Source organism: Sylvia atricapilla, chromosome 29, assembly GCF_009819655.1.
Source record: "Sylvia atricapilla isolate bSylAtr1 chromosome 29, bSylAtr1.pri, whole genome shotgun sequence".
NCBI lineage: Eukaryota > Metazoa > Chordata > Aves > Passeriformes > Sylviidae > Sylvia > Sylvia atricapilla.
Window position 1 is genome coordinate 700,991 of NC_089168.1, and position 104,592 is coordinate 805,582.

At 65.2% G+C, this 104,592-nt stretch overlaps 13 protein-coding genes, 1 long non-coding RNA gene and 1 pseudogene across 21 annotated transcripts; 8 read left to right on the forward strand and 7 right to left on the reverse strand.

Moving 5' to 3' along the window:
• Positions 1–301: 301 nt before the first annotated feature.
• Positions 302–6,741, reverse strand: LETMD1 (LETM1 domain containing 1). 4 transcript variants are annotated; one of them, XM_066337403.1, is made up of 9 exons: positions 6,610–6,741; positions 5,948–6,126; positions 5,516–5,631; positions 4,360–4,442; positions 3,014–3,200; positions 2,831–2,932; positions 2,286–2,438; positions 1,964–2,060; positions 302–1,559 (listed from the first exon to the last, which is right to left on the reverse strand). In XM_066337403.1, exons 1-9 carry the CDS (start codon positions 6,717–6,719, stop codon positions 1,489–1,491), a joined length of 1,098 nt encoding a protein of 365 aa, XP_066193500.1. In that variant the 5' UTR covers positions 6,720–6,741; the 3' UTR covers positions 302–1,488. The 4 variants fall into 4 exon arrangements, 2 of the variants coding, with proteins under 2 accessions (XP_066193500.1, XP_066193501.1); XR_010745526.1 differs by having other exon boundaries at positions 1,517–1,559; positions 4,360–4,434; XR_010745525.1 differs by having other exon boundaries at positions 1,517–1,559; positions 4,360–4,446.
• Positions 6,742–9,785: 3,044 nt separating this feature from the next.
• Positions 9,786–29,875, forward strand: SLC11A2 (solute carrier family 11 member 2). 2 transcript variants are annotated; one of them, XM_066337637.1, is made up of 17 exons: positions 9,786–9,830; positions 13,237–13,323; positions 14,459–14,598; positions 15,283–15,408; positions 16,197–16,316; positions 18,004–18,110; positions 18,928–18,998; positions 19,085–19,152; positions 19,872–20,027; positions 21,009–21,167; positions 21,771–21,857; positions 22,234–22,353; positions 23,103–23,252; positions 23,890–23,963; positions 24,357–24,510; positions 25,656–25,709; positions 29,221–29,875. In XM_066337637.1, the coding sequence occupies exons 2-17, from the start codon at positions 13,287–13,289 to the stop codon at positions 29,296–29,298; spliced, it is 1,701 nt and encodes a 566-aa protein (XP_066193734.1). In that variant the 5' UTR covers positions 9,786–9,830; positions 13,237–13,286; the 3' UTR covers positions 29,299–29,875. The 2 variants fall into 2 exon arrangements, with proteins under 2 accessions (XP_066193734.1, XP_066193735.1); XM_066337638.1 differs by lacking the exon at positions 9,786–9,830 and adding an exon at positions 12,218–12,351.
• A 2,636-nt stretch (positions 29,876–32,511) lies between these two features.
• TSFM (Ts translation elongation factor, mitochondrial) lies at positions 32,512–34,890 on the reverse strand. 2 transcript variants are annotated; one of them, XM_066337472.1, is made up of 6 exons: positions 34,841–34,890; positions 34,454–34,585; positions 33,929–34,057; positions 33,742–33,849; positions 33,511–33,595; positions 32,512–33,083 (listed from the first exon to the last, which is right to left on the reverse strand). In XM_066337472.1, exons 1-6 carry the CDS (start codon positions 34,880–34,882, stop codon positions 32,665–32,667), a joined length of 915 nt encoding a protein of 304 aa, XP_066193569.1. In that variant the 5' UTR covers positions 34,883–34,890; the 3' UTR covers positions 32,512–32,664. The 2 variants fall into 2 exon arrangements, with proteins under 2 accessions (XP_066193569.1, XP_066193570.1); XM_066337473.1 differs by lacking the exon at positions 34,454–34,585.
• A 662-nt stretch (positions 34,891–35,552) lies between these two features.
• EEF1AKMT3 (EEF1A lysine methyltransferase 3) lies at positions 35,553–37,736 on the reverse strand. Its single transcript, XM_066337481.1, has 3 exons — positions 37,279–37,736; positions 36,501–36,612; positions 35,553–36,017 (listed from the first exon to the last, which is right to left on the reverse strand). The coding sequence occupies exons 1-3, from the start codon at positions 37,576–37,578 to the stop codon at positions 35,578–35,580; spliced, it is 852 nt and encodes a 283-aa protein (XP_066193578.1). The 5' UTR covers positions 37,579–37,736; the 3' UTR covers positions 35,553–35,577.
• Positions 37,737–40,495: 2,759 nt separating this feature from the next.
• METTL1 (methyltransferase 1, tRNA methylguanosine) lies at positions 40,496–42,737 on the forward strand. Of its 2 annotated transcripts, XM_066337474.1 has the most exons (6): positions 40,496–40,617; positions 40,886–41,016; positions 41,104–41,288; positions 41,708–41,821; positions 42,154–42,255; positions 42,544–42,737. In XM_066337474.1, exons 1-6 carry the CDS (start codon positions 40,520–40,522, stop codon positions 42,670–42,672), a joined length of 759 nt encoding a protein of 252 aa, XP_066193571.1. In that variant the 5' UTR covers positions 40,496–40,519; the 3' UTR covers positions 42,673–42,737. The 2 variants fall into 2 exon arrangements, with proteins under 2 accessions (XP_066193571.1, XP_066193572.1); XM_066337475.1 differs by lacking the exon at positions 42,154–42,255.
• Positions 42,738–43,302: 565 nt separating this feature from the next.
• Positions 43,303–49,370, forward strand: CYP27B1 (cytochrome P450 family 27 subfamily B member 1). The gene is made up of 9 exons (XM_066337482.1): positions 43,303–43,959; positions 44,736–44,926; positions 46,022–46,218; positions 46,511–46,717; positions 47,151–47,308; positions 47,386–47,594; positions 48,248–48,329; positions 48,419–48,670; positions 48,742–49,370. The coding sequence occupies exons 1-9, from the start codon at positions 43,714–43,716 to the stop codon at positions 48,853–48,855; spliced, it is 1,656 nt and encodes a 551-aa protein (XP_066193579.1). The 5' UTR covers positions 43,303–43,713; the 3' UTR covers positions 48,856–49,370.
• Positions 49,371–50,938: 1,568 nt separating this feature from the next.
• Positions 50,939–53,989, forward strand: CDK4 (cyclin dependent kinase 4). Its single transcript, XM_066337707.1, has 7 exons — positions 50,939–51,153; positions 51,726–51,861; positions 51,937–52,104; positions 52,427–52,536; positions 53,038–53,088; positions 53,298–53,433; positions 53,782–53,989. Exons 1-7 carry the CDS (start codon positions 50,942–50,944, stop codon positions 53,866–53,868), a joined length of 900 nt encoding a protein of 299 aa, XP_066193804.1. The 5' UTR covers positions 50,939–50,941; the 3' UTR covers positions 53,869–53,989.
• A 242-nt stretch (positions 53,990–54,231) lies between these two features.
• TSPAN31 (tetraspanin 31) lies at positions 54,232–58,304 on the reverse strand. The gene is made up of 6 exons (XM_066337659.1): positions 58,064–58,304; positions 57,365–57,532; positions 55,925–56,005; positions 55,393–55,569; positions 55,020–55,142; positions 54,232–54,934 (listed from the first exon to the last, which is right to left on the reverse strand). Exons 1-6 carry the CDS (start codon positions 58,124–58,126, stop codon positions 54,860–54,862), a joined length of 687 nt encoding a protein of 228 aa, XP_066193756.1. The 5' UTR covers positions 58,127–58,304; the 3' UTR covers positions 54,232–54,859.
• A 740-nt stretch (positions 58,305–59,044) lies between these two features.
• Positions 59,045–62,632, forward strand: LOC136372857 (uridylate-specific endoribonuclease C-like). The gene is given in 7 exon segments (XM_066337706.1): positions 59,045–59,698; positions 60,275–60,474; positions 60,996–61,112; positions 61,342–61,448; positions 62,181–62,323; positions 62,452–62,467; positions 62,469–62,632. Coding segments are annotated over 7 exon segments (1,284 nt in total). The 5' UTR covers positions 59,045–59,078; the 3' UTR covers positions 62,550–62,632.
• Positions 59,779–61,406, reverse strand: LOC136372858 (uncharacterized). 2 transcript variants are annotated; one of them, XR_010745533.1, is made up of 3 exons: positions 61,323–61,406; positions 61,004–61,092; positions 59,779–60,446 (listed from the first exon to the last, which is right to left on the reverse strand). It is a non-coding gene; the product is annotated as an uncharacterized lncRNA (long non-coding RNA). The 2 variants fall into 2 exon arrangements; XR_010745534.1 differs by having other exon boundaries at positions 61,004–61,171; positions 61,323–61,404.
• Positions 62,633–63,281: 649 nt separating the features above from the next.
• Positions 63,282–77,958, forward strand: AGAP2 (ArfGAP with GTPase domain, ankyrin repeat and PH domain 2). Its single transcript, XM_066337705.1, is given in 33 exon segments — positions 63,282–63,671; positions 70,126–70,184; positions 70,277–70,364; positions 70,937–71,022; positions 71,097–71,238; positions 71,315–71,338; positions 71,341–71,391; positions 71,394–71,419; positions 71,474–71,475; positions 71,890–72,024; positions 72,026–72,047; positions 72,115–72,162; positions 72,164–72,265; positions 72,838–72,853; positions 72,856–73,102; positions 73,173–73,197; positions 73,200–73,245; positions 73,248–73,322; positions 73,398–73,447; positions 73,449–73,490; positions 73,492–73,510; positions 74,264–74,286; positions 74,288–74,337; positions 74,339–74,394; positions 74,675–74,748; positions 74,973–75,039; positions 75,042–75,100; positions 75,102–75,125; positions 75,199–75,289; positions 75,834–76,056; positions 76,539–76,794; positions 77,562–77,719; positions 77,721–77,958. Coding segments are annotated over 33 exon segments (2,649 nt in total). The 5' UTR covers positions 63,282–63,505; the 3' UTR covers positions 77,818–77,958.
• LOC136372805 (arf-GAP with GTPase, ANK repeat and PH domain-containing protein 2-like) lies at positions 66,873–68,431 on the forward strand. The gene is given in 3 exon segments (XM_066337618.1): positions 66,873–67,312; positions 67,314–67,642; positions 67,887–68,431. Coding segments are annotated over 3 exon segments (975 nt in total). The 5' UTR covers positions 66,873–67,211.
• Positions 77,959–81,105: 3,147 nt separating the features above from the next.
• On the reverse strand, positions 81,106–84,071 carry LOC136372692 (glycoprotein-N-acetylgalactosamine 3-beta-galactosyltransferase 1-like; annotated as a pseudogene).
• Positions 84,072–84,368: 297 nt separating this feature from the next.
• Positions 84,369–90,052, reverse strand: OS9 (OS9 endoplasmic reticulum lectin). The gene is given in 30 exon segments (XM_066337689.1): positions 84,369–84,467; positions 84,469–84,543; positions 84,711–84,736; positions 84,739–84,796; positions 84,798–84,826; positions 84,905–85,013; positions 85,016–85,141; positions 85,143–85,264; positions 85,267–85,327; positions 85,329–85,352; positions 85,849–85,914; positions 85,916–85,955; positions 85,957–86,015; positions 86,017–86,078; positions 86,081–86,126; positions 86,200–86,246; positions 86,249–86,287; positions 86,398–86,434; positions 86,531–86,637; positions 86,758–86,853; positions 86,856–86,873; positions 87,398–87,599; positions 87,686–87,702; positions 87,705–87,783; positions 87,878–87,954; positions 88,043–88,106; positions 88,183–88,259; positions 88,262–88,359; positions 89,585–89,709; positions 89,712–90,052. Coding segments are annotated over 30 exon segments (2,385 nt in total). The 5' UTR covers positions 90,033–90,052; the 3' UTR covers positions 84,369–84,389.
• Positions 90,053–91,279: 1,227 nt separating this feature from the next.
• On the forward strand, positions 91,280–99,397 carry B4GALNT1 (beta-1,4-N-acetyl-galactosaminyltransferase 1). The gene is given in 13 exon segments (XM_066337433.1): positions 91,280–91,346; positions 91,791–92,010; positions 92,518–92,668; positions 92,670–92,701; positions 92,898–92,965; positions 92,968–93,003; positions 93,296–93,333; positions 93,602–93,782; positions 94,214–94,354; positions 95,163–95,350; positions 95,939–96,079; positions 96,770–97,007; positions 98,093–99,397. Coding segments are annotated over 12 exon segments (1,644 nt in total). The 5' UTR covers positions 91,280–91,346; positions 91,791–91,795; the 3' UTR covers positions 98,308–99,397.
• Positions 99,398–104,592: the final 5,195 nt, after the last annotated feature.

Genomic DNA, 104,592 nt, shown 5'->3' on the forward strand with positions numbered 1-104,592 from the left:
CATGGGACTCACAGGTGACACAGGTTCAAAGGTGACAGGGGGCTGAGGGGTGATGTGGGACTCAGAGGTGACACAGGCTGAGAGTCAAAATCTTATTTTCCCGTGTTTTTCACCCTCACGGGTCCCCTGCTCACCCCATCCCAGTGTCCTGGAGAGGGTGACTCCAAATCTGTCCCCAGATGGATCCCCCAGAGTGGGGCCGTGTCCTTTTGGGGACAGTGCTTCCCCAAAAGACAAAACCACCAGAATTTATTCTACTTTTACCCAGATTTGAGTGTTACTGCAGCAACCCAAAGGCATCTTTGCATTTTAGTATCATTTTTATTGGACTTAATCCACACTAACACCAGATCCTGGTTGATCCTGGTGCTCTGAGTCCCCCTGCCCCCCAAAATCCAGACATCCCCTTGAATTCCTCCAAGCTCTCACTGGATTTTTCGTTTTTATTTTCCCAAATTTTATGAAGCCAAAGCTTCGCCTCAAAATTATAATTTTTTCCCCAGCCACGCCCACTCCTTTTCCTGAATAACACTGTATATAAGGGGAATATACAAGTAGAAAAAGAAAACAAATGGCACTTAGATGTGAGTTGTGGCTGAAAAGGGGTTAAATACCCCCCAGCGATGAATTCCTCAAGGGGGGCTCTAAAATCCACAAAACCCAGCAGTGAGTGGTGAGGAAGGGGGCTGGCTCCTGCCCCTCTGTACCCCAAATATCCTTCAAAAGGTGGGGAAACTTCCCAGGTGTCCCCATGTCCCCTCATGGGGGCACACAGAGCCACCAAGGGGAGCCCCCCAAAGACACCAGAGCCACCAATTCCTTTGGGCTTTAATAAACCAACAGCTTTGGGGTAAATCCACTTTGCCAGCAGGAATTCCTCGTGCAGGGTGGGGCAGTTTAACCCCCAAAGTCCTCGGAGTGGGAAATCCAGAGGGGGGAAAGGGGTAAGGGGCTTCAACGAGGCTGAATTTGGGGGGTTCCCCCTTGGAGTGAGCAGTGGCACCCCCAGCCCTGAGCCCCTCCAAAGCCCAGAACCCCACAGGGCTCTCAGGAAGGACCCACAGGATCTGGGGGGAATTCTGAGGGTGCTCCTCAAGCCCTGAGGGCAGGCTGTGACATTTAAGACAGTTCAGCAGAGAGAAGAAACCGAGGAAAACCCTCCAGCAAGGAGTCATGGCCACCAAATCCCACGGGAAGCATCCAGCAGATCCCACAGGAACATCCCCAGGTCAGCCAGCCGCTGCCTCTCTCCCATAATTAACGAGGTGCAGTTAATTACTGGAACAGTGAAGCCACCTCTCCTCACACCAGCCACTCTGAGGGCTCCAAAGGAAGGGAACAGCCAAAGCCAGCTCAGCCAAACGCTGGAATTTTGGCAGCACCAGGCTGGGAATCACCAGGTCAGGGCATAAGGCTGAGGTGAGGGACACGCAGCTGCCACTCCACGATCCATCCGGGCTCCAGGCCGGGCTCAGGGACACGTGGCTGTCACTCTGGGGGCTGGCTGTAGTTGAGGGACAGCAGGACCATGCTGTGGGCCAGCAGAGAGGCTTCAGAAGCTGCAAGAGCACAGGAGCAGGGTGAGAGACTGGCACAGGCACTGGGGTGCACTGGGGAGACTGGAGAGGCACTGGGGGACATTGGGGTGGGCACTTGGGTAGACTGGGAGGCCTGTGGTGGGCACAGGGGGGTTCTGGGCAGCACTGAGACAGGAACTTGGCAAATTTGGAACATTGGGATGGGCACGGGGAGAGCACTGGGCTCCTGGTCCCACATTTCCACCCCACTCCTGTTTTCCTGTCCTCGGGGCTGCAATCTGTCACCAGAGGTCTGCAGGATGGGGACACCTGGGCACAGGTGTGGGGCTGAGCCCAGATGGGGACAAAGTTCCCTCCCATCACCCCAAAATTCCACAGGAGTGCCCAGAGAAGGCTCTGGGGTGTGCTCCCCCACCCAGAGGTACCTTGGAGCTCACAGGAGAGCCGGAGCCACTGCTCCAGCCACGCTCGGCACTCGGCCTGGCCCAGGTGAGTGGAGTTCAGCCCACGCAGGTAACAGGCCTGGGGAGACACAGACACGGTCAGGGAGTGGCACATGGGACACCAGGATCACACCAGGATCCCCCTCCAGGAGGGGAAGAGAACTGTTCCCCAGTTCCTCACACCCCAGCTGTGATCCCAGCACGGAAAAACTTTCCCAGGAGAGAACAACCCTGTGGCCCAAGGCCATGCTGGTGACACCAGAGGTGACACGAGCCTGGGACAGGTGTGCTGAGGTGTCCTCACCGCTCGGAGCTCCTCCTCAGAGAGCTGCCCCGGGCCCAGGTGCAGCAGGGCACGGTCCAGGTGCCGGATCTCCAGGACGTGGCTCCGCAGACGGTGCCGCAGGAAAAAGGCCGGCAGGTGTGGGGTCAGGAACAGCACCTGGCTCAGGGCTCTCTGTGGAGGAGGAGCAGGGCACCTGTGACACATCCAACCCCTCCCAGAACACATCTGGGACACATTCAGGTGCTTCCACCAGCCCACGTGGCTCCAAGCCCCATCCAACCTGGCCTCGAACACTCCCAGGGGTGGGGAGATCCCTCCCAGTGCCTTCCCACCTTCACAGGGAGGAACTCCTCCAAATCCTCCTCTGGATTCATTCCTAGCTCCACATCTTTATAATCTTGGAGGCCCCACAGTTGGAGGCAGCACTACAGGTGGGGTCTAACCTGAGCCCCTTTCACAGCGTGGGGATGAGCCCAGGGCATCTCTGCAGCTTTTCACCTGCACCTGGACTGGTTTGGGGACACTCCTGGGTGGGGGGAACACCTGGACTGAGCCGAACTCACCACATGATCCACCTGGAGCCTGTTGAGCGCCAGCAGAGAGCCAGAGAACAAACCCCTCACAGCCAAGAGCTGGCCCAGGTGGGGCCGGGCACCTCCCTGCACCTGCAAGAGCACCAGGTGACACATGTGACAGGTGACAAACACCTCCCAGAGCCCCGAGGGGGCGGTGCTGGGGGCACAGACCTGGGCACAGAGCTGCTGCAGGAGCTCCCGGGGCTGGGGCTCGGGCAGGGCCCGCGCTGCCAGCGCCAGGCTCCGCAGCACGGCCGGGTACCAGCCCCTGCGGATGCAGTCGTAGGCATCCAGGAACTCCAGCTGCTGCTTGGGAGTCCAGAACTGCCGGATCAGGAGCTGCCGTGGGAAGAAATACCTGGGGAAAGGCAGGAGATGGGGGATTCAGGGAGGGAACAGCAGGACAGGCAGGTTCCAGGCTGGGGGAAAAGGCCAAGGCTGGGGCAGCACAATTTAACCCAGGAGCTGCTGGTGTTTGTTCCCAGAGGGATCAGGGGATCATTGAGGCTGGAAAAGCCTGTTGTCACCAGGTGCCAAGGCCACCACTGACCGTGTCCCCAAGTGTCACATCCACACAGCTGTGAAATCCCCTCAGGGATGGGGAGCCCCCCGTGTCCTGCTCAGCCTGTGCCGAGACAGAACTGCCTTTTCCATGAGGAAGTTTCCCTCAGATCCAACCTAAAGCTCCCCTCAAGGCTGTTTCCTCTGCTCTTGTCACCTGGGAGCAGAGCCTGACCCCATCTGGCTGTCCCTCTTGTTGGGCAGGTGTGGAGACCAAGGAGCCTCCTTTCCTCCAGGCTGAGCCCCCTCAGATCCCTCAGCCTCTCCCAGTGCTCCAGCTCCATTCCCAGCTCCAGCCCCTCTCTGTCCTGCACTGGGGACCCAAAACTGACCCCAGGATTCAGGCTGGGCACTGCCCTGGGCCCAGTGGCCACACTGGGACTGACACAAACCAGGTGTCTGTGGCCTCCTTGCCCACCTGAGCTCACATCCACCCCTCAGGTCCTTTCCTGCTGCTCTGTCCCTGGCCTGGAGCATTCCATGGGGCCACGGTGAGCCAAGGACAGGACCTGGCCTGATCAATCCTCACCCCATCAGCCTCATCCCCTCGATCCCACAGATCCAGCCTGGCCCAGGCCCTCTGTGGGGATCTGCCTTTCCCAGGTCCCCTGTGGGCTGAGGTAACTGAGGGCAGGAGGAGAGGGTGGGATGGACAGCAGAACTGCAAAATCCCAGGAGTTTAAATCTCATTATTACAGTTGCTTATTTTACTATGTTATTATTTTTATTGCTGTGCATTATTATTTTATCAATATCATTACTATATCTTATTGTATTAAATAATAATATTATTATTTAATAGTTCATTTTAACCAATTCCATTATTTCTCTGGGACACTGGTCCCAGGAGCTGGGATTGCTAATGCAGCACTGTTTGTCCTTAGAGATTCCTGCCTCTGACAATCCCAACTGCACAGAACCTGGCACTCAGGGGATCCAAGGCTGGGGGTACTCACATCAGGACAATGACCAGGAAGTTGGCAAAGGGGGGGATGGCGATGATCCCGATGGGAATGGCCTTGAGCACGTCCCTGCGGAACTGCCTCCAGCAGGAGGCACCAGAGTCAGCACCTGACACCAAACTCCCCCAAATTCCCCGCCCCCGAGGTGGCTGCAGCTCCCAGCCCCCGTTCCTAGGCAGGGAATTGAATGGTTCTGGCTCCTTTTTCCCTGCCAGGATCGGGATTAACACACGGGAGCCGCAGCTCGTGTTTGGACTCGGTGTTTATTATCATGGTTTATTATTTCTTATCTATTTACAGACTCACCAGCCCAGCTCTGACTAACAAGTGAGAAAACAGAGGTGAAATGGAGCCCCTCTGACTCTTTCCAAGGTTGTTTAAGTGCCAATTACACAATAACGAGGTGACACCTCTATTATTTATATTTCTAACCCAGTAATGACCACTCAAGGCCTTTCTCACCACTTTCTCACCCAGTTACAGAAAACCACCAGTTGGAATGCCAGAAACTTAGATTTAAGGCTTTGGTATAAAGTAATACATGTGAGTCAAGACAGAGGATTTGGGGTGTTGTCTTTGTCCTTCATCTTCACCTTCTTCTTTCTGCTTCATGGGTTTGGGTGGTCTTCTGTAACTGGGTGAAGAAGGTCCACATTGTGGGCCTTGGGTGGTCATTAGAGGGTCAAAAATGTAAATAATAGAGGTGTCACCTTGGTATTGAGTAATTATCACTTAAAAGAGCTTGGAAAGAAAGACTCCTTTACCTCGTTTCCCTGGCTTGCTAATTGGAGCTCATGGTGCCTGTAAGTACTGTAAATAGAGAAGATATAATAAATATTCCAAGTCTGAACTCGACATCTTTGTCTCCCGTGTTGTTCACCCTGACCTTGGCAAGGCAAAAAAGAAGCCAAAACCACCACAACCACCCAAACCCACGAAGAAGAAGGAAGAAGGTGGTGAAGAAGAAGGACTCAGACAACTCCCCCAAATCCTCCATCTTAACTCTATGCACCAACCCCCCAAATTTCCTCAGTTTCCAGAACTCCAGCAGGGCACAGGAGCTCACAGAGGACTCGCAGCCCTGCTCCAGGGGCAGGGAAGGAGCGTTCCCAGGGCTGTGGGGAGGCAGAGCTGGGAGCCCCTGGCACACCTGGCGCAGCCGCTCCATCTCGCGGTACGGGAGCTGCTGCGTGCTCAGCCTCTGCTGGGACATCTTGGATTTGATCCTCAGGATCTCCTTCACCTCCAGGAAGAGCGCCTGGATTCCTGCAGGGAGGCACAGAGCTCCCTCAGGGACTGATTCCACCCCCCAGGCAGGGCACAGATGCTGCAGCCACTGCCCCCACTCCAAAGCGTGTCCTCATTCCAAGAGCCACCTGCTGGGACCCCCCCATTTAGGAACCCCCCGTTTGGGACCTCTTTTGGGACAAATTTTGGGACCCAGATGTTGCTTGGACTCCCCCCTCTTGGGATACCCCTTTTTGGAACACCCCACCTACTTCCAGACCCACTTTTTTGGCCCCACCTGTTGGGTCCCCTCTTTCAGCACCCACTTTTTAGGACCCTCCCCGTCGGGACTCACCTGTTTTGAAGGTGCTGTGCAGGATATAGAACCTGGGGAAGCTCCTCTCCAGGTACTGCTCGTACCTGGTGTTGACCCACCGGGCTGCAGCGACCACGGCGGCCACGAGGGCGCGGGAGGCGGCGCGGGAGGAGAGGGAACGCACCTGGGACCTGCGGCCCCAACCCCCCGCGTCAGCTCTGGCCACGTTTGAAACTCCCAGAAAGGGGGAATGGAGCAGCTGGGACCCCTCCCGGGCCAGGGCTGGGGCTGGGAATCAGGATCTGAGGGGATTGAGGGGCCCCGGCTGATTCCCGAATTCCCGTGCCGGGCACTGCGGCCCTCGGGCACAGGAGAAACGGTTGGTACCAGGGCAGGGAACAGCTCCGCGGCCATGGAAAAGTTGCGAGATAACGGGGGGATACCGAGGGCTGGGGAACGGGTGGGGGGACACGGCCAGGAGCGGGGGATAGCCGGAGAGGACGAGGAGGGTAAAGCGGAGGGTATTTGGCGAGGGATCACGACTGCAGCCGGTGTTTAGGACGGGGAGTAGTCGGTATTTAGCGGGGGCTGTGGTCAGTGTTTGGGGGTGTCAGGGCTGCGTCGAGAGCGCGTCTGCCTGAGAGGGGCACGTCCCGGCCGGAACCACGCGGCATGGCTGCCCCACGGGAGTCCCCGCTCACCTGGACAAGCCCAGAGCGAGTTGCGGCTGCATCCTCTCCCGCGGGGGGCTCAGCGCGGAGGGGCCGAGGCGCCAGAGCCCCCCACGGGCCGCGGCCCTGGACAGCGCCATCTTGGCGGGTCACAGGGCGGCGATCACGTGGGGCTCTGAGCGCTGATTGGCTGCCGCGCCGGAAGTGCCCTTATTGGGGGGCTCCGGGTCCTGCCCGAGCCTCCTCCTTTCCGTTCCTCCCGGCGGGATCGGGCCCTCCCCAGCCCAACCGGGCCGGCGCCCGCCTTCGGCCCCGCAGGCACGGCTCTGTCCCAGCTATTCAGCCCGGGAGGCACGGCTCTGGCCCTGCTGTCCGGCCCCGCAGGCACGGCTCTGTCCCAGCTATTCAGCCCGGGAGGCACGGCTCTGTTCCAGCTATTCAGCCCGGGAGGCACGGCTCTGGCCCTGCTGTCCGGTCCCGCAGGCACGGCTCTGTCCGTGCTTCCCGTCCCGGTCGCGGCCGTTCTGCGCTGGGCCGGTCGGTGACCGCGGGCGGGTGAGCCTCCGGCCTCACCGCCGTCTCACCGGGGTTTAAAGCCTTTCGCAGCCCTTGCGGGGCCCGCGCAGGAGCTGCCGCTGCCCCCGCGTTATCCCTGGCCATGTGAGAGGCCAAATACCGCGGCGGAGAGCCCGGGACCCTCCAAGCCCCATCCCGGTGCCTCCCACTCCGCCTGCGCCTCCCGGGACAGCGGCACCGGGCAGGGCCCTCGGTCTGTCCCTCGGTCTGTCCCTCCGTCTGTCCCTCCTCCCGCTCCCCGGGCAGCCGAAGCGGTTGTTCCAGCAGCCCCGAAGGCCCTATGTAGGTCATGTTTATTTTCCTCATACCAGGTGCCGGAACAAATATTTTCCAAGGATTTTCGGGAAACACCCACAGGCCTTGCCCTGAGCTTTGCTCAGAAACTCCTCCGGCTCCTCGGGAATTCCCCAATCCAGGCGCCACTTCCCAGATTTCAGCCAGCCCCTCCGTGTGCTGGGGACCCTCGGCGATGCTTTTCCCTGCCCGCGGCCGGACCACGGCTTCTCCCGGGGACGTGGCATCGCTCACGCAGCCCGGTGCCCTCCTCACCCGTGCCCAGGTGTTGCTCACTCAGCTGTTTATTTGTCGGTAGCCCGCCGGACGGGAGGTTATCACCATCCCCGGGATCGCCGATAAGGCGGGGTCGATGTCCCGGGACGATCCCCGCCGCACGTACCGGGGCTCCCCGAGCAGAGTCCGGCCCCGCGGATCAGCGGAGCTTCATCAGCCCCGGCCCGCGGCGCCACATCAAAGCGAGATAATGGCCACTTAATTAACGATCGGGAGATGCCGCAGCCTTTGAGGAGCCCCGGAGGTTCCTCGGGACCTCTGCTCCGGGCGGAGGGCGGGACGGAGGGGACACCCCTTATAAAGGGAGGGGTCAGCCCTCGAGTGGGACGCTGCGCCGGGATCCCCGCAGTTCTGCAGGAGCCATGCCCTCCAAACGCGTCCCTGCCTGTGAGCTGAGTGAGTACCCGACCCCTCAGGGGCTGGTATTGCCCCCAGCCCAAAACACTTGGGATTTGGGGGAATCGGGCAGGTTCCCAGCTCCAGGCTGCCCGTGGGCTCAGTCACACCTGGTTTCAGGTGGGGAGTGAGGCCACCCGTTGGGTTATTCCTGTTTTTGACACCAGCAGGGTTGGGTCAGGGCTGAGGGTGGTGGAGTCTCCCACCTCCTGGATTTCTCCTCATTTTTCCAGGAGTTGGTCATTTAGCAACACCATTAGTAATGCCAGGTTGCTCCTGCCCAATGCTGCATCCCGCTCCCAGTTAAATCCCAGGGTTTGGTTCTCACAAAGGGAGTGGTTGAAAAAGTTATCTCAAGGGAATGCACAGAGAAGGAAGAGGAGGAATGCAGTGAGGGAGCAGCGTTTCTCTCTGGAAAAACCAGTAACAAACCAAACCAGCACGGCATGGCACCTGCAGCCATTGCCTGCAGCAGAAGTCAGGAAAGTCAGGGAGAAACTGGGGGGTTTGGCATGAAAAGCAGTGCCAGGGCAGACAAGATCCCAGCAGAGTTTCCAGAGCTCCCAGTTTTGAGGTGGAATGAGATGCTGCTGGGAAAGGCTTGGAGTGGGTGTAGGGTCGGTGGGATGCAGGCTGAGGGGGGATCTCAGAGTCCTGGAATATCCTGAGCTGGAAGGGACCCACGAGCGTGATCCAGCCCAGCTCCTGGCCCTGCACAGACACCCCAACAACCCCACGCTGTGCTGAGAGCTGTGTCCAAACACCCCTGCAACTCTTGGGGTTGTGCCCATTCCCTGGGGAGCCTGGTCAGTGCCGCATCACCCTCTCTTTTCCTGACATCCAACCCAAACCTCCCTGGCACAGCTCCAGCCCTTCCCTTGGGTGTGCCCCCACCCCTAACGGGGGTCCAGGGACCCTCCTGGGGCCTCACTGGGGCTCAACCCCCCTCTGGGATTAGGGTCTGCCCTGCTGGGCTCTGCACTGGGGGACTGGGACCTCAAACTGGAACCTGGGGCCGCAAACTGGGGACACGAACTGGGACCTGGGGCTGCCAACTGGGAACCAAACTGGAACCTATCTGCCATCCCGGGGCCACGCTGGGGCTCAACCTCCCCCTCAGGGGCTCACGGCCTGCCCTGGGGACCTGGGACCCCAAACTGGGACCTGGAGCCACAAACTGGGACCTGGGACCCCAAACTGGGACCTGGAGCCACAGACTGGGACCTGTGGCCACAAACTGGGATATGGGGCCACAAACTGGGATATGGGGCCACAAACTGGGACCTGGGGCCACAGACTGGGACATGGGGCCACAAACTGGGACCTGGAGCCCTGTCTGCCATCCCAGGGCCACAAACTGGGACCTGGGACCCCAAATTGGGACCTGGGGTCACAAACTGGGACCTGGGGTCACAAACTGGGACATGGAGCCACAAACTGGGTGCCGGGGCCCTGTGTGCCATCCCACGCTGGGGCTCAGCCCCTCCCCACACCCGGACCTGGGGCTCTGTGCCCATCCCCAGGCCCCACATCTGGGCTCGGGCCCCCCATTGAGGCTCGGGCCCCGGCCCCTCCCAGCCGCACACGGCGGTGCCGTTCCCGGCCGGGCTCGGGGCCCTCCCCCGGTGCCGCCCCGGTGCCGCCCCGTGACGCGCGGTGCCGGGCCGGGCATGAGGCGGCGGCGGCGGGGCCGGGGGCGGCCGGGGCCGGTGAGCGATGGCGGGGGACCCTCGGAGAGCGATCCCGGGCTGTTCCCGGCCGTGCCGCGGGGGGATGCGGCTTTGGGGTGCCAGGGTGCTGTGTGGGGGGCTCCGGCCGTGGGGCTGCGCTGGAAGCGCCGCGGGACCCCCGGGGTGGCGGTCAGGAGCGGGCCGTGGGGCCGCCGTCCCGTGGCTGCCCCGGTGTCCCGGGCACTGCCCGCAGCCCCCGCTGGGGCTCGGGGTCCCCGCGGTGACCTTGGCGTGTCCCCAGGGGTGGCATCACCCGGCCTGCCCCTCCGCCTTCCCCCGGGGTTTGGGGGTCCGCAGCCTCGTCCCTGGGGCAGGGGTTTGTGTGGAGCCCCACGGAGCTCGTCCTGCCCCGGGCCGAGCTTCCCGCACGGCCGCCCGTGTCCTTTGTCCGGCTGCCGGCTCCGGTTCCTCCGGTGCGGAGGATGAGGCCCCGGGAGCGCCGCTGTGACCGGGCCGGGCTCCGTGCCCCCGGCTCGCCTCCCGCCGCCCGGGCAGACCCCGGCCCGGGGCCGCGCCTGGCCGCTCGGAGCCGGCTCCGGTCCCTCCCGGTGCCGGGGGCTGGCAGAGGGGCCGGCTTCAGGCAGCCACGAGATAACGGCTCCGTGGTTTTGTGGGTTGGACGCAGTTTGATTCATTGCATACATTCATTGTAATGCTCGGAGTCTCGGGTGTGCATCAGCTGCCCCGTCCCACGCTGGAAACAGTGGGGCTGGCTGGCTCTTAAACTGGGAGCAGGTTGGGAGGAGAGCTGCTCCTCCCTGCCAGGTGTTGGTTGTTTCTGGGTGTGGAAATAATCAGGTCATCTTCCATCCATCTCGCAGAGCACATCTGGGTCAGCAGGGCAGGCTCGGCTCCCCGTGCCCTCCTGAACCCAGGGCATCTCCGAATTCCAGAGCACGGGATGGGATGAGGGATGGGCAGGGACCGAGCTGGCCCAGCCCTCTCAGGGGTGGTTATGTGCCCTGTGCCGGGGGGACAGGAATGGAGCCGAGGTCACCCCTGCCTTTATCCTGCCGTGTGTTGTGGGCAGGAGTGGGGCAGAGCAAGGAGGGAGAGATCCCAGAGGGAGGAACCCACAGGGAGGGATCCCAGAGGGATGGACCCGTCGTGCTGTGCCCCAGTGTGATCCCACCACGTCCATGCAGAGGACAAAGTTCTCCAGGTCCTGGACTTGGTGGTGCCAATGCCAGCAGAGGAGCAGGGTCACATGTGACGTGGTCAGCAGGGTGGAATCAGGGAATGAAGTTGGAAAAGCTCTCTGAGATAATCCAGTCCAACCATTACACCTGTCACCACCCGGTTCACCAGTTGCCTGTGTTGGGGTGGGAAGTGGCCACCTTGGCTGTCTGCACTGGTTTGGGGTGTTGTGCCTGAGGCTCCCAGTGTGACATGACCTGGAAGGGCTCTGAGGGTCGCTGAGCAGGTGAAGGGCTCCCAGTGTCACCATGTGAGGAGCTCACAGTGTCACCAGCCTGCAGAGTGTCTGTGCATGGAGCAAAACTAGATGTCGGCCCCAAAACCACCCCAGAGGAATCCGTCAGGATCCTGTCTGCCCCACAGGAACCAGCCCAGCTCAAAGGCCCACATCAAAGGCACGACCTCAATGGCAGGAACCGCTCCCAGCACGGGGCCGGGCTGCTCCTGTGTCCTTCAGGGAGGAGCAGGAGGAGCCCAGGGCTGTTGGAAGGAGCAGTGGGTTTGGTGGGGGTAGAACAAGAACCCCATTGTTCATTGTTGGCTGCACACGTGGGGAGGGCCCGGACAGCAGCACCCGTGTGGGGCGGGTTTGTGCAGTGACCTCGTGATGTTCTTCTGCTCAGGGCTGGGTGGACTCCAGGGAATATTGCCCTGGGAAGAGACTGCTGTGCCCGCTGTGATGCCAGGCTCAGCCGTGGGGGTTGGAGCCTGCTGAGCCCACAGCTGGTGTCAGGGAAGCTGCTGGGGCTGGATGTGAGCCCAGGTTGGCAAGGTGGCTCCAGGAACTTGGCTTGTGTCAGCCCCAGCCTGAATCCTGGGGTCAGTTTTGGGTCCCCAGTGCAGGACAGGGAAGGGCTGGAGCACTGGGAGAGGCTGGGGGATCTGAGGAAAGGAGGCTCAGGAGGGAGCTCCTTGGTCTCTCCAACTCCCTGACAGGAGGGACAGCCAGGTGGGGGTCAGGCTCTGCTCCCAGGCAACAGGATGAGACAAAAAGACTTCCAGGGGAGGTTTAGGTTGGATACTAGGGAGAATTCCTTCATGGAAAAGGCTGCCCACGTGCTTTATGTGTGCTCACAGAGTCTGCTCTGGGTGAGTGAATTAGAGACACAGTTCCTATGCCGGGTGTGGATCCAGCCCCCAGCCCAGCAGCTGCTGGGGCAGATAAGGGGCCCTGTCCTGCCCCCACCCAGGCTGGGCTGGGGCTGGGGTCAGATATTGAGGTGAATTCACAACGAATATTCCCCCCAAGATAACCCTCCTCACTTCATCCTGCAGTGACGCTCTGGTGGGACTCGCTGCCAGGGTAAGCTCATTCCTCCTGGATCACGTTTTGGAGAAAAGTTGGCTTTCTGCTAAACTTTAGTGTGGTTTTTTTTTTAATGGAAGGTGTGAGGTTTGGTGCTTAGAAAAGAAGGAAAATTATGTGTGAGGGGTCAGAGCTGGAGTTCACTTAAACAATCCCTGCATGATGATTTCCTTTTACATCCTCACTGAACCAATATTCCCTTGTTCTATGGAAATCTCCCCTTCAAATCTGATGGAATTTGACAGAGGATTCGGTGCTTTACAGGCCAGAAGTCATCACTGAGGGACATTGGCTTGTCCTTGGGGGGGTTTAGCTTCTGGAGCTCAGAGGCTGCCTGCTGACCCCAGCCCCGTTCCAGATCCTGGCTCATTCATGTTGAATTAACCATTCCTGGGCTGAATTAAAATCCAGGCTGTGATGGAGTTAAAGCTGCCCTCAACCCACTTCCCACTGCCTGGGGGGCTGGGAGGGGCTTGGGGAGTGCTGGAGGGGTTTGAGGGGCACCGGTGAGGATTTGGGAGTGCTGGAGGTGCTGGGATGTGGGGGATGAGAGATGGTTTCCACATCAAGGAAACAACTCCCGCTTGTTCCCTTGGCCGGAGTTTCACAGTTCAGCTGCCTGTGGACACTCCTGGTGTCCCTGGTGCCCCTCAGGCCTCCCGTGGGCAGAGCAAGGTGACTTTCTTAGCAGGTCCCAGCCTAAATTTCCCTCTTCCATCCCTGCTGAGACCCTCGGAGCTGGAAAAGAGCTCAGGGCGTGAGTCCATCGCTGTGAGGTCTCTTTGAGCTGAAAAAGACTCTGGGAAACAAATCTGTCTCTACCCTCTGCTCTCCTGCCAGCTCTGGTTTTCCATCCTGACAGGATTTTTCCCTTTTCGACAGCCAATGTGTCCAGAGTAAAGCAGTCCCCAGAGCAGGAGAAGGGCTCCACCATGGGGAACTCGGACATGGAGCGGAAAGCGTCCTACGGTGAGACTGGATCAGGAAAGGGGCACGGGGCGGGCTGGCCTCCTCACCCTCCCTCCTTTCATTAATCCCCTGCTCGTTTGGGGTGTCGGGAAAGCGCCCTGGGGTGCCAGGTTGAGCCCTGCAGGTGGTTTGCAGCACCCCGGGGTCACTCAGCCCGGCTGAACCAGCCAAACCAGCCCAGCCTGGGCAGGTATGTCCTGGGAGAAATCTCCTGAGCAGGGATCTCTGCACACCTGGGCAGCTCCAAATCCCTTATGTAAACGAGGCCCTGGCAGGTTTCTGGGAGGCCGGGAAAAGGAGGAGCCCAGTGGTGATGCAATAGGAAAGTTGGGCAAAGAGCTGCCCTGTGTGAGCCCTCTGAGGCCAGAGTGCTCCGGCTGCTCCCGAGGGAAGGGAAATGCCCCGTGGGGAGAATGGGAGTGAGTATGGGATTGTGTGGGATTGGGAGAGAGTGGGGGATAGTGTGGGATTGTATGGCATTGTATAGGATTGGGAGAGAGTGTGGGATCGAGTATGGGATTGTGTGGGATCGTGTAGGATTGGGAGAGAGTATGGGATTGAGATTTTGCTGGAGGTGGTGGCGGAAGAGGGTGGGAGTGTGAGAATGTGCTAGAGTGACCCTGCACGCTTTCCTCACTCCTCACATTTGGGAACTCCTGGAATTCTCTCGGTGCTGGCTCTCCCTGTGGGAGATGGGCAGTTGTGTGCTGTCTCCTGACTGTCCCTTGCTTCCAGATGTTGGATTTCCCTGAGATCCAGCCAGGAGAGTCTGGGATAATGGTGCAGGAGCAGTCCCAGATTTCCCTGGGGTCTGGCTCCTCCAGCCCCAGTTCATCATTTCAGGGACACTGGTCCTGCCAGCACTCCACATCAGCCCCCAGGATGGGCTTTTTTTAATTAATTGGGATAAATAAATCCCTCACTCCAGCCTGGAACTGGGTGAGAGAGAAGATTCTGGGAAGGCAACGGGCTCCATGGGGTGCAGCAGTGTGGGATATTTAATTACCTCTTTATCACCTAATTAGCATCGACTGTGCTGGCTTGTTCTCTTGTGCCTGTGGGGCTCAGCAGCCCCTGTCAGGATTTTTTGCCTTTCCAGGAATGCTCACTCCTCCCTTTCCCTCTCTCCCTGCAGAGGATATCTCTGGGGAGTCTGGGGGGATCGTCAGCACCATCTCCAGCAGCAGGAGCCCCCTGCAGCCCCCCGATGCCGACGATGGGGAGCCATTCACCACCTACTTCGACAGCAAGATCCCAATCCCTGAGGATGAGACGGTGAGTGGGGAAAACCTCGCTGGAAAAATCTGCCTCAGACCCCCCCCCTGAGTCATCCCCACGGGCACCAGTTCCCCTTCCAGGCTGGACTGGAGAGGGATATTTGGGAGAGAAGTGGTGTGGGGGTCTCAGGGGCTGGGAATGGGGACTGGAAGATGGAAGAGGGGGAAGGGTCTTCCGTGGTTTGGGGGATGTGAGGCCTGCGTTAATGATTGATCCCGTGGGATTTGGCTCCTGCTTGGAGCAGTCAAAGAGCAGGGAAAGGCCTTGTCATACCTCAGGGAGGGACCTGGGCTCTTTGTTCCCTTATCAGGGAGCAGCAGCTCTGGCTGGCCTCGTGACACTGTCCCCTGGTCCCTCCCAGGGCCTCTTGGCCTTGGCTGAAGCCCCCAGTCTCAGCTGCCAGCGAGGGAGGGTCCTGCTTCCCCCTGGGCTTCCATGAGCCTGACCTTGGCTGTCCAGAGCCTGGCTTCAGTCTGAGGTTCCCCCAGACTGGGGCCAGAGATGCAGAGTTTGGGGTGGCCTCAAGGAACAGGCAGGATGTTTTTAGGACGAGTTGAGGGAACAATTTGGTTTTACAGCCGTGCACAATTTCTGGTGGGGTTAAGGATCAGGCTGAGCCCCTGCCTGTGGTGTCAGTGAGGGAATGAACCCTGTTCCCTCCATTTCTGTCCTCCCCTGCAGCATTCCTGCTTCAGCTTCCGCAAGCTGTGGGCGTTCACGGGGCCGGGGTTCCTGATGAGCATCGCCTACCTGGACCCCGGGAACATCGAGTCTGACCTGCAATCCGGGGCTGTCGCTGGCTTCAAGGTTGGTGCAGGGACCCATGGCCTTGTCAGCTGGGGGTTTGTCATCTTTTCTTTTGTTAGAGCTGGGATTAATGCTGGGGAGAGGCAGTTTTCGTGTTTGGAGCCAGAGGTTTATTAATTCTTATCTATGGCACAGTCTCAGAAGTTGTGAGCTCTGGCTAGCAAGGTGAAAAATGGGTCTGTCTCTAACTCTTTCCAAGGTGTTTTAAGCATAAATTGTCCAATAATGAGATGACAGCTATATTATTTTTACTTTTAACCCAATAACTAAGTACCCAGGGTCTGCAATGTGACCTTTTTCACCCAAAACCCGTGAAGAAGGTGAAAGAAGAACTTAGCCTACACCCTAAATCCTCCATCTTGCTTTATATAAATTACTATAGTCTAAAGCCTTAACCTTTTCACCGTGTGATATGACACACTTCTATTCTATTCACACACCCAACCCCAGTGCCTGTTCCACGGCCTCAGGTCAGATGTGGTGCTTGCTTGAGGGTCAGTGCCTGTTAGAGCAGAAAGCCCCAAATTCTCAGCTCCCAGGGTTCCAACACTCATCCCATGGTGGGGTGGTGGTGGAATCACCCCAGAGAGGAGGGAGAGCAGGAGGCTCTTGGATCCTGCCTTTGTGTCCCTCTGGATCCACCCCCCACCAGCTCTGGGCACGTGGTTGCCTCAAAAACATCAATAATGCAGGTTTTCAACAGCCTGTGCTGCCCAGAACTGTGGGCTTTGGGGGGCACCCAGAGCTGCCCATGTCCCCCCACCCACTGGTGTCCCTGTGTCCCTCAGCTCCTGTGGGTGCTGATGCTGGCCACCATCATCGGGCTGCTGCTGCAGCGGCTGGCGGCGCGGCTGGGGGTGGTCACAGGGCTGCACCTGGCCGAGGTCTGCAACCGCCAGTACCAGAAGGTGGGTCCTCAGGGGGGCTGGCACGGGTGGGTGACACTCCCATGGGTCCTCAGGGGGGCTGGCACGTGTGGGTGACACTCCCATGGGTCCCCAGCGGGGCTGGCACGGGTGGGTGACACTCCCCTGGGTCCTCAGGGGGGCTGGCACGGGTGGGTGACACTCACTGAGGTCCTCAGGGGGGCTGGCACGGGTGGGTGACACTCCCATGGGTCCTCAGGGGGGCTGGCACGGGTGGGTGACACTCCCCTGGGTCCTCAGGGGGGCTGGCACGGGTGGGTGACACTCCCATGGGTCCTCAGAGGGGCTGGCACGGGTGGGTGACACTCCCCTGGGTCCTCAGGGGGGCTGGCATGGGTGGGTGACACTCCCCTGGGTCCTCAGGGGGGCTGGCACGGGTGGGTGACACTCACTGAGGTCCTCAGGGGGGCTGGCACAGGTGGGTGACACTGCCCTGGGTCCTCAGAGGGGCTGACATGGGTGGGTGACACTCCCATGGGTCCTCAGAGGGGCTGGCACGGGTGGGTGACACTCCCCTGGGTCCTCAGGGGGGCTGGCACGTGTGGGTGACACTCCCATGGGTCCCCAGCGGGGCTGGCACGTGTGAGTGACACTCACTGAGGTCCTCAGAGGGGCTGGCACGGGTGGGTGACACTCCCCTGGGTCCTCAGGGGGGCTGGCACGGGTGGGTGACACTCCCCTGGGTCCTCAGGGGGGCTGGCACGGGTGGGTGACACTCACTGAGGTCCTCAGGGGGGCTGGCACGGGTGGGTGACACTCCCCTGGGTCCTCAGAGGGGCTGGCACGGGTGGGTGACACTCCCCTGGGTCCTCAGGGGGGCTGGCACGGGTGGGTGACACTCCCCTGGGTCCTCAAGGGTGCCAGAGGTGGCTGGGGACAGTCCTGGGGGATGGGGGCAGAAGACAGGTGACCCCCCCAATGTCCTTGGTGTGTTTCACCCCGTGAACTCCTGGTGCTGTCCTGGTTTGGGAAACACAAGGAGGGAACCAGAGGATGTTGCCATTTGCAAGTCAGGAATAAAATCTGGGATTTCAGCTGTCTCCCAGCACAGGAATACTAAAATAATCCCAAGGAATTATGAGGAGAGAAACAGCCCTTTAGGTCAAAACCATTTCCTGAATGTCCCATGCCCTGCTTGGGAATTCCTTGGGTTTGCATAAGGAAGATCTGCTGATGATGAGGCTGGTCTGGACAGGGGCTGTGGGGACATTTTGGGATGTCCCATCCCTGTGCACTGGGAAGGGCTGTGGGGACATTTTGGGGTGTCCCATTCCTGTGCACTGGGAAGGGCTGTGGGGACATTTGGAATGTCCCATCTCTGTGCGCTCCAGCACTTGGGTGTTCCCCATCCAGCCGTGGCACCGTGTCACTGCTCTGACCTGGAACATCTCCCCACGCTCATTCCCAGTTTATCCACACATGGAGATCCCACATTTCTCTCTTGCAACTGGCTGCTGTATCCAGGGCAGGAACTGGGGTGACACAAGTGACCCAGATCCTCCCCAGGATTGCCACAGGAGCTGGGATTTCAGCTCCAGAGCAGCCCTAAGTGCTTCCCACACCGGGGCAGGGTGAGGATCCCATTCCTGCGTGCAGGATCACCACAGCCCCACGGGAGGAGAGATTTTTTCCCTGTTTTTCATGGCACTGGGTGTTTCTTTCCCTGCAGTTCCCTCGGATCATCCTGTGGCTGATGGTGGAGCTCGCCATCATCGGCTCCGACATGCAGGAGGTCATTGGCTCTGCCATCGCCATCAACCTGCTCTCCGTGGGGAAGTGAGCTGGGGTTTGTGTGGGGCGTGAGGGAGGAAGGGAAACCCTGGGCCAAAAACTCCGTTATTTCCTGTTAAATGTCCCTGAATCAGCACCAAGGATGTGACTCACCCTGGCTGGCCGAGCTCTCATCGCCAGCTCAGCCTCAGTGCTGTTTCCACTGTGGGGCAGCCACAGGGGCTGGCGTGGTTTTTACCTCTGACTGTTACAAAATCATAGAATTCACAGAATCACCACGTTGGAAAAGACCTTCAAAATCACTGAGTCCAACCCATGCCCTAACAGCTCAACTAAACCCTGGCACCGAGTGCCACATCCAGTCTTTTCTTAAACACATCCAGGGATGGTGACTCCACCACCTCCCTGGGCAGACCATTCCAGTACCTTATTATTCTTTCTGTAGAAAACTTTTTCCTGTGTTTCCCTTGACACAGCCTGAGACTGTGTCTCCTGGTTCTGTCAGTGCTGCCTGGAGAAAGAGCCCAACCCACCTGACCCCAGCTACCTTTCAGGGAGTTGTAGAGAGTGATAAGGTCACCCCTGAGTCTCCTTTTGTCCAGGTTAAACAATCCCTGTGAATCGGGGTGCAGCTTCCTGCCAAACTCCACATCCCATAGAGGACTGCTGGGAAGGCAGGGGATGGGCTCATGACTGGCAGGCAAAGGGTGTCCCGTGGATTCAGGAGTTCCTGGGGCAGGACACAGCCCTGTGGGCCCTTGTCCTGTGAAGAACCCCCAGACATACAGCTCCACCCCAAAAGAGCCCTAAATAAAAGGGATTTGGAGCTCTGGGTGGGCACTGACCCCACTCTCCCCCACAGGATCCCGCTCTGGGGGGGAGTGCTCATCACCATCGCCGACACCTTCGTGTTCCTCTTCCTTGACAAATACGGTAATTTCTGCTTTGGACTTCTGGGAATTGAGTCTGGCATCCAGCATTTCTCAGCTCGGTGACAAGGGGAGTTTTCCTCCTTGCAGGCCTGCGGAAACTGGAGGCGTTTTTTGGGTTCCTCATCACCATCATGGCCCTGACCTTCGGATATGAGGTACCCCATCCAGGAGACACTGAGGGGCTGGAGTGTGTCCAGAGCAGGGAGTGGAGCTGGGGAAGGGGCTGGAGCCCCAGGAGGGGCTGAGGGAGCTGGGAAAGGGGCTCAGCCTGGAGAGAAGGAGGCTCAGGAGGGACCTTATGGCTCTGCACAACTCCCTGACAGGAGGGGAAGCAGCCAGGTGGGGATTGGGCTCTGCTCCCAGGTGACAGGATGAGAGGAAATGTCCTCCTAGGGGAGGTTTAGGTTGGATACTGGGGAGAATTCCAACCTGGAAAGGGCTGTCACACTGGTATGGGCTGCCCTGGGCAGGGAGGGAGTCCCAGTCTCTGAGGAATTTAAAAGCAGTGTGGGTGTGGCACACGGTCAGTGGCAGCCTCGAGAGTGTTGAACCCAATGATCCCAGAGCCTTTTGCAGTTTTAACAATTCCATTCTTTAATGCTGTGATCCCGCTCTGTGGGAAATGGATTTGTAGAAAATCCAGTCTGTATTGTCTCACCCTTCACATGAGACTGAAAATAGACTAAAAGTTCTTAAAACACCTCTCAGTTGGCCCATCTCTGGGTCAAAAAAAGGGTATAATCCAGCACTACTCCCGTGCCAAAACAGCACCAAGCACAGGAATGGACACTAAAAATTGAGGATATTTGAGTCTGCGTCGTGATTCTGCTCTGGAGCACCCCAAAATTCCCTGTTTCCCTGTCCCTGTGCCCAGTACATCACGGTGAAGCCCAACCAGAAGAAGCTGCTGCAGGGGCTGTTCATCCCCTACTGCAAGGACTGTGGCACACCACAGCTGGAGCAGGCCGTGGGCATCGTGGGCGCTGTCATCATGCCCCACAACATGTACCTGCACTCCGCCCTGGTCAAGGTGAGCACCGTGCCAGGAGGGCACCCTGGGCTGGGAAAACACCCCCAGAGGAGCCTGGGGACATGTCATGTGGCTGCTGTGGGGTGCTGATGCCTGGAGAGACTCCCTGGAACTGAGGCTGAACAGAGTTAAAGGAATAAAGTGGGGGTTTATTAAAAAGGCCTTCAAAGGATGCACCTTGGGCAGTACCAGAGCCCAGCCAAGGCTGCACCAAAGATGGACCCTGAGTCAGGAGTTTTCACACTTTTATAAGGTTTGGTCCTTTTCCATAGTGGTGTCAATTGTCCTATTACAGATTCAGGTTATGAAGTCCATCTTCTCAGTTTGCTCTCCTCAGTTCCCTGTGGTTTACACTCTTTGTTTTTGTGTGACTGAGCTGTGAGGAGCACTGGCTGACGCTTCATCTGAAGTTCAGGGTTATGTACCAATGCAGTGCAGAATCTGGAAAATATGAAAGCTAAAGAGACTGGAGAGAGTTAAAGGAATAAAGGGGGTTTTTATTATAAAGGCCTTCAAAGGATGCACCTTGGGCAGTGCAAGAACCTGGCTGAGGCTGCACCCAAGATGGACCCTGAGTCAGGAGTTTTGACACTTTTATAAGTTTTGGTCTATTTAAATATTAATTGTCCAATTACAGCTTCAGGTCATGAAGTCCCGTCCTCTCAGTTTGCTCCCCTCAGTTCGCTGCTGTTTGCACTTTTTGGGCCTGAAGCTGCAACAGTATCCTTGAGCTGGAAAAGGATTGTTTTGTCTGACTGAACTGTGAAGAGAACTTGCTAACACTCTACATGAAGTTCAGAGTTAATTCAGAGTTACATACCAGTGCAGTGCAGAATCTGGATAATCTGAAAGCTAAAACTGAAGGCGTCAGTGCGGGATCCAACGATCCGTGTCCCCTATCGCTGTCACCGCTGCAGTGGGCTCTGATTCCAGGGGTTAACAGTGAATCCCTGTCCCCCCCTGCTGTCCCTGTGCCCCCAGTCTCGGCAGGTGAACCGTGCAGACAAGCGCGAGGTGCGGGAGGCCAACAAGTATTTCTTCATCGAGTCGTGCATCGCGCTCTTCGTCTCCTTCATCATCAACATCTTCGTGGTGACCGTCTTCGCCGAGGCCTTCTTCAACAAGACCAACGCCGACGTGGTGGGTGGCACTGGGACCAGTGGGATGGACTGGGATGAACTGGGAGCTGCAGCAGGGATGGTGGGATGAGGACAGTGCCCAGCCCCCCTGTGCTGGGCACTGCTGAGGTCAAACCGTGAATGCTGGGGTCAGTTTTGGGCCACCTGTGATAAGTGTGGCCCCTTACGGGGTTGGAGCGTGTGCAGAGCTGGATGTGGAGCTGGAGAAGGGTTTGGAGCATCAGGAGAGGCTGAGGGACCTGAGGGGGCTCAGCCTGGAGAAAAGGAGGCTCAGAGGGGCCTTCTTGCTCCCCATACCTGCCCAAACAGGAGGGGACAGTCAGGTGGGGGTCAGGCTCTGCTCCCAGGTGACAGGATGAAACAAAAAGGCTTCCAGGGGAGGTTTGGGTTGGATTTTAGGGAAAATTCCGTCATGGAAAAGCTGCTCGGGCCAGGGGTGGAGTCCCAATCCCTTGGGGAGATGTAACAACTGTGTGGATGTGGCACTTGCAGACATGGTCAGTGGTGGCCTTGGCAGTGCTGAGATCACTGCTGGACCTAGTGATCCCAGAGGGTTTTCCATCTCAACCCATTCCCTTATTCCCACTCTTCTGTGCCCTTGCAGAACCAGGTCTGTGCCAACTCCAGCAGCCCCCACTCCACGCTCTTCCCCAACAACAACGAGACTCTGGAGGTGGACATCTACAAGGGGGTGAGTGTCCCTGGGGAGGACAGCTTGGGGACAGCTTGGGCTCTGTCTAGTGTCCCCAGGATGGGGGGCAGCCACATCTGGGACAGCCCTGTGACCCTGTCTGGTGTCCCCAGGGTGGGGCAGCCATGTCTAGGGCAGCTGGTGAGCTGTCTAGTGTCCCCCAGGAGACACAGCCCTGTGACCCTGTCTGGTGGCAGCTGCTGCTTCTGGATAAACTGGGACCACAGGGGCTGGGACCAGTAAAGGGATCCCCAAAACCAGAGTGGGAGTGAGGAACCCCCAGGGGATCCTTGAGCCACCTTTTTTTCCTCCTGGGCGTTGCTCCTGCTCCTGAGGGCCGGGCTGACGGAGCTGCTCCCTGTCCCTCCCCTTGCAGGGCGTTGTCCTGGGCTGTTACTTCGGCCCTGCTGCCCTCTACATCTGGGCCATCGGGATCCTGGCGGCCGGGCAGAGCTCCACCATGACGGGCACCTACTCGGGCCAGTTCGTCATGGAGGTAACCCAGCTCCTGCTCCTCACTGCTCACTGCCTCCTCACTCTGTGTTCCCTGCTCCTTACCCCCTCTAGTCCTTACTCCAGGCTTCATACTCCTAATTCCTTACTTCTTGACTCTCTGCTGCTCTCTCCACGCTCCTCACTCAGTACTCCTTGCTCCATATTCCTTACTCATCTACTGCACACTTTGTACTTCACACTCAATGCTCCTCACTCCCCACCGGGTACTTCTCACTCCCTTACTCCTCACTACATTCTCCTTACTCTGTGTTCCCTACTCCTTATTCCCTGTAGTCTTTATTCCTAACTCCATGAATCTTCACAATCTGTTCTCCTTGCTCCATACACCTTACTCCTGACCTACTCCTCACTCCCTACTCCTCACTCTTCATTCCATACTCCTGACTCTCTACTCCTCTCTACGTTCTCCTTGCTCTTTATTCTGTCCTGCTTACTCCTTACTTACTCCTTACTTACTCCTAACTCCCTCCTCACCATCTCAGCCCCATCCCCTCCAGAGGTTCCTGATCCTGTACTCCATATTCCTCACTCCTTACTCTCTCCTCACCCCTGCTGCTCTGTGCCCCCACCCCACTTCCCAAACCCGTGCTGGCCCTGTACTACTCACACCTTACTCAGTCCTTACTCATGGCCTCCCTGTGCCCCCTCAGGGCTTCCTGAACCTGTGCTGGCTCTGTACTACTCACACCTTACTCAGTCCTTACTCATGGCCTCCCTGTGCCCGCTCAGGGCTTCCTGAACCTGCGCTGGTCCCGCTTTGCCCGGGTGCTGCTCACGCGCTCCATCGCTGTCACCCCCACGCTCTTCGTGGCCATCTTCCAGGACGTGGAGCACCTCACGGGCATGAACGACTTCCTCAACGTCCTCATGAGCCTCCAGGTGAGCAGAGGCCTTCATGGCCAGGTGGGATCCAGCCCCTCCCAACCTGCAGGTGTCCAAAGGCAGGGTGGACAGGGCTGGAGCAGCCTGGTCAGTGGAAGGTGCCCGTGCCATGGCGCAGGGATGGGGTGGGATGAACCTTAAGGTCCCTTCCTGTGGGAACTGGAAAAGCAGAGGACTTTCTCAGCGTTGCAATAAGCTTACATACACAGAGGTGTGAAACAGAGTTGAATTTTAGGCCTTGAAATATTCGGAGCGTAGAAGGTTTCTGAGCTGCAATATGTATGGAACAAACAGCTATTGTACGCTGTAAGGTGTACAGGTAGTGTTTAGGAATTGGCTTAAGTAGATGTTTGTAAGCTTTTAGCATTAGGCTAGTGGCTAAAAAACTTTCAAAAGGCTTGTAACAAAGAGAGCTTTGGCTTCTTTTGTTATGGCATGAGTTTTACCTTTTTTTATGTCTCTGCCTTCCCTGAGACTGATAATGAAATTAAAAACATGTGGAACGCCTCTTGGTCCCCCTGTCCCGTTATTGGTGATTAGATCCAGCACCTTCCCACTCAAACCATCCCAGGATTCTGTGACAATCAGAGGAATTCCCACTCTTCATCCCTCTCTGTTTTCCTGCCTGCTGCAGCTCCCATTTGCGCTGATCCCGGTGCTCACCTTCACCAGCCTGCCCAGCGTCATGCACGACTTCGCCAACGGCCTGTGAGTACCAGGGGGTCACCTGGGCACCCGTGCCCTCACTTGGGCACCTCTGCCCTCACCTGGGCACGCCTGCCCCTCACCTGGGCACCTCTGCTCTCACCTGGGCACCTCTGCCCTCACCTGGGCACACCTGCCCTTCACCTGGACACCTCTGCCCCTCACCTGGGCACCTCTGCCCCTCACCTGGGCACCTCTGCCCTTCACCTGGGCACCTCTGCCCTCACCTGGACACCTCTGCCCCTCACCTGGACACCTCTGCTCCTCACCTGGGCACCTCTGCCCTCACCTGGGCACGCCTGCCCCTCACCTGGGCACCTCTGCCCCTCACCTGCAGCATTTCCTCACCTCCAGCATCCCCCCACCTCACCCCGCTGTGTCTCCCTTTGCTCCCAGGTTCTGGAAGGTGGCCGGGGGCCTCCTGATCCTCCTCATCTGTTGCATCAACATGTATTTTGTGGTGGCCTACGTGATGTCCCTCCACAACCTGGGGCTGTACATTGGGGCCGCCGTGCTCAGCGTCATCTACCTGTCCTTCGTGGCGTACCTGGTGAGTCAGGCTCCACCTGGGCTCCCTTGCCAGGTGGGAGAAGACTTCAGGACAGCACGTGCCTCCTCTGTACCTGGCTCTGTGTGTCACAGAGGTGGAAGTCGTGGAATGACCATGGAAGCATGGGATGGTTGGGCTGGGAGAGATTTTTAAGGCAATTTTGTCCAACCCCTCTGCTGTGGGCAGGGGCACCTCCCACCTGGCCAGGTGGCTCCCAGCCCTGTCCAGCCTGGCCCTGAGCACTTCCAGGGATGGGGCATCATCTGGGAAATCCATGCCAGTGCCTCCTCAAAGGGAGGAATTCCTGCCACAAATCCTCCTCTGGACCTGTTCCAGCAGCTTCACCTTGCTTTGGTGCACTGGAGCTGAAGCAGCTCTGCAGGTGGGGTCTCACCTGAGCAGTGCAGAGGGGCAGAGCTCCCCTCACCTGCTGCCCCTGCTGGGGGGTGAGCCCAGGCTGTCCCCCTGGACAGATCCCATCCCTTGGGACTGTCCCCTCCCCACTCAGCTCCGTGTCACCTGTGTGTGACTCCACTGTCCATGTCCCCAGTGAGACTGCTCCCAGTACAGACACCAAGGGACCCCACTCATCACAGAGCCACTGGCCACAACTCCTCGAGTGGCACATTCTGGCTGATTCCTGACCCCACGAGTGATCCCCACTGGATCCCCCTGTGGGGCCATCAGGGGGGTTCACTCCACCCAGCTTTGGGGTCCTGAGTGCAGAACACTGAGGGGCTGGAGCACATCCAGAACTGGGAGAGGATCTGGGGTAGGGTCTGGGGCCCCACAAGTGGCTGAGGGAGTTGGGGAGGCTCAGGAGGAGGGAGCTGAGCCAGGTGGGGGTCAGGCTCTGTTCCCAAGGTGACAGAACCAGAGGAAACAGCCTCCAAGGGAAGTTTAGGTTGGACACTGAGGAGAATTCCTTCCTGGAAAGGATTGTCCAACCCTGACACAACTGCCCAGGGCTGGGGTCCCCTTCCTTGGGGGAAAGCCACGTGGATGTGGCACTTGGGGACATGGTCAGTGGTACCCTTACCCTTGTATCCAGTGACCCCAGAGGTTTTTGTGCCCCAACCCATCCTGTGCTTCCATGACCCTGTGCCACCCTGACCGTCCCCTCCTGTCCCCTCCTGTCCCCGCAGACGTGGCTGTGCCTCATTGCCCTGGGTGCCTCCTTCCTGGCCTGCGGGAACACGGTAAGCGTCACCCGGACCCTGCACCTGGAGCAGCCGCCCTCCCACCCCCCCAAATAGCCGGGGGGGGGCCTGGACCCCAGCAGTCGCCACCAGAGGGGACACGGGGACACCCTGGGGACACGGAGAGCGCCCGCAGGGGACACGCGCGGATCGCCCGGCGCTGCCGCAGCCTCGGGGCCGGTGTTCCTTTGCTGAACCCCCAAATCACGCCTGGATGGGACAGATCATGGCTGGGGAGGGGACACAGGAGCAGCCTGACCCCTCCCCATTTCCCTTTAAATCCCTGCAAATTGCTCATCCCGGAGCGTTTAACCCTCTCCTTGTAGCACAAACACTGACCTCCAGGAATGCTGCTCTGGCACTGACCTGGCTAAAATAGGCAAATAAGCTGAAAAAAAATCCCTAAATCCCCTTTGGGGTGATGTTTTGGGGATGCTGCTGTCACTGGGCATGGGGTGACACTACAGCTGGATCTACCTCCGCTGCCCCAGCCTGAGTGGATTTGGTACTTTTATCACTGGAAAAACACTTCCCATGAGGATGGGAAACTCGAGCATTAATATTGACACTACTGATTTTCAATGGCCCAGTGTGGGATTTTGGGGTCAGCAAATGAAACGAGTTCATGGTTATTTATGATTTTATGCCTTTGTTCCCTGTGATCCATGGAAATACTCTTGGAGTTCTCAAAAATCCCTGGATTACAACTCAAAATCTTGGAGGCTCCAAGAGCCTTTTCCAGGGGTTTCTTTGCTGCTCCCACTTGTCCTGGATTTAACTCCCTCCTATCATCCCTCTTTTGTTCAATAAGCTTTGGAAGAAGTTTGGCCAGGAGTGCGACCTGAGTGGATTGGGATGGAGGGAACAGGGTGTCCTTTGGATCTCCCAGGGGAATTTTGGGGCCCCATCTTACCAGTTGGGGTGGATTTGGATCTCTGAATCATGAAAATTGGGCGCTGAAAGCTCAGATTTGGATTATGTAGGGAAATTCCCTTCTCTGTCCAGCTGGAGCTGCAGGGGAGGCACAGCTCCATGGGTTTAGATCCCAAAGTGCATCATGGATGTGCAGGATGGAGCAGGGGGACATGGGGGGGCCCCAAACCTCTCCTGGGGCCAAGCCAGAGTGTTCCAGCCCAATCCTGGTTTATTTGGGATACCCAGCACCAGGGGCCCATCCCTCACTGTCCATTGGCATTTCCCTGCACTCCCAGTCCCAGGCAGGGAGTTCTCTCTGAAATAAAATCCCTGCAGTATCCAACCCTTGGGAATGCAGGCCTGATGCTGGTTTGGGATCTGGTCACAGGGATTTGGGATTTGGTCACGGGGATTTCCTCCCTTCCATGAGCAAACCCAGGATCCTGTCCCAGGATCAGGGCAGGTCAAGGCTCCTGCTCTGAGCTCCTGTAGAGTTTATCCGTCACCACCTGAGCTCTGGGGTTATTCCCTGGTGCCCAGGACACATTCCAGAGATGAAGGTGAAAACACTCAGACCCCAGCAGGAAAACTCCCCTTTAATTTGAAGCAGGATCAGATCCCTCTTCCCACCCTTTTCCCAAACCAGCTGAGACTTGCAGTGCCCCCTGACCACAATGGATTCTCAATTGTCCTGTTATCATGCCAGAATTCCAGCAGGATTTTACCCTGTAGCATAACATTTTTAAGTTTTACACCCATTCCCACAACACAGCAGCCGTGAGCTGTGGGATTTGTGGGGTGAGGGGGGGATGAGGGGCTGGGCCAGAGGTGGACTCGGGCTTTGGAATTCCAGCTTTCCTGGGCTGGAAATTTTGGCTTAGGAGGGGTCAGCTCTCCTGGCTGAAACACTGACTGTGCGTGGAGCCTCCAGGTCGGGTCCCCAGCCGTGGCCTCTGCTCCGTGCTGCACTAATCCGGGGGGTTTTTCCTTTGGTCCTGGTTGTAACAAACCCCCTTTGCCATTAAAACATGGAGACTTTTCCAACTCGGCTTCCTGGGTCATTTTTTGGGGGCTGTGACAGAGCCCCTGACACTCTGGTGCTGGAGCTGCGCCCGTGGGGTTGTTGCCTTTCTCCCAACCTGGGAGTGAAAGTCAAGATCATTTTAGGACAGATTTCATTATAAAAAGGGACCTTTATATGAAGGCCTTTGGGGTAGTTACGGAAAAATGTCCACAAAAGCCCACCCCACTCCCCCCAGGGTTGAGTACATTTTAATAGGTTTAGGAAATCAGCATAATTGATCAAAGCACCAATTAGGAGGACAAGTGGTGATGCAATTTCCCTCCCAGGTCAAGCCCTTCTCTGCAGTTTCCCCCTCAGCACTGTGCTGTGCTCTGTCCATAAAATGTATCCCCAAGAGTTGTTCCCGGGGCTTGGAGCTCTGGAATTTGTCCTTCTGCCTAGGGAAAGGCCATGGAAAAGTACTGGGAAAACTGGTTATTAATACAATAGGCTACAGAGCTACAAATACACATGCAAAGAATACAGAGAACATATAAAAGAACAAAAAAATGCAAAACTCAATAAAACGGCGTCAGGGTGAGCTGCGACATGGCCCCATCCCGTGGGATTCGTTCCCAGGGTCCTGCTGTGTCCATGACATCACTGGGAGAGCAAAGGCTCCCTCACCCTGCAGTGAATTCCCTTTGGAATTCCTTCTGTGGGATCAGGCCTCGGCACATCCGTCCTGCCCTGCTCCAGCCAACCCCCCAGCTGCGCCAAAAAAACCCTGAAATTCCAATTTTTTTCCTGTTTTCGCTCCTCCAGAGCCTCAGCTCTGCCCCAGCCCAGCACGGGCTGTCCCATTTATTGCCATCTGGAGGTGTCTTGTAATTAAGCAGCCCGTGCAGTCATTGCTAATTAAGGCTCTTCCACGGCCTGAATTTAATTGAGCTGGAGCAGTTAATTGGGGCTGCAGAGGGAGGCGCCTTTCGGAGCCCTGGGTGGGGCTGGACTCTGATCTGCCCCAGTTAACAGCGGGATCGGCTCCCAGTTAAAACCATTCCTTGTGCTCAGGGCTAATTAATGGGCACGCGGTGACTCCGGAGCCACGACCGGTGCTGCCACCTCGGCACCACCCGGGTTTTGTTAAACTGGGCTCCGCTGGGGCTTCCTTAAACCGGGATCAGCTCTAGTTTCAGTAAAACCCTGCCTTGCTCAGGCTCATTCAATTGGGCTCGACATTGGCTTCATTAAACCAGGCTTAATTCAGGTTTAACCATCCTCAGTTTGAGCTTCATTAAACCCGTCTCAACTTGGTCCCTTAAACCAGACTCAGTTTGGGCTTCATTAAATCGCGGCTTTGTTAAACCGGCCTCCATTAAATCTTCGTTAGTTGGGCTTCATTAAACCGGGCTGAGCTCAGGCTTCTTTAAACCAGCTCGGGCTTCTCTAAGCTGTCTTTGGCTCAGGCTTCTCTAAGCTGTCTTTGGCTCAGGCTTCTCTAAACTCTCCTTGGCTCAGGCTGCCCTAAGCCAGGCTCAGCTCGGGCTCACGAAACCCCCTCGGCACTAACTATCGCCTTCCCGTCCCCAGGGCCGCCTGGGCTTCGCCGCCCGCCCCGAGCTCTTCCTCCTCGGCCAAGTGGATTCCGACACGTCCATCACCAGGTGACCCCAGCGCCAGGAGCGGAGCGGACCCCCTCAGGACCCCCGGAGTGGTGGGAAGGACCCCCGGGACCCCTCCATGGCCCCGGGCGGCGAGCGGCGAGCCCCGGGCAGGAGCGGAGCAGCGCCGGGACCGCGGCGACAGCGGGACCGGGAGGAGCCGCAGGATCCTGGCCCAGCCCAGGGGCAGCTCTGGGACCCTCAAAGCTTTTCCCCATTTCCCCTCCCCTCAAACGGCAGCTCCGGGAAGAGTCCGTTGGTATTTCCTGGATTTCCATTCCGAGCACTCCAGTAGGATTTAGCTCCTTGGGGGTTTTCCCTGATTTGGGGATGTTCCAGGCTATTTCCAGAAGTCCCAGTAAAAGGCAGATTTGCCGCCAGGCTCTGGCCTCGGGCCAGGCTTGACACATGGGACAGAGGCATTTCTCAGCATTTCCAGGAGTTTTGGGTGCTTCCACAGCTCCAAATCAACCCTCAGGAGGGTTCAAGGGCAGCAGTTCCCGAAAAAACCGCAATGGAGCGCCGGGATTTTTCCTTCTCTGCAGTTTTCAGTCTGTTTTAGAAATAAAAATGACGCAACCCTGTCCCTTTTCCCGGGAATTCCATCTGTTCCCAGTTCCCCATCCCCGCACACGCTGGTGGCACCGCACAGGTCCGGGGTGGTGTCGGGGCTGGATCCATCGCCGGGAAATTGGAGCCGCCCAAACTGGGATTGGATTTTGCTGGAGACCCCAAATCCGCTCCAACTGCGGGAAGGGGTTGGGGGTCTGGGGTCGCAGTGTCCCGGTGATCCCGGGGTCGCTGAGGGGGGAGCCCAGGGGAGGCCGGGGCTGAGCTGGGGGAGAGTTTTGGGATTCCCTGGGAAGGGGCTGCGCCCCCCGCCCCATCCCGCCTTCGCTCCGCCCACTAGTGACGTCATAGAGCAACAGCCAATGGGGAAGGGGCGGCCGAATGTGGGCGGGGCGGGGTCTCGGTCCAGTCCCGGTCCAGTCCAATCCCAGTCCGTCCACGGTTAACTCCCAGTTCAGTTCCAGTCCAGTCCCAGTCCGCTCTCACTCCGCCCACAGTCCGCTCTCAGTTCAGTTCCAGTCCGGTCCTGTCCAGTTCAGCCCGGTTCCAGTCCAGTCCCAGTCCGCTCTCAGTCCAGTCCTGTCCAGTTCCAGCCCGGTTCCAGTCCAATCCCAGTCCGCCCCCAGTCCAGTCCACTCCTGTCAGTTCCAGTCCGCCTCCATTCCGGCCCCAGTTCACTCCCAGTTCGCTCCCAGCCCAGCATTCCCAGTCCGCCCCCAGTCTGGCCGCTGGCCGCTCCGCCAGGGAACGCCCGGGCGCCAAATTCCCGGTTTGTCCCATTTATCCCTGGAACTGGGTCTGGCACCGCCCCGGGACGAGTTTCGTTCGGGAATCGAAGAGGAATTAAATGCCCCAGAATCTGGCTGCGGATGCCGGGGGAATTCTTCTTTTTTCCCCTATAGATTTTCCTTTAAAAATAATCCCCAAACCAAAGAAAATAATTTCCTTTGTGGAAAACTGAGGGAAAACAGGAGAAATTTGGGTGAAGTAAGAAAAAATTGGGTGAAAGACGAGGAGTTTTGTGGTGAAATAGGCGGAATTTATTTGGGGGAAGTAGGAATTTTGGGGAAACCAAAGGAATTTTTATAAAGCGGGAAGAATTTGAGGTGAATTAGGTGGAACTGGGCTGAAAAAGAAGGCATTGGGGTTGAAACGGGAGGAATTTAAGGTGAATTAGGAGGAACTGGGATGAAAAAAGGACTTGGGGGTTGAAACGGGAGAAATTCGGGGTTCCCGCTAATAAATTCAGGGGGAAAGGGGGATTCTCCGCCTCATTTAACAAAGCTAATTGCACAACACTTGGCGCAGAAAAGGGGCTGACCAGAGCCCCGCCCAGGCCACGCCCCTTCCCGACACGTGAGTGTGCTAATTTAAGCCCCGCCCCTTCCGTTCAGGGGGCGTGGCTCAGCAAACCCCGCCCCCCGGAGCACAGCAAGATGTAAACACGGGCTGGCCCCGCCCCTTCCCCGCCCGACCAGTCAGCGCCCGCCGCCCGTTTCAAGGCCCCCCCCCCCCCTCGGGCCCCGCCCTCCCGAGCGGCCGTAACCAAACCCCGGCCGCGGCCCCGCCCCCGGGGGCGCCTCGAAACCGCCGCGGCCCCGTTCCCTCCGGTGGGCGCGCGCGGCCCCCCCGCCCCTCCCCCCGCCCCTCCCCCCCCGGGCGGACGGCGGCGGGAGCGGCAGGTACCGGGGGGGGTGGGGCTGAGCCCCCGGGCGGGGGGAGGCGGTCACCGGGAGGCAACGGCGCGCGTCTTCCCCCCTCGCGTGTCCCCCGCTCGCTGTCACCCTCCTGTTGATGTCCCCTCCCCGCCCCGCATCCTCCCCGGGACGCCTCCGTCCTCCCCCCCCCCCGCCGCTCCCGGGGAAACGGAGAGGTGCGGGGACACCTCGGCTGTGGGGACAGCGCGCCCCCGGGGAGCCCCTGAGCGGGAGGTGACAGCGGCAGCAGCCGGGGGATGGAGAGACCCGGGGGGCTTCGGCGGCCGCAGCCCGGTTCAAGTAATCCAGGATAGGCTGTTCCAGCCCGGCCTGTTCCCGGTTACTTGTCCCGGGAGGTGGCTGGTGACGTCACGGAGTGGGGGACAACGGGGGGGACACGCGTGGGGGACAGTCCCATGGGAGGGATTGGGGGGGGGTGGGGGGGTCCGGAGCAGCCACCCTCGGCCACCACCGGCGTCTGTCAGTGGGTGCTGACCCCCAGCTTCTTCACCCCAGCTCCTGCCACCCCCTGCCCACCAGCCCTTGTCACCCTCCTGACTTGTGATCCCACCCCGCCACCTGTATCCTTGTCCCGACCTGTTCCCCTGACCCCACCTGCCCCATGTCCCCACCTGTCCCCTTGACCCCACCTGCCCCATGTCCTTCGCCCCTCTCTGTCACACCCCCCATGTCCCTTGTGACCTCCCAACATCCACCCTGGGCGGTGTCAGGGGTGGGACAGGGGTGTTCCCACAGACCCATTCCTGTCCCCCCATATTGGGGTTCAGGTTCTTTGGGGTCAGACAAGCCCCTTCCATTAAAAACCTGCAGGGGCTCCTGGGGGAGGGCAGGAGAAGGTTGAGGGTGCAGAGGGGGTTGGGGAGCATTCCTTGGCGGATGGGAGGGGCAAAGGATGTTAACTTCCCCCCTCTCCTCCCAAGAAAACACCTGGCCTGGTTCTTCTGCACCTTTATTCAGCCTCATCCCCCCAAACCGCGCGGGAGGCTCGCGCTGCCCCCAGCCTGGCGTGGGAGGTGGGCTGCACAGTGTGTGGGTGTGTCCCCAGAGGGGACAGCACAGGGCTGAACCCCCCTGAGCCACCTCCCTCAGGCTGGGGGGGCACAGGGCTCCTGGAGGGGCTCCTCCCCGCATTTGAAGCGCAGGAAATCCCAGACCTGGAGCCCACCTCGTTCCCGCAGGTACCGGCCCAGGGGGACCCCCGGCTCCAGGAGGGACCCTTGTGCCAGCAGTCGTGTCTCTGTGTCCCCTCCCAGCTCGTCCTCGGGGGTCCCCAGGGTTGTGGGCGCCATCCCCACCACGTGCTGGGCCACCCTGCGCCCCAACTCCTGCAGCTCAGGCGAGGGGGGCCCCGGGGCTGGCCCCCCACAGGCCACCAGTGCCCCGTAGGTGCCCATGGCCACGGCGGGCCCGGGGGGCACCCAGCCGTGAGCGTAGGTGGCCACGAAGCCACCGGGGGCCCGGAGCCACCCGGCCCGGCGCAGGGCCAGGCGCTCACCCAGGCGGCCTGGGGGGGACAGAGATGGGGGGGGTCACGACCAGCACCCCCAAGAATGGGATGGGGAGTGGTCATGGACCCCTCACAGGGAGCAGAGCCCCCTGAGAATGGTCCTGGAGCACCCTGTCCCCCAGCCCAGAGCTCCCTCAGAAACCATCCCAGGGGGTCTGCCCAGGACAGGGACAGGCACTGGGGACACTGGGACTGGCAGGGTTTGGGGACACTGAGGTGGCTGTTTGGGATCCCTGGGGGTTGGGGTTCAGGGGACTCGGGACATAAAGGAAAGGATAAGGAAGCAAACTGGGATGTGCACAGAAAGGGCACTGGGCAGACTGGGATGGGGCATTGGGCAGACTTGGGAAAGCACAAGATGTGCACAGGAGGAGCTCTGGGCATACTGGGGTGTACTGGGAGAAGCACTGGGGTGGCTACTCACCCATAGCCACGGCCAGGTGGTCACTCAGCAGGTCCCCCCCGTCCCCTGCCTGCAGCTGGGCCAGTTCATCCTCTCGCAGCATGTGCTGGAGGTGGGGAAAGGTCAGAGAGGCACCCCAACACCCCCAGGCACCCCCAAACCCTACCCCAACACTCCACACCCTCTGTGCCACCCCAACTCCCCAAACACCCCCAACAGCCCACACCCCCAAAGGCCCCCCAGCACCCCCACCTTAGTGCCCGAGGCCCCCTGGCAGTGCCCCAGGACCCCTCTGGCTGCCATCTCCACAAGCTGCTGGAAATCGGGGGTCCGTGCCACAAAATCCGTCTCGCAGTTCACCTGGGGGGGACACATCGACTCTAGAGACATGGAGATCCCCTGGGGAAATTGGGGTCCCCCCCCAAACCCCGTCACTCACCTCCACCATGACGGCGGCCGAGCCCTCGCTCAGGACTCCCACGAGCCCCTCCCGTGCCCGCTGAGCCCCGGGGGCGGCGGCTCGGGCCCAGCCCCGGCGGCGCGACTCGGCCTCGAGCCAAGCCTCGGCCTGGCGGGGACAATGGGAGGGGACAATGGGAAGAGACAGGGTCATCCCTGTGTCCCCTGTCACCGCCCCACGGCCTGGGGGACACGGGGAGGACACAGACCAGACCCCAAACCCGCGGCCCTCCTGCTTGCCAAGGGATGGGGCTGCCCCAAGGACCCCCTGCGACCGCCAGAGACCCCCCCATCCCCTTCTCCCTCTGCTCATCCCCCCACCAGCTCCTCATCCCCTAGGATCCCTTTCCCTAGCTCCTCATTCTCCTCCCAGGATTTGTGTCCCCCACCTCGGGGCCCCCCACGCCCAGGTTCGCCCCGTTCCTACCGCTGCCGCCCCCTCAGTCCCCGCACCACGAGTGACCCTCTGGTTCTTACCCCCGGCCCGCTGCCCCGGCCCCCGCACCTGCTGCAGGTCGCCCCCGGCCCGCTCCAGCGCCTCCCGGCAGCGCATCACCGGCTGCCCCGTCCTCGCCCGCAGCTCCCGCAGCTCCCGCAGCGCCGGCGGGGCCGCGCTGAACCAGCGGCCCGGGGAGACCTGCGGGGCACCGGGGGTCAGCGGCACCGGAGCCCGGCCTGAGCAGAGGCCCGGGAGTGGGGTCCCGAAGGGTTGGGAGGGTCTGCGGTGTCCCGGGATGGGGGATCCCGGGATGGGGGATGGGTACGGGGAGGCCGCGGGGGGCCCGGGCAGTGTCCCGGCACGGGGGGGGTCACGGGGTGGTACCGGAGCGGGGTGGGGAAGCGCAGAGCGGGGTCGGGGGGTACCGGGGGACAGGGCGGGGGTCCCGCTCACCCGCGCCGCCCCCCCGAGGGCGCCCAGCGCCGCCCGCTGCATCCCGGCCTGCCGCGTGACGTCACGGCTCCAGCGACGGGCGCCGGCGAGGGTCAGAGTGCGGGGCCGCGATTGGCTGCGCGCGTGTGACGTCAGCGCGGGCGCGACGGAGCCGCGCGATTGGCTGGGGGGAATTTGGGGAGGGGGGAGCTCCAAGCGCCCGGCCCGAACACCCGTGAGAACCCCGGTTACCGGCCTTCCGTCCCCGCGCCCTTGGGGAGCGCCCCCAGCCCCGAGCCGCCCTCTGCACACCCCCGGAGAGCCCCGCGACCCTCACGGAGCCCCCCAGAGCTTCCAAAGATCCTCCCGGCCCCCAGAGACCCTCATAGAGCGACCCTCACGGCTCCCCTCCCCCGGCCCCCACAGACCCTCATAGAGCGACCCTCACGGCTCCCCTCCCCCGGCCCCCACAGACCCTCATAGAGCGACCCTCACGGCTCCCCTCCCCCGGCCCCCACAGACCTCCCAGCCTTTCCAAAGCCCCCTTTGCCGCCCCCGACCCCTCCAGCCCCCCGAGCCTCACGGCTCCCCCCAGCCCCCACAAACCCCCCGGCCCTTCCAAAGCCCCCTCACAGACCCTCACAGAGCTCCCTCCCCTCGTCCAGCCGCCCCCTCACCCAGCACCGAGACTCTCCCCCAGACTGGATTCCCCCCCAAATCACACACACCCGGCTGAGCTGAGCCCCCCTCGGGGGCATTTAATCCCTCTCCAGACCCCCCGTAAGAGCCCCCAGGACGGGCGGGGCTCCCCCTCCCTCCCGGGGGGTCACGGCGTAGATCTCGATGTCCCGCTCCGGTTCCCGCCGCAGCAGCTGCACCCGAAAAAACGGGGGCAACATGTGGCGGAAGAAGCGGGAGGAGCCGGCGTCGCCGCCCCGCAGGCGGGCGCTGAGCAGCGCCTGGGCCGGGGGCACCACGAGGTGCCGGAGGGTGCCCAGGAGCGGGGCGAAGGCGCGGGGGTCGTACACGATATCGGAGCCCAGGATGAGGTGGAATTTGGGGGGGAAGCGGCGCTGGTCGCGGCCCCAGCGCAGCGCCCGCACCCGCGGCTCCCCCGCGCCCCCCGGGAAGTTCCGCCGCGCGTTCTCCCGCAGCTGCGGCAGCGCCGGGGGACGGTCTGTGAGGGTCACCTCCGCCCCTGCACCGGCAGCGCGGCTGTCAGCGGGGCACAACCCCCGGAGTGACCCCCCAAACCCCAACTAACCGTGGGTCAGCGTGTGGGTCACTGCCTCGGACCCACCACCCCAAAAACCCCAGTAACCCCCCTCCTCACATCCCGAAAAAACCCGAGTCAGAGTGAGGGTCACCCCCACTGGACCTCCCGAAACCCTCTCCGACCCCAATAAACCTCGAGTCAAAAGGAGAGTCAAGCACACGCGGACCGCCCCGATCCCAATAAACTCCAAGGCTGTTCACACCAGTTTCCAGTTCTGTACTGGGCAGGGGAATGGGGATCCCCCCAATCCATGGGTGCCCCCCAGCCCACGGCTGCCTCTCCCCGGCCCCACAGGTGTCCCCACCCTTTTCACAGGTGCAGCCCCAGCCCCCAGGTAACCCCCAACCGCACGGGTGTCCCTCCCAGCCCCACAAGTGTCTCTCCCTGAGTCCCCCCGCTCCGCACCCAGCATAGCAGCGAAGATGCCCACGATGCCGGTACCGGCCCCCAGCTCCAGAACCCGCCGCCCTGCCAGCTCCAGGTTCTGCTCACCCAGGAACCGGCACAGGGATAGGGCCTGGGGGGCACAAAGAGGGGGCTCGGGTGCCGCACTGCGGGGGGCAGCCAGCCCACGGAGTCCCTCTGACCCCCGCCCGGATCCGTAGGGACAAACCCCAACCCCAGAGCCCGTCCATCGCTTCTTCCTGTGCCTCCCAGGGACATCCCCACCCCCAGTGATCCCCCCGGAGTGGCCACCACTGCCCGAGGATGCCTAGAACACCTCACACCCCGCAGCAGTTCCATCCTCTCAGGGTGCCCATTCCCGGTGCTCCCGGTGCCTCCACCCCCTCCGGTGTTCCCCGTTCCATGGGTACTCCCCCATGACTCGGAACCCACCCCCCCGCATCACTCCCGGTGCCCACCGCGATGTCACAACGCCCCCGTTTCCCCCGGGACTCCCGTTCTCTCGGGGTCCCTCAACCGCCCATCCCTCCTGCCACCCCCGGGGTGTCGTGTGTGTCCCCCCCGGGATCCTCCGCCACTCCATCACCCCCTGCCCCTCTGGCCATCACTCCCGGTACCGCCGGGATGTCACCTCCCCCCTCCCGGTGTCCCCCGATATCCCCCGGCTTTCCCCATCACCCGCCGTTTCCCGAGACCTCCCCAGAACTCGGTATCCCCCGGGATGTCACCTACAGCCCCGGCGGCCGCGGAACTTTCCCCGTGCCCCCGGTGCCCTCACCGCCTCCCAGACGGCCCCGGCGGGCCCGAGGCGCGGCCCGTGGTGCTCCGCGATGCGCAGGACGCGCCCGCACAGCCGGAACCGGCGCTGCTCCGGGAAGAACTCGGCGAAGAGCGCGGGGTCGCGGGGGAACACGGCCTGCAATGCCGCTTCTGCTTCTTCTCCTTGCTCCTCTTCCTCTTCCTCTTCCTCTTCCTCTTCCCCTTCCCCTTCCTCTTCCTCTTCCCCTTCCTCTTCCCCGTTCTCTTCCTCTGCCTCCCGGCCCCTCCCGGTGCCCACGTGGCTCCCGGACGCCGCCATGGTGGAAGGGGCGGGGCCGGGTCGAGCCCCCGAACCTGATTGGCTGGTGTCTGTTAAGCCACGCCCCCTCCGCAGGTGATGGGGCTCCGCCCACGGTGGGCGCTGGGTCCCGGTCTGCAGTCCCGGGGCAGGTCCGGCGTCCCGTGGTGTCCCCCAGTGTCTTCCAGTGTCCCCAGATGTCCCCTGCCCCATACCGGTGTCCCCCGATATCCCGCAGTGCCCCTCGATGTTCCCCGATGTCCCCCGGTGTCCCCTGCCCCACTCCCGTGTCCCATCCTATATCCCAATGTCCCCTGGTGGGTCGCTGCTGTCCCTTGACCTGTCCCTTCCGCGTCCTGGTGTCCCCTCACATCCCTTGGTGTCCCCCTGCCGTGTCACCCAGTCCCCTCTTCCATCCCAACGTCCCCCGGTGTCCCCAGTGTCGCGTGCCCCACGCTGGTGTCAGTGGGTGGGTCCTAATGTCCCCTGGTGTCCCCAAGCCAGTCCCCAGTGCTCCTTGCCTATTCCCGTGTCCCTTTTCTTCTCCTCCCCAGCACAGCAGAGCCCGGTCCTGGTGTCCCCTGTCCCATCCCGCTGTCCCCTGCCCTATCCCACTGTCCACTCCCCCCATGCCCTTGTCGGCTCCCCTGTCCCCAAATGTCCCCAGGCCATCCCTGCTCACCCCTAGTCCCAGCCCCTTTCCTGCCCTGTTTTTCCTTGTCTCCTTGTCCCTGTGCCCAGTGTCACCCCACTCCCAGCCCTGTCCCTATCTCACCCCAGCAGTCCCTCCAGGGGCTCCTCCCGATGCCACCACCTGTCCCTTCCTGCTCCTGTCACTGCCCCATTAACACCAGTGCCACCAGTGTCACCACAGCCCTGGGGACTTGATGTCCCTGATGCCAGTGTCCTTGGTCAGGGGTCCCTGGCCCTGTGTGCCTCACCCACTTGTCCTTGGTTCCTGCTGTCCATATCCCTGCTGTCCATGTCCCTGTCACACCTGTGTCCCCAGTCCCAGTGTCCCTGTCCCCCCTGGTGTTAGTGGCCCTGGTATCCCTGCTATTCCCTAGTCCCAGTGTCCCCAGCCCTGGTGGCCTTAGCCATGGTGTATCTCGCCCCATGTCCCTCATCCTGATGTCCCCGGTCCCACGTCCCCGTCCTCGCTGTCCCTGTCCCCCGTGTTCCTTATGCAGTCCTTGTCCTTGCTGTCCCCAGCTCCGTGTCTCTCACCGGTGTCCCCCTGCCCCAGCTCACCCCTGTCCCTGGAGGGGAGTGGGACACGGTGCCAGCCTTCCTTCACTCCAAACGCCACCCGCCGTGCCACCCCTCCCGGTGTCACCCCCTGCGATGCTGTCCCCGTGCGGGATGTCACAGACCCGTCCCCGGTGCCACCCGAGCCGGGCTCCGCGGGCTCCCCGGTGACCGGGGGGGTGAGGGGCAATGAACAACCCCAACCCCGGGCTCCTCCCCGGGACCCCCCGCGCGGCTGCGTCACCGCCTGCGTCACCGGGTTAATAATGGTGGCCCCGGTGTCCCCTGGTGTCCCCCGGGGTCAGGACAGCGCTGGGGCAGGGCGCCCTGGGGAGGTCGGGGCGCCCTGGGGACGGGGGATCGGGGCGCTGGGGGAGGGGTCGGTCCCTGTGTCCCTGTGTCCCTGTGTCCCTGTGTCCCTGTGTCCCTGTGTCCCCCTCCCCCCCCCGCCCCGGGACTCCCCGCCCGGAGCCGTTCCTGGAATCCCCGAAAGGAGCGCACGGGACGGGACCGGCCGGGAAGGGAGCGGACGGGAAGGGAGCGGACGGGACGGGCGGGTCTGGCCCCACATTGCTCAACTCCCCGCCGGCTCTCCCGACACCCCCGGGGGTTCCCAGAAATCGCCCCCGGCTTGGCCGCAGCCGAATTCCCCAAACGGCCCCGAGCGGGAAGGGCCCGGGGAGGAGGGGACGGGACTGGGAACACTGGGGCTGCTGGGGGGACTGGGGAGGCTGTGGGCTGCTGGAGACACTGGGGGGGTCGAGGGGACTTGGGGACACTGTGGGGACTGAGGGTAGTGCGGGATACCGGGGGAACTGGAGGGCACTGGGGGCACTGCGGAAACTGGGAACACTGGGTAGGCTGGGAAGACTGGGGGAGGCTGAGGGGCACTGGGAGCGCTGGGGAGGCACTGGGAGCACTGGGAAGCACTGGGGGGAAATGGGAGCACTGGGGGGGTGGGGAGCTGGGAGGACCTGGGGCCACTGGGGGCCATTGGGAGGAACTGAGGAGGGACACTTGGGGCACCTGGGAGCACTGGGGAGGGGCACTAGGAGCACTGGGGAGGGGCACTGGGAGCACTGGGGGGCACCGAGGAGGAGCACTGGGGACACTGAGGAGCACTAACATCACTGGGGGGCACTGGGAGCAGTGGGGAGGGGCAGTGGGGAGGGACACTGTGGGCACCTGGGAACACTGGAGAGGGGCACTGGGAGCAGTGGGGAGCACTGGGGGGGGGGCACTGGGAGGCACTGGCAGCACTGGGGAGGAACACTGGGGGCACTGGGGAGCATTGACAGCACTGGGGGTAACTGGGAACACTGGGGGGACACTGGCAGCACTGGGGGTAACTGGAAGCACTGGGGAGGGGCACTGGGAACAGTGGGGAGCATTGGGGGACACTGGGAGGCACTGGCAGCACTGGGGGGGCACTGGGGAGCACTGACAGCACTGGGGGTAACTGGGAACACTGGGGGGACACTGGCAGCACTGGGGGTAACTGGGAGCACTGGGGAGGGGCACTGGGAACAGTGGGGAGCATTGGGGGACACTGGCAGCACTGGGGGAACTGGAGCACTGGGGAGGGCGCTGGGCCGACAGGGGGCGCTGTGAGCTTGGGGGGTGCAGCCAAGACGCGCCCCTCTGGCAGGTAGCGAGTGACGTCACAACTCCGCGTCGCGCGGTGACGTCACAGCGCGCGCCACGCGGTGCAGCCATGGCGGCGGAGGAGGAGGAGGCCCCGGTGCCGCCTCAGAAGCGCTTCTACCGACAGCGCGCGCACTCCAACCCGCTGGCCGACCACACCCTGCACTAGTGAGTGCGGGACACCCCGGGACCCGCCCGGAACCTGCCCCGGTAACAGCCGGGCCGGGACCCCCGTCATGGCCCCGTGTGGCGCCGGCGGTAACCTGGCCGCCCCCAGGACCAGCCGGGCTGGATCCCCCTCATCCCGCATCCCCTCCCGGTCACACCGACCGCCCTCTCCCCGTCCGCCCTTGTGTCTCCCCCGTGTTCCCCCGGGAGGCGGCCCCAGCCCGCGCTGTGCCGGTTCCCGGCAGTAACAGCGCCGCGGTGCCCGCAGCCCTCCCCGCCCTCAGGACATGGACTGGGCCTCGCTCTTCCCGACTTTTTTCCCGCCCGACGCCCCCCCTGGGACGCCCCCGGCCCGCGTGGAGTTCGCAGACGTGGGCTGCGGCTACGGGGGGCTGCTGGGTGAGCACGGGGGACACCGGGGGCGGGAGGCGGGGAGGGGCACGGCCCGAGGAGGTTTCGGGGGGCTCTCACCGCCTGTCCCCGCAGTGGCGCTGGCGGAGCGCTTCCCGCAGACGCTGTCGCTGGGGCTGGAGCTGCGGGGGAAGGTGGCCGCGTTCACCCGAGCGCGGATCCGGGCGCTGCGGGCGGCTCAGCCCGGCCGCTTCGGCAACGTGGCCTGCGTGAGAGGCAACGCCATGAAACACCTGCCCCACTTCTTCCGCCGCGCCCAAGTGAGACCCCAAAACCCACAGCACCCCCCCAACACTCCCTGAAATTTCTTAGTCCTCTGAACCCGCCCTGAGACCCTCCCCAAACCCTTGGGAGCCTGTGGAACACCTGTCCCCCTTCTTTCCCTGGCATCCCTAAAATGCCTCGACCACCCACTGAACACCCTCCCCTTGGGGACACCCCCTTAACTCGCAGGACACCTCTGGGTGCCCCCCAGCACTCCCTGAACCCCACAACATCCCTGGGACCCCGCTGAGGACCCCCCTACATCCCAGCTGCTTTCCCATGGGACCCCCCCAGGCCACCTCTGTCCCCCTCTGTCCCCCTCTGTCCCCCTGCCCTCAGCAGCTGGGTGAGGGGGACTCGGGGAGGGCCGGTGCCAGTGGGGCACTGACCCCCCCACGCCCCCATTGCCCCCCAGCTCTCCAAGCTGTTTTTCCTGTTCCCTGACCCCCATTTCAAGCGCACGAAGCACAAGTGGAGGATCATCAGCCCTGCCATGCTGGCGGAGTACGGCTACGTGCTGCGCCCCGGGGTGAGTCCCCAAACACCCAGGGGTCCCCAAAACCCCCTGACCCCCCCCCAGAACCCCCTGACACCCCCGGGGCTCCCCCCCACCACCCCATGTCCTTGTTGTGCCCATGGGAGAGGCTCCTGTCCCACTCAGGAGTCCCCAGTTCCCCCTGACCCTCCCCAGTGTCCCCAGGGATCTCTGAATTCCTCGGGGTTCAGCCTTTCTGGGGGTGGGAGGTTTTGGGGTGTCCCTGGCTTTGAAGTCCCCCAGGGCCTGATGTACACGGTGGTTTTGGGGTACTCAGGGTGTACACAGGGGTGGTTGGGGTGTCACGGTGTTTTGGGGATGCCCAGGGCCTGGTGTACACAGTGACAGACGTGCCTGAGCTGCACCAGTGGATGCTGCAGCATTTTGGGGAGCACCCCCTGTTTGAGCCCGTGCCCCCTGCCCAGCTGGTGAGAGCAACTGGGGGGTACTGGGGGGTGCTGAGGAGCACGGCAGGACACTGGGATTGAGTGGGGGGAACTGGGGGTGAAATCGGGGGCCACTGGGAGTGTGGGGGAGCACTGGGGGACAACTGGGGGCACTGGGGGATACTGGGTGACTGACTGGGGGTTATGGGGTGGCACTGGGGCACAACGGGAGGTTCACTGGAGGGACAGCTTTGGGGCACACTGAGGAGGTCCCTGGTGTCACCGGGGTGTCTCTGATGCCCCCTGTGTCGTCCCCGGTGCCACCCGCAGGCCGCGGACCCGCTGGTGCCGCTGCTGCCGTCGGTGACGGAGGAGGGACAAAAGGCCCAGCGCGCGGGGCGCCCCCCCTGCGCCGCCGTGTTCCGCCGCCGCCCCGACCCGCCCCCGGGGGGACCCTGACCCGCGGGGAGGGGCCGGACCCCTCCCTTTGTCCCTTTTGGAATAAAGTCGCAAAGTGTCCCCAGGCCCGCTCTGTCCGCTCTCCCCCAAACCCTCCCCCGCCCCATGGAGGGTGCCGGGAATCGCCCCTTCCACCCCCAAAACGGGGGCCTGGAGCCGGTTCCTGCCTCAGTTTCCCCATGGCAGAAAGCCCCCGGGGGCGGTGACAGTGACATCCCCCCACACACAGCCCGGGGGCTTTCCAGCGGCCCGGCCCGTGGTGCAAGGCGGAAATTCCCGGGAATGCGGTGCTGGGGAGTCGGGGGGGCAGCCGTGTGTCCCTCCCCCACCGTGTCCCCGAGCGGGACCAGCCCCTTCCCTGGGCTGCCCACGGGGCTGGGGACACTGGTGGGAATGGGGCCCAGGGGCTGCGGCGTGTCCCCTCCCACCGTGGGGACAGGAACCCCCCAGCCCCCCCAAATCACTCCCCGGTGGGCCCCTGCCCGGACTGGGGGCGCTGGGGCCCGTGTGTCACCGGGAGTTTTGGGGGTCGGGCTCCCTGTGTCACCGGGGGCTTTGGGGGTGTCACCGGGGGGATTTGGGGGTGTCACCAGAGGGTCTCGAGGGCTCCGGGCCGTGCGCGTCCCCGACTCTTCCCTCGCGTGTGCGCGCCCTGGGGGCGGGGCCGCGGAGCCCGCCGCGCCGCTCGCTGATTGGCCCGAGATGCCCGCTATGCAAATCAACCCGCGGGGGGCGGGCTGGGCTCACACCTGTGGGCGGGGCTTGACTCCCAGTTTGGTGTTTGGGGCGGGGTTAATGTGTGGGGGCGTGGCTAGCCCCGGAGGGGCGGGGCCTGTCCGGCTGCACGTGGGCGCTATAAAGCCCCGGCCCGGGGACCCCCCCGCAGTCGACGCTCGGCCCCGCGCCCCCCCTGTGTCCCTCCGGGTCCCCCGCCGCCTCCAGCACCGCCCGCGGGTCCCTCATCTCCTGGTGTCACCGGTGCCCTCCTCTCGTGCCCCCCGCCGTGTCCCCCGGTGCCACTCGGGCCCCCGGTGACTCGCCATGCCCCCCAGCCTGCGCCTGCCCGCCCGGGCCGCCCTGCTGTCCCACTCCCTGCCCGAGCCGAGGGTCCCCCGGGGTCCCCCAATCCCCTCTGCTGCCCCTCCATCGCCCCCCACCCCACTGCCCCAGCGCCCCCCGGAGCCCTCGCGCCCCCGGGGCCTGGCCGAGATGCCGGGGCCAAGCTCCGCCGCCTTCATCTTCGAGCTGCTGTGCCGAGGAGGGGTGCGGAGGCTGCATGAGATGCAGGTAAATGGCGCTGGCGGCACCGGGAACCCCGGGGTAACCCCCGGCTCTCTGAGCAGGGGCTTGGAGGAGGCAGGGGGAGCCCATTCCCATTCTGGAGCTCGGAGGGATCCTGCTCCCACTGTCCTGGGGTATGTAGGAGGTGGGGGACCTGCGGTCACAGTCCTGGCTTGGAGGGGACAGGGTGTTCCTGAGTGCCACCACCCCGAGTCTCGGAAGGGACAGGAGGCACCGTGGTCCCCCAGCTGGGGGTGCGGAGGGGAGGGACACTGATCTCTGTCCCCGGGGCCGGGTGGGGTCGGGAGGCCCCAGGCTGGTCCCCAGGACTTGCGGGCATGTTGCTGGGAGCCCGATGTTGCATTCCCCGGGGCTGGGAATGGGTAAGACCGGCCCGGCCTCAGGGGGTACCGGGACCTGGCGGGGGTGGGGCAGCGGCACCGGGGACGGGGTCACCCCCTGGGGGAGCACAGAGGGACAGGGCCAGGGCCACCCCCAGGGGGATCGCAGCAGGTCTGGGACCACAGGGATTCCAGGACCTCCTCCTGTGCTGCAGCTGCTGATGTCCCACCCCGTGTCCCCCGGCAGCAGCCCCGCGCACCCTCTCGCCTCCCCGGTGTGACCCGCGGTGACCCCGATCCCCCCTTACCCCAGCCTGGTGCTGGTCCCAGTTGAGGACAGTGTGGGAGGCTCTTTGGGCTGGTGTGTCCCTCTCCGTGTCCCCATCCGGTTCACGGCCGGTCCCGGTTTAGGGCAATGTGACCCCCCGTTGTCCCCCCCAGGTTCATGCCCGGGCCCGGTTCGGGCCGCTCTGGAAGGCCCGGTTCGGGCCGGTGCTCACGGTGCACGTGGCCGAGCCGGCGCTGGTGGCTCAGGTGCTGCGGCAGGAGGGGCCCGAGCCCAGCCGTGCCCTGAGCTGCCCCTGGAAGGAGCATCGGAGCCTCCGGGGGGTGCCGGGGGGGCTCCTCACGCTGTGAGTGTGGAGGGGTCACTTTTGGGGGGGCTGCCCCTGGGAGTGCTGAGGGGACCCCACCCAGGGGCCGGGGGCTGCTCGGGGGGTCTGGGGGTTGCCCAGGGGGGTCTTTGGGCTGGCGTTGGGAGCCTTGGCCTGGGGGCTGCATGTGGGATTTGGGGGGCTCACACTGAGAAGGGGGGGGTGCACAGGGACCCCCTGGTTTCTCCATGAGCTGGGGGTGTCTGTACCCCAGGGGCTCCCCCCGCACCCGTTCCGGGAAGGGCCCGTGGGGTGCGGGGGGGCCCGGGGTGACTCAGGAGTGATTCAGTCCCCCCTCCTCCTGCCCCCCCGCCCCCCACACCCCCACGCAGGATGTGAGTAACTGCCCGGGGGGAGCCCGGCCCCGGCGTGGGCAGGGGGAGGGACCCCGAACCCCTGCACAGCCCCCAGCTGTCCCCCAGCCCCCACCACGGGCATGGGGACTCCCGTGGGTGGCCCTGATCACACCTGGGGGTGCCCTGGCACTGCCTCGTGGGGGAACCGTGTCTCACCTGTGCCCTGCCTGTGCCCCTTGTGTCCTCCATGTCCCCAATCCCTGCCCCTCATCTCCCCTGTGCCCATCCCCCACCTATATCCCCACGCAAATCTCTTGTCTCCCCCGTGTCCCCCATGTCCCTCACCCTGTGTGTGTTCCTGACCCCCACCTGTGTCCTGGCATCCCCCATGTCCCCCCATGTCCTTGTCCTTCCCTGTGTCCCTGTCCAGCCCATTTCTGCCTGTCCCCACAAGCCCTGTTACCTGTGTCCCATATCCCTGCATGTTCCCTGTCCCTGCCATGTCCCTGTCCTTCACCCATGACCCTCATCCCCCTATCCCCCATCTGTGTCCCTACATGTCCCCTCTGTCCCCATCCACATCCCCTGTGTCCCTGTCCCCATCTTTCCATGTGTTCCCAGGTCCCCACGTCCCCTCCATGCCTGGTGTCACCTGTGTCCCCATCACCCACCCATGTCCTCTGTCTTCTGTGTCCCCCATATCCCCCACACACCTCCCCATCCTGTGCCATGTCCCCTGTCCCACCGCAGCCTCCGTGACACGTGTCCCTGTCCCCAGGGAGGGCGAGGCGTGGCGGGGCCCGCGGCGGGTGCTGGCTCAGGGGCTGCTGCGCCCGGGAGCGGCCGAGGCCTTCGCAGGGCCTGTGGCCACCGTGGTGGCCGAGCTGGTGGCACGGCTGCAGCGGCTGCAGCGGCAGCACCCGCGGGGGATCGTCCCCGACATCGGCGCCGAGTTCAACCGCTTCGGCCTCGAGGGTGAGAGGGGACCCCAAAAGGGGATGGGGCACCCCAAATGGTTGGGACCCCCCTCGGACCCCCCTATAGGGCACTTCAGGTCTCCTTCCATCCCCAGGGCTCCCCAGGTCCCCCAGCAAGACTCCCCGTGTCCCTCAAGTCTCCAGGGCATCTTCTGTCCCCCAGTGTCCCCAGGGACTCTTGGATCCCCCCTCAATGTCCCCATTGCCCCAGTGTCCCCCATCCCCTCTGTCTCCAGGCCCCACCATGTCCTCAGTGTCTCCACGTCCCAAATGTCCCCCCTGACCCACAGCCATCTCCTGGGTGCTGTTCTCCTCCCGCCTGGGCTGCCTCGGGGACACCGGGGAGGACACCGCGGCCACCGACGGCGTCATCCAGTGTGTGGGGGCAGTGCTGGCACTGACTCTGGTGACAATGGCGCTGCCCCGTCCCCTCCTGCGCCTCATTCCTGCCCCTTGGGACGCCTTCTGCCGGGCCTGGGACCAGCTCTTCAGCTTCGGTGAGGGGACACAGGGACAGGGAGAGCAGGGGGGTCATGGGGGACACCATGGGGACATCCCATGGGGACATCAAGACATATGGGGACATCCCAGAGGGGTATGGGGATGTCCCATGGCCATAGGGACACTGCTGGTCACCTTCTGCTGAGGGGACATGGGGCACATGGGGACACAGGGACATGGGGGCATCCCAGGGCTGTGGTGATGCACACGGTGAGGGCACACAGGGGATATGGGGACATCCGAGGGACACAGAGACATCCCATGGGGTCACAAGGATGTCCCATGACCGTGGTGACAGTCCCATGCCATCATCCCCATCACCCAAGGGACACATTGATAGCATGTGGCTGTGGTGACACTGACACCAGTCAAGGGACTCGGTGACAATGCATGGCCATGGTGGCACTGATGGGATGTTGTTGTCCCCAGCCAAGGGACACGTGGACCGGCGCGTGGCCGAGGTGGCTGCGCGGGGGCCGCTGGCCGAGGGGGACACGTGTGTCACCGACCTGCTGGCCCGGGAGCGCATCCCTGTCAGCAGCATCTACGGGAACATCACCGAGCTGCTGCTGGCCGGGGTGGACACGGTGAGGGGGGTGACACTGGGGTGTCCCTGTTGTCACTGTGGGTCCCACTGATGTCACCATGTCCCCTGTGTCCCCAGGTGGCCAGCACACTGGCCTGGAGCCTGTACGAGCTGGCGCGGAACCCGGGGGCACAGGCGGCCCTGCACCGCGAGCTGGTGGCTGCCACTGCCACCAACAAGGCCACCAACGGCGACAGTGCCACCACTGACAGTGCCACTGCTGCTGCCACCGCCGCTGCGCTGGGACGGCTGCCACTGCTGCGTGCTGTGGTGAAGGAGACCCTCAGGTGACAGGGACACGGGGGTGGGGACACAGGGACATGGAAAGGACATGGGAATGGGGAATGGGGAGAGGGTTTGGGATGTGGGGACAGGAACACAGAGGGACACAGGGATGGAGACACAGACATGGGGACACTGTGACAGGGACATGGAGATGGGGACATGCACAGGGGTGAAGGACATGGAGATGGGAACAGGGATGTGGATAAAGATGGGGACAGGGATGGGGATGGATCATGAGGGGTAGGGCTGAAGATGGGACAGGTACGGACGGGGGTGGGGTAAAATGGGGACAGGAATTGGGGACAAGGAGGAAAATGGGAAGGAGGATGAGGATGGGGAGAAGGAAGGGATGAAGACAAGGATGGGGATAAGGATGGAGACTGGGATGGGGATGGGCATGAGGACAGGGGTCAGGGGTGGGGATGAAGATGCGGATGAAGGGGGGACAGGAATGGGGACAGGAATGGGACAGGAATGGGGACAAGGAGGAAGATGAGGATGAGGATGGGGGTGAAGACCAGGACAGGGTGGGGATGAGGATGGGACAAGGAAGAGATGAAAACGAGGATGGGGATAAGGATGAAGGTGAGGACAGGCTGAGGTCAGGGATGAGGGTGGGGACAGGGAGGTGACATCTGGGTGTCCTCCTCTGTAGGCTGTACCCTGTCATCCCGGCCAACGCCCGCGTTGTCTCTGACCACGACATCCGTGTCGGCGACTACCTGGTGCCACGCCAGGTGAGCTGGGGGGACACCCCACACCCCAGGGGTCCCAGTGTCCCCGAGGCGTCCCCAGGATGTCCCCGCTGAGCCCCGTGTCCCTGCAGACCCTCATCACCCTGTGCCATTACGCCACGTCCCGCGACAGCCGCTTCTTCTCAGCGCCCGACGCCTTCCGCCCAGAGCGCTGGCTGCGCCACAGGGACACGGGTGACACACCTGGGGACATTGCTGGGGACGCTGCTGGACACCCTCCTGGCCCCAGACACCCCTTTGCCTCTCTGCCCTTCGGCCTCGGCCCACGCAGCTGCGTCGGGCGCCGCTTGGCTGAGCTGCAGCTGCACATGGCACTGGCACAGGTGCGTGTCCCCGTGTCCCTACGTCCCCGCCATGTCCTCGTTGTGTCACTCACCTGTCCCTGCTCCCCCAGATCCTGCTGCGCTTCGAGGTGCGGCCAGAGCCCGGGGGGAGCCGCGTGCACCCCATGACCCGCACCCTGCTGGCCCCCGCCACCCCCATCAGCCTGCGCTTCCTGGAGCGGTGACACCGGGGACACCAGAGACTCTGGAGACATGGGGACACCAAGGACACTGAGGACACCAGAGACTCTGGAGACATGGGGACACCTTGACCCCCCCGGTGGTGACTTCACCAGCAGTAATGACACTGAGCCCAGCGGTGGCCTTGACTGCAGCAGTGGCCTTGACACCACAGTGTCCCCAGTGTCATCACATCCCTGAACCTTGTGGTGGCCCTGACGCTGTGGGTGACTCCAACACTGTGGTGGCCCCAGCCCCAGAACTGGCCCTGACACTGCAGTGGCCTTGACCCCACAGTGACATTGACCGTGGTGGCAGCCCCAACCTCATGGTGGTCTTAACCCCAGTAATGTCACAACCCCTGTGGTGGCCTTGACTCTAAGGTGTCCCCAACCCCCATGGTAACCCTAACCTTGGTGGCCGTGACTCCTTGGAGACCCCATGGTGTCCCCAACCCTGCAGTGCCCCTCCCTCCCAGGGCATTTGGGTTTATTTATTGGCCAATAAAGTGACTTTGGGATTTCGGCGCTGCTCGAGCTCCGCTCTCCCCTCCCCCCATGACTCAGCCCCGTGTCCCCCCCGGGCTGGGGCTGGGGGGACCCGCCCTGACCTGCCCAGGTGCGCCCAGGGGTGACGTGGCCCCGCGGGGGGTGGGGGAAGCTCAGCCCCCTTCCCATGGCGAGGTGGGGCTCAGAGGGTCTCCCAAGACCCCCGGACGATGCCCATGGGGGGAAAGGGGTGGTGTGTGACCCAGCCGGGGGGTCGGGGCAGCCCAGGAGGGGTGGGGGCTGGCGGGATCCCCGCGGGGTTTAACCCGGTCGGTGCCACCCCCGGGGAGGGGGGCAATGTCCCAGGTGGGGCTGACGTCAGCACAGGGGACTCTGGACCCTCGTGGGGACCCTGAGGCAGCCGAGCGTGGTGACCCCCCCCTCCCCCCTGCCCCGGGACACCCCTCCCGGGGTGACGGAGGGACCAGGTGAGCAGGAGAGGGAAGAGGGGAGGGTGCCTGGGTCAGGAGAACTGGGGCAGGGCTCACCTGGGCACCCTGAGCTCACCTGGGCACCCTGAGCTCACCTGGGCACCCTGAGCTCACCTGGGCTCACCTGCACCCCCCGTGGGGGCTGCGCAGCCTGGGCCGGGCTCACCTGGGCCGGGTGGGGGCGGCAATGACGGGCCTGAAGCGGGGAGGGGGTGACAGTCACCCAGGGGTGCAAACAGGGCGGGGGTCACCCAGGTGAGGGCGCGGCCGAGCCGGAGCCCCCGGGGGGACCGCGGTGACAGGGTCACCTCAGGTGAGGAACCTTCTGGAAGGGGACAGGTGAGCGCCGGGCTCTGTCCGGCCCGGGGTGGGGGGACACCTGGGGGTGGTGGAGACACCTGAGCCGGGGGGGGAGGGGAGGGGCCATCAGGTGGGGGGGGGGGGGTCCCCCTCCTGCCCCTCCCCCCCTCCGGGGCAGCCCCGGGACCCCTCCCCCCTCCCGCTGCGGGTTCGAGCCCGGCCGGGGCGCTGCCCCTCCCCCTCCCCATCCCGGGGTTCCCGGGGGTCCCCTCGCCCCTCCCCCTGCCCCGCCCCTCCCCCCGGCCCTTCCGCCCGCCTGTTCCGGCGCCCCCGCCCCTCCCCCCCTGCCCCGCGCTCCGCCCGGTGAGTTCCGGGGTCCCCCCCCCCGGGACCCCCCAACTTTGGCACCGCCTCCCCCAGCCCCGGGGGTCGCGGGGGGCAGCGGCCGGGGGTCGCGGGGGCTGGGGGCGGCCGGAGCGGGGGGCGCTGCCCGGGGAGCGCTGGGGGCTGCGGGGGTCCCAGCGCTTGTGGGGGGTCCGGGGGGCGTTTGGGGAGCGCTGGTTTGGGGGTGCAGGGCTCACGGTGGGGTGGGGTCTGACCTGAGTGCCGGGGAGGGGGTTGGGGTGCTGGGGTGCGAGGAGAGCGGGAGGATTTGGGGGGGAGGTCTCTCCGGGGGGTGCTGGGGGCACCCTGCGATGCCCCCAGGAGCTCTGGAGGCAGGAGGGTGCCAGGGTCCCTCTGCTGGGTTTGGGGTGTCACCACCAGCTGCGGGGGGCTGTGGGGGTGTCCCTGAGGCTCCGTGCCCCCCCAGGATGGCGCAGGAGGTGCAGTACGAGCCCGTGGCCGAGCTGGGCGTGGGCGCGCACGGCACCGTGTTCAAGGCTCGGGACCGGCTCAGCGGACGCTTCGTGGCGCTGAAAAACGTGCGGGTGCCCACGGGAGGGGCCGGGCTGCCCCCCAGCACCGTGCGGGAGGTGGCTCTGCTGCGGCGCCTCGAGCACCTCGAGCACCCCAACATCGTCCGGTGAGAGCCGGGGCTGCCCCCACGGGACAGCGGGGACGGGGATGGGGCTGCCGGGACAAGGATGGGGGGTGCCAAGGCAGTTTGGGGATCCCAGGGCAGTTCTAGGGTCCTGGAGTAGTTTTGGGGTCCCAGAGCAAGGATGGGGATCCCAGGACAGGGATGGGGGGTCCTAGAGCAGTTTTTGGGATCCCAGAGTAGGAATGGGGGGTCACAGAGCAGGGATAGGGTCGCAGAGAAGGGATAGGGTCCTGGAGCAGGAATGGGAGTACCAGAGCAGGAATAGGGTCCCTGAGCAAGGTTGGGGATCCCAGGGCAGGAATAGGGTCCCAGAGCATTTTGGGGTCGCAGAGCAGTTCTGAGGTCCCAGAGAGTTTTGGGGTCCCAGAACAAGGATGAGGTTCCCAGAGCAGTTCTGGGGTCCCAGAGCAGGGCTGAAGGTCCCAGGTCACAGCAATGAGAGCAAGGAGCGACAATTTGTGTCCCAGAGGCACAGCAGGTGTCCTGTGGGCTCTGTCACACCCCACAGCCCCACGTCCCTGTGTGTGCCCATGTCCCCGTGTCCCTGTCCCCAGGCTGATGGATGTTTGTGCCAGCGCCCGCAGCCCGCATGAGGCCAAGGTCACGCTGGTCTTTGAGCACGTGGAGCAGGACCTGAAAACCTTCCTGGAGAAGGCGCCGGCCCCGGGGCTGCCCCCTGACACCATCAAGGTGGGCCCAGGGGCTCCGGAGGCCCTGAGGGGGGCACGGGGAGGGTCCTTGACCCCGCGTCCCCCCCCGTCTCAGGACCTGATGCGGCAGTTCCTGCGTGCCCTGGACTTCCTGCACACCCAGCGCATCGTCCACCGCGACCTCAAGCCCCAGAACGTGCTGGTGACCAGCGCGGGGCAGCTCAAGGTGGCCGATTTCGGGCTGGCCCGGATCTACGGCTGCCACATGGCCCTGACCCCCGTGGTGCGTCCTGGGACTGGGAGTTTGGCGTCCTGGGTGGGACCACACGTGGCTGGGTGTGGGTCTGGTGGCCATGGGGTGGGGTGACAGTGACCCCAGGAGGTGGGGTCTTGGGTGGTCCTAGAGCCAGGTGGCCGTGGGGCTGGGGCTCCCAGGTGGCATCATGATGGTGGCCGTGAGCCCCAGGAGCTGTGGGTCACAGGGTGACACTGGTGACACTGGGGATACTGTGCTGCCATGCCACAGCTCTGGGTGGCTGCTGTGGGTCGCTGTGGGTCACAGGGGGGGTCCCTGGTGACGCTGTGGGTCCCGTGGTGGGGGACAGGTGGTGACACTGTGGTACAGAGCCCCCGAGGTGCTGCTCCGGGCCACCTACGCCTCCCCCGTGGACATGTGGAGCGTCGGGTGCATCTTTGCTGAGATGTTCCGCAGGAAGTGAGGGGACACCGGGGGACATGGGGACACAGGCGGGGGGAACAGGGACACCTGGGGGGACGTGGGGTGGGGGGCATAGGAGGGACAGATAGGGACACAGGGACACAGAGGGGACACAGGGACAGAGGAGACAAACAGTGGGGCAACCAGCACACAGACCTGGACATGAGGGACAAAGGGAGGACACTGGGGGAAGACATGGGCTTGGGGACACAGGGACGTGGAACAGGGGGATAGGGGGGGACAAGGGGTGGCTGAAACGAGGGGACACATGACGACACAAATTTGGGTTCACAGGGCATGTGGGACATGGGAGGGACACAAGGACACTGACATGGGGACATGGGTGGAATGTGGAGTGGAGGGACATGTGGGGAGACACGTTGGGGGGACATGGGGACACTCCTGGGGTCACCCGGGTGCTGCTGAGGGACCCTTCCCTGTGGGTGCCAGCAGCACGGGCTGTCCCCTGTGCCACCCCGGTGTCCCCTGTCCCCTCAGGCCGCTGTTCTGCGGGACCTCGGAGGCCGATCAGCTGGGCAAGATCTTCGAGTGTGTGCGCTGGGGGGGAGCGGGGCACACGGGGTGGGGGGCTGGGGGTGGTTTGGGGGGCTGGAAGCGGGGAGGGGGGATGAGCTGGGGGGGGCCAAGCAGAGATTCCCTGGGGGGTCCTATGGGGGGTGCTGGGATCGGAGGGACCCGTTTGGGGTCCTGTTTGGGGGGTGAGTTGCAGCCCCCCGTCACCTCCGGTGCCCCCCCAGGCTGATCGGGCTGCCCCAGGAGGACGAGTGGCCGCAGGACGTGGCCCTGCCCAGGGAAGCCTTTGCCCCCTGTGTCCCCCGGCAGCCCCGGGGGGAGGTCCCGGAGCTGGGGGACAGCGGGGAGCAGCTGCTGCTGGTGAGGGGGGACACGGATGGGACAGTGAGGGGACACAGGGACATTCACGGGACTTTGGAGGGGGGACAGCGTGGGGACACAACCGCTGCTGCTGCTGGGGGAAATGGGAACACCGGGGGATCCATGGGGACACCAGGGGAGGGGACATGGGGGGGGGGGGGCACTCCAGGGACACACGGGACAATGAGGGACACGTGGGGGGCACAGGGATGCTGTGATGATGAATGTGACACCGGGGGACACCTGGGGGGACAGGATGGGACCCCCTGAGCTCTGCAGCCCCATGGGGGAGGGGGTCACAGTGGTGCCCCCATGTCCCTGACTGTCCTGCCCCGTCCCCTGCCCCAGGCACTGTTGACCTTCAGCCCCCACAAGCGAATTTCGGCTCACGAGGCCCTGGGACACCGGTACCTGCAGGGGGGGCGTGAGGGGTGAGCCCCCTCCCCCGAAAAAACCCACCCGTGAACATTCCCCAGGACTCTCATACCTGTGTGGGGGAATTGTGGGGTGACACCCCCCCAAAAACACCCCCCGGGCCCCTCCAACTGGTACCTGGGGGGGGAAAGTGAGGGGTGCCCCAAAACCACCCAGAACCCCCCCAGGACACCAGGACTGGATTTGGGGGGACACCTCACTGACTAGGGGGGGGCAGTTTTTGGGGAACCCCCGTTTCTCTGCCAATAAAGGGGTGTGGGCAGTGCCCCCCCCTGCCCAGCTTGTGTGTCCTGTGTCACTGGGGGTGGCCGGGGGTGTCACTGCTCCCCGGGGGGGACACCCTAGAACGAGTCTGAGCCGTGGTCAGTGTCGTGTGTTTATTGGGAGGGGACACGGTGACCCCCCCGTGGTGGCAGCAGGTGTCCTCCTGCTCCCCCCATCGAGTCTGGGAGGGACACACACACACTGAGGGGGGGACACTGGTCCCAGGCGTGGCGTAAACCAGTACAGACCAGTTTCGGGGTGTTGGGATGGGGGGGCCCTGCTGGATTTGGGGAGGTCGTGACCCCCCCTCAGCCCCCCCAGCCCCCAATGCCCACGGGGGGGGGGAGTGTAGGGGGAGGGGCACCTCCCAGTTTGGGAGGGGTCACACTGGGATGGGAGGGAGTCGCAGTGGTGGGGGTCCTGCCCCGTGTGTCCCTCCCCAGGGTGGGGTGACCGTGACCCCCCCAGGGGGGACACATGGGGGCTGGGGGTGTCTGAATGACCAGTACAAACCAGTTTGGGAGCGCTCAGACTCAGATGGGGGGGACTCTGCCCCAGGCCCCTTCTGCCGTGGGGGGGGTCACCCCCTGATTTTTAGGGGAGTGTCTGTGTCCCCAGTGCTTCATGCGGCTGTGGGGGGCAGCTGGTCAGCACTGGGGGGGTTCTGCGCCTCCCCCACGGCTCTGACCCTCCCCAGAGGAGCCGTGCCCCCCCGGGGACCCCCCCACTATAGGAAGGCACCGGGGTTGGCGCGGGGGTCCCGCTGGTTCCGGAAGCGCAGGGCGAGCCAGACCCCCAAAACCTGCAACAAACAGGGAGCTGGGGGGGGGCTGCTGGACCCCCCAAAGCCTGGAGACCCCCCGACTCCCCCCACGCCCCCCCCGTACCTCGGTGAAGCTGAAGAAGAGCCCGACCCCCCCCAAAATCTTGAGGGCCTGGTCCGAGTGCTGCAGCAGTTGGGGGGCGCAGGGGGGGCACGGGGGGACTCCCCCCGGGGAGAACTGGCACCTCTGGGGAGAAACAGGAGGGTCAGGGGGTCCCCAACACCCCCCACCCATCCCCGGGGGGTCCTCCAACCCCCCAGGACACACAGGGGCACCGCAGCCCCTCCTGGGCGGGTTCAGCACATCCAGGGGGTCCCCAAACTCCAATTTCCCCCCCAAAAAACCCCCACCCCGACAGGGGTGTCCCCAAATCCCCCTGCCCACCCCCAACACCCCGATCGACCCCAAACCCCCTCCCCAAAGCCCCCCGACTCACAGCAGGGCAGTTGGGGGGTTCCCAGGGGGGCTCCAGGCCGGGGGGGCTCAGCGGCGAGGGGCTGGCAGTTGAGGGGGGCCCGGGGGGCTCCCCCAAACCGCAGCAGCCCAGCCTGCGCTGCAGCTCCCCCCGCGCCCCCCCGCTCAGCAGGGGCCAGGCCGAGTGCAGCAGCCGCTCCTGGGGGGCAACAGGGGGACCCCAAAAATCGGTCAGTGTCCCCCCACCGCCACCACAGGGCGCCCCCAAACCCGTCAGTGTCCCTTTGTGGGGCTGGGAGGATCCAACCCCCCCCGCCACAAGGACTTTGGGGTGCAGGGGGGCTCCCTGTGCACCCCGGGACTGTGGGATGGGTTTTGGGGCTCCTGGGGGTCCCAGAGGGATCCTGGGGAGGGTCTCCAGGGGCTGTGACCCACCTGAGGTGCCCAGGATTTGGAGTGGGCCAAGAGAGTCCTTGAGCCCCCCAGGGAGTTGTGGGGTCCCAGGGGGGTTTTGGGGGGACCCGGGGGGTTTTGGGGGGGTTCCCGGTACCCACCTGAGCCTCGCGGCCCAGGGCGAGGCAGGCGCAGGACACGCCCAGCTGGCACAGGAACACCAGGCCCAGGATCAGCACGTACTTGGGGGGTCAAGGGGGGGGCCACACACACACATGGAGATGTCCCCAAAATCCCCCCGGCACCGCCCCACACCCAGACCCCAGCAGGTTTTGGGGCGGGGTTCAGAGCCCCAGAAAGGTCTAAAAGAGGGTCAGGGGGTGCCACGGGGGGGGAAGGGGGCATTTGGGGACACAGGGGAGGGGGACAGGGACATCCAGGGGGTGTCAGGGACACTACCAAAGGTGCTGGGGACATCCAGGCGGGTGCTGGGGACCCGGGGGGGCTTTGCGACATCCCCTCTCCAAGGGGACAAAGAGAGCAGGATCTGGTGGGTGGGTGAGCAGGCAGGGGCTCAGAGGGGCTTGGGGACCCCAGAGGGTGTTGGGGACACTGCCAGGGGTGCAAGGGACATCCAGGGGGGTTGGGGACACTGCCAGGGGTGGCAGGGACATCCAAGATGGGTGTTGGGGATCAAAGGGGTCTTTGGGACAAAGTGAGCAGGATCTGGGTAAGCCCCTCCCAAAGAGGCTTGGGGACCCTGGGAGGGGCTGGGGGCTCCCAGGGGGTCTTTGGGAGACTGTGAGGGACATCAAGGGGGTGTAGGGGACACTGCCAGGGATATCTGGGGAGGTGTTTGGGTCATTGCCAAGGACATCCAGGGAGATGTTGGGGACACTGCCAGGGACATCCAGGGGTCTTGGGGACACTGCCAGGGGTACCAGGGACACCCAGGGGTGTGTTGGGGACCCGGGGGCGCTTTGGGACACCCCTCCCCCCAAGGGGACAAAGAGAGCAGGACCTGGTGGGTGGGTGGGCAGGCGGGGGCTTAGAGGGGCTTGGGGACCTCAGGAGGGGCTGGGGGCTCCCAGGGGGTGTTGGGGACACTGCCAGGGGTGGCAGGGACATCCAGAGGTGTTGGGGACACTGCCAGGGGTGCCAGGGACATCCAAGGCGGGTGTTGGGGATCGAGGGGGTCTTTGGGACAAAGTGAGCAGGATCTGGGTAAGCCCCTCCCAAAGAGGCTTGGGGACCCCGGGAGGGGCTGGGGGCTCCCAGGGGGTCTTTGGGAGACTGAGGGACATCAAGGGGGTGTAGGGGACAATGCCAGTGGTGCCAGGGACCTGCAGGGGGGTGCTGGGGACACTGCCAGGGGTGCCCGGGCCATTCAGGGGGGTGCTGGGGACACTGCCAGGGGTGCGAGGGACATGCAGGGGTGTGTTGGGGACACTGCCAGGGGTGCCAGCGACCCCCAGGGGTGTGTTGGAGATGGACGGGGCCTTTGGGACAAGGGGACAGAGTGAGCAGGACGTGGTGGGGGCTCCCAGAGGGGTTGGGGGGGGACCCTGGGCGGAGGTTCCGTGTCCCCCCGGGAAGGATACGAAGAAGAGCAGGACCTGGTGGTGCCGCAGGGCCCCGAGCAGCCCCAGCGCCGCGATCAGCAGCAGGAAGACGCCGACGGCGAAGGCTCCTCCGAGCAGCGGGGGGCTGGAGCCCATGCCCAGGCCCCGCGCCCAGCCCGCCACCGCCACCAGCAGCACCCCGACCAGCTGCGGGACCCCGGGTCAGGGGCCAGCGGGGCCCCCGACACTGCGGCACCCCCGCGTGGCCCAGGGGCGGTTTGGGGGGTCCCGGGGTCAGGGGGCTGTGCCCATCCCCCCCCCAGCCCCTCCCGGTGATGGGGATTTGGGGGGATGCGGCCTTTGACCCTGCCCCTTCCTGTGGTTTTGGGGCGTCCCCTGACCCTCCCCGGGACCCCCCCCAGCCCCTCCCCGCCCTCCCCAGCCCCACCCTTTAGGGGGGAGTCCCAGAGCCCCTCGTCACCCCCACACCGGGGGGCCCAGCAGCCCCCTCCAGGTCTGGGGACCCCCATCTTCCCCACGGGGAGAGACCCCACCCCCAGCACCCCACAACCCCAAACTGGGAGGGTGTCCCCCCGCCTTCCAGACCTCCCCAGGCTCCTCCCTGGCCTTGCCGTGGGACCCCGCAGCCCCTCCCAGCCCCCCGGACAGGGTGCTGCCCACCCCCCACAGAGCAGAGGGGTCCCCGGTCCCCCTCATCGGCCCCCCCTCATCGCTCACCACATAAACCACGTTGAGGGCGCAGAGCGCGTTGCGCGAACAGGCGAAGCCTCCGCACACCATGGCGGGGCCGGGGCTCCCGGGGCTCGGGGGGTTCGGGAGTCCCGGGGGGTTCGGGGGGTTCCGGGCTCCCCGCGCCGCGGCCCCTTTAAGCCGCGGCCCCGCGCCCCGCGCGCGCCCGCCCGCACTGCGCGTGCGCAAGGCCGCAAGCCCCGCCCACCTCTCCGTGGATCTACATAGCCCCGCCCACTAGCCCCACTGACTCCTCCCCGCTCTAGGCCCCGCCCCACTCCTTATATAGGTCTGCCCCGCCCACACAGCCGTAAGCGCTTTCCATTCTGCGCATGCCCAGAGGGGCGTGGCCTCTCTGTTATCCTGCCCCGCCCCCTGATCTCGCCCCGCCCCCGGCCCCACAGAACCCCGGGCCCCACAGAACCCCCCGGCCCCACAGAACCCCCCGGCCCCACAGAACCCCCGGCCCCACAGAACCCCGGGCCCCACAGAACCCCCCGGCCCCACAGAACCCGGTCGCACAGATCCCGGCCGCACAAATTCCGGCCGCGGCAGAACCCGGAGCTCGCCGGGACCCCCGAGGCCTCCGGCCCTGCTGAGCCCAAAGGATCCCCGCAGCCCCCCGCAGCCCCCCAGTCCCTGTGTCCCCCCAGAGACCCTCCACGCCTGAGCCACTCCCGCAGGCCCCCGCTCCGAGAGCCTCCGCCGATCTCCCCCTCGCTGCTCCATGGCCCCGCAGATCCCCCTCCGTGACCCTCGGGTGCTTCTGGGCTCCCCAAACCTTCTCAAGGGTCCACAGAGACTCCTCCAGCTCCTCCACCGCTCCCCTCAGAGCCCCTCTCTGCTTGTGCCGCCCCCCAGACCCCAAATCCCCCCGTGCCCCCGAGGCTGTGGTGGAGCGGTGGAGAGGCCGTGACCTCCCCCCTGGGAAGTCCTTGAGGGACCACATTTGGTCTCTTAAACATTAAACAGCCCGGGGGGGGCGGAGGGGGCAGATTAGGAGATGCCAACATCGCGGGAGGGGTCCGATTTTGGGGGAGCGAGTCCCCACTCAACCCTCGGGGAGCGAAATGGTGGGTGCAGCCGCCCCCCCAGGCAGCTCGGGGCTGGTCGGGGTGGCCCCCCCGGGGTCTTCCCCTCTGTCGAGGTCACGTCGCGACCTTGCGGCCTTATCGCGACGATAGCAGCGGCTATAAGCGACAGCGGGCCCGGGGGGCGGGGGGCCGCCATGGCTCTGTGGCTGCTGTGGCTGCTGGTGGTGACCGGCGCGGGGGACAGCGGGGACGTCCCCCGTGTCCCCCGGGCGGTGCCGGAGCCCCGGGCGGTACCGGAGCCCCGGGCGGTACCGGGGTCTCCCCGGGCGGTGCCGGAGCCCCGGGCGGTACCGGGGTCTCCCCGGGCGGTACCGGGGTCTCCCCGGGCGGTACCGGAGCCCCGGGCGGTACCGGGGTCTCCCCGGGCGGTACCGGAGCCCCGGGCGGTACCGGGGTACCCCAGGGCCGTGTCGGACGCGGAGCTCCGGGAGCTTTCGGAGCAGCTGCTCGCCGCAGACTCGAACCGGGCCGGGCCGGGGCAGCTCGAGCTGAACCTGAAGGGTTCGGGGAGTGACGGCAGGGCCCCGAGGTGGGGAGAGGGTTGGGGGGCGAGGGGGACTCAGCACTGTCTGTGTTCTCTCCCTCATCCCCCCACCGCTCTGCCCTTCTCGCTCTCCATCCCACCCGGCTCCATCCCCTTCTATCCCGTCCCTCTGCCCCAAACCCACCTGGCTGCGTTCTCATCCCTTGATCCCACCTGGCCCCATCCCTGCCCCTCCATCCCATCCCACGTTTTTCTATCCCATATGCTTCCGTCGTCGGTCTTCCACACCAAACCCATTTCCCTCCGCTCCATCCCAGCTGTCTCTAAACTGATCCCACATCTCTTAATCCTACATCTCCCCCCCACCTGTCTCCATCCTCACCCCTCCATCCCGGTCCCACAGGTCTCCATCCCACACTTCCCTCGCAACCCCATATTTCTCCACCCTCATCTTTACACCCCAAATCCATGTCCCTCCATCCCACATCTCCACCCCACGCCTGTCCATCCTTCACTATCCCGCATTCCCTCACCCCATCCCTCCAGTCCGTGCATTTCCATCCCACATTTCCCCCCCTCAATCCCAATCCCAATCCCAACGCGTCTCTCTCCCTGTTCCAGGCTCTTTACCTACGTGTCCCCGGAGCTGCTGGCCCGTCCCACTTTCTCCCGGCTCCTGGCGCTCCTGGATAATTACGAGCCGCTCACGGGGCGGGACGAGCTGGAAACGGCGGAGGAGCAGCGGGAGCAGGAGGAATTCCTGGACGCCGCCCTGGACACTCCGGTCCTGCAGCTGCTGGAGCGCTTCGTCCTCAGCAAGGGTGGGGCTGCAGTGTCCCTATGGTGTCCCCACGGTGTCCCCACGGTGCTCCCCCTGTCCCCACCGTCTTCCCACCGTGTCTCCATGGTGGCCCCTCTGTCCCCGCAGTGTGACCCAAAAATCCCCCCAGTCTGCAGGGCTGTACACCCTGTTCCCCCAGTGTCCCCACAGCGTCCCCACAGCGTCCCTACAGTGTCGTCCCAGTGTTCCCACGGCGTCCCCTCAGTGTCCCCACAGTGTCCTCACAGTGTCCCTCCTATCCCCCTCCCCTGTCCTTAGGGCTGAACCACCCTGTCACATGGCCAACCCTGTCCCCAGGGCTGTACCCCATGTCCCCACAGTGTCCCCAGGGCTGTGCCCCATATTCCCATGATGTCCCCACAATGTCCCCACGGTGTCCCCAGGGCTATACCCCATGTCTCCCCAATGTCCCCATGGTGTCCCCAGGGCTGTACCCCATGTCCCCACGGTGTCCCCAGGGCTGTACCCCATGTCTCCCCAATGTCCCCACGGTGTCCCCAGGGCTGTACCCCTCGGCTGAGGCGTTCCGGGCCGATCTCCACTCCATGTGGTTTGGGCTCTACTCGCGCTCCAGTGGGAAGGCCCTGGATTCCTCTGGCTTCGAGCATGTGTTCCATGGTGAGGGGACATAAGGGACATCTGGGGACATGGGGAGGACACTGAAGATGGGAGGGTCGCTGTGGGAGAGGGATTTAACAGGGGGACACCAAGGGACTGGAGGGGACACTGTGGGGATGAGGCTGGGGAGGTTTGGGGGCCAATGTCAGAGGTCAGAGGTCGTGTGGGGGTGTCCATGGTGGGGGTCCGTGGTGGGGCAGCTGTGGCCACCTGCTCCCTGTGTCCCCAGGGGAGGTGAAGAAAGGTTCAGTGTCAGGGTGTCACAACTGGGTGCAGCTGCAGGCGCTGGAGCGCACGGGACGACTGGAGTACCTGGGCTACACCTGGGACGGGCCCGTGAGTGGGGACAGGGGGACACGGGGGACATGAGGGGACACGGGGACACCAGGGGGGGCTAAAAGAACATGGAGAGGAGGAGGACGTGATGGGGATGGGAACACAGGGGGACTCCCTCAGTGAGAGATGGGGGTGACACTGGAGGAAATGGGGACACAGGGAGGGATCCTCTGAGTGAGGGGTGGGGACACAGAGCAGAGAACCCACTACAGCAGCCCTCGGGCTCCCCCCCTGCCCCTTCCCCCAGTGTCCCCAGCCAAGGTCTCTGTCCCCTAGGATGACCCTCGGGGTCCCATCATTATGCCCACCCACGATGCCCCTGAGATGCCATCTCTCCATATTTCCCCGGGACCTTGTGGCCCTTTGTGTCCCACTGGTTGTCCTCACCCTCTCCATTCCCTCACCATCCTCCATCCTCCCCCTGCAGCATCCCTGGTGTCCCTCCCGAGGCCACACCCAGTGTCCCCCCATGGCTGTGCCCATGGCCCTCATGTGTCCATTCCCAGGGCCCTTCTGTGTCCCTGTCCCCATGGTCCTGCAGGACCATACCTGGGGTACCCCACACCTGTGACCTTCCACGTCTGCACCCCCTGGGAGACCCCCCTGCGGTGAACATCCCCCCCGGATGTTCTGTCACTGCGGTGCCGCCGGGATGGACACCCGTGGCCGGGGTGTCCTGCTGCCTGTCCCCTCCATGACACACCCTGTGACCCCGCCATGTCCCCTCCGCAGTGGACGGGCTTCCCGGACGTGCTGTCGCTGCGGTTCCGCTGGGACGGCCACTCCAAACCTCGGAGCTCGCTCCTGGTGGGCTCCAGCCCCGAGTTCGACCTGGCGCTGTTCACCCTCTGCTTCCTGGCCCGCCCGGACCGCCAGTGAGTCAGGGGCACTGAGGGGACACGGGCTGCCACCTGCCCAAGGGAGGCCACCTGCCGACCACCCAGGGGTTACGGTGCCCACGCGGGGGTCCCAGACCCAGCGTCACCCTCACCTGTCCTTGCAGGTGTAACATCAGCCTGGGGGGGTGAAGCCGCCAGCATCCAGACCTACACCTGGGAAAAGCAGCGCCTCGTGGCCTCGGCGTACCCCCTCACCCCCTGACCCTTCCAAAACACCCCCGTGACCCCCTCGTGATCCCCCCTCAATAAACCCCCCACAGGACCCCCATTCCCGCCTCTGCCTGGGAGGGTGCAGGGGATGGGGACACTGGGACCCTCAGTGACGGCTGGGACCCCAGAGTGGGCACTGGGACCCTCCAGAGGTGTTGGCACCATCCCGGGCACTGGGACCCCCCCACAGCTGCTGGGACCCTCTGTGGGCACTTGGGGGTGGCAGGAGTCCTCAGCTGGGGGGACACAGGGACATCTCCAAGGGCTCCTGGCAGCTTCGTCCCCTCCCTGGGGTGACATGGGGACACCTGGGGGGACATGTGCCTGTGGGGATGAGCTCTGTGTGCTCACATGTTCTTGGCGTGTCCGTGTGTCACTCCATGTGTCCCTAGCGTGTCTGTGTCACTCCACATGTCATTGCATGTCCATGTGGCTGCACGTGTCCTTAGCATGTCACAGTGCCCACACATGTCCCCAGCATGTCACTGGTGTGTCCGTGTCACTGCACAGGTGTCCCCAGCGCGCCCGTGTGGCTGCCTACAGAAGACCCCCGTAAGTGTCCACCCAAGCACCCCAGTGTGTCCCCACACACGCCGTGGTCACTCTGTCACCCTGTGTGTGTGTCCCCACGTGTCCCTGTCCCCGCAGCTGCATGTCCCCTGCACCACGCATCCCTGCCCTGTCGCTGGCGTGGCCGTGTCGTGGCGGCCGGAGGTGGCGCGTCGGGGTGTGCCGGGCTGCGCCCCGTGTCCCTGCGGGCCCTGGCGTGTCCCGGCGTGTCCCGGCGTGTCCCGGCGTGTCCCATCGCGCTGGGGCCCGGCCCCGCCGCCGTTCCCAGCCCCGCGCGGGCCGTGACGTGTCCCCGCGGGTGACGCTGCGGCTCCGGCAGGAAGCGAGTGGGGCTGCGGAGGCCGGGGACCGAGCGGGGTCCCGGGTCCGGGGGGTGCCATGGGGGCCCCCCGGGAGCGGCGCGAGGTCCTGGCCGCCATCCGCGCCGAGGTGGCCCGGCACGAGGGGGCCAAGGGCCACCTGAACCGGCTGGTGCGGCTCGTGGAGAGCGTGGCCGAGCCCCGGCTGCGCGGGAGCCTGAGCAGCTCTCTCAGGGCCCTCCGAGGTACCGGGGGGGCACCGGGGCTGGGGGGCACCGGGTGGCACGGGGGGACACTGAGGGGACAAAGGGAGCACAGACAGACAGGAGATGGACAGTGGACGGAGGGATGGACAGGTGGATGGACATCCTCCGGGGTGGAGAGATGAGGGGTGGGCAGATGGGAGGAGGGACAAGGGGATGGACTGGGGGAGAGATGGATGGATGGATGGATGGATGGATGGATGGATGGATGGATGGACGGATGGATGGACAGGTGGACAGTGGGCTGGCTGGAGGGATGCACGGACACACAGATAAAGAGCTGCCAGCTGCTGGATGGATGGACAGGCGGTGGTTCAAGGGATGGACAGACAGGAGGGTGTAGTGATGGATGGACACAAGGGTGAGCGGATGGATGGATGGACAGAGGACAGAGGGATGGAGCGGTGTCCTATGGATGGATGGACGGATGGACAGATGGACAGGGAGCTGGCAGGAGGCATGGATGGATGGATGGGCAGGCAGAAGGGATGGAGGGATGAAGGGATGGATGGACAAACAGATGCAGAGGCACAGCTGGAGGAATGGACAGATGGACAGGTGGATGCAGGGATGGATGAGTGGACAGGGGTTGGCTGGAAGGATGGACAGATGGGGGGCATCCTATGAATGGGATGGATGGATGGACGGATGGACGGATGGATGGATGGATGGATGGATGGATGGATGGATGGATGTGACACTGGTGTCCCACCCCCCTGCCCCACACTGGTGCTGGCTTCTGCTGGTGCCCACAGCCACACAGGAGGTCCTGTCCCAGCTCAGAGGGTCCTGTCCCAGCTCAGGGGGTCCCTCCTTCCAGCAGGGCCCCCAGTCCTTGCCTCCCCAGGGGCTGAGGCCTGATCCCCCCCAGGTGCTGTACAGGGGCTGGCAGTGCCCACCCCACATGGGGACCCATCTGAGGGGCACGGGAGGTGCAGGACCCGCTGGGGTTGGGGGGGTTGGGGCCCCCCATTTCCGCAATAGATGGTGGTTTCCGGCCCCTGTGCTGTGGGAAATGGGGCCACTTCCTCCCTGTCTGCCGGGGGGGGGGGGGGGGGGCCTGCTGGGATGGGGGGGCCCTGTTAGAATCGGGGGGCCCTGTTGGGATGGGGGAGGCTGTTGGGATGAGGGGCCCTGTTGGGATGGGGGGGCCCTGTTGGGATGGGGGGCCCTGTTGGGATGGGGGGGCCCTGTTGGGATGGAGGGGCCCTGCTGGAGGGGTGGGAAGGGCTGCTGGGGGCGGGAAGGGGGGAACCTGCTGCGTGGGGGGACTCTGATGCTGGGGGGGCCTCGAGGGAGGCGCTTGTTGCTGGAGGGGGTCCCGTGAGGGGGCCCTGCTGTGGGGGGGCCGCGTGGATTTTGGAGTCCCCCCCCCCGCTAAATTCCTCCAACCCACGCCGGGGTGTCCGGTGACGTCACTTGGGGAGGGGTTCCACTGCCGCCCCCTGCCCGTTCCGAGCCCCCACATCCCTGTGCCCCCCCCCCCGACATCTCCCGCGCGGTTGCCGTGGCAACGGGAAGCCGGGGGATGCCGCGTTGCCAAGCGCCCGCTGTGGTACCCACAGAGCGCCGGAGGAGACACGGGGCCCCCCCAGATCGTGCTCCCCAGAGGCCGCCCCCACCCAGGGGTGCTGAGTGCTCTGCCCCTCCGCCCCCGTTTAACCCCCCACTCCCACCCTGGGGGCACAGCAGTGCAGGGGACGTGGGGCGGGGACAGTGATGGGGACAATGATGGGGACAGTGATGTTCTGGCGATGTCGGACCCGCCGTGACCCCGTGTCTCCCCGCCCCCCGCATCGTGGGACATCTGAGCCATGGGGGAGGCGCGGTCCCTTGCTTGGGGACACCGGGGGGGCACTGCAAGGGACAAGGCGGCACTGGAGAGGACAGCACTGGGTGGTGAGAGCACATCCCCCCACTAGGCCCGGGGACAGAGTCAACTCCATGGTCACAGCCCTGGGGTGACAGCAGGGACACCTCTGGGGGTGGCCCCCTCCCCGGGGGGGAGGCTTTTGTCCCGGTTCTGTCGCCGTGCTCGGAGCCGTGACAAGTCCCAGGGAACCCCCGCCCGTGCCAGCCGGGCGGCGCCACCGACCTCCGAGGGGACACAGGGGGCCGAGGGTCTCCCGAACCCCCTGCCCCTCCCCAGGCTGTGACACGCGGAGCCGGGGGGTCACACTGGCGGGGGACACACCAATGGCCGTGATACCTGGCCCGGGTCCACGCGGGTTCCACGAGGGCGACACGGGAGTGACGGGAGTGACACGGGGGGTCCGCGGCTGGTCCCAGCGCCATCCCCGTCGTTGCCGTGGTAACGGGATGCGCAGGGATGCTGCGCCGCTGCTAAAAATGCCAGAAAACGGGTGAATGAGCCTGCCCCGGGCCCTGCAAGGCCTCCCGAAAACCCCCAAAGCCGCCCCCACGGCCCCCCCGCGGGCCCCCACCCGAGGCAGCGTTGTTGTCCCAGGAAGGGGAGGGAGGAGATGGAGGAGTGCGGGGAGCAGCGGGAGGGACGGACGGACGGGCGGATGGATGGATGGATGGATGGATGGATGGATGGATGGATGGACGGACGGGAGGTGGAGGGGGCTCTCGGGATGGGGGTATCGGCAGCCCTGCAGGTGCCGGTGCCGGAGCCGGGGGTTCGGGGGGGGCGCCCGGGAGCGCTCGCGCCTGCCCGGTAGCGGCGGGGCCGCCGCCCGCCCCCGCCCCAGCCCGGCCCTGGGAGCGGCGCATGGCGGAGAGCGGCGGCCCCGGCCGCCCCCGGCCGCTCAGGGCCCCCCCCGCCCGGCCGCGGCCCCCCCCGGCCGCTCAGGGGTCCCCCCGCCGGGCCCCGGCCACCGCCCGCGCCGCCGCCGCCGCAGCCGCCAAGGACGAGCCCGTCGGGGCGCTGCCGTGAGCCCCGCTCCCGGGGGGTCCCGGGCATGACCCCCCCGGTGCCATAACCCCCCTTCTCCCCGTAACCCCCCCCATCCCTCCGTTTCCCCCTTCCCCGTAGCCCCGGCACCCCCTCCCCATCACCGCCCCGGTTTCCCCCCACCCCGTGTCCCCCACCCCCGTGTCCCTCCCGCCCCAAATCCCCTCCCGTCCTCTCCCCGTCACTCAACCCCCCGCACCTGTATCCCCCCATTCCCTCCCACCCCCCGGACCCCCGGAGCCCCAGAACCCGGCCCTGACCCCCTCCGATCCTCCCCCACCCCCGAAAGCTCCCAACCCCTCCCCTCCGTCCCCCAGCGCAGGGCTCGGGGGGGTTCCCCCGCGATGCCCCCCGGCCGCTAACCGGGACTGGGGGGTGAGGCGGGGGGGCGGCCCCGATCCCGGCGGCTGCCGGGGGGGTGGTTGTATTTCGTGGGGGGGGGGGCGGCGGCGGTTCCAACCCCTCCGGGGGCGGGCGAGCGGCGAAGGCTTCGGGGAGGCAGGGCCGGGGGTGGGACCGGAGCATCACCGGCACCGGCGGCCGCGGCGCCGCGCGGGGAACCAGGGGGGCCGGGGGGGCGCCCCGGGGGGGCCCTGCCCGCACCCATGAGCAGGACCACCGGCCTCCAGCGCAGGACCACCTACCTCATCTCGCTTACGCTGGTCAAGCTCGAGTCGGTGGGCGCCGCGGGGGAGGCGGAGGAGGCGGGGGGGGGGTGGCGATGGAGCCCCTGGCCCCGGGGGGGCTGCGGCTGCCCCCCGCACCCCCGAGCCCGGCCGAGCCCGGCGGCCTGAGCGGCTCTTCCAGCGGCAGGACGCGCTCCGGATAAGTACGGCCGGTCCCGGCCCCCCCGGCCCCGACGCCCCCCGCCCCCGCTCGCCCGCCTCGCCCCCCGCCGTGCCCCCCAAACCCGACCCGGCGCTGCTGCCGCCCCCGGCGGTGCCCCCCAAACCCGACCCGGCTCTCTTGCCCCCCCCGCCCCCCGCCGTGCCCCCCAAACCGGACCCGGCGCTTTTGCCCCCCCCCGCCCCCGGCGGTGCCCCCCAAACCCGACCCGGCGCTGCTTCCCCCCCCGCTCCCGGCCTTGCCTCCCAAACCCGACCCCCGTGGGGCCAAGGGCACCTTGGAGGGGCCGGGGGAGCGGGGTCTGGCCGCCCTGGACATCCCCCAGCCCGCCGCGACCCCCCGCCGCCCGCTGCTGAGCCAGGCCACCTGGGGGGGTCCCGAGGGTCCCCCGGAGGGAGGCAGAGCCCCCCCGCCGCCCCTCGATCCCCCCACAGCCTCCCCGCACCCCTCGGCCGGCGCCCGCCGCCTCCGCCTGGCCGGTCCCAAACCCCCCAAAGCGGGGAGCGGCGGGGGGACCCGCGGGACCCCCGACCCCCGAGGGAGCAAGACCCCCACCAAACCCGCCGGCAGCCGCCTCTCGTGGCCCGAGGGAGAGGGGAAGGGGCGCCCCAAGGCGGGGGGCAAGAGCGAGGGGCCCCCCGCGGGCCCGGCTGTCCCCCAGCAAGGGCAAGAGCAAGACCCTGGACTACAGCGACCTGCAGCCGGGGCCGGGGGCTCTGGTCCCCGCCCCTGCCCCCGAGACGGGGCTGAAGCGGGGACGCGAGGGGGGTCGCGCCTCCACCCGCGACCGAAAGATGCTCAAGTTCATCAGCGGCATCTTCACCAAGAGCCCTGCGGCGACCCCCCACCCACCCCCACGCCCCCCTGGTCTCCCCCCGGCGCCGACCCGGCCAGGGCCACCCCGCACAGTGAGTACCGGCCCAGCGGGACCCGGGGGTCGCCCCCGGCCGCGGCTCGGTGTCCCCACGCCCCTCGGTGACCCGGGGCGGGTGTACCGGTGCCCGCTGTGGCCGTGGTGTTGTGCCTCAGTTTCCCTGGCGGGGGGAGGAGGCGCCCAGACCCCCGGGTGCTGAGTGGGGCAGGAGGGCCCGTCTGCCCCCCGTGGCTGTCGGGGTGTGGGTGCTGGGGAACACCAGGGTGTGGGTGCTGGGGCTGTGACCCCCCCGGGCTGGGCTGTCCCGTGTTTTTGTGCCTTTGGGGCAATGTGGGGTGTCCGATTTGGCGGGGCCCGGTGCTGGCCGCCGTGGGGATCCTCTGCCTTGGTTTCCCCACTGGGGGAACTCCATGGGGGTCAGACACGACCCCCACGTCCGTCGTGCTGTCCCACCATCCATCCGTCTGTCTTCGCCTCCATCCGTGCGTCACACCCGTGCATCCTGTCCCCCATCTGTCCAGTTCCCCCGTGTCCTGCGGCCCCCCGGCGTCCCTCTGTCTGCCTGCACGCACCTTGGCACCGCGGGGAGCGTGGGCAGCACCTGCAGGGCCCGGGGGTGGCAGCTCGGTGACAGTGTGAGGGGTGACAGGCAGCAGCAGCGTTAACCCTCTCCCCGGCTGGCGCGTGCACGGCACCGACCCGGCTCTGTGTTGGTGGCAGAAACTGAGGCACAAATAGGTGGGGACCCCCTGACTGTGTCCTGTCCCAGGTCTCCCCTTTGTGGTGCCACCACTGCCCAGAGGGGCTGGGGATGCCAGGTAGGAGATGTGCGGGGCACGGGGCACGTCCTTGTGCCACACCATGTCCTTGGTGTGCCACACGCCGCTGCTGGCTGTGTTCTGGTGCCATGGCAGCCCTGTGCCGGTTGTGTACTGCGCCGTGTCCTCGTGTCATGGCCTGTCCTCGTGCCACACCATGTCCTCCTGCCGTGCTGCGTCCTTGTGCCACACCATGTCCTTGTGCCACTCCATGTCCTTGTGCCACACTGCCACACCATGTCCTGGCATCCGTCGTGTCCCTGTGCAACACCTTGTGCTCACGCCACACTGCATCCTTAGGCCTGAGGTTGTCATGCACCACTGGCATCGTGTCCTTATGCCCACCATGCGCTGGAATCCGTGGTGTCCTCATGCCACCCCACATCCTGCTGCATGCTGTGTCCTGGTGCCCATCATGTCCTGGTGCGACGTCCTTGTGCTATTCTGTGTCCCAGTGCCTGTCATGGCCTGATGGTTCCCGCTGTGGCCTGGTTGCCACTGCGTCCCCATGCCACACCACGTCCTGGTGCCATGCTGTGCCCTCATGGCTGTCATATCCTGGAATCCATTGTATCCTCGTGCCGTGCCCCATCCGTGTGCCACACGGTGTCCTGGCGCCCATCATGGTTCCCGCCGTGTCCCAGTGCCATGCTGTGTTCTCCCGCAGCTCCCATCCCCATGCCCACCATGTCCCCGTGCCCTTTGTGTCCTCGTGCCTTGGCACACGACGCCTCGTGCTGCCACGTCCCCGTCCCTGCCACGTGGCATCTGCACGTCCTCCCGCCGCCCCCGCGGGCCTGGTGCCGTTGCTGGGTGACAGCTGGTGGCCGCCCACGCAGGAAGCTGCTGCTGCTGCGCTGCGGGGTGGGGGCCCCCCGGGAATTGGGGTGTTCAGAGGCTGCTGGGGGTGCCGGGGGCTGCTGGGGGTTGCCCGGGGTTCCTGGGGGTGCCGGGCTCAGTCTCACCCATCTACCTCTGCAGAGGCCTTGGTGAACAGCCAGGAGTGGACCCTGGGCCGCTCTATCCCTGAGATCCGCCTGGTGGGTGTCCCCATGTCTCCGTGTCCCCGTGTCCCCTGTGTCCCCATGTTCCCTTGTCCTCAGCCATCCTGACATCCTTTCTTCCCACCCAGGGTGTCCTGGGCAGCAGCAAGAGTGGGAAGTCAGCACTCGTCCACCGGTTTCTCACTGGCTCCTATGTGAGCCTGGAGCCCACCGAGAGTGAGTGGTCATGGGGAGGGACATGGGCATGGGGTGGACATGACCATGGAGTGGACATCACCGTGGGCATGGGATAGACATGACCACAGGTGTGGGATGGACATGACATGGGCATGGGGTGGACATGACCATGGACGTGACCGTGGGCATGGGATGGACATGACATGGGCATGGGATAGACATGACCACGGGCATGGGATGGACATGACCATGGGCATGTCACGGAGATGGGTTCAGTGATGGAGTGACCATGGGGATGGAGATGGATGAGTGAACATATCCACAGAGCTGGGCATAGGATAGACGTGTCATGGGGCTGGGGCATGACCATGGGATGTACACAACCATGCGATGGACAAGGTCATGGTGCCGGGCACGGGCATGGGTGGGGATGGTGAAGGGGATGAACCTGGCCACAGAACGGGCATGGTCATGGTGCTGGTCGTGGCTGTGGGACATTTGGGGTCAAAGTGCTGGTCACTCACAGTGCTGGTCGTGGCCATGGGACATTCCATCTGTGTGGGCAGACCATACCTGCAGGGACCCCCCTCCCCTCCCCTCCCCCACTGCAGGTGGACAGTTCAAGCGGGAGGTGACAGTTGATGGCCAGAGCCACCTCCTGCTCATCCGGGAGGAGGCCGGCACCCCGGACGCGCAGGTATGAGGGGCCCGGGGGCCGGGGGAGCCGCGTTGGCCAGAGCCGAGCCCTGACCCCAGCCCCTGGCCCCCCAGTTTGCCAGCTGGGCGGACGCCGTCATCTTCGTCTTTAGCCTGGAGAGTGAGAGCAGCTTTGAGGAGGTGACGCAGCTGCACGCACTGCTCAGCGACCTCCGCGGCACCAGCGACCTGGCCCTGGCGCGGTGGGGCACCCAGGGTGAGCCAGGGATTCGGGGGATCCCGTGGAGCAGGAGCAGGACAGGGGCACCCTCAGCTGACCCTCTGACTCCCAGACAAGATCAGCTCGTCCAGCCCGCGGGTGTGGAGGACGCGCTGCGCCTCGGGGCGCTCTGCGGGGACATGCGGCGCTGCTCTACTATGAGACCTGCGCCACGTACGTGGCTCAACGTGGAACGGGTCCTTCACCGAGGGTGGGTGACCACGCCTGGGAGGGGTGGGAGGGGGCTTGGTGTTTGCTGTTTGGTGGGGACAGTGAGCAGTGTGTGATGGAGACTGGTGCCAGGTTGGATAGGGACGGTGGCCAGGGTGGAATGGGAGTAGTGGGAGGGGGCTGTGAGCTGCTCAGACAGGGTGGTGGCCACCATGGGGTCACATCTGGGTCAAGGGGAATGGTGGTCACAAGGCACAGGGCCCTGTCTGGGTGAGACAGGGGCCATGTGCAGGTGGGATGGAGACAGTGGACAGGGTAGAGCAGGGACCATGTCCAGGTGTGCTGGGTAGATCAAGGACCACATCTGCCCCATGTGGGATTAGGACCATGTCCGGGTGGGATGGGGACAGTGGCCAGATGGGAGGAGGGACTGGGGACCATGTCCAGGTGTGGGTACCCAGGCCGCTGGCTGGGCAGGTTGGGGGTCTGCCTTCCTGACTCAGTGTCCCCTCAGTGGCCCAGAAGGCCTGTGGCGCTGAAGAAGCAGCAGCAGCTGATGACGTCCTGCAAGTCCCTGCCCAGCTCCCCCAGCCACTCCGCGCCTCCACCCCCGTGGGGGCGTCCACCCTGGCCAGGTAACCCCTGTCCCCCTGCCCGACCCCCGGCCACGGCCCAGGCTGACCCAATGTCCCTCCAGACCAGGCAACGGCGGCCACAACCAGCGATTACCCTCCTCACTGTCCGTCCACCCCCCAACGTGAGCCACCGGGAGCTGCGCAGCGAGACCCCAGCCCCACTGGGGCCCCCCAGCTCGCTGCACCGCGGGCCAAGCGCCCGCACCAGCCTCTTCGCCGTGAGGTGCCCTGCCAGGGGGTGGCACTGGGGGTGGCACTGGGGACAACATGGGTGTCATGTCACCCCTGCCATAGTGGTGGTGACACAGGGGAGTTGACATCCAGGGTTCCCCTTGATGTTGTTACCCAGAATGTCATCCTGGTTGGGGTTGGTGGCGAGGCAGGGGACATATGGCCCTGAGGTGGTCCCCTGGCGGGCTGGTACACTGAGGGGTGGCATGGCATATCAGTTGTCCCCTTATATGGTGATGGTGGCATGCGAGGGACATGTGGGCATCCAGTGTGGGGATGTGCATACATAGGGCACCCAGGATGTCCTCAGCATGGGGCGTGTGATGTGGTCCTCTAGCAGGGTGGTGGGGACACGTGGCATCCATAGTGTCCCCCTTGACATGGTAGTGGTGGCACTGAGGGCACCCAGGGTATTACCACCATGGGGCCCACAGTGGTGGGGTCTGTGGGTACCCCAATGTCACCAACACTGGAGCTGCAGTGATGGGGGACATGTGGGCACCCAGTGTCCCCAGCGTGCACAAGTCCCACACCGATGTCCTGTCCCCCGTCCCCACAGACGCGCCGTGGCAGCGATCTGAGAAGCGCAGCCTGGACAGCCGAGGCGAGGTGGCCGGCAGTGGCCGTGCCATCCCCATCAAGCAGGTGTGGTGTGCACTGGCAGGTGGACACAGGTGGGTCCCAGTGTTCCCTCTGTCCCCTCACTGCTACCTGTCCCCAGAGCTTCCTGCGAAGCGCAGCGGCAACTCCCTGAACAAGGAGTGGAAGAAGAAATACGTGACCCTGTCCAGCAATGGCCTCCTCTTCTACCACCCCAGCTCAACGTGAGTGTCCCTGTCCCCCCGTGGTCCCCAAAGTGGGGGAGGGCCAGTGTCACCCTTGCTGTCCCCCCAGGACTACCATCCACAGCACCCACGGCGAAGGAGATGGCACCTGCTCCGCACCACGGTTCACAAGGTGCCCGGGAAGCGCCGCCCCGCGCCATCTCTGCCTGCGGCCCCTCAGCCAGCATCAACGGGCTGCTGCGGGACCCTGAGCCGGGCGGTGAGCCCCCAGGGGACCCGGGCGTGGGGGGGGACACCGTGGAGACCGGCTGTGACACTGTCCCTTGTCTTGCAGGTGGCATCCCCTCAGGTGGACTGAGCCTCCCCCCCGAGCCAGGGCTGAAGTGTGGTGGGCAAAGGGTCACTGCAGCGCTGTGCCTCCGCCTCCCGGCGCCAAGCTCGCCTCAGGTGAGTGACACCAGCACAAGCAAGGACATGGCCACCTCCCAGTCCACCCACAGGGACGCTCCGTGGTGGCCCCACTGAGAACGGTGACTCTGAGCAGCTCAGGGACCTGGTTGGCCTTTGGTAGTCTTGATGGTTCTGGTGGCTCACACAGTAAACCTGGTAGGTCCTGTGTGAGCCCAGGGACCTGTGGCCCTTGCTGACCTGGTGACCACATATAACCTGGTGGATTTGGGGGACCCTGGGACAGGTAGCCCTTTGGTGGTGTTGGTGTGCATAGTGAAACTGCTGGCCCCTGGTGAGCATGTGGGCCTGAGAGTCCCAGAAGCCACAATGAATATGGTGAGCCTTGTGAGCCCAGTGGCCCCTGGTGACCCTTGTGACTCTGGTGAGCCAAGAGGCACTTGTGGCCCTGGTGGCCCCAGGGATTTTGTTAAGTACAAATGAATTTGGTGGCCTTGGGGTGGGTCCTGGTGATCCCAGTGAGACCAGCTGACCTCAGTGAGCTCTGATGACCCCAGTGTGCCCAGGCCTCTGGTGGACTTATGATGCTAGTGACCCCAATGAATCCAGTGGCCCTGGTGGCCCAAGGGACACTGCTGAACCACTGGACTTGGTGACCCTGATAGCCCTTACTGACCTGAGTGGTTTCCAATGGACTTGGTGGCCTTGGTGGCCTCAATGGTCTCAGTGAGCTCCCTGGTCCTCACTGGTGGCCCCAGTGGCCCCAGTGCCCCACATGTGCTCTCCTTGCAGAGTCCCCTTTGTCCTTCGAGGCCGGTGTCCAGCCCTGGCAGCACGGGCAGGGACCCTCCACCGTCGCCGCTGGTGACAGGAAGAAGCCCGTCGGAAGAAGCTGATGACGCCGTCCAAGACCGAGGGCGTCGGGTGGGGCAGGCAGAAGTTGGGTGCCACGGCAGCGTGTCCCCAGCCCCAGTCAACCATGGCGCTGTGGGACAAGGCCACCACCATCCTCCACGGCAATGACGCCTCAGAATTGGGGGGGGGACCTGGTGGTTCTGCTGCCACCCCTCACCCCCTGTCCACGCTCACCACGCTGTCCACGCACCCCCCTCGCTCTGCCACTGCCTGCCACCTTCTGCACCATCCCCAGGGCTTCGCGGGCCCCCCTGACGCTGTCCCCGTTTCCTCTCTCTACTCTGCTTCCCGGACCCTCCGCAGCCAAGCGCAAAATGTGGAAATTAAAAAGTTTTGGTAGTTAAGAAATATTTATAAAACAGGTAACGTGGGCGTGAGCGGTGCCTCCCGTGCATGTGGCGTGTGCCCCCCTTGCCTGCTGCTCGCACATCACCCCAGGAGGGGTGGGGACTACTGGGGGTGGGGTTGGGCAATTCGGGGTGCCAGGGTTGGATGGGGGGGCTGGAGTGAGGTGCGGGCCAGTCCAGCCCCCCATGAGTGTAGGACCACCTATCCCACCGCCCCCCCGGGGGTCTCTGTCCCGCAGAGGAGGAGAACTGTTGAGTTTCTGATCGGGTCAAGCACGGGGCAGACGTGGCACTTCGAGGCCGGCAGCTTGAGGAGCGTGACGCGTGGGTGCAGGCCATCGAGAGCCAGATCCTGGCCAGCCTGCAGGTGCTGCGAGAGCAGCAAGAACAAGGTGGGACCTTGGCGGGGGGCTGGCAGGGTCCCCGTGTCACCCCCCTGCCCCGCTCACCCCCGTGTCCCTCCAGGCTCGCATGGACAGCCAGAGTGAGGCTGTGGCCATCCAGGCCATCCGCAACGCCCGCGGGAACTCGCTCTGCGTGGACTGCGGGGCACCCAGTGAGTCCCCAGGGGCACCGGGGACAGCCGGGAGGACATGGGCAGGCACGGGACATGGGGGACATTGGTGCGTGGGGCAGTGGTGCCATGGCCCTGCAGAGCCCTGAATCCAGGTGGTTGTGCCACGGGCCATCGGCCACCTGGCAGCCAGGGTGAGGGAGGGCTGTGGGCCACGTGATGCTGTGTGTGACACGATGGTCACACAATGTCCTGGGCCATGTGTCGCCATATGGTGCCATGGGTCACACAATGGATGGCACAGGCCACGTGGCATCATGGGTCACAGCGTGCCAGGGTCACACAATGCCATGGGACACCTGATGCAATGGGTGACATGATGCCACATGGTGCCATGAGCCACACCGTGCCACGGATCACAGCGAGCACATGCCACACCGCGCCGTGGGTCACACTGTGTCCCGCACCATGGTCCCTGCACTGCCCTGTCCCCTGTCCCCATCCCACCTGCACACTGTCCCCCCCACTACACCCAGGGTGCCACAGCTCTCCACCACCCCAATCACCTTCCCCGCTCATCCCACAGACCCCACGTGGGCCAGCCTGAACCTGGGCGCCCTGATCTGCATCGAGTGCTCGGGCATCCACCGCAACCTGGGCACGCACGTGTCACGTGTGCGCTCGCTGGACCTGGACGATTGGCCTCGGGAGCTGACCCTGGTGCTCACTGCCATCGGCAACACCACTGCCAACAGCATCTGGGAGCAGAACCCCCGCGGCCGCTGCAAGCCCACCCACGAGTCCTCCCGGTGGGTGCCACCCCTGTGTCCCCCCAGTGTCACCCAATGTGCCACCACGATGCCATCTGCTGTCCCTGATGCCCTGTTGTCCCCATGCTGCATGTCACTGCTGTGCCATCCCATGGACTCTGATGCCCCTTATCTCCTCATCATCATGGTGCCACCCCATGTCCCCAGTGGCCCTGTGACTCCACCTCCCTGTCCCTGGTGCTTTGTGACCCCCCAGTCCAGCAATGCCACACTGCAGTTCCTGACACCCCTGTCCCCACCTCCCGTGCCACCCTGCTGCCACTCTGTGTGTCTGACCCTCACGTGTCCTCACTGTTTTCACTCTCCCTGTCCCTGCGATGCCACGATGCGCCCCTGACACCTTTGTGTCCCCCCCACCGCACCACCCTGTGTCCTCCCATCCCATGCCCAGGAGGAGCAGGAATTGTGGATCTGTGTCCCTGACACCCCATGGCCCCGTGTCCCCATGTCCCTGTGCCCAGGGAGGAGAGGGAGTCATGGATTCGTGCCAAGTACGAGCAGAGGCTGTTCCTGGCCCCGCTGCCCGCGGCCGAGGCGCCGCTGGCCGAGCGGCTGCTGGGGGCCGTGCGTGAGCAGGACCTGCCCTCCGTGCTGCTGCTGCTGGCCCACAGCCACAAGGACCAGCTGAATGTGGCCATGGCGGACACGGACCGGCGCATGGCGCTGCACCTGGCCTGTGACACCGCCCAGGTGGTCGTCACCCAGCTGCTGGTGTGGGTACGTGGGGCCGGGGCGGGGTGTGGAGCGTGTTGTCTGACCGGGGAAGGAGCAGGGTCTTGGGGTGGCTGTGGGTTATGGGTACTGTGGTGGGCTTATGGGTACTGTGGCAGGGCCACAAGGGAGGTGACATGGTTGTGGGGACCATGACATGGGTGTGGGGACTGTGACATGGTGTGGGGACCGTGACATCGTTATGGGGGATGTGGTGCGGTCATGGGGACCGTGGGGTGGTCATGGGTTACGTGGTATGGTCTGGAGGGATGGGGTGTGGTCTTGGGGACCACGGCATGACCAGGAGGCAAGTGACATTTCCAAAGGGACAATGGGGTGGCTTTGGGGGACATGTTGTATTTATGGGGGGTGTGGGGTGGTCTTGGGGCCTTGAGGTGTTCATGGGGCACCTGGAGTGGGCGTGGGGATCATGGCACAGCAAGATCATGGGTTGTAGGGATCACAGTGCGGCTGTGGGGCATGTGGTGCTGCCATGGGGCTGTGGGGTGGTCTTGGGGACAGCGGCCTGGCAGAAAACAGGTGACACAGTCATGGGGGATACCGTACAGTCCTGGGGACAATGGCACGACCATGGGGGAGTGTAAAGTGTCCCTGGGAATCCTGGGATGGCCACGGGAGGAACGCTGGGAGGACACGCCAGGACCACGGGGGATGTGACCCATGCCTGGGGGACACAGCACGGCGTCTGGGGCTACGCCACGGCCGCGGGGACGGCGCGGTGGCCCGCCGGTGACGCGTGGCTGTGCCCGCAGTACGGGGCTGATGTGCGGGCACGGGACGGCCACGGCCGCACCGCGCTGTTCTACGCCCGCCGCGCCGGCAGCCGCGAGTGCGCCGACATCCTGCTGCAGCACGGCTGCCCCGGAGAGGGGCCCGGCACCCCCTCGACCCCCGGCAGCCCCCCGACCCCCCCCTCCGACCCCCGGCGGCCCCCCGACCCCCGGGCCCCGCCGCCGGAGCAGCTGCGCCAGCGTGGGCCCCTGCGAGCCCCGGTCCGCCCTCGTATAGCCCTGAGGGGCCCGGAGCCCCCCGGCGCCCGGAGCTGTGCGTGCCCGCAGCCGGGACCGTCCCGGTGCCACCCCGGGGTCACCCCTTGCCCACGGTTTGTACTTTTGATGCTCTATTTTTATCCTTTCCATGTCGGGCTCTCCGCTGGTCCTGTCCCCCTCTCCGTGCCAGGGACCCCCATGTCCGGGGTCACAGTGATGCCGTGCCACCCAGGTTCCCTTCCTGTCCCCTCCCCGGGTATTGTGCCCCAGTTGTGGGGTGGGCACAGCTGGGTCGGGGTACTGAAGACAGGGTAACCCTGTCCCTGTCACCCTTGCCGGTGTCACCCTCTCCTTCGCCCCCGCTCACATCACGCTGTCCTACCCCTGTCCCCGTTCCCGCGTGCTGTGTCCCCCTCCCCATGTCACCTCCCCCTGCCACGCCCTCTGTCCCGCCCCCACGGCCCTGTCCCCGTGTCCCCCCGGCCGCGCCCCCTATGCCATGTCCCCGTCCCCGTGCCCCCACGCCCTGGCACAGCCCCGGCCCCGTGGCAGGAGCAGAGCAGACCCCGACGCCCCTCCTTTTCTACAACAACCTTTTGTACGCCCCCTGCCCCGTTCCGTGGCCCTGACGCCCCCCTCCCCCCGTGGCCCCGCCTCCCCTCGCCCCCCGTTTCTCGGCGCCCCCTCGGGATCCCCGTTAATTTATTGCTTTGTTTAGCGATAGGATAGAGCCAGCCCCTCCTCTGTCGGGGGGGCACCGCCGGCGGGACCCCCGCCCCCCTCCCGCCGGCCTGGGGGGGTGTCCCCGCGTCCCTCCCGGGCCCCCATGAATGTAGGGCCGCCCCAGCTGTGACGCCCCCGACACGGTGCCGCGCGGGGCCGAGCCAGGGAGCCCGGGGCCGGGAGGGGTCTGGGGGCGGCCGAGGCCGGGGGCCGCCCGGGGGGGTCCGGGCCCTGTACAGTGTTTCATCTCTCGGGTGTAACTGTAAGTACGTGACAATGTCGGACACTGGTGCTGTGACCCGCTTCGTCTTTCCCGCGGGGGACATTGGGGACGCGGGGGTGGCAGGAACCCCGGGGGGGACACAGGGGACAGGGAGAGCGCGGGGGACGCGGGCTGCGGGGGGGCGTTCGTGGCACGGAGGGAACGTGCTGTGGTCAGGGGGGATGAGGGAACAACGTGGGGGATCCTGGGGACAACACGGACATGAGGGGACAATGTCACCATGGGGGGACTCCCTGAGGGGGCTGGCATGGCCACAAATGAGGAGCCACCACGGTCACACGTGGGTCACACGGGGTGCTGAGGGCACGGCGGAGTGAGGGACACAGGGTGGCACATGGCGGGGTCAATGACACGAGGTAGCGGCATCGCGGAGGGTAGGGTCACACAGTGACACGGGGACGAGGAGATGGGTGACAAGGAGTGACCAGCGGGGTGTCACAGGGTAGCGAAGGTCGGGGTCCGGCCTCCGTGCACGGCCGGGAGGGCACTGGGGGACATGGGGGGACACGGGGGACACTGGGGGACACTGGGGGACACTGGGGGACACTGGGGGACACTGTGCTCCAGCTCGTGCCCGGCTCCCAGCACGGACCGGCGGGGGCGGGGCCCGGGGGCGGGGCAGCAGCACAGTGGGTGGGGCCGGGTGATGGGTGGGACTTGAATAGTAATGAATGGGCGGGGTGTGAGAGGGGCGGTGAGTTCGTTCGTATGTAAATAAGGGGGCGTGGTTAATCAAACAGGTGACCAAAGGTCGGGTTGGACAGGTGGGCGGGGGTTGAGATGCAAATACAGTAGGTTCGCGGAGTGGGCGGGGCTTATCGGGTGTGCCGCTGAGTGGGCGTGGCCAGAGGGACTGGGTGGGGCCAACAGCGCCCGGCTGCAGCCGCTGGGCAGCGACGTCCGATGTGCGGAGATGTGGAGGGGACCCGAGGGAGGGCTCGGGGGGTTTGTGCGGGGACAAGGAACGGGTCAGGGACACAGCGGGACAAAATCGGCCATCCCGTCCTGTACCTGTCCCCAGCCCTGAGCAACCCCCGCCCTCGTCGTTCCCAGCCCCGTGCTCCCATCACCACCTCACCACCCGGACGGTCCCAGAGGTGTCCCCAGCCCCGCTGTCCCTCCACTGCCACCAGCTCAGACAGAGGTCCCACAGCTGCAGGGTCCGTCCTTGTCCCCAGCTCAGACAGTGTCCCCCTGTCCCTGGCTCTCCCCCCACCGTGGGCTCCCACCACCCACAGACCCCCCAGGGTGACAGTGGGACCGGCCCCCCAGCTCTGTGTCCTGTTGGGACCCCCGGGCCCCCCCCCCCAAGCCCTCAGCCCCGCTCTGCCCCCCGCGCCCCCGGATCAAGGCCATCATATCCCCGCAAAGCTCATTAATAGCCGCTAATTAGGGCCACGAGGGTCCGCCTGGGGGCGAGGGAGAGACGGGGGAGTTTCAGGACATTTGGAGTCCCCACGGCAGGAATGAGGGGCGGCTGCCCTGCCCCCAGCCCCGCCTTCCACCGTGTGCACCCCGCTGTGGGGACCCCCACATACGAAGCCTCCGTCACCCCCGGTTCGGAGGGCACCATCCCCCCCTCCACTGTTCCCGACCCCCAAAACTGCCCCTCTGTGGCCACTGGTCGCCCCAGGAATTGGGGCAATCACTTGGGGGGTTCCAGGGAACCGGGGGGGACGTACCCGTGTACGAGGTGGTGTCACAAGGTCACGGCCACGGGGGGAACGCGCCGTGCTCAGTCCTGGTTGGAGAGTGGCATGGGGACAACATGGGCGTGGGCAGGACTGTCACCACGGGAGGACACCCTGAGGGGGAGCAGGGCCACAAATGGGGCGCCAGCACGGTCACATGGGGAGTGGGGTCACCTCAGACACAGAGGTGGGGACACGGGACAGGAAGGGATAGGAAGGGGCGATCCCCACAGAGAGGCTTTGCCTTGTCCCACACCTTGGGGACTTTCTGAGCCCCGTCACCCACAGCCCCCCTCGGGACCCTTCCCATCCTCCCGCAGCTCCGCGTCCTGCTTCAACACCTCCGATCCCTCCCCGGTGTCCCCCGGAGCCCTGAGGCCCGTCCCGCGGTGCCCAGCCCCGGCCCCCCGGATCAGGGCCATCCAATCCCCGCAAAGCTCATTAACAGCCGCTAATTGAGGCCACGCGGGTCCGCCGGGGAAGGGGGGTTGGGGTGGGGACACGGGAAGGGCTCAGGGCGTTTGGGGTCCCAGGGCAGGAATGGGGCGATGGGGGCTCCCCTCCCCCGGGTGCACCCCACTCTAGGAAACCCCCAAATATGGGACCGCCGTCATCGCGGGGGGGCCCAGGACGGGGAGGGGCAGGGTTTGGGGGCTCTGGGTGGCGTTGGGCTCCGCGGTGGTCCAGGTGGCGTTGGGGGCCGCGGGGGGGCTCAGGGGGGGCCGGTAGCGGGGTCTGTAGCCGTAGGGGCGCAGGCGCTGGCTCAGGTACTCCAGCGTGTACATATCTCCCCCGCCACGTAGTGGAAGGACACGGCCAGGTCTGAGCAGCACTGGGGACCCTGGGGGGACAGAGAGGAGGGTTGGGGGGTGGCACTGGGCACCCAGTGCCCCCCACCCCATTGGTGGCACAGGGCAGGATGGGGGCGGGGAGCTGGGGGCTGTCCCTGATCACCACAGGGCTCTCTGAGCAGGGGTGGGCATCACCAGCCCAGAGACCGCAGGCACATGGAGGGGACCGTGGTGACAGCAGGGACACCATGGCTGGATTTTGGGCGGGGGGGGGAACATCTTGGGGGCCATGGCCATGGGAGTGGGTGACTGAGGCCACTGTGGTCACACCTGGGGGACCTGTGACCACGTGTGAGGGAGGACACGGTGGTGACATGTGGGGGACACGCTGGCCACACACAGAGGGTGCGAAGCGACACGGTGTAGGAAGATCCTGGCCGTGGTGGGGGATCTCAGGGGATTTGGGGGTGATGCCATGGCAGTGTTGGCAGGACATGACAGCCAGACATGGGGGTGACACGTGGCTGCACCTCGAGGGTGTCACGGCCATGCACGGTGGGGACACCACAGCCACACAAGTGGTCCATGGTCACTTGTTACAGCCACAGATGGTGGGGAGAGATGACCCGAGGAGAGCTGTGGCCGTTCACAGGGTGACAGTGGCCATGTATGTGCACTGAGGATACACATGGGGGGGCTCTGGCCATGCGTGGGGGGGCACAGCCACTTGTGAGGGGCCACAGCCACCTCACCAGCTGCCCCCACCCGGGCTGGACAGTGACAGGGTGACCCTCGGCTGGTGGCCCCGGCTGTGACCCACCTCCACGAGGGGTACCAGCAGTAACGCTGGTACCAGAAGCCCCGGGCGAAGCGGTGGGTGAGGTGAATCTCGGGCGGGAAGGGGTGGAACGTCTCCCGGCCCACGTGTCCCGTGAATCCCCCACGGCCACCCCAGCCGCTCCAGGCACTGTCCCAGCGCCACGTCCTCCTCGGGGCCGGTGTGGCCGCAGGTGCCGCGGGTGAAAGCGGCGGCCACTCGGGCCAGGGCCCCCCGGCTGAGCACGTAGCCCGCCCCCCCGCTCATGTAGCCCTGGCGAGTGAAGGGTCGGAAGCGTTTCCCGAAGTAGAGGGTCTGTGGGGCGGGTGGGTGGCCAGCAGCCAGCGCAGGTTGTCCAGCACCACAAAAGTGTCGTCGTCGGCCTTGAGGAACCAGTCGGCGTGGGCGCGGTGGTGCCGGTGCACGTAGCGGAGAGCCCGCATGGTTTTCCGATAGAGCTGCCCCCGGCCTCGGCCACCCCCAGCCCCACGGCCGGGAAGTGTGGGGCGGGTTCGGAGCTCACGAACAGGCCACGTTGCAGTGTCGCGCCCAAGTGTCCCGCACGTGCCGAGCCTTGGTGTCCAGGTTCTGCGGCGCCGTCATCACCCAGCACAGCACCCGGACCCTCCGGAACAGCCCCCGCGCCACCCCCGCGTCTTCGCCTGGCGGACAAGGGGCTGCACTGACCACGGAGCAGAGCCCCCACGTCCCCACGCTGCCACCATCAGGCTGTGGTCTCACCGTCCCCCAACAACTGGAGCAGAGGGAGTGAGGACCCTCCACATTCTCCTGCCAGCCCCATCCCAGCAGTGTCCTCATGTCCCCACCCGGTGCCACCCACCAGGGCAGCAGCACCCACCTGCAGCGTCCGCTGGGGCCACGCCGTAGAGCGCGGGGGATGAGGAGGACCGGGGGGGTCACCGCCCATGGGTCCCGGCTGGGGACAGGCACAGGCTGGGGCAGCAGGAGGCCGTGGAGGAGGAGGAAAGTGGTGAGGAAGCCCACCAGGACGCCTCCATGGAAGGGCAGCCACGTCCTCTGCAGGCTCAGGAGCAGCATGGGGACACCTGCCTTGTGTATGTGGGGGTCAATGGGGACTCCCCTCTGTCACCCCTCAGCCTCTGCAGCTCGATCTGCCACCGCCACCAGCTGGGGTAGCCCTGGGGAAGGTGGGGGACAGGACCCACGGAAAGGGGGTGACACGGAGAGGGGTGACACCCACGGGACAGTAATGGCACCCCACGCCGGGCGCCCCAGACCCAGGGGGTGTCCGGGGGCTCAGGGCGGTAACACAGAGAGGAGTGACTTTCCCCCCCTGACCCCTGGATTATCCTCAGCCCTTGCGGTGGGCGAGGACAAGGCGGGGAGGGAGTTGTGGGGTGCGGGCTGCAGCCTCACCTGGTGCCGAGAGTCGGGGGTCCCGACTCACTCCGGGGGTCCCACGCCTCCCTCGGTCCCTGGTTGGTTTGGGGGCCCCGCCGGCTCCCGTGGGTACCAGCGGGTCCCGGTGCCTCCGCGGCTTCCCGTGGGTCCTGTCGGTGGGGGACACCGGTGGCGCCGCTGTCCCCGAGGGTTGTGGCGGTCCCGGGGGTCCCGGTCCGCTCGGGGGTCCCGGGGGCTCCGCCTTCCCCGCCCCTCGCGCTCCCATTGGCCGAGGCCGGGCGAGCCCCTGGCCCCGCCCTGATTCTGATTGGCTGCCGCGCCCCGACCCCGCCCCTCCCCGCAGTGTGAGGAGGGGGCGAGCCCCAGGAGCCCGGGACACGGGGGACACACACAGCCCGGGGTGACCTCGGTTTATTGATAAAAAGGGGGCGGCGGGGCAAAGAGGCCGAACGACTTTGTTACATCTCATTATGAGAGAGCGAACCCCCGGCACGGGGCGAGCGCGAACGGCTCCAGTGGCAACAGGACCCCCCCCCACCCAATCACAGCCCCCGCAACCCTCCCACCCCCCAAAATCACGGCCATTCCTTCCCCTGCCCCCCCCAGTTCATCCGTGTCACAAATGTGCCCAGGTCAGGGAGGGACCCGGGGGGACACAGGGACCTCCCCCAGCAGGGCAGGGACCCTGGGGAGGGACACAGGGACCACCCCCAGCAGGGCAGGGGACCCCCGGATGGGGACACAGGGACCACCCCCAGCAGGGCAGGGGACCCCGGGGGGCACAGGACCACCCCTCAAAGAGGGCAGGGCCCCTCATGGGTGGGGGACACCAGTGTCCTGGGAGTGTCCTCACCCAGTCCCACAGCAGGAAGGGAGCCACAATTCTGAGAGGACGTTCAAGATTTAAGGGATGAGAATTTTGGGGATCAGAAGTCCTTGGTCCTCAGAGTCAGCGGGCGGGGGGGGCTCATCGCGGCCCCCCCCACACGAAGCGATAATTGTCCTCCAGTGCCTGCTGCCGCCGCCGCTCCTTCTGCGCCTCCTCTGTGCCCTGCACCTGGGGGGGACAAATCAGTGTCCCCCTTCAACCCTCGGTGTCCCCTCACCTCAGGTCCCCCGCATTCCCCAGCCCTGCCACGCCTCAGTTCCAGCCCGTGTCTCAGTTTCCCCACACGAACGATCCCACTCCCCCGCCCCTCGGTGCCTCCCCCGCGGCCCCCGCACCAGGATGCTGAGGAAAATCTCCTTAGGCTCCGGGAATCTTCCTCTGACAGCCACTGCGCCGCCTCCTCCTCCTCGCTCCCCGACGACAGCCGTCACGATCTTGATCTCGATTTTCCCTGGGGAGGGGAGCCCGGGGGTTGATTGGGGAAGGGGCGTTCTCCCCTTGCTGCCTCCCCCGGCCGGAGCCCTCCTACCTTCAGCCCGCAGCCCTTCCTTGGCCAGCAGCTCCCGCACCTCGTTCTCCACCTGCGGCAGCTGCGAGGGGCTCTGGTTCTCCCGGGGCGGCTCCTGATCTCCCTGGGGGGCTCCTGCTCCCCCTGCAGAGGCTCCTGCTTCCCCTGGGAAGGTTCCCGGCCCTGGGGCGTGTCGCGGTTCCCGACCCTGCTCATCCGTACCCGCACCCGCCCATCGCTGGGGCTGCCCTTCCTGGCGGGCTTCCCCTTCCTCTTCCTCCTCCTCCTCCTCCTCGCCCTTGTCCTCTCTGTGCCCCGCGGGGCCGGGGCGGGGCTCGGCGGGGTCGCGGCGGGGCTCAGCCCTGTCCAGCCGGTCCATCAGCGGGTCAGGGTGGACGCCAGGGTCCGAGTTGCACGGGTCCGGTCAAACTCCCCCTTCAGGCCCCTCGGTCTCCAGCTCATCCTCCACCTGCAGGAGGGGTTAAAGGCAGCTTCCTCAGCGTGGCCAGCAGGCAGAGAGCAGCTGGAGGCTCCCCGGCCCAGAAAGGTTTGTCCCCAGCCTGTCCCCATCTCTGCTGAGCATTCCTGGCTTGGCCACAGCGTCACCAGCTCAGCCAGGGTGTCCAACCCTCCCGTGGCTCCCCAGCCCAGCCAGGAGAGTTCCAGTGCAGTCAGGGGGTTCCCCAGCATGGTCAGGGGGCTGACAGTATGGTCGGGGTACCCACAGCAGGGTGGATAAGGTGTCCCCACAGCAACCAGGGGATCCCCAGTGCTGCTGGGAGACAGCCAAACCCAACTGGAGCCCCCAGTGCAACCTGGCTGAGGGTCCCCCACTGCAGCCTGGGCAGCCCCAGCTTGGCCAGAGGGTCCCATCCCCACCAGAGGCCCCCAAGGGTGGCTAACAGAGTCCTAGCCAGAGGGGTCCCAGTGCCCCTGTGGGGATCCCAGCCCAGCCAAGGTCCCACCTCGCTGATGATGCTGTCAAACTCTTGCTCCATCTGGCTCTTCACTTCCTCCTTCAGCCTCGCCACCCTGCTCCCGTGGCAGCAGCTCCAGCCCTGCCAGCAGTGGCCTGCCTCCTCCTCCTCCTCTCATCCTCCTCCTCCTCCTCCTCTTCTTCTCCCACGGTGGGGGGCCTCAGAGCCAGGCAGTGCCTCAGGGTTAGGGGGCTCCACGGGGCCAGGTGGGGCTGGGGAGCTTTTGCTGCTGCCTCCTCCTCCTCCTCCCTGGCCTTCTCCTTGGCCTGAGGCAGAGGGAAGGGGCTCAGGAGGAAACTGAGGCACGGAGAGGCCCGAGGGCAAAGGGGAGGTCCCCACCTTCCTGGTGGTCTCCTTCAGCTCCTCGATGAACTGCAGCAGATCACTGGGGCTCGGATCACCTTGAAGTGGATTTTCTTCCGTGGATCTACAAGGGAACTCAGAATGGGGGACTGGGAGTGGCAGGGGGGCACAGGGGGGACATGGGGGACACAGGGTGGGCATGGAGGTGACATGGGTGTACACCCCAGGACTCACCAGCTGCCCGACCACCAGCTGCCCTCGGGGTTGGTTCCTGCAGGGAGGAGACAGGGGATGGAGCCGGACTCTAAACCCCCCCCCACGGTGACCCCAAGACCTCCAGAATGTCCCCAGGGTCACTGGGCCTCACCCTGGTGCTGTCCTGCTGGCCAGTGGCTGTGACTGTCGTCTCCTGGTCCCCAGCTGCCACATCCTTGGCTGTGTCTGGCTGGTTCCCTGGCACAGGTGGGGACACAGCTGCCACAGCGGGGACACACCTGGCACTGGGAGCTTCAAGCCCGCAGCCAGGCCAGGGGTCCCAGAAGGAGAGGGGACACTGGCTGTGCTGTCACTGTGAGGTGGGGACAGGGGCCATACCATCCTGGGTGCCCTCAGGGCTCTGTGAGGGGCCCTCGCTGTCCCTGTCACTCCACAGCCGCGTGTCCAGCGTCCGCAGCTCCTCCGAGATCTCTCCACCTTCCTCTTGGTGTCAGCTGGGGGACACAGGGGACAGGGACAGTGACAACACAGCTGTGGGGGAACAGGCCCAGCTCCACACTGCAGGGGACCACGCGAGTCCTGTGTCAGAGGGGACAAGGCCAACCCCTGGCACAAAGGGAGCAGTGCCAGCCCCAGGACAGAGGGGGACAGGACCAGGAAGTGACAGTGCCAGCCCCAGGCATGGAGGGGACAAGGGCAGGCTGCAGACAACAGTGCCACAGTGCTAGTCCCAGGATGGAGAGTAGCAGCCTCGGGGCGGAGGTGTCAAGGCCAGCTGGGGGACAAGGGGACAGAGCCAGGTAGGGGAAGACAGTGCCAGCCTTGAGATAAGAGGGGACAGTGGCAGCCTGAGAAAGCGGGGATGGGGCCATGACGAAGAGGACAGTGCCAGCCCCAGGCTGAAGGGGACAGTGCCAGCCCCTCCCCAGGGCTCAGTGCCAGCCTCGGGACGGCCGGGACGCAGCACCAACCCCAGCCCGCGGCCCCCACGCCCAGGCCAGGGCTCCCCAGTACTCACAGACTTGGGCGCGGACATACTGGACGTACTGGGCGGGCGAGAGGGCGGGCTGGCAGCGGATGGGCTGCGGGGCCAGCCCCGGGGCGGGCCGCAGGAACGGGTGGTGGCAGATGCGCGTCGTGTGCACCGTCAGCACGTAGGAACACGACTGCGGCTCGTCCACGCGGGCGATGTAGTCGCCGGCGCCCTCCTCGCACAGGAACTGCGGGCACGGCCCCGGGGTGACACCGGCTCTCCCCGCAGGTGCCTGCAGGTGTCACCCGCGCCCGCCGTGTCCCCGCCGCTTACCCGGACTTCGGCCTCGGGGCGCGGCCGGTGAGGTCGCAGCGGGAGCCATTCACGTAGCTCTGGCTGTGGTACCGCCTCAGCTGGTGCTGCTTGGAGGCCTGCAGGGGACAGGGAGGGCCGCGGGATGGGAACGGGCACAGCCCCGTCCCTGCCACCCGCCCGCTGTCCCCAAGGTGAGGCCGGGACACGGACCTTGGCTGTTTCGTCGTCCCAGTCAAAGGCGGACTGATAATAGCCGAGGACAAGGATGTCACCCTTGATCTCAGACTCTGTGGGGACGGGGACACAGAGGGCAGATTATGGGGGGGACGGGGGTCAATAGTGCCGCTCTGTCCCTGCCCCTGTCCCCACTGTCACCTTCCAGGTGGTACTGCTGGATGTGCCTCCCGTAGCAGAACTCGTACGTCCACCAGTCCTTGGTCTGGGAAGAGCAGAGCCCCGGGTGAGGCTGGGGCTGGGGACACCCCCTGCCACCCCCCGGCACCCGCCGAGCCCACCTTGAGCAGACAGGGCGCTGTCCCCATGGGCCGCAGCAGCTCGGCCACGCCGGAGCCATTGTAGAGGCGGGGGTCCGCGGGGGGCCGGGGGGCGGCCCCACGGCCGCGGGGGGCAGGCGGCATTCATAGCGCTGCTTGAACCTCGAGGCCACTGTCACCACGTCCTCAGCATGGTGCGGGGGGCACGGGACTGTCAGAGCCCAGCGCAGCCCCCCCGGGACCGCACAGTCCCCCCCGAGACCCTCCAGTCTCCCCCGGTGACCCCAGTGGCCCCACCTCAGGACACCTCAGACCCCCCAGGACCCCGAAGTCTGTCCCCCTGACAGAGACACCCTCAGAACCCTCCAGCACCACCAGCAGCTCCCCGGGACCCCGCAGCCCCCTCAGAGACCCTCCAGTCTCCCCCGGTGACCCCACAGCCGCCCCTGTCCCTACAGCCCCGGGTGGGACGGGACAGACCCCACAGCCCATCCCCCGCGGGGCCGGGGCCAGCGGCAGCCCTGCCCCGGCACAGCCTCCACCCACGTCCCCGTCACAGCCCAGGGCACAGTCCAGGGCACACGGGCCCGGGGCGGGGGGACACGCCTGTCACTGCCCCCAGCAGCTGCAGGGGGCTCTGGACCACCCCAAAACCCCTCGGGAGTGGCTCGGCAGCTCCTGTCCCACGGCTCGAGGAGCTGCAGCGGAAGCCCAGGGACAAAAAGGCGGCAGCAGCCGCCCGCGGCGTCCCTCCCCGGCCAATAACGGGAAATCGAAACGCGAAGTGAGAGGACGGTCCCCTCCCCCGCCGCTGCCAGACCCATATCCGGGGAGAGGCGCGCAGCATCTGACAGCAGCAAAAGCGCGGCCCCACGGGCTCCAGGGGGGCGTGCGGGGGTCACTGTCACCCCAGGACCCCCGGGCGGCTGTCCCCGCGGAGCTGCTCAGCAGGAGAGGTACGGACCGCCCAGTTCTCTCCCCAGCCCCGATCCGGTGACTCCCGGCCAGAGTCCCCAGCCCCGAGCCGGGGGCACCCAGAACCCGCCCGGGCCGGTGTCCCCGGCCGCGGGTCAGTCCCTGACCCTGACTCGGTGCCTCCGCCGCCGCTCCCGCCCCCCTGGGGACCCCGGGCCGTGTTCCGCTCCCCAGCAGCCCCCAGCCGCTGCCCCCGGCCCCGGAACGAGCCCCAGCAGGGAGCAGAGGCCGGTGTCCCGGGCCCATTACAGCCCCTGACCGGAGCCCCGCCCCCGAACGTCCTCGGACAGGTGCTCCCGGTCCCGTAGCACGCCCCCAGGCGGCATTCCCGGCCCGCAGCCGGTGCCCCCCTCCTCGGCAGCCCCATGGCCGGTGCGCCAGTCCCGTAGAGCCCCCTGGCCCCCCGCCAGCCCCCGCCCTGCCGTTGGCCCCGGTGCCGCGGCGCACCTGCCCGGCCAGCACGGGTTCGGCCAGGATCTCGAGGCCGTACTTGAGCTCGCTGAGCTCCTGCAGGTTGAGCACGGCTCGGGCTCCGCGGAGGGGCCACCCCGGGCCAAGCAGCGCCAGCAGCGCGCCAGCACCGCCACCGGCCCCGGGCCCCGCCGCGCCGCCATCTTCCCCCGCCGCCGCCGCTTCCGCTTCCGCCCGCACCTCTCCGTGCCCGCCCCGGCCCCGTTACTCCAAATTGCGATTGGTCTGTACGCCTGCCTGTCAACGGCGAGCGCGACTCTGATTGGTCGGTGGTCGGCGATGACGCCTCCGGTTGTGAGGCCGCGGGGGCGAGGTGGTTGCGAGGCTCGGGGCAGCGGCGATTGGCCGGAGGCCGCGCGGGCGGCAGCCAATGGCGAGGCGGGGCGCGGCCGACCGCGATGACCGTAGCGCCTGGAGGTTCCCATTGGTCGAGCGGGATGCAGGCGATACCCGCGCGCTGATTGGTGGAGGGCACAGAGCATCCCGGGGGGAGTCACGTGATTACCGGAGCCGGGAGGGTGAGCCGGCCCCGCTCCTGGGGGAGGCCCCGGCCCACGGTGAGGGGCGTGCGTGGGACCCCGAGAGAGGGGCCGCCTCCAGCATCCTCTCTGCCCCCATCCCCCACCGCGCCTGGTGCCCCTCTGCTGCCCAGTCTCCTCCTGATCCCTCCCAACCCCCCCCAGCGCTCCCCAGGACCCCTCAGTCCCCTCACGGACCCTCAGCATCTCTTCAACCGCCTGGCAACACCCAGCCCCCCGAACGTCCCCAGCTCCCCCAGCTCCGAGCCCCCGCCCCCTCCCGGCCAGGCCGAGCTCAGCCCGAGCCCCTCCCGCCCCCCGCTCAATGGGGCCGTTGTGCTCCCAGGCGTGGGCACAAAGCGCGGCCTGTGGCAGCCGCGCCGAGGGGGCTGACTCTGTTCCCCCCGTCAGTGGCCCGAGCCCGGTAGCCCCGAGGCCGCGGGTGCAGCCGCCCGCCCCTCCCCGCGTTTTGCATCCCCCCCCCCCCCCGCCCCCTTCGCCTTTTCCCCCCGCAGCCTCGCCCCGCCCCTCCCGGGGCTGCGGCGGTGCCGTTCCACACCGGGGCCACCGGGGGCGCCCTCCCCACTCGCTCCGGTGCCGGTGCCGCTTGCGGCCGCGGAGCGCCGGGACCCGCCAGCCGAGCCAGGTAGGGCCGGGGCCGCTCTGTCGCGGCTTGTCGCGACGAGGAATGACACCTGCCACTGCCCGGCGGCTGCGACATCGCCGCCTCTCTCCCCAGACATCCCCGACGCCCCGCACCCCGCGGCACCCCCCGGGCCGCCGGGCCCCCCCCGAAAGCCTCCGGCACCCCCAGCATCCCCCGCATCCCCCATCCCCTCTGCCCCCCCCCGCCGCCCGGGACACTCCCAGCCCCCCTTCCTGCGCACCCCCCGGGCCTCCCGCCCTTCCCAGCTCCCCGACCCTCCCCACAACATCTCCCAGGCCCCTCCCTGCCCCCCCTCGTGCCCCCAAGCGCCCCCACCTCTCCCGACGTGACGTCTCCCCCGTGCCCTGCCTTTGCCTGAGCCCCTCATCCTCGGGGAGAGCCCCCGGGAGGTCTGGGGCGTCCCCCGGCTGCAGCCACATCCCCGGGGATCCCGGGGGTGCGGGTGCCTCCCGCCCCTGACACTGTCCCCGTGTCCCCAGGCCAGTGCTGTGGGGGGGGGCAGAGCCATGAGTGTGGGCTGAGCCCCCCTCGCCGGGACCCGCGCCCACCCCGAGGTGAGGATACTGGGAGCACTGGGAGCACTGGGAGCACTGGGAGGCGGGATGGAGGGGGCGCCACTCGAGCACAGCAGAACGGGGGAACTGGGGCGGGGGCACTGGACAGGGCACTGGGCTGAACTGGGAAACTGGGAGATGGCAGTGCTGGGAAGGCAGCGCAGGGATTGAGGATGGTGCACTGCACTGGTGGCACTGGTGTGCACTGGGAGGTGCTGTGGGCACTGGTTCGCACTGGGGATACTGGGTGGCAGCAGGATACTGGGGCCTCTGGGTTACACTGGGGGCTCTGGGTTGCACTGGGGACACTGGGTTTAAACTGGGTTACACTGGGCGCTGCTGCCTTGGCCTTGGCCTCGCTGGGGAGGACTGGGGGCCACTGGGAGGTGGTGGGTGTCGCTGGGGACACCGAGGGGCCCGGGGGTGACGGTGTCCCCCATCCAGGCAGGATGCGGGGGGCGCAGCGGGCGCTGTGCCTGCTGCTGGTGGCCTCGGCCTCGCTGGCCGCGCTGTACCTGCACCTTTGGGCGCCCAAGGACCCCCCCATTGTGGACCTGCGTCGCCCCCCACCCGAGCGGCTGCCGCCCCCTCTGCCCCCCTCTGCCCGCGCCTACCCCCACGTGCCCTTCCGCCTCAAGGAGGAAGTGATGGATAAGGACGGGGCGTGGGGGCACCCTGGGGGGATGGTGGTGGGTGGGGGTACCGTGGGGGGCACCTGTGGGCGAGGGCACCCAGGGATGGGGGTAACTTCATGGGGGCACCCATGGGTTGGGGTCTGGGAATCCCGGGGTGGGGCCCGACAGGGTGGGGGGACCCTGGAATGCGGTTACTCAGGGCTGGGGGCACCCCGGGGTGGGGCTGTGGCTCCTGAGGCTTGGGCACCCAGCGGTTGGGGCACCCAAAAGTGGGGACACCCCAGGGTCGGGTGTTGGAGGCACCTGGGGAGGGGCGATGAGGTGGTGGCAGAGGGGTGACAAAGGTGATCCAGGGTGGGGTCAGGGCTGTGGGGTGTCTCGGAGGTGGCAGCAGGTGCCAGCGCGGTGCCACGCGGGGACAGGCAGTGACGGGAGGTGTCAGGGCGGTGCCGTGGCGGTGCCGCTGGCGGGTCGCCGTGTCGGTGGGGCACGTTATGGGGCTGCCGGTGTCGGTGACAGCGGCCCTGTCGCGACAGGCTGCTGCCCAGGAACGGGTGCTCGTGCGAGCTGGAGGCGGAGGCGGGGATGGCGCTGCCGCTACGGCGGCGGATCTTCGGGCCCGGCCCGGTGGGGTTCGACTTCGCCAGCGCCTTCGCCCCCGGGGAGCGGCCGCGGCAGCTGCGGCTGGCGGGAGCGCGAGTACCGCAATTACCGGAACCGGTGAGTGCAGGGCCGGGAGGGACCCCGGGGCCCACCGCGGGCACCTCGGGGCAGGAGGGGATCCCGGGCTCAGCACTGGGATGGGGTTGGGACCCCCGTGGACGGGTGCGGGGTGTGCGCCCGGCACCGCCCAGTCCCGGGGCAGGGTGGGACACCCCAGGGACCCTCGGTTGAACCCCCGGTGCCTCCCCCGCAGGGTGCAGACCCCCGCCGACCGGCTGCTCATCGTCCCGGCCAACTCCCCTCTGGAGTACCCGGCGCAGGGGTGGAGGTGCGGCCGCTGCAGACGGTGCTGGTGCCCGGTGAGGGGGCGCGGGGGGTGCGCGGGGCCGGGGGCACGGTCGGGACACGGGGGTGGGAGGGGAACGAGCGCTTTTGGGGGTACGGGGTGGGGGGGTAATGGGGAGGGCAGAGATCGGGGGAAACGTGGGGGTGTGGGGCAGCGGGGACAGGCTCGGGATCGAAGGGGGGCACCTGTGGGGGACACGGGGATGGGGGTCCACGGGCAGGGGGTATCCCCGGATGTCTCTGAGGGGGGGGGCAGGGGGTCCCTCCGGGGGTCTCTGGGCCTCACCCCCGTGTCGCGGCCCCCAGGGCTCAGCCTGCAGGCGCCGGCCAGGAACAGGTACCAGGTGAGGGCTGAGGCGGGGCACGGGGGAGGGGCCGGGGGAGGGGGGCGTGGCTTGACCGGAATGGGCGGGATGTGCTGGGCATGGGCGGGGTTTATCCGGTTTGTGGGCGGGGCGAGTGGGGGCGGGCGGGGCAGTGGAGTGGGCGGGGCTGGGCTGGGCGGGGCCGGGGTGGGGTCGGCGCGTTCCCTCCACCCCCGTGTGCAGCCCCCCCGGTTTGGGGGGCTCCCTGCCGTGCCCCCCCGGGCCCCCCGTGACGTGCCGCCCCCAGGTGAACCTGACGGCCTCGCTGGGAACGCTGGCGGTGGCGGCCGAGGTGGAGGGCGTGGCGCTGCGAGGGGAGGGGCAGCCGCACCTGTCCTTGGCCGCCGCCCACCTGGACCACCTGAACCGGCAGCTGCAGTTCGTCACCTACACCAACACGCAGTTCCACCCCGACACCGCCGACATCGGTGGGTACGGGGGAAGCGGCGCCGGCTGCCGGCAGCCGATCGGGAGAGGGGCGGCGGATTCCGGGACCCCCGGCACCCCCAGAGCCCCGGAACCCCCGGAGTCCCCGCGCTCCCGGGAGCCGCAGTGCCCTCGGACCGCGGCTGATCCATGGCAACTCCAGCACCCCTGGGACCCCCAGCGTCTCCCCGGCCCCCCAAACCCCTACCCCCCCCCCGACTGCCCTGGATCCCCAGTTCCCCTTGGGACCCCCAGCACCCCCGGATCCCCAGTGCCCACAGGGACACTCGTGGTATCCCCAATGCCCCCGTTCTTCCCGGTGTCCTCCAGTGACCCCTTGCCCCGGGAATTCCAGCCTTCCCCCGGCTCCCCGTTGCCCCTCCCCGTGCCCCCTGTGTCCCCCCGCGCCCCCCAGCCCCCCCTCGCCCTGCAGTGCAGTTCTCCACCGACGGCCACTCCGCCGCCTTCGCCATCCGCATCCGGCATCCGCCCACACCCCGCCTCTACGGCCCGGGAACCCCCGGCGACGGCGACGGGGACGGAGACGGTGACAGCAACAGCAGCGGGGACGGGGGTGAGCACCGTGCACTACACCCCGAATCCAGCCCTGCCCGTGCCCCCAGCATCGCGGTGCTCCCAGTGTCCCCCAGTGTTCCCAGTGTCCCCAGTGTTCCCAGTGTCCCCAGTGTTCCCGTCCCTGCTCCTTGGGACAGAGTCCCAGTGCTCCTCGTGTGGGTGTTCAGTGCTCCTGGTGCTCCCAGTGCTCCCAGTGCCCCCAGTCCCAGACTCCCAGTGCCCCCAGTGCCCCCAGTGCCAGACTCCAAGTGTCCCCAGTGTCCCCAGTGACCTCAGTGCCCCCAGTGCCAGAACCCCAGTACCCTCAGTGCCAGGCGCCCAGTGCCCCTGGCGCTCCTGTGCTAGACTCCCAGTGTCCCCAGTGTCCCCAGTGCCAGACTTCCAGTGCTCCCAGTGTCAGAGTCCCGCTGCTCCCAGTGCCCTCAGTGCCAGGCTCCCAGTGCTCCCAGTGCTGGACCCTGCTGGTTCTGCCAGTAGCAGGGACCCAGCCCCTCCAGTGGTCCCTGTGACAGTCCCAGTCCCTCCACTGTGGAAGCCCAATCCTCCCAGTGAGGGTGCTCAGTGCTCCCAGTGAGTGTCCCAGTGCTCCCAGTGCAGATGCCCAATCCCCCCAGTACTGGGGTGACTGCTGCTCCCAGTGCTCAGGTGACCAGGGTTCCCAGTGCTCAGGTGACCAGTACTGAAGTGTCCAGCACTCCTGGAGTGGGCTTCCAGCAGGGGTTCCCAGTACTCCCAGTATGGATGGGTGCCCAACCCTCCCAGGACTCCCAGTGCAGGTTCCCAGTGCCTCCACCCACCCCCCGCAGGGTACAACATCTCGGCGCTGGTGACAGTGGCCACCAAGACGTTCCTGCGCTATGACAAACTGCGGGGGCTCATCGCCAGCATCCGCCGCTTCTACCCCTCTGTCACCATCGTGGTGGCCGACGACAGCCAGCGCCCCGAGCCCCTGTCCGGGCCCCACCTGGAGCACTACCTCATGCCCTTCGGCAAGGTGAGGCTGCCACGGGATGGAGTCAGGGCTGTGGGTCCCCAGAGAGGGGACACGGGGAGCTGGCAGAGACATGGGGGACATGAGAGGGGCTGGCAGCAGCCCAAAAAGGGCGGGGACATGGAGGTCTGGCAGCATGGTGGGACACCAGAGACAGGGGACATTAGGGTTCTGATAAGGCTGGGGTTCCCTGGTGTGGGAGGGGGCTGGCAGGGTGGAGACCCCCAGGGATGGGGGCCATGGGCAGGGTGAGGGTCCCTGGGGATGGGGACAATGCGGAAGGGGGACATGAGAACTGTGTCAGAGCAATGGGACCCCAGAGAGAGGGGGCACGTGAGGATCTGACAAAGTGGCAGGAACTGGGGGCTCACGGGGGGTTGGCAGGGCTTGGGGTGTCTGGGGGATGGGGGACACAGGGGTTTCTGTCAGGGCTGTGGCATCCTGGAGAAGGGGGCCACGAGGCCTGGAAGACCAGTTGGATCCAGGGATGGGGAACATGGGGCCCTCATCAGGACCACGGGGCTCAGGGGAGGCGTCCGTGGGGACCTGCGGGGTGTGGGTGTGGTGTCCGAGTGTCCCCTGCCCCCTCAGGGCTGGTTCGCCGGGAGGAACCTGGCGGTGTCGCAGGTGACAACCAAGTACGTGCTGTGGGTGGACGATGACTTCATCTTCACGCCCCGCACGCGGCTGGAGAAGCTGGTGGATGTGCTGGAGAGAACCAGCCTGGACCTGGTGCGGGGCCCGGGGGGCTGCAGGGGGCACAGGGGATGGGGGGCACGGCCAGCAGGGCCCTGTGGTCAGGGGGGTGGTCCTGGTTGCCATATCCAGTGCCCAGTGCTGGACAGAACCAGCTCAGACCGGGACTGGGGGGGCCTTGGGGCACACAGGGGGCAGGGAATGGCCAGCGCATGGATGGTGGCCTCACTGCCATGCCTGGTCCCAGTGCTGGACAGAACCAGCCTGGCCCCGGCACAGAGCACGGGCAGGCAGAGGGTGGCCAGAGGGTCCCCATGGTCTGGGCATGGTGCTCCCGGTGCCTCGTGTCCCAGTGCCCGGGGCCTGGGGCTGTCCCGGTGTCCCCCACGGCCTGCAGTGTCCCCCGGTGGGCGGTGCCGGGTGTCCCAGGGGCCGCGGGTGGGTGACACCGGAATCCCCTGGCGACATCCTGGTCTCGGTGCAGCCCCCCTGCGGCAGCTCCTGTGCCCGGGTGGGTGATGCCGGGAGGCTCCTGAGAGTGCCGGTGCGGCGATGGTGTGGGGGTGTCGGGGGGCTCAGGAGGTGCCGGTCCCCAGGTGAGGGTTCAGGGGATGCCCAGGTGCTGGCACAGCCCCAGCTCAGTGACCCCGTCCCATCCCTTCCCACGCGTGGGCGCTGCCGGGGGGTCCCGGTGCCGTGTCCCCAGCGGCCCGCTGTGCCCCGCAGGTGGGCGGCGCCGTGCGGGAGATCACGGGCTACACCACCACGTACCGGCAGCGGCTGAGCGTCCGCGGGGGCGGCGCGGGGGGCGACTGCCTGCGGACCCGGCCCGGCTTCCACCACCGCCTCGCCGGCTTCCCCGCCTGCGTCGTCACCGACGGCGTGGTCAACTTCTTCCTGGCCCGCACCGACAAGGTGCGGCAGGTGGGCTTCGACCCCCGCCTGCGCCGCGTGGCCCATCTCGGTGAGGGGCAGGGGGCTCGGGGGGGGACGGAAAAGGTGGGAGGGTCCTGAGGGATCTGGGGAGGGGGCGGCGGGTGTCGAAGTGGGGCGCAGAGGAGGAGGGTCCTGCGGGTTCCCAGGGTTTTGAGGGATCTGAGGGGATCCCGGGTGTGAGGGGTGGATGAGAGTCCTGGTGGTCCCCAGGTCCCCCTGGGGGTCTTGAGGGGTCTGGGGGGCAGGATTTGGGGGCGTCCCGCGGGGAGGGAAAGAAGGACTGGAAGGATCTGTGGGAGTCCCAGGAGAGGGGACGCGGGGCCCTGTGGAGGGGGAATCCGGAGGTGTCCTTGGAGGGGATCTGGGGAGCCCCACGGGAGGATGGGGGGCTGGGGGCCATGCTCAGGGTTCCACGGAGGGGGAGAAGGGAGGTCTGGGGGTGCCTGGGGTGTTCTGGGGTCCCGAAAAAGGGGGAAGGAGGGCCCAAAGAGGGGTTTGTGGGGGGTTGGGAGGAGCTGCAGGGAGCCCCAGGAGGACACAGAGGAGGTGTGGGAGCACCTGGGGGTGTCGGCGGATCCCAGGAAGGGGAGGTGGGGGGTCCTGAGAGCAGAGCGGGGGGTCAGGGGGCCTCGGGAGACATCAAGGAGTCCTGGAGCATCCAGGGGTCCCAAAGGGGAGCAGGGGTGGCTAAGGGTGGGGGAGGGGCAGTGCAGGGGGCCCGGGGGGGGCTGGAGGGGCTGGGAGGTTCTTGGAGGACCTTGGGGTCCTGATGGGAGACCTGGGAATCATCAGGAGGCAAGTCCTGGAGTGGGGGCTGGAATGTCTCTGGTGGAGAACTTAGGGAGAGCCCTGGGGCAGCAGAGGGAGTAGAGGGGATGCTGGGGTCCCCCACGATGGGGTCAGGGGGTCAGAGATAACGGGGGATGCTGGGGTCCCCCCACAATTCAGGGGGTCAGAGATAAGGAGGATACCAGGGTCCCCACAATGGTTCCAGGGGTCAGAGATAAGGGGGGATGCCGGAGTTCCCCCACTGTGGGCCCACAGGATCAGAGTGAGGGTTAGAGACCCCAGGGCAGCTCTGAGCCCATTTTGGGGCACTCCTCTCCCTCCCAGAGTTCTTCATCGACGGGCTGGGGGTGCTGCACGTGGGCTCATGCGAGGACGTGGTGGTGGACCACGCATCCAAGCTGGCGCTGCCGTGGCGGCGCTCGGAGGGCGAGCGCCAGTACAACCGGTACCGGTACCCGTCGGCACGGGACGACAGCCTGCGCCTCAAGCAGCGCCTCTTCTTCTTCAAGAACCGCTTCAAGTGCATGGCTGGTGACTAGGTGGGGCCACCAGCCCCGGCCACCAGCCCCGGCCAGCCTGGGGAGCCACGGGGCTGCTGACAGCGGGGTGACACAGGGGTGACACCGGGGCACCCCACGGGCCGCCAGCGCTGGCCACCCCAGAGTGCTCACGGGGCCACTGACACAGAGGTGACACAGGGCCACCACCCCCAGGGTCACTGACACCTCGAGGACATTGTTCACAGGGCTGCTGACCCCAGGCCGGCAGCACGGGCCACCTCAAGGGTCACTGCTGCCAGCCACCCTGATGGTGTCCCCAGAGCCACCACAACCATGAGCTGCTCCATGGACCACCGGCCACATCTGGGGCATCTCCTTTGGGCCACCCCCAGGGCCACCATTATTGGCCACCTCAGGGCACCACCAGGGCTACCAACCCTGGGGCACCCCTGGGATGGCCACCCCTTGTGGGCCACCCCATTGGCCACCACTGCTGGCTGCCCCCAGGGTGCCCACAGGGCCATTGACACTGGCATGACACAGGGCCACCCCAGGGTGGCCAGCTCCTGGGCCACTGTCACTGTGGTCCCATTCGAGGGTCCTCACTACCGTGGCCACCCCTCCCACGGGCCAGCCCATGTGCCACCACCACCCCAGGGGTGCTCCCGGGGGTGGCCCGTGGGCCACCACCGCTGGCCACTGCAGGACACCCCCAGGACCACCCCTTGTGGCCACCCCCAGGGCCATCCAATGGGCCACCACTGAGGGCCATCCCCAGGGCCACTGCCGAGGGCCACTGCCATGGGCTACCACCCAGTGCCACCGCCCAGGGCCACCACGGCCCCGCGGGGTCCCTGGAGCCCCCCCACCCCCCCGCGGTGTTTTTAGCTCTTTTGTACTTTGGGGGTGGGGTGGTGGCCGGGTCCCCCCCGGGCATCGGGTCCCTGTCGTCTCCCGACTCAGTTTTCTATTGTACGGCCCCTCCCCCGCGCTGCCGCCAGGATTTTTGTGCCAAGTCTCGGCCCCTCCCCCCCAGGACCCCCGGAGCCCCCGGGGTGGGGGGGGAGGGGCTGGGGGAGGGGCTGCCCCCCCCCCACCCTTTTCTACCCAATGGATGGTGAGATTTTAACCAGCCCGAAATCGGCTTCTTTCTTCCAAAACTGAAGGGGAGGGAAGAAGAGGGGCCCAGGCCACACCCACTGGGAGGGGCTATGGGGTGAGGGTGGGACTATGGGGTGGGAGGGGCTTTGAGAGTGGGAGGGGCATAGGGCCTACCAAGGGACTGTGGGGCACGGTCAGTGGGTATGGACAGGGCGTGGTCGGTGGGTGTGGCCAGTGGGTGTGGTAAATTGGTGTGGCCAGTGGGAGTGGTCAATGGGTGTGACCAATGGGCGTGGTCAGTGGGTGTGGTTCCTCCTGGGCGTGGCCTTTGATGAAGGGGGGAGATTTTCCACAGGAATGCCCTTGGACCCTCCACCCTGCACCCTCCAGGGTCCATCCTGCCCCGGCAGGACACGGCAGGGACAGGGACAGGGACACACCAGGGACATGGGGACTGATGGGACATGGAACAGGACATGGGAAGGGACACGCCCGGGTCATGGACAGGACAAGGACAAGGCCAGACGAGGAGAATGGGACACCTTGGGGACAAGGAGATACCACTGACAGACATGGGCATGGTAGACAAAGTAGGGACAGACACTCCAGGGACATGGAGACAGACACGTGGTCGTCAGGGACACAGCAGGGACAAGAACACAGACATGCCAAGGACAGGGACATAGAGACGTGGTGGACAAGGACACAGCAGGGACAAGGACATGGACATGTCGGGGACAGGGACACAGCAGGGACAAGGACACAGCAGGGACAATGACACAGCAGTGACAAGGACACAGCAGGGACAAGGACACAGACATGCCAGAGACATACAGGATGTGGGCATGGACACACTGGGGACAATGGCATGGCGGGAACATGGGCGTGGACATGCAGGGGTTGGGACACACAGGGGACATGTGAAGGACAAGGACATGCCAGGGACAGGGACACAGATGCGTGATGGACAAGGACAGACAAGGACATGGGCCCACAAGGGACGTGAGGCTGGACACAAAGGGACAAGGACACACAGGGACAAGGCCATTGCAGGCTGGTGTTGGGGTCCCCCAGCTTCTTGGGAGGACAAGAGCCACATTGGGGGTACAAATGGCAGGTGGGTCCCATCCCAGGTCGCCAGAGGTCCCTGTCCCACTCCCTGGGTGGCTCCTGCCAGAGCAGTGACAATGTGACCAGGGTGCCCACCCTGGGGGACCCTACACAGCAACCCCCCCAAGAGTCCTGTGACACCCTTGAGTGACACCTGGGGCCACTCTGCAGCCACTCCTGAGTGACCCCATGGGACCGCCAAGAGGTCACTGTCCCCCCTCCCAAACTTGCCCTGGGGGCTCCTGGGACATCATTCTGTGTCCCCTTCCCTATGTCCCATCCAAGAAGGCCATTGTAATGTCCCCATTATGTCCCATTTCAGTGGCCCAGCCCAGGGCCCCAACCCCAGTGTCTCAGTTCACTGTCCACGCCCGATGTCCCAAATCTGTTCTCCATCCCAGTGTCCCAGCCCAGTGTCCTAATCCCAGTGACCCACCCTGGTCCTGACCATCCCAGTGTCTCTGTTCTGGTGTCCCATCCCAATGTCCCTATCTCTGTGTCCCATCCCGATGTCTCCATCCTGGTTTCCCAGGGCAGTGTCCCCACCCCAATGCCCCATTTTGGTGTCCCCAGCCTCATTCCAATGTCACGTCTCTGTGTTCCATCCCAATGTCCCCACTCTGATGTCCCCAGCCAGGTGTCCCAGGCCAGGTTTTGCCATGCCAAGAGCCCTGCACAGGCTGGAGAGGTGGGACCATGAAACCTCAGGAAATTCAACACAACAGTGCAGGTTTTGCACATGGACCAGGGCGACCTTGGGCAAAAATCCAGCTGGGCGGGGAAGGGATTTGGAGCACCCTGGGAGAAGGGCTTGAGGGGATGGGTGACCTCATGGATAAGGATTTAAGTGTGTTGGACACATCCTGGCCACATCCAAGGGTACACAGGTACCCCTATGCTGGGCTGAGCCCCAGTGTGGGCAGAGGACGGGGGGATGCTCCCATGCTCCCCTCAGATGAGACCCCACCTACAGAGCTGCTCCAGCCCTGGGGTCCCGCACAGGGAGGATTTGGAGCTGCTAGAGCCAGTCCAGAGGAGGCCACGGAGCTGCTCCGAGGGCTGGAGCCCCTCTGGAGCCAGGCTGGGAGAGCTGAGGGTGTTCACCTCACTGCAGAGAGACCTTGGAGCCCCTTCTGGGCCTAAAGGGGCTCAGGCGAGCTGGAGAGGGGCTGGGGACAAGGGATGGAGGGACAGGACACAGGGAATGGCTTCCCACTGCCAGAGGGCAGGGCTGGATGGGATATGGGGAAGGAATTCCTCCCTGTGAGGGTGGAGAGGCCCTGGAATGGATTTCCCAGAGCAGCTGTGGCTGCCCCATCCCTGGGAGTGTCCAAGGCCATGCTGGACAAGGCTTGGAGGAACCTGGGACAGTGGAAGGTGTCTCTGCCCCTGGCAGGGGGTGGAAGTGGATGATCTTTAAGGCAATTTCTATCCCAAACCATTCTGCGAGTCCATGATCTCCTAGATTCTTCCGTATTCCGCAGTTCCGGACTACGTTTCCCATCACCCCCCGCGCCAGCCCCGCCCCGTGTCCCCAGGGGACTCGGTTTCCCATGGTGCCTCGCGGCGGAGCTGTGTCAGCGCCGGGGGTCACGTGACGCGGGGCGGTATAAAAGCGGCGGCGCAGCGGCCGCGGCCCCATTGTTGTCGGCGCGCGCGGCGGGGCGGGAGCGGCCCCGGACCCCCCGGGAGCGGCCCCGGGGCCCCCCCAGCGCCCCCCGCCCTCAGCCCGCCCCACCGGGCCCTCCGAACCTCCCCGGACACCGGTGAGTGGCCAGGGAAGGGCCCGGCCTCCGTGTCCTCGGGGGCTGGAAGCAGGGCGGGGGGGGCGGCCTCCGCCTGCGGGGTGCGGGGGGACTGCGGTGGGGAGGGGCTCTGAGGGCCGGGGGCGCGGTGCAGATGGGAGATGGGGGGTGAAGGGGTCTGGGGGGGGCTTCACAGCCGGGGGAGCTGCGGGAGATGTGGGGCGGGCTGGGAGATGAGGGCACCATGGATGGGAGGACCTTATCGCTGGGGGGGTTATAGGGGAGGGGTCCCTGACAGCGGGGCGGGGGCCATCGGGGATGGGCTTGGAGCTGGGGGGCTTCTAGGCCGAGGGGCTGCCCTCTGGCTGGAGGGCTTGTAGGGGATGGTGATGGGGCTGTAGGGGATATGGGTGCACCTTCTAACTAAGAGTCTGTAGGAGATGGGCGGCTGTAGACCATGGGGGGGGGGAGGCTGTAGGGGATGAGGGTCGCTATAACTGTGAATCTATAGGAAATGGGGGGCTGTATGAAATATGAGCCTGCCCCTACTGGAAACATATGGGATGGGGTCCTCTAGAGGATGTGGGGGGCCCTTACAGCTCCCCCTGCGCAGGGGGCTTGTAGGGGCTGTGTAGGACTCCCCTTATATTTGGGGAGGGGCTACGGGGGGATCCCCTCTCCTGTACCTTGGGGGGGGCACTGGAGGTCCTTAGAGTGGCACCTGTGGGTGGCCTTGGGGACTTCATGGGGGGCACAGGGGTGGTTGTGTTGGGGGGGTCTCTGAGAAGCTGCTGGTGATGATGATGGGAAGGTCACACCTGGGGGGTCAGGTGTCCCCAAAGGTGATTCTGGGGGTCCCAGGTGACCTTGAGGTCAGGTGAGGTGTGGGGGCACCTCTGGGAGGGAGGGGTGCAGCACCTGAACTCGCCTCTCACCTTCGGGAATGGGACAGGTGACACACGCTGGGAAGGGCTCCTGCTGCCACACCCTCACCTGTCCTGGGCTCCTCTCTGCATCCAGGTGTTGTGTGTTCTGTTCCACCCTTATCCCTTGATTCCAGCTCCAGGGAGTTTTGTGGGATCACCTTTTCCATGCCCCCGTACCTGACCCTCTGCAGGTACCTGGGGGGATCCTGCCCCCCCTTCCCAGGGTCCCCCTCACCTTCTAAACCTCTCGATCTGCATGTTCCGTGGACCCAACTTTATCTCCCAAGTCCGGTGATGCACACAGGGCGCGAGGAGGGTTTTTTTTGGATCACCTTTCTGTCCCCCAGCACCTGCCCACCCTTGGGGGGACACCTGCCTCTCCTTCCCAGGGTCTTTCCGCCCAGAGCTTTTCCAGATCAGCTCCTGTGCTTCCAGGAGTCCCAAACTCTACTGATCCCTTCCTGAGCTGGAAGCTCTGTGGGATCTTCCCCCACAGAGTGAATATTCCAGATTTCTGTGAGGAATCCAAATTTTCCACCTTTTGTCCTAAAAAGTCAGAACTGATTGTTGGGAATGTCAGCATTGACCTGGACTGTCTTGGAAATCCATGGACCTTTCAGTTGATGAGACAAATCCTTGGGGAAAACATTGGAAAATGTTTTGACTCATTGACCCATTCCTTAAGGATCCAGACTCCCAAAATCTTCCCAGTGATCATCCCAAAATCCCATTTTTTGGCTAATTCCTGCCCTGGAATAACACCTGGATTCATTGATGTTCTCAAACCCTTTCTGGGTGGGTTCCACCAGAACTGCTCATGGATCATTCCCACTCTCCTCTCATCATGAAATATCCTGGATCCCTGCTTTTGACACTTCCAAACCCTCAAAACCATCAAGAGAGTCTTTTTTTTGCTCTCGATTTTAATGGGAATCTTATTATGTTCAATAAAAAAATTAGTGTTCAAAGCTAGGGAATGCAAGCAGGAATTCTGGAGGATCCTCCAATCCCTTGAGCCCTGGATCTAGGTGGGACTTTGGGAGCCATCTCAGAATCCACAGGATGCTCGGAGGATTGGAAAATTAGAAAATCATTCCTTCTTTCTTGGAATAGCTGGAAGTAAAAGGGTTCATCACTCCAGAGTGTAGCAGTCACCTTGAGCAGGTGGGATGGACAATTCCTGGTGATTCCACATGATCCCAACTTGTCCACCTTCCTCGGGTCGCCTTTCAGCCAGGAGGTTCTCTAGATCAGCTCCTGTGCTTCCAGAAGTCCCAAACTCTCCTGATCCCTTCCCTGCTCCAAAAGTGGTTCCAGAACATGGAAAAAAATTATGTTTTTATGTTAACCCCTTTCAGTGAGGTTTAATCCTTGAAACAATGGGAATTCCCCAATTCCCACAGCCCCTCCCTCAGCATTCGAACCCGTTTTTTCTTCCTCAT

Coding starts and splice junctions, on each gene's coding strand:
- CDK4 (XM_066337707.1), top strand. CDS start 50,942: ATGGCGCAGGAGGTGCAGTACGAGCCCGTGGCCGAGCTGGGCGTGGGC. Junction 51,154..51,725: donor GAGCACCCCAACATCGTCCG/GTGAGAGCCGGG, acceptor CCCTGTCCCCAG/GCTGATGGATGTTTGTGCCA. Junction 53,434..53,781: donor GCGGGGAGCAGCTGCTGCTG/GTGAGGGGGGAC, acceptor CCCCTGCCCCAG/GCACTGTTGACCTTCAGCCC.
- SLC11A2 (XM_066337637.1), top strand. CDS start 13,287: ATGGGGAACTCGGACATGGAGCGGAAAGCGTCCTACG. Junction 14,599..15,282: donor CAATCCCTGAGGATGAGACG/GTGAGTGGGGAA, acceptor CCTCCCCTGCAG/CATTCCTGCTTCAGCTTCCG. Junction 15,409..16,196: donor GGGCTGTCGCTGGCTTCAAG/GTTGGTGCAGGG, acceptor TGTGTCCCTCAG/CTCCTGTGGGTGCTGATGCT.
- METTL1 (XM_066337474.1), top strand. CDS start 40,520: ATGGCGGCGGAGGAGGAGGAGGCCCCGGTGCCGCCTCAGAAGCGCTTC. Junction 40,618..40,885: donor GCCGACCACACCCTGCACTA/GTGAGTGCGGGA, acceptor CGGTGCCCGCAG/CCCTCCCCGCCCTCAGGACA. Junction 41,017..41,103: donor CGGCTACGGGGGGCTGCTGG/GTGAGCACGGGG, acceptor CTGTCCCCGCAG/TGGCGCTGGCGGAGCGCTTC.
- TSFM (XM_066337472.1), bottom strand. CDS start 34,882: ATGCAGCGGGCGGCGCTGGGCGCCCTCGGGGGGGCGGCGCGG. Junction 33,850..33,928: donor CGGCCGCCGTCATGGTGGAG/GTGAGTGACGGG, acceptor TGTCCCCCCCAG/GTGAACTGCGAGACGGATTT. Junction 33,596..33,741: donor AGGGGGCCTCGGGCACTAAG/GTGGGGGTGCTG, acceptor CCCCACCTCCAG/CACATGCTGCGAGAGGATGA.
- CYP27B1 (XM_066337482.1), top strand. CDS start 43,714: ATGCCCCCCAGCCTGCGCCTGCCCGCCCGGGCCGCCCTGCTGTCCCAC. Junction 43,960..44,735: donor GGAGGCTGCATGAGATGCAG/GTAAATGGCGCT, acceptor TGTCCCCCCCAG/GTTCATGCCCGGGCCCGGTT. Junction 48,330..48,418: donor ACTACCTGGTGCCACGCCAG/GTGAGCTGGGGG, acceptor GTGTCCCTGCAG/ACCCTCATCACCCTGTGCCA.
- LETMD1 (XM_066337403.1), bottom strand. CDS start 6,719: ATGGCGCTGTCCAGGGCCGCGGCCCGTGGGGGGCTCTGGCGCCTCGGC. Junction 3,201..4,359: donor TTCCTGGTCATTGTCCTGAT/GTGAGTACCCCC, acceptor GCCTTTCCCCAG/GTATTTCTTCCCACGGCAGC. Junction 1,560..1,963: donor GCTCTCCTGTGAGCTCCAAG/GTACCTCTGGGT, acceptor GTGCTCTTGCAG/CTTCTGAAGCCTCTCTGCTG.
- TSPAN31 (XM_066337659.1), bottom strand. CDS start 58,126: ATGGTGTGCGGAGGCTTCGCCTGTTCGCGCAACGCGCTCTGCGCCCTC. Junction 57,533..58,063: donor CCCTCAACGTGGTTTATGTG/GTGAGCGATGAG, acceptor GGGGTCCCGCAG/CTGGTCGGGGTGCTGCTGGT. Junction 55,143..55,392: donor AACCCCCCAACTGCCCTGCT/GTGAGTCGGGGG, acceptor GTTTCTCCCCAG/AGGTGCCAGTTCTCCCCGGG.
- EEF1AKMT3 (XM_066337481.1), bottom strand. CDS start 37,578: ATGGCGGCGTCCGGGAGCCACGTGGGCACCGGGAGGGGCCGGGAGGCA. Junction 36,613..37,278: donor CCGGGGCCGTCTGGGAGGCG/GTGAGGGCACCG, acceptor TGTGCCCCCCAG/GCCCTATCCCTGTGCCGGTT. Junction 36,018..36,500: donor CATCTTCGCTGCTATGCTGG/GTGCGGAGCGGG, acceptor CTGCCGGTGCAG/GGGCGGAGGTGACCCTCACA.